Raw genomic sequence first — 121896 nt, forward strand, 5'->3', positions numbered from 1 at the left:
CTTTTATGTTTTATGGGGCCACTGCAAGGGAAAGGAAACACACACCCGCAAAATAAATTTTAAAAAGCCCTTACAAAGGACTTCGTAATAAGAATTGTTTTAATGCCATTTGCAATCCCAGCAGTAGCCTATCTGCAGGAAGGAGAGGATGAAGTCATATATCCCACCACGACTTCTGTCTGTTTTAATCTTATTCTAAAATGCAGCATCACTGACAGAAAATCGGTAAGGCTAGTCTCTGTTCCAGAGGTTAGAAGAAAATGATCCCAAAACTTTTGTTGTTGTTGTTTCTATTAGTTTTTCCTTCCCTCTAATAAACAGTTAAAAATAGTTGGTTTGGGCACTATGCCATATTTAATAAAACGGCTGATTGCCAGCACAGCAATATGTCCACCAAATGTATCTTTCTGTCATCAAAGATTCCTGAACTGCTGCTCAGAATCAAACGAAATGTCAAAAAATCCCAATTACAGGAGAAGTTAAGTGCTCTTTTTTTAACCTAAATGTATTGCCAAATGTGAGGTTACTACATGAATTATTCCGCTAAATTTGAGCAATCGAAAACTGCAAAATCCCCCTTTCTTTCAAACTAAACAAAAAACGAGGCAAATATAAGCTGGCAATATTTAGGGTTCTGTTGCAAAGTCTCCTTAACATTTGGAAACATAGGGAGGTCTGCTCCAAGTTTGTTCCCCTCTCAGTGACCCACTTTAGAAGTGGTGTAGTATTCACATTTGTATACACAACTTTGCCTCCTTAACGGAGTGGGATCATAATGATCAGTGTATATTTTCTTGGATTACAGCCGAGTTAAAAATGTTGGGTAAATTACTGATCATGTTCCTTGCCTTTCGCACATTCCCTGGCCATCAAAAAAATAACTAGCATATAATAAACTGCAGAAAATTTGGGGCTATGCCCCTTCTCCCCATTGAGACATTTCTCTCGCTAGAACTCCATGTAGACTTGTGGCCATTTTTTTTTTAATCAAGACACTGCTTGCCCCCAGCGTTTATTTTAATACCACAGTCCAAAGAGAAGCCCTACAGACATTTACAATTTGCAAAGATAGGAGGAAAGCTGGGGAAAGGCAAGACAGAAATAAATCACATTGGGGGATGACAAAAACATACAGGTTTCATCCGTGTCTGCTATCCGGTGTTCAACTATTTAGTACTATTCCATTAATTGCCCCATTAATATTTAATTAGCAAGAAATGCTAAAAAGTTCCCAGTTGGCTGACTGGAACTCAAAATGGCTTGCAGAAGATATGTATGTTTATCCAAACGACACAATATATTGTGGGTATCTTCAACATTTGCATTTTAAATTATAGTTAATTGACTTCCAGCCTCTGCTATGACTCAAGGATGAAAGGCTATACGTTTGCAAAGTGTCTCCTCCCCTATCTAAATCAAATATTTGCCCCAGATAACAAACTGCAAATCCATTGCTGTTTCACACGTGAGGAAAATAGCAGCTTTTGAAAAGTAATTTCTTTAGGGACTCTGGCATGATACGCTTCTTTCTGTATGTGTGCCACAATCCTACAAAGGAGTTTAAAGTCAGAGGCTGAACAAATCCTAACGCAAAAAGATATTAACATTCAAAAGTACATTTGGGTTGTGAAATATAGGACATGGATATATTTTGTCATCCACACGTTAAGGAAGAGCATGAATAAGAGTTGGTTGGGACCAGTGGAGGGATTCAAATAATTTTAACAACTGGTTCTCTGCCCTAATGACCGGCTGGGTGGGCGTGGCCATGGTAGGCACGGCCAGCGGGTGTGATAGGCAGCACTCGGCCTCCCGCAACCCTCTGGGGGCAAAAATGGGCTGTGGAGGGGGCACCATACCCCCCGCACCCCATTTTGGGCCTAGTAGACCTCCCTGCACTTACCTGGGAGCCAAAACGGAGCGCGGGGGGACTCCTGGAAGGGGTGGGACAGGAAGGGGTGAGGCCAGTCAGCCATTTAACAACAGGTTTGCCTGAAGCAGCCAAACCAGCTGAATCACAGCACTGGTTGGGACTCAGGGTGTTGGATTTGGATATAGGACCTTAATGGCATTTGTCAAGTCAATTTTTGTATCTGAATAAATGCAAAGGGGTGGGAGAGAACACAGCTTCAGCAAATTTACACAGCACTATGCGTAAAGACTTTTTCCATCAAGACATCCATTATAAACTAGAAATGTACCTACCATTCCTAACTTCTCTTCACTCCCCCATATAACATATAGCATTCACTCACACTTTAAATTTTATTTTCCCCATTTGGGTGAAACAAGTTCACAAAATCTAATTTATTAGGCTTGTTTGTATGATAGAATAGAACTGACTTCTAAGATGGGGACACATGCCAAGAATGCACACCAAGCCAAAACAAGATAAGTTTACTTCCTTAGCCAGTTGGCATTTAAAAGCTTTCCGACAAAATCTTGATTCTTTGTAAGTTAACTAGCTGGCAAACATAACATGGTCTCTCATCCTGACATCATCCATAACAAATTCAATATCTGTATTTCCCTTTGTAGTAAACATGCCCTACCAGCAGAATCCTTAAGTACAGTGCAAGGAAATGCAATGATGAAGCATCAGAAGGACCTCCACAATCACTAAATCTGTTAGAAGTTAGTCTTCTTTCTTGTTTCCACTTCAGGTTACATTTCTCTCTCCATTTGTGTACTTACTTTAGAAGGCAAAAATAATACTTTTCTGAACCAAATCCAATACTAGACTATCTGCAAGTGAGGCATTTCTGAATTTGTAACAATAGAAAAGTAAGACTTATTTTTGCAAAAGTGTACAGTCCAACCCCTTGCAGTCCAGGTTAATTTCTATATTCAAGGCAGAAACCATGCATTAGCAAGATACAATCAGACAGCAAATTTGCAGTGGCAAATGTCAATATTCTTTGATATTTTGCCAAAAGATACCAAGAGGCAACAATTGGGATTATGCACAAATACATGTTGGCTGTGAGTTACTGTAGATCCCAGCAGCATTTCAATACATTCAAGATCATCGTGCAGAAAGTTACTTAATAAGATAGGAATCCTAGGATTGGCCTGATTAAATATCAAATTACAGTTGAAAATGCTTAAGGACAAAATGCAGAACAACAAAGCATAATATGATGGCAGAAATTGAAGGACAGAGACAGCTTTAATAATGACATGCAATAATGACATACAAATTTAATATTCTAATTTTTTTTTCCGTTAGAGTACTAAGGGACAAATTCCAAGGAGTTTTCCCTTAAATATACACTAGTAAAATGCTAAGTATCTATACCTTTTTCTCAAGACCCACATTTGACAGTCAAAATTAGAATGAGACAAGCTGAACATTTCTATTATTATTTTGGTGCAAAGTGTGCCATTAGTTATTCTCTCCTCTTCTAAAATTAAATCAGTGTCTTGTGTCAACTATTTGAAGTATTACAAAGAGGGCAGAAAAAGAAATTAAAGAAAACTCATGAAGTAAGGGGAAGGAAACAAATATAAAAGAGAAAAGTTGGGCAAAAATCTACATATAAATCAGGTGCCATATCAGCATTAGAACAACTCCAAGCAAAAATCGTTCAATATTCCTTTATGATAACTTTTCATTCATGTTTAAAATTTGACAACCATTCCACATATTATATTATTATAACATTAGCATATATTAGCATAGATTCATTTTTCTAGATAGACACGAATTTTGCATGATGAACCAAAAATTTAGAAGCTATAAAATCGTTTTGCCTTCATAAAATAAGGGCTTTTTGTAACAAAAAGTCACACAAGTGAATTAAGTTGAATACAAGGTAACCATACACAATACAGCTTGAAAAAAAATATTTTCAGAATCTCACAGCTACATGTAAATAATATGTACTCCTCTGAAAAAGAAGTGATGATCGGTCTATGGTACATTGCAACTTCAAGAAATCCACTTAATTCCTATGGCTGTTTAGTGCTTCATAGAACTCCTTGGCATTTACCCCCCCAAAATTTTGAAACAGCAAGAAACTGCTTTAGTCCTCAATTTTATAGCCAATCACAGCACAGCACAGCAAAAGAAAACTGAGCAAAAAGAAAATGTTGCTTTCAAAACACATTTTAGTCATCATTAACATTGATTGCATTCTGACTCTGGGAAACATTCTAGTTGGTTCCTAAAGATGGTATCTGTCCTATATGGTTTGATTTTTTTCTTTTTTGTAGCATCTCAAAACTTTACAACATGGGCAGTCCTTTGGCGTGCTACAATAGTACAAGTACCGAAGTGCCCATCTCTGTAGACATTTCATATACAGTAATGCTAATTCTTTCTAGCTTAAAATTGTCACCTATTTAGACCCTTCTGAAACATAGTCAGCCAACTATGATAGATCACATTCAAATTACACCTTAAATCTCCTTTGTATTTTGTAACGGTTTAACTATTTCATGCTGATTGATCCATATCCCTCATAAGTATAGATTAATTGCGCTATACCAGAAAAGTTGTTATTAAGACAAAAGGTGGGACTCAGAAAGAAAACACATTATCAAAAGTGAGAGCTGGATGGGTGGTTACAAGAGGGGGGACAAAAGTTTTTTGTAGGAGAGAAAGGGAGACAAGACAAACTCAACAACTTTGGGAAAGCCAGTAGTCTGAAAATATCCATCCTCCATCGTAGTGCCTTGCAAACTCTAAGGCTTCATCAGACTTAATTCTAAATAATCCAAATTTCCATCATTTCCTTTAGCAAAAAGCTTAACCAAAAATGTTTTGTAATGGCACCTATTAGGCATCAGTCAACGTTTCCCTTAGGAAGGACACCGTGAACGATACAGGCGGGGAAGCAAATAGAAAGGCCCGAGTTAAAGGCCTCTGACAAACAGTTCCATCTTACTCTTTCAGACAGTCTGTCATGAGAGTAAATCTGTAACAGCAGCTCGGTGATACCCACATGGGTAGCTTCAAAATCAGCCTCCAACCACCACTGAAGTACCAGAAACAAGCCAAGAACAAGGAGCATTGTTCTGGGAAGAAGCCCTAAAGTAATGCAAACGATAGTCCTGCGAAGGACTTTAAGGGGCAGGAAACAGTCATGAATTCACACACACACACATACACCCTCCTCTCTGGACGATGCCTTCTCTCAGAAAAGGGAAAGGGGAAATCTTGGACGCTTTGCCTCTTTCTTGCCTCCCAAACCTTCAAGGTTTTTTTTTGTTTCAGTCATAACCAAAGAAGACCCTAGAAGTTTATTTGGGACAAGCTGGCATCCTCATTCCAAAGATGAGCTGGTGAGGGTAGAAGCTTTTGGGGGGAGGGGGCTTTGTTTTCCACTGGAACGTCTTCTCCTCAAAGTAGCTCTGCACCTTTGGCAAAGTTGCCTGCCACCAGCATGCGTCCATCAGACCGCAGTGCTTGGTAGTGGGGAGGGGAGGGTGTCTTCCGGTCTCAAGTAGCACAGCCCACCAAACCCCCGACTCCATCCTGTCGGTATCGGTCCTGCAGGGAAGCTTTTCGTGCATCAGGTTCCTCTGGTGGGGATGGGGCATTCTGGCCTCCCCAATTTTCTGGGAAGGAGCTTCCTTGCTGCAGCAGTAATGAAACTCCTGAATGGGGGCGGTGGAGGGGGGGAGACAAAGGGAAGAAAGGCTTTCTCGGGAAGCACAGTTTGTCCCTTTTGACATCCCTCCAAGTCCCGAGAAGGCAAGTAAGATGGCTGTGGTGTGACTGTCCCAAACTTGGGTAGGCCCCAGCTTTCCCAGTCCTGCTGCAGCTTGTTGATGCTGGGTGACAATGCAATGCATGCCAGTGATGTACTACACTGCAGTACCAGCATCGGGAACCTCTTGCTTAAAAGCTTCCACTGCAGGACAGGCAATACGACAAACACACATACTGTGGACAGAGGCACATACAAATGCATGCATGGCTTAAGCAGCCTTTCCACTTCTGCACTCCCCTCCTCGATGATGTTTGCAGGCGTTCCACACGCTTTGGAGATGCTTGTCTCCAAAGAATGCAAGTGACTGCAGATACCCCAACTGACATCCCAGAGAGGCATCCCATCTCACAACTGAGAAGTCTGACTGGGGGGGGGGGGAGGCTTGCAGGAGGCTCCTGCTTCCCTGCCAGCACAAGCCTTTGCCATTTGTCAGTGCTGTTCCCTTCTTTTCCCTCTCTTCTGTTGACAGCAGAGAGGAAAAAAAGGAAAAGGGAAGAGTAGAAGGAGAAAGTGAGCTGTAGGGCACTAGCATTTCCTCTTTTAATGTCCTGTAAGTTCCTTCCTGGAGTTGCCTTGGACCGAACGCATGACTGTTACGCAGAAAGCAAACAGACAAGGCTGGCATTCAAAAGGGCCCTTGTATCCGAGCAGCAAGGCAAAGAGGAAACTTGCCAAGGCACATTCACACATGCAGACACACACCCCTCTGCTACACTCTTGTTGAGCTGGTGGACTTTTCTTTAGTTCCTTCTACAGGCACCAGCTCCTTGGGGAAAAAAAGTCTCTCCTTTGACCCTGCCACCAGCTAGGGATGAAGAAGGACTGCTGAAGAACGCACAGCTGGAATTGCAAGCATCGCTTCACCTACTTTTGAAGCACAGACCTTCTTTGAAAGTTGTCCCAAAAGTCTCATCAAGCCCTTGGATGCACCTACCAGCCACAGGCGTGTAAGAGTGCAAAAGCAAGGCCTTGAGATGTCTTCTGAAAACTAACTGCACCCATGGGTTGTGGGGGAGTTTCGATTCAGCAGCATGCTACAATTTCATCTTCTAGTGATCTAAATTTCTCTGTTTCTGGCTTCAACACAGTCCAAACCGACCTGCCTCATCTTGTCCAGCCTGACCCTTGCTTGTTTTCATACAGTGGAACCACACATGCAAGTCGACACTGGCCTAACTCCATTCCCCCCACCCCACCCCCCAGATTCTCCTCAATAGGACTGCAGATCTGCCTTCGGCGAGCAACAGACAGTAATACAAAGGAAAAAACAATGTGATGTAATGTATTGCTTACCAGTTGGGTTCTTGTTTTTCTTAAGACTCTTGCCACAAAGACACTGCAGCATATGCGATCCTTTGCTGAAAATGTTCCAAAGAAACCACATTGATTTGGGCGAAAAGCAATCCAGCGCTTATACACCCTGAGATAGATGAGACCCTTGTGGTTGTTGCATAATAATAAATTGAGATCAGTTCTCCTCAAAAGGTGCACCAGTTTTATCATAGACAACAACAAAGGGGGGGAAATGATAATAAATGTGATCTCCCAGGGTTTTTCCCCCCTTTCCCCTCACGTGGTTTCTTTCTTTCAGACTTCTCAACGGATGCGTTTTTCAGCCAGAGTGAACGGTTATTTCCCCTCCAGAATGACGGTGGATTATCACCCAAAACTGTGGAAGGAAAAAAAAGACATAGATCCTCTCCTTTCTGTCTGTTTCTTCCCTCTCAGATCGAAGCCAACCAAGACATGAGGCGATGAGATTCCAGCCAAGGCCAAAAACTAACCCGAGACAACAGTAAAGAAGAGAAGATCCCCAAAGAAGACACCATTGCCTGTTACTTGATGGTTAGGAGGATGGGTGGATCTGCAGAACAAAGCCAAAACAGGATGCATCCTACTAAAAGATAGCCATGGTGCAGCCCCTGGAAAAGAGAACACGCAGCCAGTACCACCACTACCATCTACCTCAAGTCTGATGGATGAAAGCAGACGCTCCACTCGGAAAGTGCTGATTTTACCATCAAATCATCTCAGTGGCATATGCAATTGTGTGGCACCTGCAGTTCCCAGTCAGGCTGCACAACAGATGCAAAGCTTAGCCCTTAGCACGCAGGCAAACATACACACAACGGAGGCAGCTCTCTTCCCTTTCCTTCTCTCTCTCTCTCTCTCTCTGCTTCGCCCAAGACCCGGCTTGCATTAGGAATTTCTCTATCTTCCCTGCACATGCAGAGAGAGAGAGGGAGAGAGAGAAAGATACACGCACACACACTCTCTCTCACACATACACTCGCGCACGCACACACACGCACTCACACAAACTGGATTTTGCTCCTGAGCCTTGGATATGAGTTACAGGCATTCAACCGGGAGTAGGAGGAGTTGAAATTTGCATTGAGAGACTGGCTTTCATGACGTAGCCACGTGCTTCCAGGCCTGTCACCAGTGAGATGCTTCAGCCAGCCCAGGGAAAGCAGTGTCACTGCAGTCTCTCCCTCCCCTCCCTTCTTCTCCCCCTCCATTCCTTTCCCCAAGCATGCTGCAGCTTAAAATACTGGACAGAGCCTGCCACTTGTAACCTCCGGGGAACTACATCCCTGCAGGCTAACTAGATCCGAAATCCATCACTCGACACATAGACTTGCCTGAGACATTCCTTGGAAAACTCTTCTTATTAATGAGAAGAGAAAAATTGATTGCAGACTGAACCAGAGGGTCACAAAGAAGAAATAAACTTTCCCTTTTCCCTGAAGAGCCAGGAGTCCACACAATGTACACACTTACCATCTACACACTCCCCGCCTCAAAAGAGCTACGTCAGCAACAAGCAGAAACTTATAGGAATACGTTGCCTCTTCTTCTCTGCACACCTCCTGAGAAACACATAGATTTTCTTGCAGAAAACCTGAACTGAAAAACTGACATCTGTCCATCTTTTTATCCAGGAGGAAAAGTGCTGATTTTGGACTGAGGAGAATCTCAGCTGTCACCCCAGTTTTAATGATTGACAAATCTTGCCCAACACTAGCTGTAAAATGAGGAATAAAAATAGGCTATGCTGCTTTATTCTTATGGCCAAAAGCAAAGTTAATAGAGAAAAATATCCGATATATTTTTTATAAAAAAATGAGTTTGTTATTTAAAATGCTGAGAAACCTGTTTCCTTATTGATATAGGCCTATCCATCTTTTTACAATCACATACTATCTTCATCTACCCCATGCCTTCATTCAGGCAAGAATGTCCCAAAATTGTTCCAGTAACAATGAATTTAATCTCTGCTATGTTCTCGGATCTTTATTATTACAACTTTAGCACCTCCATTTTACTAAAAGAAGACCTACCCATAAAACTGATTTAAAAATTCTTTCTTCAGAAGGAAGATAGTACTTGTTGCTCATGTTAAAAAGACTCTTTATCAGACATATAAAAGTATTAGTTTGGAGACAGTACACTGTCTCCAAACTGAAAAAGAATAGTAATTTAAACTATCTTTGGTAAACCCTTTATTACAAGTATTCCCCAATAAATGGTAAATGGATTGCAACTAGTAGGGCTGAACTAGTTGGCTATGTCATGTGGGAGAATTCACTGAATAAAGCAATTATGTTGAGAGGACTTAGCAGTAAAAGGAAAACAGGCCACCAAAGAACATGATGACCGGACACCATCATAGCTGACATCTGCCAAAGCACAAAAAAACTCAAAGAAGCAATGCAAGATCAAAGATATGGAGAGTCCTGGCCCTTACAATCACCAAGAGTCAGCCATGACTGAATGGATAACATCATCATCATCAGGATCCAATTTCCTGACACCCTCTAGTCTGCCCAAACAACAAGGTTTTGACCCTTCTAACAAGGTTTTCTTCTTTCAGACCAGACTTAGGGAGAAAAAGAAAGGAAAGTGCTTTGAATCTCCCTTTTAGAAGCCCAGGAATACAAGAATTTGTGTCAAGCTTGAAACAAAAAAAGGTAGCTATACAATTCTGAAGTGGGGAAGCTTCTAATAAAAAATATTCTTATTAAACAAATGTGCTGAAATCTCTAGATATAAAAGGGAGCTTACCAAGAAAAGCAGGGATGGGATTCAAAATTTTTTACTATCAATTCTGTGGGCATGGCTTGGTGGGTGTGGCATGACTTGATGGGTATGGCTTGATGGGTGTGGCAGGGGGAGGATACTGTAAAATCTCCATTCCCTCCCAATCAGCTTGGACTCGGGAGGCTGATGGGGGAAGGCCAGTCAGAGGTGGTATTTACCGGTTCTCCAAACTACTCAAAATTTCTGCTACTGGTTCTCCAGAATGGGCCAGAACTTGCTGAATACCACCTCTGAAAAAATAGGATTATAGGAACAATTTATAGGAATACAGGAAATACAAGGGAATACAATAACCATTGCATTTTGTATTTCAAAATGGGTTCAGAATTCAACACAAACTAGCAAGATATGATATTAGCTTCCTACTTGTATGTTGTTAGGCAGTCTCTCCTTGTACTTTCTTTATCTCTTCCCTTTCTCTTCCTGCTCTATCCTAAGTTTATAACATGTAGAAGATAGGAGAAAATCATATTCTTTTGAGTGACTGGCTGGTGCTTTGTTCAGTTATGCAAAATGTTCCATATCTGAAATCTTTTTTCCACCTAGCAAAAGAGAAATTATCCAGTAGTTGGATCCACCCAGGGGTGGGATCCTACTGGTTTAGCAACCAGTTCGTTGAGCCCGTGCTTCACACAGGCACTCTCGCTTCACTCGCGCGCCCACCAGGATGTGTACAGTTTAGAGAAGACTTACCTTCCGGATCGCTGCTTGGGAAGGAAAACAGCTGAGGTGCAGCAATCCACTCTTCCGTGAGACTCAGCTGAGAAGATAAAGGTAGGTAAAGTGCAGGGGTGGCTAAGTGGGCCCACTTGCTCGTGAGAGTGAATCGGTTCGCTCCCAGCTGATCTTCGGAGCTACCGGTTCACCCGAACCTGTCCGAACTGGTGGAATCCCACCCCTGGATCCACCTGCCTAACAACCCTTGTTGGTAAAATAATTACGGTGCAATCTAGTTTTCAGTAGTTGTGCCACATTACTGCATACATCATAAGTGTGACTTTTTACTGCTTCTACTAAACTTTGTACTTCTGTTTAAAAGAGGACATTTTCATGATCTGTACTCTTCATACAGAAAGCCCAGCACCTAATATTAAAAGTTATAGGAAACCCAGTGTCAATAAAAATGGTTTTCTTTTCCAATTTTCTATTGCTTTTCCTTTTTTTAATTGCTTGTAAATTTGCAAATATTTATTCAGGTTACTTGTGAGACTGCCTCTCCCTAAGGTTATGTATCTGTTCTCCTAGGTTACATAGGGTGAATGAGCTTCGGATTCTCTGCCTTAAATGTTGTCATTTGACGGGCCTTTGGAGGTGTGCCTTTTTGGTGGCTGCCCAAGTTCTCTGGAACATCCTCTCACTTGAGATTAAAGTAATATCTACCCTTTCAACCTTCCAGAGGGCTGTGCAAAAAGGGTACTTATGTTTTTAACTTTGTTTTGTTTATTTTGAGCTGCCTACAGTCATTATAGGACAGGGGGGTCAAACTCAAGGCTGGATTCAGCCCACAGTGTGCTTCGATTTGGCCTGCAGGGCCACCGTAGAAACAACAAAGGACCGGCCCATGGTGCCTCTGCCAGAGAAAATGGAGCTTCAGAGGGCCGCATGTGGCCCTCCCAGGCTCCGTTTTTGATGCGGTGCCCTCCTGCCATCCTCTGCCAGTGATAACGGAGCTCCATTTTCACTGGCAGAGAGTGGCAGAAGGCCATCACAGCTGAAAATGGAGCTCTGGAGCAGAGTGCCTGGGTCACCACAGATGCTCCCGACATGAGTGATGTCAAGATGGCCACCCTGGCCACACATTCTCTGGCCTCCAAGGTCAATGAAACTGAGTTTGACACCCCTGTTATAGGAGATAGGTAGGTCATATAAGTCCTATAAATAAATACATTCAGGCCATTCTGCTAAGCATTTTATTGGGACTATATAATACTCTTGGGGATATAATTCAGGTGTTCAACGAAAGGAAAAAAAGAGAGCAAAGAAGAGGATGTCTTGTTCTAAAGCAGGAATCCCCAACCTCCAGGCTGCGGCCTACTACCAGACCATGGCCAATTCGGAAAAGGGCCGCATGAGAGGAGAGCCAGTGCACATGGGCTCAACATGAGTGGCATATCAGAGCACACACTCATGCACGCACAGCCTGTTCACACTCGTGTGAACAGCGTCACTCGTGTGAGCATCCAGTTCCCCTCTCCTCCCTTCAAGCCATGCTGCCAAGTCACAAAGATTGGAGATTGCTGTTCAAAAGAACCCTGAATTCACAAATTCAGAAGTGCATGATTCTGTTGCACGACTTTCTGAGCAAGCAAATTATTTATCCCCATTAAGTGGGGGCAAAGATAAATAAGATGGAGATTTTCAAAAAGCTGATGACTAAGTGAAGGGAATGTCATCTGGATTCTTCATAAAATTATCCCAATTAACTACGCAGATTGTTCATTGAAAAGATCTGGAAGCAAACTTGGCATGAGGCAGCCTCATATGTCTATGACTTGAAACTTGTTCATCTCTTCACAGATGATATTGCATTCAAAGAGTGCATCAGTGGTTTGCTGTTGAAGTACCAAGTGGGGTACTATAAGGTTCAATCCTGAATTCTTCAACATTTAATTTAATGTCATGAAGGAAGAAGTTACATTTGAAAATGAGGCAAATTTGGGTGGCTAATCTTATACAGCAATTTTCCTTCTTTGGGCATATTATGCAAAGCCATAACTCTGGAGAAGGCTCTAATACTAAGATATATGGAAGGAAAGAGTAGTAGAATGCAGGGGTGGGCTGTTGGGGGGTTCAAGGGGTTCTTGAGAACCTCTAGCTAAGATTCTGTGCAGTTTGGAGAACCCCCAAATCTCACTCCTGGCTGGCCCTGCCCATCTCATCCTGCCCCTCCCAGGTGTCCCCATGCAACCCTATTTTGATGCAGGCAAGTTCAGGGCACACATGGAGGCTTGGGGAAGGTGGAAAATGGCCTCTGGAGAGCCTTTTTTCCCCTCCTGGATGCTTGAGAAAAGCCTCCAGAGCCCGAGAAGGGCAAAAACGCCCCCTCCCCTACTGTGGTGCAGGAGGCCAACTAGGCCATGCCCACCATGGCCACGCCCACCCAGCAACCAGGCAGAAAACCCCTTGCTAAAATTTTTGAAGCCCACCCCTGAGTAGAAGATGACCATCAGCAAGGTGGATGGACTTAGTTACAATGGCAATATATGCACAGTTAGAATACGATTGAGTTAGGGAAAGATTATCACAGAGAAATTCTGTCTAAGAGCTGACTAAGAGTTGACAACAATTTGATGGCACAAATCAATCAAGGTAATATTAAAGAGGACAGAAATAACATTCAACACCATCCTTATAGGCTTGTGAAAGTTTAATGTAGCAGAACGAAAAATAAAGAGACAAATTGAAAATTGCTCATGTGAGAACCAAAAGACAAATGCAAAACTTTCTCAGGAGACTGAAAGATTTAGCAATATTTAGCCGTGGGAAGACAAAGCTTGAGAAAAAGAAGACCTTTCAGAAATTGTCACAAAAAGGAAGGTCAGCACCTGTACTATCTTCTAGCAAAAATTGCAGACATATAATAACAATCTTAAATTGCAAGAAGGCAGACTCTAAATGAATATTGAAAGAGTTGAGTGACAATGGAACCAATTACCCAAAAATGTTGTGGGTGTCCCTCACTAAATGTATTCAAGTGGAAGATAAACATCTGAGATGTTTTGATATATATTCCTTCAATGAGCAAAGGATTGGACCCAATTAGTTAAATGACCCTCTTCAACTACTGTATATGATTTACTCTGTGCCATTTGGCACTTGAACTGAAAATGAAAAAAAATCTAAAGCAGAGGAGAACAAAATGTTCAAATAGCTAACAAATGTTGCTTTAAGAGAAGGTCCACACAAGCGGAAGTGAGATGGAAGTGAGGATTTCTAAATAATCTTTCAAATACAGGCTAGCATGTAGGTTTACTCAGAAGTCTCAATTATTTTATACTGATATTTATTGTCAGGGAAGTGTATAGAAAGTGTTGTCCTTTATTTGCAATATTATTTCAGTTACATTCCTAACTGATTATTTTGTGTTATTCAATAATAGTTTTAGAAATGCTTTTTGGAAACCTCTACAGGACAAACTTGAACATTGGGCACTATCTAACAAAATGAAATTCAATGATGAAAAAAGTAAGGTTCTACATTTAGGCAAGAAAAACAAAATGCACATGAACTGGGTATGTCTAGTTTAATGAAAAGAAGGACTAGGGGAGACATGATAGCAGTGTTCCAATATCTCAGGGGGTTGCCACAAAGAACAGGAAGTCAAACTATTCTCCAAACCACCCAAGGGTAGAAAAAAGAAACAAAGGGTGGAAACTAATCAATGAGAGAAGCAACCTAGAACTAAGGAGAAATTTCCTGACAGAACAATTAATCAATGGAACAGCTTGCCTCCAGAAGTTGTGAATGCTCCAATACTGGAAGTTTTTAGGAAGATGGTGGATAACCATTTGTCTGAAATGGTATAGGATTTCCTGCCTAGGCAAGGGGTTGGACTAGAACAGTGGTTCTCAACCTTCCCAATGCCGCAACCCTTTAATACAGTTCCTCATGTTGTGGTGACCCCCAACCATAAAATTGGTGTCTCGGTTCTTAAGAACATCAAAAATATGTGTTTTCCCATGGTCTTAGGTGACCCCTGTGAAAGGGTCATTTGACTCCCAAAGGGTTCAAGCTTTGTCTAACTTGTATGCTATACTGAGGCATATGGATGAGACCAAGATCTGCTGACCAAATCACTAAAGCAAATACTGTATTTTATTCCCATTACTTGCAGCCACTGCTACTTTATATGTATATTTTACAGGTTTTTAATGTTCTCTTTTTTTAAAAAATGTTAAGTATTGCATGTTTTTCTTAATTAATGTCTTTAATCAATATAACTGCTGTACTTCCAAAGGCTGTAAAAGCATTATGTATTGCAAACTGTATACCCATGAGACATAACTCTTGTCCATTGCCAGCAAAATCTTTATTACCAAGATTGGTATAGAAATTTAACCCTGAAACTTGTACAAAAGTCAGGAGGGATTAACCTACTGGCCTAAAACAACATTCTTGCTGATGAAACAAAGCATCTTGCAATTTCTGATTTGCCATAATACAGAGTTAACAATTACATCTCAGCAATTTTGCACTTGAAGCTACTTATTTATTTTTAAACAAGTGATTGACTCTCAAAAGAGGGCCAGAGTTCCTGTCATTATTGGTGCTGGTTGCAATTGAACAAAATATGGGATTTCATAGTACTCATATGGCCAGAAAACTGCCCATTCCTGGGTTTGTATGTTTGGGTTGGTGTTGTGACTCAGCAGAAGCTTGCTGTGAGTTGCGTCGGGATGCAGGAATAATGAGCAGCTGTTGCTCGTTAGGGTCGTCTTCTGCAGATAAAAGACGGATGGTGCCACGCCTTAGTTGCAGAAGTCAACGTCATTCGTCATTCGTGGTTCATCGTTCGTTTGTTCGTGAGTTCAGTTTCGTGAGTCAAAGAGGCACTTGGATAAGTGATTTGCTTTCTGTAAACCTGATCAAAGAGGCACTTGGATAAGTGATTTGTTTTCTGTAAACCTGGTTTGCTGTAGTAGCTTTTTGTTTTTGCATTTGCTGTGTAACTTTTTGCCAGAGACTTTATCTACATTTATTTTGGGCTCGCAGCCAGCTTGAGCCAGGACTGATAAAGATATTTCCTTTGAAGTTCTGTCTGACTGTCGTATGTGAACGAGCGAAGAGGGGGGTCAGAACAGGTTGGTAAACTCATTTCCATACACCTAGCAGATTTTTCTAATAACGTATTTTTATTTTGGCATGTCCAGATATAGAATTAATTTGACTTGCTTATCATCCATATAAATATATGTGTGTGTGTGTGTGTGTGTGTATGTGTGTATGTGTGTATGTGTGTATGTGTATGTGTATGTGTATGTGTATGTGTATGTGTATGTGTAGATAGATAGATAGATAGATAGATAGATAGATAGATTATAGATAGATAGATAGATAGATAGATAGATAGATAGATTATAGATAGATAGATAGATAGATAGATAGATAGATAGATAGATAGATAGATAGATAGATAGTCACAACCCCTGGTAAGCCCCAATTATGGTAGGAAGCTAACTCCTTCCATCATCTGTCAATCGGCTCGTCACAAGAGTCCATCACGACAGAAACCCAATATTTTTACTGTTGCCTTTGTTATATTTGTGTTTTTTTATTTGTGCTGATAAATAAATAAAGGGAGACTAGTATAGATCTATTTCAAGCTATTTAGCTCTCATCAGCTAGCCATACCCTTACTGGGATTCGAATCTGTGCTGTATTGCATCTTAGACAAGCGTCTTAGCCATTAAGCCACAGGTCTCCTCCTTATCAGCTGAAGCCAGGGAAGAAGGTATATATTTAGAGTCACAACCTCTGGTAGGCCCCAATTATGGGAGGAAGCTAACTCCTTCCATCATCTGTCAATCGGCTCGTCACAAGAGTCCATGAAATAGATCTATACTAGTCTCCCTTTATTTATTTATCAGCACAAATAAAACACACACACACACACACACACACACGTATGTATGTATGTATGTGTGTGTGTGTGTGTGTGTATATATATAAGCTGGTAAGGAGGAGGACCTGTGGTTAAGACATCTGCCTAAGATGCAATACAGCACAGGTTCGAATCCCAGTAAGGGTATGGCTAGCTGATGAGAGCTAAATATCTTGAAATAGATCTATACTAGTCTCCCTTTATTTATTTATCAGCACAAATACAACAAATGCAACAAATGCAACAAATGCAACAGTAAAAATATTGGGTTTCTGTCGTGATGGACTCTTGTGACGAGCCAATAGACAGATAATGGAAGCAGTTGTGTGTGTGTGTGTGTGTGTGTGTGTGTGTGTGTGTGGTGTGTGTGTGTGTGCGCGCGCGCTCATGTCTATGAAAATACTTATTTATTTGAGTCAGTTTGGCACAGTGTAGTAGCTAAAGTTTGTAGGTGAGAAATTTAGGAAGCTCCAAGATGTAGGCAGTTGCAAACCACTTCTAAAAAATGCTACCAAAAAACATCACCTTCTCCATCATCTTGGCAGGAGTCAAGATAACTTGAAGGCGTACACACACACATGCACACACACACACCCTTGTGCTATAACCAAAAGTAGTAGAGCATTGCCGAATCTCAGCTATTTGGTTGCCATAACCAACCCAGCTAAGTTTTAGCAACTCTATTATTTTCCATAGTTACCTTATTTATTAACCTCAGTAATATAAGATCATTTCCTTTCCTACAATACTGTACAAAATATTCAAGAATCCCTGATACAGAGCTTTCCTTGCCATATTCTAGCATATTTATTCATTCTTGAATTTCTTTTATATCAGCAGTTGTCTCACAATGGAGAGCGATTTCTTGATAAGTGAGACTTGAATGTGTGAATTGATTCAAGTCAAAATATAAAAGGAAGCAATATAAAGCCTCTATGATGATAGATTCACTCGTGGAAAAGATTATTTACAGCCTTTCAGCATCTGTGTTTAAATCAGGTTCGTTTCCTCACTTGTCAAGTTTGGGTGAAAAAGGCTTTAAAACTGAAACACAGTTTCCCAATCTAGATCTCGCCTAGTCTTCTGAAATCAGCCAGGATGAAGTTCTCCACCTACCAAATATAATTTCCTAGTGGATTTTCTTCTTTTCTTTAATTCTATCCCTGGCACTATGCACTAACCACCTGTATGACACTTCTGCTTGTAATGTAACAATGAATGAAATGTAAATTCTTGCAGGCTATCCAGCCCATCTCTAGGTCAGTTGCATTTCACTTGTCTACAATATGCCTAACAAATACCATTCTGTCAAAGGCCTCATTTGACAAAAATGACTCCGTCTACTATGCTTTGGATCAGATACTAAGAATAAAGCAATTTCTCTGGCAGCAGAACAGATTAGATCTAAACCAGTTGCTAAAAATATAACATTGAAAGTGTCTCAGTACAATTCCAAATCATATTATGTCATCCTAGAAGAATACAAAAATGTGTCTTTTACTGTATGCCATATTTCTCCCCCCCCCCACCCCACTAAATTGCTGGTTACCATGGCAATCAGTGCCAAATGAAAAAAAAATGTCAATATTTATGACACCACTAGGGTAAATAGATACTAAGATGTGAGAAAGAATTTAATTGAAGATAACTAAGATAACTCATCAGTGTCTTCTCATTTTCCCAGATATGTTTGCATAAGCCCCTGGAATAAGTTGATTGTATTTGTGATATACTACACAAAATGACACAGTACCAAAAAGTAGGTTGCATGTTAAGTGTTTCATCAGATAAACATAGATCATCTTTTAACACATTTTTTTTTAGAGAAGCTACAGTTCTGAAAATAAGCATCACTGAATATAAAGGAACTCGCTTGTTCCTAAACATATCTTGGATTGTGCTACAGGGTTGGCACTGAAAATAATGTGTTGCTAGATACCATTCAAAAGTAATTTGCCTCTCTTCTTTCTCAAAGAAGTAAGTAGTAATCCAAAATATTTCAAATGAAAACGTCATGCTATAAACCTTGACTCTATTTCACTGCTCATGCTTCTAATATATATAGCCCATGCATTATATTACTATGCAAAGTTGAAATCAGCCAATGGGTTTCCTATTTCCATAGTAGCCAGATATCTTTGATGATGATGATGATGATGATGATGATGATGATGATGATGATGATGACGACGACGACAATGAAGAATGGTGATGATGATGATGATATTTGTATTGTGTGTGTCTGTTACAGCTGAACATTTTATTGTAGTCTATTACAGTGCTGAAGCCGTTAAAAAAACTCTGGACTAATTAAAGAACTCTGTGAGGTCTAATGCTGCCTTATACATGGAATTTATCTGGTCACCTTGGACCATTGTTACTCAGTTATAGGTTCCATGACAGTGGAAATCCATTTCCAAGTATATTTCCAGGAAAAAAATGTGACTTTTTCCTGCAGTTGCCAGTAGCCAAGACTGATTCAAAGAAGAGAAATTAAGACACACACACACACACACACACACACACACACACACACACACACAATGCAGCACTGATGCTGTTACCTAGCTGGGTAATGAAATGAAACTCAGACAGCACCAAAAGCACCAGTCCTGAGCGCTATATAATCCTATTAGAAATTAACATTTCTTTAATCTTTTTTATGTTTTGCTGACAAGTCCAGCAGAGTCAATCTTATTCTAAAAGCATTGAAGAAAGTGACAAAAGAATTGCATCAATCTTCCAGCATTTCATGTTTCAAGTGACAACGAGGTGTAAATTACCGTATGGCATTGGGACAACATTCTCCCTAGCTTGACATGAGATATGTTTAGTTTGCATTTGAGATCAGTTTTATCTCCGAAAACCATCCATTTAAGGTGGCTATGTGAAAGTAACATGCCAATTGTTGATAAAAATTATCATGCTCAAAATTAAATTAGATTGTGTATGAAAGGAATAAATAATGTGGAAAAACCCTGTGTTTTGCCTAAATTTGTAATAAGCCAATTATAGATACAGGGTTGAAATGTATAATTGTGATACAAATCATTCTTTGTAACCTAGCAATGGTGTCTTTCTTGTCCCATTCATAACTATTTTTTTCCACAAAATAAAGGAATTTGACTTTTTTTTTCATTCTGGAAGCTTTTTACTCCATGTATTGCTTAACAATAGAAGTATAAAATACAATCCTTTATTTGCCCTTGGATTGGGAATCCTCCACTTGGAAATTTGTCTTGCAAAATAAAAAAAAATAGAATTTAGAGGGAGGGAAAAAACGAATTGGTGAGCATTTGAATGATAGAAGCAAACCGAGCATCAGTCTGGATTAACCCATTCTCACTGTAGGCTTTCTGATCTGTTGTTCAGACATAATTATCTCTGGTAATCACACAGTTGCGCAATGAGAGAAATGTTACCATGCCAGTTTTTGCTCCATCTATAACCATCTGTTATCAAACAAGGAAGTTTGGCAGAGTCTAAAATGATTATTCATGCTCTGCTTGGATCTGGAAGAGGGCTTTTGGAAAGGCCACAGCTTAGCGATGACTCGTGTCATCATGTGACGTATCACGACATTTCCCCAGTTTGTTAAAACGTGGGTGGCCGTGGCCAGCACGTGACACATCTGGCCCGCAGGCTGCGAGTTTGACACCCCTGGCTTAGCGGTAAAGAAATCAGAACTGAATGTGTTTAAAAGGCTTTACTGTTAAAAATAGTTGCAGACACATCATTAGAAGCCAAAATCACAAGATTATGTCTGATTTACTTTGGCCATGTCATGTGTGCAAATTAATTGGAAAAGTCAATGATAGGAATGCTTAGTAGAACAAGAAGAAAGAGCAAGCAAAGAATACACTGGCTTGATAATATAAAAACTGATGCAAATATCAACAACCAACACCTGAAAGCTGTATTTCACAGGGTAACATGGACAGCACTTGCCTATAATGTTGCTATGAATTGGACATGACTGAATGGCTAAAACAACAATAATTAGGATGCTGACATGTCAACATTTGAACAGAATATTTAATGGCTCACATTTCTCTCTTTTTAGTCAAAGTCTGGAAGTTGAGTCATAGCAACTGGGTTTCTTTTTGGTTTGAAATGTTTTGTTGTTTATCTGAGTAGCTTGTTCACTTTTAGTCATAGTATTTCTAATGAATTTTCTCTAAACATTCATTGGTTCATTCATTCATTCATTTGCACACACATACATGCACAGCCAAGGTGGCGCAGTGGTTAAATGCAGCACTGCAGGCTACTGCTAGATCAGCAGGTCAGCGGTTCAAATCTCACCGGCTCAGGGTTGACTCAGCCTTCCATCCTTCCGAGGTGGGTAAAATGAGGACCCAGATTGTTGGGGGCAATATGCTGACTCTCTGTAAACCGCTTAGAGAGGCCTGAAAGGCCTATGAAGCGGTATATAAGTCCACTGCTATCCATTTACACTTTTGCATGAGCTGCTCATTTAAATCACTGTTTGTTTCTTTTTCCTCTTTAAGTACAGTAAATTATGTCTGAGGACTTGGAGTGGTTAGCTAGTTTTATATTGATGTGTACAGGTTTGATAGTCAATCATTTGTGTACTGAAATGGAACTTTCTCAAACAAGAGTCATTATATCATTCTACCAGTTGAAAACGTAGCAAAGGGTATAGCAAAGCATAACATATATTATGCTTATTATAAATGAACAGATATTCATGCCCTTCTATGTCTCCATCATGAGACATTAGGAAGAAAATGTTTCACCAGGCAATTCCTTTCCAGCTCCTTGTTAATAACACATAAATTGCAAATTCAGAAAGGAGTAAAAAGCTTTTGCTTGCCACAGACTTAGGAAAGCTTTATGAAGAATTCCTGGTGGATCTAACTTGGGTTTCACAAATAACAGCATCAAATTGAGAATTTTTTGCTTGCTGATACTGTTCTAATGCAGCCTTAGCAGAACCAATAAACAGACTCCTTGTCCTGAAAAACCCCTCTTTATTTAGCTACTATGAATTAATGACATTCACACACCGAAAAGTTGAGGCAATAATCCTTCAAAGTTTTAACTGCAGTAACAGACCTTATCAGTTCCTTGGCATAATTGCCAGGCCGGGAGCTTGTAAATTAAGTTCTGGCAAGCAGTCTCTGGAGCATGAACCACAATGAGCAAATTTTCTGAAAGAAATCTGAACAGTTGTCTCCTACAACCACCCCCCTTTCCCTTTCCTTCCATTTATTCCCCAACCAGGGAGGAGCCACTCAGCATCCACATGTGCCTTTCTTCCCAAGTCGGCTCCTTGTCCTCAATTGTTCTCCTCTCCTAACAGCTCTGCGTGTACGCGCATCTGGAACAGGCCCCAGCTGTTCCTCCTCCCTACTTATCTCCAACTCCGAAGGCAGCTGGAAAATGTCAGACGGCCCTGGCTCTATCTCTACTTCTGACACAGAGCATCCATCAGAGCCTTCCCCAGACTCCAGAACTGGCCCAAGCTCCGCCCCAACCTCCACATCATCCGAGTCTGCTGCCAACTCCGCTGGCAGCTGGCGGGCCACAACAGATACTTACTTTCAAGCATCTCTCATGTAACCATTGTACACTGTTCTAGAGGTAAAATATAAATATAATCAATCAGTCAATGAATGAACTGTCAGCAGGATGACAGCAATGCTATCAGCTTTTTAAAGGGATGATTTCAATGAGGATTTGACAGCACAAGTTATTTTATGAGGGGGGGGAAATACTGCTCAGCATGAATTTCTGGAATTTGACGGATTGGTAAAAGCAAAACTGTGTCAGGACAAGGAGCATATGTCATCAGCAATTCACCCATCACTTTAGCATCCTATGTGTTGACAGCATTATTAGCAACAAATACAAATTAGCAGCTCTTAGGCTAAACCTTGTTTTATTTCAGAATTTGAGCCTGGTATAATATAAGCTTTGTATTGTATTACTACAAACAGGCTCTGTATGTATCAGTTGCATGAACATTACCTGTTTATAGCTTGTATTTATTTACTCATGGTCTAAGACCAAGTCATAAAGTTTAAAATACAGCTCACTTTTAATACATACATATATATATAGCAATGTGTACAAATATAAAAGGAACAAACCCTATAAAATTAACAATTCATTGAGGGCACCAAATAGTTTTTATATGCTAAGGCTATAAATGAAAAGAACCTGCTACTTCCTTTGATACCCTGTGTATCATTTAGTAAAAATACATCAATCTCATCATTAGTGGAGTTTATCAGATTCAAGAATGGTGAATTAGCTCCGATTGCAAATGTGGACACTTCAAAATGATGCGTGAAAGACACTGAATGTCTATATACAGGTAGTCCTCGACCACAATTCATTCCAAAATTTTTGTTAAGTGAGGCATTTGTTTTGCCCACTTTACGACCAGTCTTATCTCGGTTGTTAAGAGAATCACTGCAGTTGATAAGTTAGTAACCCACTTGTTAAGCAAATCCAGTTTCCCCTTTGACTTTGCTTGTCAGAAGGTCGCAAAAGGGAATCAATGACCTTGAGACACAGCAACTGTCATAAACATGAATCAGTTGTCAAGCATCTGAATTTTGATCCCATGATCAAAAGTCGTAACTGTGAAAAAACTGTCATGAGACACTTTTTTCAGTCCTGTTGTAACTTTGAATGGTCACTAAATGAAGTGTTGTAAGTCAACATCTACCTGTACTGTATCCAGCTGTCACCCTACCATAATATGGAGAACATGTATATGGGCTAGGGAGAAGACCCTTCCACATAGGAAGGGTGTACAGGATCTTATAGAAGCAATGGGGGAGCTTCCAAGGGGAGAGAGCAATTTATCCAGTAGGAGAGAGGGTGAAATTAGTTCTGTCTCCCTGAATGTCTAAGACCCATACTCTCTGCTTAAGTTCAACCAAGGTTTTGCAATAGAGGTGAACAACTGTAGCTGGGGTGTAGGATGGGGGTGAGGGTTCGTTCTCCAAGCTTGCGGGTTGGTTTCCAAACATTTCGTTACCAGCCTAGGTAACATCTTCAGTGGAATTTAGGGGATATCAACAGGGGTGGGTTGCTTCCGGTTTTGCTACCGGTTCGCAACCCCTGCATGCGTGCGCTGTTCAAGGTACATTGTTCTTCACGCATGTGCAGAACAATTTACAGTGAACTGCGCATGCACAGTCACTAAAAACCAAAATGGTGGCGGCCCAATAGTGTCAAGGGAACTGGTTCGGGGACATGGCAGGCCTGGGTTGCTGCCTGTTCTGCGACCCAGACCTGAATTCCATTACCGTTTCAGCCGAACCGAGCCAAACCAGGAGCAACCCATTTCTGGATATCAAGTTTTCTTCTCTTTATAAGGGCTTCAGGTGTGGGTGTGAAAAGTGAGGGTGTTGTGATGGATAGGTCAGCTGTGAGTCATCAGGGAGTCTTGGGATAGGTCTTGTGATAAGATTACATCAAGTCAGGGTCATTGGGAGGTGAACTGCTCGGTGTGTATGGGTTGTCTGTTGTTAAGCAAGACTTTTGGTTTGCCCCATTTTATGACTTTTCTTGCCACAGTTCTTAAGTGAATCACTGCAGTTGATAAGTTTCCAACCTGGATGTTAAGTGAATCTGGCTTCCCCATCAACTTTGCTGGTCAGAAGATCACAGAAGGTGACCATGTGACCCTGGGACACTGCAGCTGTTATAAATAGGAGACAGTTGCCAGGTTTCTGAATTTTTATCCCATGATAAAGGGGGCTGCTGCAGTGGTGGGTTCTGGCCGGTACAGCTGTACCGGTAGTAGTCGGGAGCAGCGGCCACCATACTGGTATGGTGGCTCGTTTGGTCCACCCACCTGCCCGTATTCCATACCTGTTTTTAAAGCAACTGGGCCAATTGTGCATACGCGCACTGCGTGTGGTGCCTGCACAACCTCCAGTGAGCAGCTGGGTGCTGTATGGGCAGTAGAGTGGGCATGTGTGCGCAGTGCATGTCTGGGGCATGCACAGCACACGTCTGGCGCATGCACGAACAGACCACGAGCAGCGTACCAGTAGTGACAGTAAGAGCAACCCACCACTGGGCTGCTGCAAAGATTGTAACTATGAAAAATGGCCATAAATCACATTTTTCAATGCCAATTTTGAACAGTCATGAAACAAACTGATGTAAGTCCAGTAATACCTGTATCAAAGGAAGGAACCTTACAAAATTAACAATTCATTGAGGGCACCCAATAGTTTCTATACACTAAGTCTATAAATGAAGTATCTGCTACAGATAGTCAACTCTTAGGTCAAACAATGGGGAACATATTTGAAAATTGTCTATAAGCATGGTTTCGACATACAGATAGAGATATATCTAGATCACAAAAAAAAAAAAACTAAAAACAGACCTGCATAAGAGCTCTCTAAATTGTTATTTGGCTCCTCCGACTGAGCTGCCTCCAATTTAAGAAATTACAGCTTCCACAGTAGTTTAAATATAGGTGGTCCTTGACTTACTACGCTGTGGAGGAGAATTACGGTATTCAACAATGGATGTTGCAGAGATAGTTACAACAAAGACGTATGAACTTTGGAAATGAGATGCAATGGTTGGGAAAGTTCCCAATTAAAAACCTAACAAAAGGTTTCATTATTAAGAACCAAATGAGGGTATTTGATCCTGGACTGATCAGAGATAATGATGTAATCTCTGGTGAATAAGAAACTATAGACTTTCTATAAGTAAATTACAACAATAGACTATTAACAGAGTGCCTTGAACTTTAACTTTGCTGTTGTTTAACCTAACTATTTGTTTCTTTCATATATGTAATCTATGACAGGTCGGTTGGGTTGCAAATTAGAGGTAGAAGCTTATAAATTTTGGACCTGCTTTGCCAGGGGTAAACTATTATTGTTGTAATATATTTGTCAGTGTTCCGGGGGGCGGTGGGGGTAGTCTGTCTTTTTTAATCTGCATTTTAAAATATTTTGTCTAGTTCTGTTTTGTCTCTGTTCGATTTATTTTTATTTTGGATTTTAATTTTTGGAGTAAAATAAAAATTGTAAAAAAAAAAAGATGCAGCAGGAACAGAGGTGGGTTCCTACCAGTTCGCACCTATTCGGTAGAACCCGTTCGTCAAATCTAGCGAACCGGTTAGAAGAGGTTCCACCAGTGGACCCGGAAAGCAGGCCACACCTACAGAAGAGGTTCCAAAAAATTTTGAAACCCACCACTGAGTAGGAACTATCTAGTTTGGTAGCATAAAAAGATGGACAAGCCTATTTTTGAAGCAACTTTGGATAGCCGAAGAATGACCTGATCCCAAAGGAGCTGGCCTATTAATGGATAACATCTTTGCAGTCAACATCCCCAGAAATATACTAGCTGTATTTTTTGCTTTAGCCTAGGTCACAGGTGTCAAACTCGTGATGTTTTTCCCTTCGTAGAGTTGGGGTGGTTGTGGCCTGTGTGATGCCCGCAGGCCGCCAGTTTGATACTCCTGACCTAGGTAAATAAGGGCTTGGATATTTTGTGGCTCATTTTGTTATATAACCCCAGTCAGTCTGGTTAGTTTATAGTTCAGTGTGACATCATTTCATAAGTATTGCTCCAGCTAATTTGTCTGAAATGGTATAGGGTTTCCTGCCTGAGCAGGAGGTTGGACTAGAAGACCTCCAAGGTCCCTTCCAATACTAATATTCCGTTAATTCTAGTTAGTGTTCTGGAAAACTCCCAGCATTTTGTAGGGAATAGGAAGATATCTTTTACAGCTGTGTTTAAATTTTGGCACTCAGCTTGCGTCTATATTATCTTTTCAACAAATAGTAATGACCTTTTTTGTTTAATGGCTTGTAAATAAATGCGTTACTAAACTGTTTTAATGGACTCTGAGGTTTGCGGTTGAATTCTTGCAAATTATTTTAATGGTTTTTTGCCAGTTCCAATGTTTAGCATTTTGTTACATGGGATGTCCAAATTGCTAATTGAATGGAATTTGTTAAGTGCCTTCAGCAATTTGGAGTTAAAATGGAATGTGGACATTCCAAATAAATGGTTTCTCAGTGCCATTAATCAACAAGCATTATGCAGCTATTCCATCATTTTTCTCTCAGTGGATTTTGTTTTGCTAAGAACAAAGATGGAATAAGCATTGTCAAGGAGAGTTACAAGTACAAGTTAACAATTTCTAGCTCAAGGTTGACTCAACCTTCCATCCTACCGAGATCGGTAAAATGTAGACCCAGATTGTTGGGGACAATATGCTGACGATTTAAACCAATTAGCAAGGGTTGTAAAGCACTGTGAAGTGCTATATGTGTCTAAATGCTATTGCTATTGCTATCATTGAACACAAGCTAGAGCTGTGATCAGTCAACCTCATGGTTGTAAGGGTGGTGAAACGTAATCCAAGATGCTGAATATCACTTTTAAAGCTCTTCATGGCTTAGGACCAGGTTACCTGAGATACCATCTTCTTCCACTCATTTCTATCTGTCCAATCCAATTTGACACAATGGACGTGTTCCATGTCCTATCAGTGAAGAAATGTCAAGAAATTGCCAATACCAGGAAGTATGCCTCTTCTGGCTTAGCGTGTACTCTCTGGAACACTCTCTTTCCTGAGATTAGGACAGCAATAGCAATAGCACCTAGACTTATATACGCTTCACAGTGCCTTACAGCCGTCTCTAAGCGGTTTAGAGTTGGCATGTTTCCCCCAACAATCTGGGTCCTCATTTTACCAACCACAGGAGGGAAGGTGAGTCAACCTGGAGCCGATCGGAATTGAACTGCTAGCAGTGGGCAGAATGAGTCTACAATACTGCAATCTCACCACTGCACCACCACGGCTGTTATATGCCCAGGTCTGTGGTGTTATGTTGTGAAGGATCCCTATTCCCGATTATGCTGACACCAACAAATTATCATATTACTTGGCTGCTACGTGTTTTACATTTTTCTACTGTCTTGTTTTTATTACCGTTGGCCACCCAGAGTCATTGCTTTGAGATGAGCAGCTATATAAATTTTATTTGTTTATATCCCACCTTTCTTATTTTTATAAACAGCTCAAGGCAGAGAACATAACTAATACTCTATCCTCCTCCTATTTTCCCCACAACAACCCTGTGAGATTAGTTGAGCTGACAGAGAGTGATAGGCCCAAGCTCACAAGGCTAGCTTTCATAGTTAAGGTGGAACTAGAATTCATGGTCTCCCAGTTTCTAGCCTGTTAGCTTAACCACTAGACCAAACTGGCTCTCTTTATTCAATTGAATGAACAATTTAATAATATTAAATTCTGGAATTCAATAGCGAGACAGACAGACTTTCTCCTCAGGTGTGTTGAATGTGCCTCAAAATGTAATAGCAATAGCATTTAGACATACTGTATATACTCGAGTATAAGCCTAGTTTTTCAGCCCACTTTTTGGGCTGGAAAAAGCCGCCTCGGCTTATACTCGAGTCAGTGAAAAATTTGCCCGAAATGGAGGAGAAAAAGGGGCGGGGCCATGCCGCTGGGTGACACTCGTGAATGGCCCAGTGCCCCTGTGAGTTTCCCCTCCCTCTGTGTCAGTTTGCCGCGCAGCGCGCACCGCACCATCCCCCCTCCTCACGTTCTAATGTAATGCAGGGCTGTCTTACGATTCCCCTTCCTCCCCCTCCTGCCGCTCTGCAACGATGTCCCACCTCCTCCTTGTTATGGCAAGCAGCCACATAGCGATGTCCCACCTCCTCTGGTACAGTGATCCAATGATAGGAATCACTGTGCCGTGTGTCATAGGAGGCGGGACATTGCTCCCGCGGCTGCACGGGACATCATCATCACAGCGGGACATCAGCATCATGAGGTGAGTGAAGTATTTCATTGAATACACCGCTAGTTTACTGTTTTTCTTTGAAATAAATATTCAAAAACATTATTGGTATCTATTTTTATTTTTGAAATTTACCGGTAGCTGCTGCATTTCCCACCCTAGGCTTATACTCGAGTCAATAACTTTTCCAGTTTTTTTGTGGTAAAATTAGGTGCCTCGGCTTATATTCGGGTCGGCCTATACTCGAGTATATACGGTATACCACTTTACAGTGCTTAATAGCCCTCTCTAAGCAGTTTAGAGTCAGCATATTGCCCCAACAATTTGGGTCCTCGTTATACCCACCTTGGAAGAATGGAAGGCTGAGTCAACCTTGTACCTGGTGAGATTTGAACTGCCAAATTTCCTCAGATAGCGAGGAAATAACAGAAATAACCTGCAGTACTGCATTCTGACCACTGTGCCACCATGGCTCATTTATCTCTGTAGAATAGATGCCATGACAGATACGGATTGTAAAGTTGCCTTCTCCCTGCACCTTGTGGTTCCCCATCCTCTAGAAAACAATGTACATTTGACAGAATCAGTCACTTTCTTGCCATTCAGTTCAGTTAATATTCTGCCTTACTGCACCTAACCTTATGGCTCATTTGGGTGAGCCATTGCCAAACTTGTTGTGCTTATGAAACTTGCTAGGCAGAATCTGCTGGGTTGGATCAGCTTTCCCTGGTATTTGAATGGGTCCTTGATCCTAATGGACTGCTCTCTAGTTTCCACTTGATGCAATTACTACTATCATGCAGTGAAATGGCTAAGTTCATACAACAGGAGGCTAGAGTTCTCAAATCACTCCCAGAAGCTGTTAAACCCTGGTCCCATGCCCTGGTCTGGAGAACTAGCTTAGCTCCCGTTGCCATCACCTATTTTTCAGCCAGTGCCTCATCTGGGTATCCTTCCCCAGATCCAGGGGTAAAATTCAGCAGGTTCTGACAGGTTCTGGAGAACTGGTAGCAAGAAATTTTGAGTAGTTTGGAGAACCGGCAAATGCCACCTCTGGCTGGCCCCAAAGTGTGTGGGAATGGAGGTTTTGCAGTATCCTTCCCCTGCCATGTCCAACAAGTCACGCCCACCAAGCCATGTCACGCCCACCAAGCCACGCCCACAGAACCGGTAGTAAAAAAATTGAATTTCGCCTCTGCCCAGATCAGTTATGTAACAGAGGTTAGGGCTTTCTGTTGTCTGTCTAGTGGTTAAATGCAAGAAACTGAAATAACTTCAGTACTGCAATCTCGTAGTCATGTAGCATAGGTAGGTGTTGTGGCCCAGCAGGATCCGGTTGAACTGCTGATGGACTCAGATAGCGAGGAACCCTATGAGTCTACCAGGGAAGATGTGGAGGACCCTGGGCAGGGTTCAGACTCAGAGCAGGGACCAGAGAGGCTGGTTGGCCACCAGGAGGCGCCTGAGGCATGAAGCAGTGGGGAGGATCAAAGGCAGTTTGTCCCTGATGCAAGATTAAGAAGGGCGGAGCAGCTCCTTAGGCAGACTCATAGACGATGATTAAGCCCAGGTGGTTGTGGCTTGGGCCCTCCCAAGAGAGTATATAAGTGAAGAAGTTGGGAGGAGACATTTGCAGGAAACAACCATTCGAAACAGTATTGGAAAACTCTGTCTGTATCCGTGTCTGTTGAATTTGGGTTGCTGTCAACTACTCTTGCATGTGAGTCTTGTCTGGGCCTTCAGCCAAAGGAGTCGATAACTCTGTAATTAAAAAGTGGCAAACAGCCAAGCCTGTGTCTGGGTGATTCGCAGGCCAGAGGGGGTGGGGTCAGAACAGGTAGGGGTGAACAGATTATTTGGACCTTCTTGCCCTCACCAGATATAAAATTAGACTGCATTTAAAAATCTACATATATATATAAAAGGTTGTGTGTATGTGTGTGTACGTCCCAACATACAGTAACTCTGGAACGCCTCAAGCAATTTCAACCAAACTTGGTACACAGATGACTTATTCTCTGGAAAAACATACTGTGGGGGGTAAGACACCCCTAATACCCCCCAGGGAGAGGGGTGTCTGTTAAGATACAGCCTGTTGTGTCTTAAAATGGCTTCTACTGTACTGCCATAAAATGGCTTCTACTGTACAGCGCAGTGGAATTGCCATGGTAACTACTTCACAGTACTGCACAAGGAGTCCCTCTGGTAAGAGGGAAAATCCAGTATTAGAAATTATGTTTGATCTGGACATTTCCGCCCTATAAATAAATAGCCGGGCAATGCTATCAGCTAGTAAGAAATATAAAATGTAAAGCTTTTTTCAGCTCTAAATACTGAAATGCCAACTAATCAATGTTGGTGGAAATAAATTTAGAGTGCTTAGTTGACAATGATATACCTGCAAACTTAAAGAAAATTCAAAAAGAAAAGATAGCATGCTAGGAAGACCACAAGATGGCACTTTTCTGCTCAAGCAGGATGTTTTCTTGTCAGACAGAAAATGTTGCAACTTGATATTATAGACTACAAGGCTATAAAAACCAGTATCTTCATAACAAATCTGCAAAATGGATAAAAGCTGCAATCACATCAATAGTTTGCACACAGAAATTAAAAACGGTTATGCAAATTAGACTTCACACAATTTCTGGATGAAGATTTTTATATATTCCTAAAGAGGATAAAAACCTTAAAGTATTATTCCCTTCCTTCAATTAGTTCTTCAAGAAGAGAAATGCTCACAAAGATTGCAATTTAGAATCCACTTTCCAGTCTCAGCCCAGCAAAATCTATCCTTAAATTTCCCCTTTTGAGTTTCCATTTGGTTTTTAAGAGTCTCAGATCAGGTAGAGGGAGCCACTGTGGTAATTTGATTATGAATTATTCAAGAATCACACACACACATGATTAATGGATATGGATATGAATCTATGCTCTCTGGCATTTGAACTGGCTGCCTGTGAATGTCAGAGCCTGCAGCCCATCATCCACATTATGGGCGTGTAAAAGCATACACATAATTACACTTACTGGGTAAAAGCTAAACAAATATGATATTGCTGCATGTACTGTATGTGTATAATGATTTTCAGGAATCAGATAAAGAACTCAAATAGAATCTCTATCTTGAACAATCAGATCTGACTTAGGTAGTTTTCTACACCAAAGTCAGCATCTGCCAGTAGTTTAATTAGTTACCATATTTTTCAGAGTAAAAGAGCCGAGGTGGCGCAGTGGTTAGAGTGCAGTACTGCAGCCACTTCAGCTGACTGCTAAGCTGCAGTTCGGCGGTTCAAATCTCACCGCTCAAGGTTGACTCAGCCTTCCATCCTCCCGAGGTGGGTAAAATGAGGACCCAGACTGTGGGGGCAATATGCTGACTCTGTAAACCGCTTAGAGAGGGCTGAAAGCCCTATGAAGCAGTATATAAGTCTAACTGCTATTGCTATTGCTATTGCTATAAGATGCCCCTTTTCCCCCCAAAAAAGAGGGCGAAAATCTGGGTGCGTCTTATGCACTGAATACAGCATTTTTGGCCTCCCGAAACCCAGCCCCCTTCACAAAAATGGACGTGCAGAGGGTTTGGGAGACCTGTAATGTGATCCTAGAGGCTACGGAGGGCAAAAGCGAGTGAAAAATGGACCAGAAAGAGGAGAGTGTTCTTCCACATTTAACAGTTGCACAGAACTGAAACCAAAGATTTGAGCTGTTTATGGAAACTATAGGTATACTGCAGGTATCCGTTATGCACAGTGGTGGAATTTAAATAATTTAACAAACCCGTTCTCTGCCCTAATGATTTCTTCCAGGAACCAGTTCACCAAACTGCTCAGTAAGTTAACAACCGGTTCTCCCGAAGTGGTGCAAACTGGCTGAATCCCACCACTGGTTATGCAAAATAATTATTAAAGTTATCGGAGTCCATCTCTCTTGAACTGCTTGTGGCAGAAATAGCTTAGCATGATCCACAGTGCTGCAGAGGTGAAGCATCTTGAGCTATTGAATGGAGGAGTCTGAACTCTTCTTTGTAATAAACATCACTGCAATCTGAGATGTTTAATAGGCTTCCAAAACCGCACATAAATAATTAATCAGGAATTTATTGCTTTTACCACTCACAACAGGAAAGAACTTTCCCCTGGAGAAAGTTAGAGGAAGCAATCATTTAAAAATTATTAATTAAATGTTGACAGGCAACAGAGGCCAAATTTAGAAGAACACAGATTGCTATTTAAATTTAAGGATATAGGGCAGAGAGGTAATGATGTGGAAAAGCTAGGTAGTGAATTTCATATTCCAAAATTAATAGTCTTGCGAAGGTAAAATCTCCCCGTGGAAAGCCATATGTATTACATAGAAATAAACCTATGTTCGTTATAGAAAACAATGCGGTTAAAATAATAATAATAATAATAAAATAGATGTAATTAAAAAAGAAAGCAAAAGTGATATGGCAAAAGAAAGCCCAGGTACTGCCAATAGTAAAATTTGCCTGCAAACAACAATTGGTGGGACCACAAAATAGACAAAGTAATGGAAAGTGAAGAAGCTAAGTAGTTTGAGATTTTAGAATTCAAACACCTACCATATAGCAGTCCAGACTTAACAACTGTCAATAAGAAAGATAGATAATGAACATCGCAGTACCTGGAAGAAAAGAGAATGAACTGGACAAGATATCAAAATGCAAAGGCCTGCAAATAGAACAACTATGGCCAAAGGAAATAAAGATAGCACCAATAATGATAGGCACATTGGGGGCCATCCCAAAACAATTGGAGCACCACTTGAATACCAGCGACATTGACAAAATCACTATCAGTCAATTGCAAAAGGCTGCTTTATTCAGAAGAGCTTACATCCTGCAACAATACCTTTAATACCATGAAACATCAACATCTGCCTATCCTAGGTCTTTGGGAAGGACTCAAGAGGTTGATAAAAATGCCAAATCCAGTCTAAATACCTCGTTGACTGTGCCAAAACCATAATCAGTTATGCACATGTCCAACTGATAACCAAGCATTGTTAAACATAATTTTAAAAGTATGCTGCAGGACTTTATTCTCTGACTAGTCTATTAGGATCTGACTAATCTTTTTGTTGTAAATGTGTTTTTATTTTCCATTTTCATTTCATACAGTCACATATATACTGTGCATAACCGGGGCCATATAACATTAAACAATAAACACAGCCATTCCTCTTGTCAACAATACCCCCCAAAATAGAAACCCAATGTACCTCTTCGACCCTCCATACACCCTTTCTGAGGATCTGACTAATCTGTTGGGTATCCTGAACTTGTGGCAAAACTTTCATTAATTGGTTTGTGCATAAATCATGCTCTTTTAATGGACAATCATGCTTTTTTTTTAGTAATTTAACTCCATGAGCATTTTGATTTCTATTTACCCTTGTGGCATACTGGCAAAACTGGACGGTATGTTCTTAACATCAGCAGACAACTAGAGGTGGTCCTCGACCTACGACTACAATTGAGCCCAAGATTTCTGTTGTTACATCAGGCATGTGTTAAGTGAGTTTTGCCCTGTTTTACGACCTTTCTTGCCGTAGTTGTTAAGTGAATCCCTGCAGTTGATAAATTAGTAACCCGGTTGTTAAGTGAAACTGGCTTCCCCCTTGACTTTGCTGGTCAGAAAGTCGCAAAAGAGGATCACACAACCTTGGGACACAGCAATGGTCGTAAATATGAACCAGTTGCCAAGCATCTGAATTCTTGATCACATGATCATGGGGAGGCTGCAAAGCTCGTAACTGTGAAAACCGGTTGTAAGTCACTTTTGTCAGAGCTGTTGCAACTTTCAATGGTCACTAAATGAACTGCTGTGAATTGAGGACTACCTGTAGATCCAGTAGGTCATACTTTCAAATATATTCCCTTTCCACATTCCTCAATGCCTTCAACAATGGCAGTTTCTAATAAAATTAAAAATTCAGGGAGATATTCAGAAATGTATTGGCCTTAAAAGTAGCCGGTATTGGATTGTATATGATAGTCAAATATCGGGAGTTAACTATAGGAAATAGAATAACATAAGAGAGTTGGAAGGGACCTTGAGGGTCTTCTAGTCCAGCCCCCCCCTCCCGCCCCCCCGGCTTAGGTAGGAAACCCTATACCATTTCAGACAAATGGATATCCAACAACTGCTTAAAAACTTCCAGTGTTGGAGCATTCACAACTTCTGGAGGCAAGTTGTTCCACTGATTAATTGCTCTGTCAGGAAATTTCTCTTTAGTTCTAGGTTGCTTCTCTCCTTGATTAGTTTCCACCCTTTGCTTCTTTTTTCTACCCTTGGGTGCCTTGGAGAATAGTTTGACTCCCTCTTCTTTGTGGCAACCCCCTGAGATACTGGAACACTGCTATCTTGTTTCCCCTAGTTCTTCTTTTCATTAAACTAGACATAAACAGTTCGTGTGCATTTTGTTTTTCTTGCCTAAATGTAGGACCTTACTTTTTTCACCATCGAATTTCATTTTGTTAGATAGTGCCCAATGTTCAAGTTTGTCTTTCAGAAGTTTCCAAAAAGCATTTCCAAAACTATCTTGTCCTAGGATGTTTTATGACATCCTCTCAGCAGAAGAATCCTTTATCCAGTGGCATGCACAACAGTTTACCATTCCCTGCTACAGGGGATGATGAGGACATCTAAGTTTCTTGTTGTGCTCTTAACATTCCCAACGCCTGCTGGACCTACCTTCTTGATTGCTGGACCATTGATCAGTTTCCTCTGCTTAATTTGCCAGAGACAGATTCACCCACTGGGGTAGAGAAATGCCTACCACACTGAGGGTTGAATATCTGGTGGCTACCTTCACTTGGTTTGGCCTTTCTGCTGAAAGTTTATAAGAATGTGTCCAGGCCTTTGTGAGAGCAGAGCACCAGGTGGGCTCAAAGTTGAATGAGCAGCCCTACAGCAGACCCCTTCACCAGAGATGTGGCTTCTTCCTTGACACCCCATATATTTATAAAATATTTTACGTGGGAAGCTCCTGTTCCCATGGGTAAGCTTGAACTCTAGAACAATTAAGAGATAAAGAACATAAGTTAAAAGGGGAAGAGAAGAGGCAGGGCAATTTGGATGGAAATGTTTGGAAGTAGATAAAAAGGATAACTAAGTATGCAGCAAAGTGAATGGAATTTTAAAAAGTGATGCATGGTTTCAGAAGAAATAGAATTAAAGAGTATACTGGACCTGTCTGGAAAGGATAGTAATTTGTCAAACAGAGGGACTGAAATGAATTCTGTAAGTATTGGTGAATAATCTCACACCTCTGTAGGTTTTCACTTTCCTGCCTCTAGTACCCAAACTATCCATAAACTAATTTGTGCTTCAATGGAATTGTGTCCTGGTCTCAGCTCAAATGCAACTCATGGGGGCAGGGGGATCCTTCATGCGTAGATGAAACCTGAATCAATTGAAAGAATATCTTTATTATTCCCATATACAAAGAGAAAGAAAGAAAGACAACGCAAAAATACAAGAATTATTTTGTTAAACATGCCTAAAAAGATATTTGGCAGAATTTTGATTAAAATTGTATTCAAGTGATTCCAATGGGCAACATTTGGGATCAACAAAGTACTCGTGGCAGGCAAGAAGTACACAGGCTAGGATTTTGCTTTCAGATTACTGAAAAATATATGAATGTGGAAAAAAGAGGAGGGACTGTGGGAAGTTATCATCCAGCCCTCTCCCAGAAAAATGAAATATCCTAGGAAATATTGAAAAGGCAGAATATTTCTCTGGTTGTGAGGAGAAAGAAACATGTTTTAAAAGACAGAATCGCTGCCTGTAGCTTCCTGCCCATCCCCACTTTGTCAATGGGCCATTGAGAAGGCCAGGCTAGCCCACTTTACATAATAAAGACTTCTCCACTGCAGCCCCAGGGGGGATGGGAGTAAAGGCATGATAATGTTGGAACTTTACTCAACTCTCCACATGGCATCTGAGGACTCATCCATACTTGGATTCAAAACACAGCCTAGAGAGTAGCCCCTGCATGGCCCCATGGGAGTCTGACAACCAATCAGAATACATTTCTTACACAGGAACAGGAAACAGAGAGGTGGGACTAAACAAGGTATAAAAAGCCTAGCAAGCACCTCCTTCAGCTTTTCTCTTCCTCTCCACCAACATTGAAGCATGTGATCACCTTTTCTGTTCAGGGCTCATGTCATGTGGCCCTGTCCAACAATAAACCATCTTTCCAACCAGCCTCCATGTCTCCAGTGTCTTCTTCACCACTTGGAGCTGAACCCAGAAGGACATTTCTTTCAACAGGACAAAGGAGAGAGAGGGAAAACTCCTCATTGCTTTAAAGTTTAGACAAGATCCTTGCGGCAAGAAGGGCAGCAAACAAATTTAATTTTTAAAAAACTAAAAATAAATAATTCACAATCCTTATAAACAATCATATAATCTCTTCAATTATATTCATTTAAAATGTGATTAGAAAAAAGGAAAATTTAAAGCCTTGTGTTGTCTTACACAACATAATAAGCATGTTTTGCACACACATAAGTCATATAATGCTTATTTTGACAAAGGTATATTCATATCTAGAATTTACAGCCCTGCCCAATTATAGAAATGAAAGAAATTCCTCTTTTAGAATAGAATAACAGAGTTGGAAGGAACCTTGGAGGTCTTCTAGTCCAACCCCCTGTTCAAGCAGGAAACCCTATTCCATTTCAGACAAATAGATGTCCAATCTCTTTTTTAAAACTTCCAGCGTTCACAACTTCTGGAGACAGGAAGGAAGGAACAAATTCAAATGACAAAGCTACTGTTTTGAACAAACATCTAATTAATTTATATTTGGTCACCTCACCACAATATAACAGTCATTGTCCAGAACTCTTAAATGGCCATAGAACTGATCTGAAAGTCTTATCTCTCACCACCCATTCCAATTACAGTATATGGTGGCATTTGAAGTGCTCTGAACTAACTGAAGAACAGCTTTTAGACATTTTGATTGTATAAGCTTAGGAGATAAAATTTTCTCTCTCTTCTGAAAATGTTTTTTTAAATAATATGTGCACTTTTTGCTGTTTCTTAAAGTTACTAAGACAAACATATTTTTAAAAGAAACTTAGAATGATATACATTTCTTACTGTACAAAGGTTAAGGGTTATCACTGATAAACAATATTCTATTTTTAAAAGAAAAAAATACATCTGGATGAACAAAATATACAGTGGTGAAAAGATAATTGCAGTAAATACTATGGAGGGAGGAGGAAGAGGAGAGGCAGGCTAAGAAAGTATCTTTAGGAGTTAGATTTTGATGGTAAGTATTCTTTTTAGTCCGATCGGAGATTGTAATCATTGAACGACAGGATATATTTTATTTCTTTGCTTAATAAAAGTGTTTATACTTTGTTTTGTAGCCCAAACTGTAGTTCAGTAACTGGCATCTGTTTTCCAAATGTTTGACTAAAAGAGCTCTTACTCTCTGACTTGTTGATACAGGTAATCCTCAGGTTATGAGTGTTCCCTTAGTGAATGTTTGAAGTTATGTGATCAGCGCCCCCTAGCGTTTCCAAACAAGGCTCAAAACTACAAATCTGGCAGCACCAATGGCAGTTGTTCGTCCTTACAAACAACAGCAACATTTGTCCTGCATGTTGCCAGCTGAAATGGAACTTCTGATGGGCGGGTCCACCCCTCAGAAGTCCCATTCGGCCATCCAAAGGCCTCCTCTGGTTCATTGCAGGCTGAAGTGGAACCTCCGGGCGCCGGTCCCCGGAAATCCATTTCAGCTTGCAATGGGCTGGGGGAGGCCCACGGAGGGCCGGATGGAGCATGAGGCTGGAGAGGAGACTGCTTTCCAGATCTTCACAAGGTAAGTGCCCCGGCATGGCAAGTTGGGGGGGGGGGAGAAGCAATTTGGGCCAGCATGAGGTACTTTAGTGGGTCGGGGAGGCCTTAGGTGATCTTGGGCAGGTGGCCTGTTCCATCGGTAGCCCCCCTAAACCCCCCCCCCATGGACTTCCCCATCCTGAAATGTCTCATGTGCATTTAACAAGCCTCACATTCGATTAGCGAATGCCTGGGCGAAAGGAGGGAGTGATCTCGTACCTTGAACAAGATTGACTCCCACGAATCCTCGGGTTATGAATGGAATGGGCAACGTCTATTACATTCATAACTCAAGGACTACTTGTTTCATCTAAATGTTTATGAGTTCCAGTTTTACCTATGTGAATAAATTATATTAATCAACCTGCACGTGATGAAAACCTTGTAAGGTACATCTTTTCCATTCTCAGGTTGGACTAAACAAGTGACTCTGCAAGGTTGCTTGCAATGCAGCTGGTAAAGTTTAAATACGGGTAGTCCAATCATTCGTTTAGTGACTGTTCGAAGTTACAACATCACTGAAAAACGTGACTCGTGACCATTTTTCACTCTCATAACCATTGTAGCATCTCTACGGTCACAGGATCAAAATTTGGAAGCTTTTAAGGACAGTTTTTCTAGATTGCCTGCTCTGATTTTACCAAGCTGTCTATGTAATGTTATTTTATCAATTATGTTATTGTTTTACCATTGTGTTACCATTGGTATTGTATTTACTCTATTTTATATTCTACCCAAGACGGAATGCAAGGGGGAGTTATAGACAATAAGTAAATTATAGAATTATTTTATTTATTTTTTAGTTTTATTTATTTGTCAATAAGTACAAGGAAACAAGTATGAAAAGCACATGAAAAAAAAATGGCACAAATAAATGGATAAAATAAGCAAATCATAGTCCTAAACACATAAAGAGTACATATAAATGGGACAGTAGGACAGGGACAGTAGGCATACTGGCGCACTTATGCATGCCCCCTTAGGGACCTCTTAAGAAACACTTAAGGTCCACGCTAGACAGCTTAAGGTAAAAGGTATGGGGGTTAGAGGAACTAACAACAGGATCAGGTAGGGTGCTCCGCACATTTACTACTCCATTGCTAAAATTGTTTTTCCTGCAATCAAGATTCAGGAATGTTAGGATGTTATGGCAGATTATCTTTGCACTAAGCTCAGGTCAGAACGTAAACAGCATAGTTCAAGGTTATCCAGGCCTAAAATTTCTGGTGGTATACAGAATTTTATTACGAGCAGAGGAGTTGAGTAATTATAAACAATAAATAAATAAATTTAAACTGATGATTGAAAAAAAGAAAAAAAGAGAAAGATACTGATGCCTTCAAACTTGAACATTGGGCACTATCTAATAAAATGAAATTCAATGGTGAAAAGTGTAAGGTTCTACATTTAGGCGACAAAAACGAAATGCACAGGTACAGTATAGGTGGTACCTTGCTCAACAGTAGGGAAAGGGATCTTGGAGTCCTAGTGGACAACCATTTAAATATGAGCCAGCAGTGTGCAGCAGCTGCCAAAAAAAGAATCTGCTTCAGGTTGGGTAGCTGTATGTATTCAAGTATGGGTTTACCTCCATATTAACCCCAATGTCGTAGTAGAAGATAGTGTCATGGTTTCAAGAAACACCCCCAATGAAATAAAACTCCGAGGCTTGTGTTTCCTCAAAGTTCCAATTTATTAGAGATGTCATGTTGGCACATCTGGGAAAACCCGAATCTGAAAGCTTCCAGGTTTTCCCACCCAGTTAAAAGTTCAACATCCTGCTCCAACACCCACAAGTTCATCACATGGTCCAATTTTTCACTGCCACGAAGACAGATTCCACCCACCCAGTTCCGGCCAGGTGCAGAGACAAAGATGACCTTGACTTTCTAAGAAGAATGTTATTATGGCTACATATCGCCCAACTCCATGTAATCGCCCCTCCCATTTTCCCACAGTAGAAAGTGTGGCAGGCCTGAAGTCCAAAAGAAAAGATGGCTTGCAGGCATAACAGATGCATTGCCATTGGCTGTACATTAGCTTATTAATAATGCATCTGAGTGGTTTGAGCTGTGAGCTAAAGTCTTATTAATGGCTGTTATTGATTACTGGTTCTTCTTTAAATGATTACCATATTTTTCGGAGTATAAGACGCACCGGAGTATAAGACGCACCATGATTTTGAAGAGGCAAATTAAAAAAAAAGATTTTTGCACTTTGCAGACCTTTCCAAAATGACCCATTTTTTGCGAAAATGGGCCCGTTTCCCCCCCCCCAAAAAAAGGGCATGCATAGCCTTTAGGAGGCTTGCAGAGTACTCCGGGGGAAGCAAAAATGAACAAAAATGGGCCTGTTTTTGGGGGGGGGAAGGCATGCATAGCCTTTAGGAGACTTATGGAGTGCTCCTAGGGGCTGGGGGGGGGCAAACAAAAACCGGCCCGTTTTTCTATCATTTCTGCCCTCCCCAGCCCCCAGGAGCACTCTGGAAGCCTCCTAAAGGCTATGCAACGGCCATTTTTGCAAAGGCAGCAGGGTTTCGGGAGGCTAGAATGCTATATTCAGTGTATAAGACACACCCAGATTTTCACCCTCTTTTTCGAGGGAAAAAAGGTGTGTCTTATACGCTGAAAAATACAGTACTTACTGAATGTGTAATGCTAACAATTTGAAAACTCTCTTCATTACAACTGCTAAGGATGCAGATAAGACTATGAGAAGAACAGAACCTGTCTATAGTTGAGCTGCATATCTTCATAGTTGACATGGAACTTTTTTACCAGGGTTAGAATATTTCTCAGGTCTATTTTGATAAGGATCCTGTCACCTGCTTGATCTTGAGGAGCTTCAGTCCACCAAGTCTCAAAGTAGTTACTCTCAGCTGCCACCTGCTTGACTGGGATCTGAAAAATGGGGGTTGACTTTTGAATCTTCTTTTGTGCCATTTTAAAAAGTCCCCACATTTCACCAGCCTATGTGACCAGCTCAATTCACATGTAATGGGATCCATCCTATGCAATTTTTCAGTGTCATATTAATTTCGCTTAGTGAAGCCCCGAAACAGCCGAAATTACGAGCTATCCAATTTACAAATGATCCGTTCATTTTACAGGTAGTCCTCAACTTACAGCAGTTCATTTAGTGACTGTTCGAAGTTGCAACGGCACTGAAAAGAATGACTCACGACTATTTTTCACATTACCGCTATTGTAGCATCCTCACAATCACGTGATCAAAATTCAGATGCTTGGCAACTGGTTGATATTTATGACTGTTGCAGTGTCCCGGGGACACGTGATCCCCTTTTGCAACCTTCTGACAAGCAGTTAGTGGGGAAGCAAGGTTCACTTAACAACTGTGTTACTAACTTTACAACTGCACTGATTCACTTAACAACTGAGGCAAAAAAGGTGACAAAATGGGGCAAAACTCACTTAACAATTGTCTCGCTTAACAATAGAAATTTTGGGCTGAGTTTTGAGCCTAAGTCGAGGACTACTGTGTATATTCAATTTTTTTCTACTGGAACTGAAGGTTCCACCACAAATGCGCGAATGACAAAAGCGCGGCTGACTAAACCGCGCCGACAAAACCGTGCGACGAATGAGCCCTGAAGCACGCCGACAACAGCGTGCCGACAGAAGCGCGCTGTAACCTAACCCTAACCCTAACCCTAACCCTAACCCTAACCCTTACCTTAACTTAAATCGCGCTTCTGTCGGCGCACTGTTGTCGGCGCGCTGTTGTCGGCGCGCTGTTGTCGACGCGCTTTTGACATCGCGGTTTTAGCGCCGCGCTTTTGTCGGCGCGCTTATGATGTTCGCGCTTTTGTCGGGTCACGGGAACTGAAAGGGCTCCTCCATTTTTACTACAAGTTGGGGTGTAGGCAGGAATAAAAAAGAGCATTGGACTAGCTGAGCGGCACCCTGTGAATGCCCCAGTCTTGCACTTGGGTCTCCATAATCATCGTCCTTTTCCAGCATACATTCCGGGCATCCAACGTCTTTCTCTAAACCAGTGGATCTCAACCTTCCTAATGCTGCGACCCTTTAATACAGTTCCTCGTGTTGTGGTGACCCCCAACCGTAAAATTATTTTATGCTTTCCGTATTTTTTGAAAATATGTGTTTTCCAATGGTCTTAGGCAAGCCCTGTGAAAGGTCATTCGACCCCCAAAGGGGTCCCGACCCACAGGTTGAGAACCACTGCTCCTTTATTTGCAATATTATTTCAGTTACATTCCTAACTAATTATTTTGTGTTATTCAATAATAGTTTTGGAAATGCTTTTTGGAAACTTCTAAAAGACAAACTTGAACATTGGGCACTATCTAACAAAATGAAATTCAATGGTGGAAAAAGTAAGGTTCTACATTTAGGCAAGAAAAACAAAATGCACATGAACTGGGTATGTCTAGTTTAATGAAAAGAAGGACTAGGGGAGACATGATAGCAGTGTTCCAATATCTCAGGGGGTTGCCACAAAGAAGAGGAAGTACTTCCAAACTATTCTCCTTCTCTGAGGGTAGAAAAAAGAAACAAAGAGTGGAAACTAATCAAGGAGAGAAGCAACCTAGAACTAAGGAGAAATTTCCTGACAGAACAATTAATTAGTGGAACAACTTGCCTCCAGAAGTTGTGAATGCTCCAACACTGGAAGTTTTTAGGAAGATGTTTGATAACCATTTGTCTGAAATGGTATAGGGTTTCCTGCCTAGGTAAGGAGTTGGACTAGAACAGTGGTTCTCAACCTTCCCAATGCCGTGACCCTTTAATACAGTTCCTCATGTTGTGGTGACCCCCAACCATAAAATTGGTGTCTCAGTTCCTAAGACCACCGAAAATATGCGTTTTCTGATGGTCTTAGGTGACCCCTGTGAAAGGGTCTTTTGACCCACAAAGGGGTCCTGACCCACAGGTTGAGAACCACTGATCTAAACCATGAGAGGGACTTTGGAATCTTAGTGGAGGATCACTTGAATATGAGCCAGCTGTGTGCAGCATCAGCCCAAAAAGCTAATACAATCCTGGGTTGTAGAAACAGAGGCACAGAATCAAGATCACATGAAGCATTACTACTGCTTTATACAACACTAATAAGACCACCCCTGGACTACTGCATCCAATTTTGATCACCATACTACAAAAAAGATGTTGAGACTTTGGAAAAACTTCAGAGAAGAGCTACTAAGATGATCAAAGGCCTGGAGACTAAAACATATGAAGAAAGCTTGCAGGATTTGGGTTTGACTAGTCCAGGGGCTGACAAACTTGCAGCCCACGACCCAGATGCATCATGTGCTGACCCCACCCTGCCCTGTTTAGTGAAGGGGGAAATGCGTCACGTGACGATGCCGTGATGATAGGAGTTTGACACCCGTGAGGTAATCTAAGGAAAAAAATTAGGGGTGACATGACAGCAGTATTCCAGTATTTTTTTTCAAAAGTTGTTTATTTTTTTCATTTTCATACAAATAACCACATGTATACCATTACATAATCAACACTATTTTGTATTATTCAATATTACGTCAATTCGTCTTACTATCAACCCCAAAAGACTATCATTAGCTCTTCTGCTCTCCATATACCACATTTATACCCTTTCCATCACTTTCTTCTCCCTCTCTCCTCCTTCCTTCCTCCTTTCTTTCCTCTGTCATCTTTCTCTTCTCTATTTCCCCTTCCTCTCTTCTTCTCCTCTCTCCTCTTCCCACTCCTTCTTTCTCTTCTTGTCCCCCTACCCTTTCTCCTAACCCTCTCTTCTTCCTCTTGCCTCTCTCCTCTCTTCCACACTCTTCATCTCATTTACATGGTCTATTTCAGCATCTGAGCGGGCTCCATTTAATGTTCACGGTGTTAGCAATTTCATTTCAATAAACATCTTTCATATTAATAATTTTAACATATATCCTCCTTTTTTTAAAAAAAGTACACATATATAGCAATTATATTTTAACCCACCCCCAAACTTATTTTTTGGACAAAGTGTGGACCTGGTTACAATTTCCAGCTATTCTCATCATAATATTGTATAGTTATACATCATTACATGCCCCAAATTTTTAGCTCTATTTTTAGAACTACTTTTTTTAGTAGTATTCCAGTATTTGAGGGCCTGCCACAAAGAAGAGGAGATCAAAATATTTTCCAAAGCACCAGACGGCAGGACAAGAAAAGTTTGGAAACTAATCAGAGAGAAGTGTTGAATAAAAGGAAAATGATCATTTAAAAGAATAATTATTAAAGAGTATTATTATTTTGTATAAGAAAATGGAATTGGTATTGTTTCTAGAAAGGCAAATGTTTGATATGTAAAATGGCACAATTATAAGCTGTTTTAAAATTACCTGTATTTAGCAGCCAACAGCTAAGAATCAGCTGTGTGAAATGACAGCCTGAACGCCAGCTAAAATCGCAAGCAGAGGAAGAACAAAAATAACAACAGAGCTTATACTAGCAAGGAAAAAGGTTATGAATATTATGAACTTGTTAAAATTCTTTGAACAAAGCTGGAGGGCGCGTTTAGAATTGATTAGGATGCTGTGTCAAAAAGGAGAGGGGGAAATGATCTTGTCTCTTAAGGGGATAAAAGCTGATGAATGCTTTGTTCCGCATCTGTGTTTGAATAAACACAGGTGAATAAACTTTGCTGCTTTCAAGTTGCTGTCTCAGGTAGCTCCATATGCCAACGTGCACTGTTTATAACTGAAGCAACCTGGAATTAAGGAGAAGGGGGAGTCCATAAGCGCACCAGCATGCCTACCGTCCCTGTTCCACTGCCCTCACTTATTTGTATTCATTTCCTTTCTTCATGTCCCTGTTCACACTTATACCTGCTATCTTGTGCATGTTTGACAAACTAATACATAAAATAATAGAAACTGCCTAACAGTGATGACAATCAACCATCTTGGCTTCAGAAGTCATGGGTGCTCCATTACTGGAAGTAACAGTAACAGAGTTGAAAGGGATCTTGGAGGTCATCTAGCCCAACCCCTGCTCACGCAGGAGACCCGTACTAGGGATTCGAACCGATGAACTGCCGACCTTTCTGATCGACAAGCTCATTGTCTTAGCCACCGAGCCACCTAGTCGGGTGTTTAAAAAGAGACCGGGCAGCCATTTGTCTGAAATGGTTAGTATAGGTTCTCCTGCTTGAGCAGGGGGCTAGACCAGGAGTCTGCAAACTTGGCAGCTTTAAAACTTGTGGACTTCAACTCCCAGAAGTCCACGAGTCTTAAAGCTGCCAAGTTTGTAGACTCCTGGGCTAGACTGGAGACCTCCAAGGTCCCTTCCAGCTCTTCCTATTCTTATTATTGCTATTGCGTTCCATTCCGTTCTATCGAAGCGACCACCCTCCCCGTCCCACACCAGCGAAGAAATAGTATTAAGATCTCGCGTTGTTTGAAATAAGACGGAGCCGAGGGCGGTGAGTCTACTACAGGCGAGACTGGAAGCCGCGAAAGTAGGAAAGGCGGGAAGGAGAGGCGGAAGAGAGCTCAAAGCAGGCTATTAATCAACCTGCTGCCCCTTTAAGAAAGCCTTCCCCTTTCTCATTGGTCCACACCTCAAGAGCGAGCCGCGCTGTAATTTGAGAGGCGGCTCCAACTCTCGCTCAGCCAAGCCAAGGAACGATCAAATCTCCCTCGCAGGCTGAGAGTGCTCGTGATGTGGCATCCTTGCCGGGCTGTGCTTATGGTTACTATTGGCTAGAACGGCGGCGCATGCGTTCGGAGGAAAAAGAAGCCTGCGCCCTTTTCCTCCCTTTCTTCCTTCGGGAGCGTTTCTTCCCAAGAGAGCCGTTGCGTCACCTCGGGCTGCGCGGCCCCTTCTTGTCTTTCCGTGTCGGTTGCGTGTCTGGCGTCTCTTTTAATCTTTCCTTCCCTCTCCTCTTGTTTTCAACATGGCGGCGTCGGCTGGAGACGAGCAGTTCCCCTTTCAAGGGCTTCTGCCCAAGAAGGAAACCGGAGCGACCTCCTTCCTTTCCCGGTACCCGGAGTATGATGGACGGGGTGTTCTCTTGGCCGTCTTAGACACGGGTGTGGACCCCGGCGCTCCGGGCATGCAGGTGAGATGCCAACGGAGGTCTCCCTAACCTTTAATTGTATTATTATTATTATTATTTTCTCTTTGTGTCGCTTCTTCCCGCTACAGGTAGTCCTCAACTTACGACCACAATGGAGCCCAAAATTTAGGAATAGGAATAGAGCTGGAAGGGATCTTGGAGGTCTTCTAGTCCAGCTCCCTGCTCAAGCAGGGGAACCTATACTCACTGTTTCAGACAAGTGGCTGTCCGGTCTCTCTTTAAAGAGGTCTCCAGTAATGAAGCATGCATGACTTCTGAAGGCAAGCTGTTCCACTGGTTGATTGCCCTCGCTTTTAGGCAGTTTCTCCTTAATTCCAGGTTGCTTCAGTTATAAACGGTGCATGTTCGCATGTGGAACTACCTGAGACAGCAACTTTAAAGCAGCAAAGAAGTTTATTCACTTATTTGCAAACACGGATGCACCTGTGGCTAAGGGAGACATTGGTTCAGGGAGTTTTGCCCTGCTTTTCTTGTCTTCTTTGTTAGGTGAATCATTGCAGTTGTTAAGATTAGTGACAAGGTTGTTAAGTGAATCCGGCTTCCCTGTGGACGTTGCTTGTTGGAAGTCTGCAAAAGGGGGTCACGTGATGCTGCAACCGTCATAAATGTGAGTCGGTTGTCAAGCATCTGAATGTAAAGCACTTGTCTATGAGGATGCTGCAATGGTAACAAATGGTTATAAATCACTTTTTCCAGTGCCGTTGTAACTTGAAATGGTCACTAAGTGAACTGTTGTAAATCAAGGACTTCCAGTACTTCATACTTTGGGTTGAATAATAGTGTTAAGAGAGATTTGTTTTTCACAGCGTTTCCTCCTGCTGTTGCTCTTTAGTTGTCAAATCGCCACGGTACCAGGCTTTGTATAGTTCAGTGGATGGAAAAGTTAGATAATAGGAATGGAGAAGATACAATGAAAGTTGAGTGGCTTTCTTGGTGTAAAAGTGTGTCCTTGGGGATTAAGAGACTGCTTCCTTTGGAGAGGCTCAAGGAGAAAGAGAACTGCTTATTGGGATAGGAGAGATACAACCTAATTCATATCGTCTTTTTTCACTTCTTGGGATTTGGGGTCAGGTAACTTTAGAATGGGGATATTATTATTGTTGTTTTTAATTGCACAGTCAGCCAGATGTTCAGTCTGGGTTTGGCATTTTTGTCTACCTATCCAGTCCATTCCAAGGACATGGGATAGGCAAATCTGGATGTTTGATGGTGTTACACACATCGTCGCAGGATGGAAGCAGTTCCAAGTAAAGCCACCTTCTGTAATTGACTGGTGGCAGATTTGTCAATGCCTATGGTGTTAAAGTGGTGCTCCAGTTGTTTTGGGACTGCACCCAAGGCGCTTATTACTATTGGTACTACCCTTGCTTGCCTTTGCCATAGTCATTCTGTTTCTATTTGTAGGCATTTGTATTTTGTTATCATCTCCAGTTCTTCCTCTTCTATTCTGCTGTCTCCAGGCACTGCCACATTCACTATCCAGACTTTTTTGTCTTTCTTATCCACAGCTGTTAAGTCCAGGGTGTTATGTGGCAGGTCCCTGTCTGTCTGGATTCTGAAGTCCCAGAGCAATTTAACGTCTTCATTTTCTATGACTTTCTCTATTTTATGGCCCCACCAGTTCTTGCTTACAGGCAAATGATATTTCTTGCAGATCTTCCAATGCACCATTATTGGTACTTTGTCATGCTGCTGCTGGTTTTCAGTTTGTGCAATCTTCTTGCAGCAGCTTATCAGGTGTTCCACTGTTTCTTCAGCTTCTTTGCATAGGCGGCTCTTACTATTGTTGCTGTTGTTATTGTTATTATTATTATTATTTATAACTTCTAAAGACTTCTTCAAAATTTATTCATAAGAAATTAAAGTAGAAGGCAAATAAGTAAACTTAGATTCTCTGTATGATAGTTTTGAAAAAGGTAAAGAAAATTATCTCAAGATAGCTTAAAGTCAGATGGTTAACTGTATATCCATGTCCTCAATCCATGTCCTACCTAGTCCTCAACTTACAACAATTTATTTATTGACCCTTCAAAGTTATAATGGCATTGAAAAAAGGGGCCGTTTTTCACACTTATGACTGTTGCAGCATGGTCACATGATTTACATTCAGAGGCTTGACAAGTGGTTCATATTTATGACGGTTGCAGTTTCCCAGGGTCACATGATCCCTTTTACATCCTTCTGACAAGCAAAGTCAATGGGGAAGCCAGATTCACTTTACAACCGTTTTACTAACTTAACTGCACTGATTCATTTAACAATTGTGCTAAGAGTTATAAAAGGTTATAAAAATGTGGCAAAACTCACTTAATAAATGTCTCACTTAGCAACATAAAATTTTGGGCTCCATTGTGAGTGTAAATTGACTACCTGTATTCCCAAAGAGGGTTTTCCAAAAGGCAACTGGAGTTTCTTGGGTTTTTCCCCCCCTTGAAACCATTTCACTTCTCATCCAAGAAGCTTCAGTTGTAACTCAATTTTGGGAGAGATGACTGCAAAAAATATAAATCCTTCCATTCCCCCATCATTCAGTTAGAATTTAAGAAGATGTCAATCTCCATAAATGTATATCCATGTAATTTTTGACAACATTGGAAGTAATTTGTTACTGTCTACTGAAGTTTTTTTTCCAGCCTTCCTACTTTACTATGTAATGTTAGGATTCCTTAGTAGTCTTCCATCTGAGCACCAATGATGACACATAGGATGCAAACTTTTTCCCCCTTACAATCCTAATAATATGGTTTTTTTTCATTAAATATACAATACATTATAAGAATTCAGTAATGCCTTAAAATGTTTTTTTTTTTAATTATACACGGCATTTGAAAGGAAAGCCCTAATTTCACACATCTCTTAAATGTTAAAATAGTTACATCTTTGTAAGGCTTATATGTATTCCCACATACTCGTTTCACTAATGGTCCCAGTGGAAGTTTTCTTTGTACATAAACACCTGTACAAATCTTTGGCAAAAACTGAGGGTGCTTTGGTATTTCAAAGAGGGGCTTTGTTCAAGTTAACAAATGTGAAGAAACTTTCAGCCTTAATGTTTATAGTTTGAGTTTCCTTCACATGTTATCAGTGGATGTTATATGCATTATATTGAAGTAAAGAGAAATGGGGTTGAAGGTGAAGTATCATTAAAAGTGTTGCAGTCATCTTTATAAATTAGCAAGATTGTTACTATAAGTTATGATGCTGAACTCTTTAAAACTCTTGGTTATACATAAAATATGTTATTGAATGAAGTTGCGTCACCTGTACAAAATATAATTAAGAAAAGTGTGATCCTCTTAAAACTGGCTGATGTTGCAAATGGGATTGTGAAAACTGGAGGATGTTAAATTTCAGGAAAAAAACAAAGAGGTATATTATTAAATGTTTTACATACTGTAATTAATTCTTCATAGGTGGGAGGGGGAAAAAGCCCAAACTAGTTCTACCATGCCAACGATTGTGCAATATTCTGTAAATATAATTGTGTTTACTGTGCTTGACACATTTAACAGTGATTAATTAATTGCAATTTAATTATATGGGAATGCTTCAATTTATAATTAGCAGAAAGTTGAAGGATTTCTATGAGCATGTTACCTTGCTCTTGTCAAATCAAGACATGCAGCAGTATAGTTTTAAGTTGAGATTTATGAAAGGCTTAGATGTGGTTAACAGGTTTAAAAAGTTATGGTTATAGACTCTTTAAATTGCCCTTTGGTTGCTCTTGTTCAAATTCAGGTAAATCATGTAATTCAAAATAACATTAATGAGGAAAGAGATGATCAGTCTTCCAATATCTGAGGGGCTGCCCCAAAGAAGAGGGGAGTAGAAGTAAAGTAAACTCTTAACACTTAGGCAAGAAAAACCAAAGCTACACCATGCTTCAAGACAAAATTTCATTTATTTGTAATTAGAAATAAATATTTCACAATATTTATTTATTTATTTATTATTAAAATTTATATGCCGCCCAATCCCGAAGGACTCTGGGTGGCTTACAAAAAAGAAAGAAGAGAAAGAAAAAATAAGGAAAAGACAGTTTAAAATCACAACACATGCATTCATTCTAATCGGGGCTGGACCTCAACAAAGAGGTCAACAGCCCCAGGCCTGCCGGAATAGCCAGGTTTTAACAGCTTTCCTGAAGGCCATGAGAGTGGTAGGGTCTGGATCTCTGGGGGTAGCTCATTCCAAAGAGTCGGAGCAGCCACAGAGAAGGCTCTCCTCCGGGGACCCGCCAGCCGACATTGTCTGGCTGACGGCATCTGAAGGAGGCCCAATCTGTGGGATCTTACCGGCCGCTGGGAGGTATGTGGCAGTAGGCGGTCTCGCAGGTATGCTGGCCCTAAGCCATTTAGGGCTTTAAAGGTAATAACCAAAATATAATTACATATAGTTTTTGTAATTAATCACTATGCTTTAATTATGTTCAATTTATAACAAAAATGCATCCTGCATATCAGATATTTACATTACGATTCATAACAGCAGCAAAAGTACAGTTATAGAGTAGCAACGAAAATAATTTTATGGTTGGGGGTCACCACAACATGAGCAACTGTATTAAAGCACTTGACGGAACCCAGAAGTGCAGCTTGCGACGGGGCACGTGCCCACAGAGAGGGCTCTGTGTGCCACCTCTAGCACATGTGCCATAGGTTCGCCATCACAGATCTAGTCCATTACTTAAGGCTTGAGTTTGGTTAGCTCTGCTTTTGTCTTACTCTGCCTCTTGTTACACATGAGATCTGTTAAGCTGATTAGAGTCCAATGGTAGGTAGCATGCAGATTGCTGTAATAAAAACAAAAGTTAAATAATTGATTGTATTGAGCTTGATAGGAAAGCAATTATGTTATTTAGTTTTGAGTTAAGACAATTGCTACGGTATTTTGCTTTGATGTTAAAGCTGCTTTTCAAATGAATTTTGCATCATTGTTTTCTCCTGGCCAATAAAGATCTGTCTCTGCTTTGTCATATCCTTCCAGTTGATTTTCCATACTGTCTCCTTTGTGACAGTATCCAGTTTATCTGCTTCCTCTTGCATAATTTGAATTCCTATTCCTCCTACTCTTTATAGGAGGCTTATGTATAAGCTCTACTGTACCAAGTATTATCTTTGATTATTACGTTTATGTTTCAAACTCTCTAAAATGCATGGCTCTTATAAGAACAATTTGTTTTAAATGGCTTACATTGCCATGACCAGAGAAGGTTGTCTTAATAATTGTACCAAAATTTTGGAATTCTCTGTTGTAAGAGTCTCGTAATCCCACAATGGTCTGTGAATTAATGAAGACCTTTTCCAGAAAGGTTTGGGCAGGAAATAAATTAAATGCAGGTTGTCCTCAGATTATGGTGGCCATTGGGACCAAAATTGCTATTGCTAAGTGACATTATTGTAAAGTGCAATGTCACATGACAGCATTGCTTAGCAACAGCAATTCAGGCCATCCTGATTGCCATCATTAAGCAAGGACTATGTGGTTCATTAAGCAAGAACCTTGTCTGAAAAAAACCCCACCTTTTTCAAAATTCTTCATACTCTGATGAATTGACATAGGCCAATTAAATATAATTCTCACTGAATTGTGAGCTTTGTTTCTACTGAATATTTGCTTATCTTGCTGTTTTAACGTGCTGTTAATTTGAACTTTATGGATTTTGTTTATGTTGTGAATCAACTTGGCTTTAGAAAAGGCTGAATTACATTTATTGAAATAAATTTAGGTGGTGTCTGCTGTAACAGACCGATAGCATTATTCCAATCCATGTAGCAGTAGTTATAAAACAGAATATTCATGTATCATATGTGCTTTTATTAATTGCCTTTAGATCACAACTGACGGAAAACCCAAGATAGTTGACATAATTGATACAACGGGCAGTGGGGATGTAAATACTTCAACTGTTACAGAAGCAAAAAATGGAGAAATTACTGGTCTTTCAGGAAGAATTCTAAAGGTAACAGAATTTGGCATTAAATTGTGATGCCCTATTTTGAAACAAAACTTAAGATATTGTCCAGCTGTATATGCATTAGGATGACTTGTTATGAGAAATTACCTTGAGCCGATTTAAAAATATATTTGCATTCATATTTACCTTTACTTAAGTCAGGGGTCAACAAACTGCGGCTCTGGAGCTGCATGTGGCTCTTTCCTCCCTCTGCTGCAGCTCCATCACTGGTCGGCGCCACAATTTTGAGAGGAGCTTCCAGTGGGGGTGGGGGGAGAAGCACAGTGCTCCATGAGAAGACTATGGCAAGGGGAGGGTTTTTGAGTTGTCTCCACAATTGATAGGACTTTCGGTTATGACAGATAGAGGGGGAAAAAACGCCACGCTAGGAGGAGACTCTAAGATGGGGGAACTGAACTTCCGGTCAACTCCAGAATTGAACAGGGGTCTTCCGGTTAGGACTATTGTGGCTCCTGGTATTTTCTTTTCTGTGGGAAACAGGTCCAAATGACTCTTTGTGTGTTTAAGTTTGCCGACCACTGACTTAAGTCATAATGTCTAAAAGCAAAGGATTTTTTAAAGAATTTACCATAAATATATGTCTGTTAAATATATGTTTGATGGTAATATATTTACAGTCATCTGATGTTTTATAGCCTTATGTTTATTTGCAATCGGCTATGCAATGCTTTGAATCTGGGGACAAAACAGTGCTTTGGAACCTATGAGGGTGCATTCATAGCACCTCACTGCAAGATCTCAAAGAAAATGCATATCATTATCATAGTCATTGTAAAAATACAATCATCATAAAACATTAGATACAACACTTAGAGATATAGTGCATACAGACAGTCCTCTACTTACAAACTTTGTGGCTACAGGCTTTAGCCAATAGTCACTAACCTTTCTCCAACTCCAACCTAAAAGATACCTAAAGATGGGAAAGGATTCTTTTACAGTGCACTGTGAGCCTCCCATCAAGAACGATAGTTTGTGGGGTAGATAGAACACCTTGGCTAAATGGAGGAAGGCGAGGCCCTACTCAAAGAGGGCCCAATCACCCCAAGTGGGGAGAAGGTCAAGGTGAGGAGCACTACATGTAAACAGGCTACATTCCAACAGGAACATTTTGTTATGAGTCCAACTAAAATAAAAAATGCATAGTGCGGTTCTTATCTTCCATATGTTACATTTTTTATTTTCCACCCATTTGACCACAGATTTGATATTGTAGAGCTTTTATGTGAGGAGTTTACATGATAGTGCAGTTGTTTACAAGCAGAACATACTAAAAAGAGGCAAACTATTCAAATATTACTTTGTATAAAAACTGAAAACTTAGTGCCATGTATTTCTGTAATTTATGCCTTCAAAGGGTGAGTATATATGCATTGAAATCAATTACATCTAACATTAATATTGTGTTTCCCCAAAAATAAGACAGGGTCTTATTTTCTTTTGACCACCACCCCCCACAAAAAAAATAAGCGTTCGGCTGTATTTTTGGGGAGGTCTTGTTATTTTTGAAGTGCAGGAGGCAGTGAGCGTGGTCACCTCATGGCTGCTGCAGTGTTGCAAAATTTTGGGGGAGGGCTTATTTTAGCACATGCGCTCAAAAGCCCGATTAGGCTTATTATCCAGGGAGGTCTCATTTTCAGAGGAAGAGGGTAGTTCTTATTATAAATAGTTCAGTAATTGTTTGAAGTGTATGAACCAAATGTAATTTATGTTTCTCTTTTCTTTCCTTTTTTAGATTCCAGACAACTGGATAAATCCTTCAGGAAAATATCACATTGGCTTAAAAAATGGTTATGAATTCTATCCTAAAGTTCTTAAAGAGAGAATGCAGGTATTATTTTATATTCTTTATCCTAACTTCAATTACATTTGAAGTCATTTTGAACCACAAGAAAGAAAGAAATGCATTTAGGTTGTTGTGAGTTTCTGCAAATGCCAAAATCCTGCTTGGATTTCAGGACAGACCTTTTTCAGCAAGGCCCCTGGCGAGCAGGAGTTCTTGCGATCTTCCCTTTCTCTTCTTAAAATTGCAAATGATAATCACATGATCATGGGGCACTTGGCAAGTGCAAATGGGTTTCCAAGTGCCCAGATTACAATCATGACTGAGGGCACTGCAATGGCCATAACTTTGGGCACAGATGTTCAGAATTTCAATGGTTTCTGAATGAATTAGAATTACAATTCTTTATTGGCAATTAGACACACAAGGAATTTGTCTCCAGTGCATAAGCTCTCAGTGCACATACAACAATAGTGATAAATCATTATCATAGTCGTTGTAAAAATACATTCATCATAAAACATTAGATACAACACAGTGATAGTAATGGATACAAAATAAGCAAACAACATAAATTATACTTGGATGATTAAAATTGTAAGATACAAGCAACAAAGTTATAGTCATAAGAAGATAATGTGATAGGTAATAGGGAAGGTGAGGGAATAATGATGGTAATACTGCCTTTTTAGATATTTCAACAGTATTGTGGGAATTAATTGTTTAGCAGACTGATGGCATGGGGGGAAAACTCTCCTTGTGTCTAGTTGTTCTGGTGTGCAGTGCCCTATAGCATTGTTATAGCAAATGTTCCTTAAGCAAGGAGTGCTTGTACTAATATCTGTTGTTTGATGTCTTTTGAGTGTACTTTTATTCCCTCTGAATTAAGAGAAAATACTGAAATTTCTTTTTAGCACTATTCATGCAGCAGCATTTTAAGCATTCTGGGAGTTTATTTCTACTTGTCTGTATTGATAAAGTGTTGTAATATCGAAAATATTGCATATAAAAAGCAATATTGAGACAATTGGTTCATTTCAAAGTTTACAACTGAGATAAGATATTGAATTTATTGTAGTATAAAATTACCAAGTTTTGATATTTTTAAAAAATCAATTGCTATTTATTTATTTCAGAAAGAACGCAAGGAAAAACTTTGGGATCCTGTCCACAGATTAGCACTAGCAGAAGCCTGTAGAAAACAAGAAGAATTTGAAGCTGCTCAACTCCCTTCATCACAGGTTTGTATATTAGTATATTTTAGAAGAAAAAGCTTAAAGCTGTTTAAATGGTTATATTAGTCAATAAGTACTAGTAAGACCCACGTATGGAAGATTACTTTTGCATAACATAATTACAAATGACATTTTGTCTAAAACAATCAAGGCTGGTTTCATGTTATGAATGCTTCCTTAAATTACTTACACTTTAAAATTATTTACTAAAATGAGCTGCTAATATTTTAGTTTGAAGGGATATTCAGGATAACTTTCTCAATGCCATTAAATATTTGCAATTGTCTTGTATCATGAGCAAAGTGAGCACCCAGATGACTCAGTTGGAGTTTTAATTGCTTCAGATTGTAGGCACATAAAATATTTAAGTTTAATTTGTTTTCTCTAGTCTCATTATAATTACAGAAATTATTCTGAAAAAGCACAGGCTGTAATTAGGCTCAAATTCAAAGAGCTTTCAATACCTGTAGGGTAATATTTTTTAAAAAATATTCAAAGCATTTATATATCTTTTTTTACAATTGAAAAAAAGTTTCTAGGATTACTTACAGATTAATAAAGAAATACAGTCCATTCCCCCAGGGTTGTAATTTAAAGTAACATCACCCAAAATAAAATATACAGGTGAGAAGAAGGGACAAAATTAAATATCATTACTTAATTTGCCTCCTCCCTTCTGGCCTTTAAAAAGTCTGTGAAAAATTTGTTATTTCATCGAGCCCTGGAGCCAACACTGCTGGGGTTATCTTTCCACATGACAAATCAGTTTTGTTTTAGTCTGGAACGTTATTACCCATTTTTATGATTGTTTTACAAGTTACATTTAATTTTAATCTTAATTGTTTACCTGTTGTTTAATCCAAACAATGGATTTAGGGAGTTTTATACAGTACCATTCAGATTTGATTGATTAGAGCAGCCTATAAGCCCTGTAAAGGGGAAATAAATAAATATGAATGTAATAATTGCAATGCAGCTGAAAGAACGGGTAGTCCTTGAGTTATGACCACAATGGAGCCCAACATTTCTGTTGTTAAGTGAAACATAACAAATATAAAATGGGGTAAAACTGAATTTTGCCCCATTTTACTCTCTTTCTTGACACAGTTGTTAAGTGAATCACTGCAGTTGTTAAATTGGTAACATGGTTATTAAGTGAATCTGGCTTCCCCGTTGACTTTGCTTGTCAGAAGGTCGCAAAAGAGGATCACATGACCCCAGGACACTGCAACCGTCATAAATATGAGTCAGTTGCCAAGACTTTGAATTTTGATCATGTGACTATGGGGATGCTGCAATGGTCATAAGTGTGAAAAACAGTCATAAGTCACTTTTTCACTGCCGTTGTAACTTTGAATGGTCACTAAATGAACTGTTGTAAGTCGAGGACTACCTGTAATTATCCCAGTTAATATACAGGAAAATATTGAAAGAAAATACTTCAAATGTGAGTTACTTATATCAGAGTAAATAAAATATCTGATTCAATGTTTCCTTAATAACCATAAAAAAGAGAAGTATAGTCAAAGGTAGCTTCAGCTTGCGCACATCGTATATGTGGCATAGCAATAAATATTGTATATAACTGGGTCCAGTAGCTATAAAAACATTACATGTTTTCATGACTATTACAGACTTCTAACTGTATGTAAACTTGCTGTTAATGAGCGGATAGTTTTAGGCATCAGTGATGGAGAGTCAAATGAATATTCCAATTGATGCAGATAAGGAATGTGTCATGGTTCCAAATAGCATCCAAAATTAAATCAGAGTCCAAGGCAAAGTATTACTCAAAGTTCCAATTTATTAAAAGAGCCATGTTGGCACATCTGGGAAAACCTGAATCTGAAAGCTTCCTGGTTTTCCCCACCCAGTTGAAAGTTCAGGATCTTGCCCCCACACCCACAAGTCCATCACATGGTCCATGCTGCCATGCTGGCAGTTCCCCCCACCCAGTTCCGGTCAGGTGCAGAGGTGTAAAGACAAAGGATGACCTTGGGTTCTAGAAAGGAATTTTATTTTGGCTACATAGCATTTAACTTCATACCATCCCCGCTCCCATTTTCCCATAATAGAAACGCATAGTAAAATAATAGAAAGTGTGGCAGGCCGAAGATCCAAAAGGGAATATGGCTGCAGGCCTGACATAATGGTTGAACTGTTACTGGGTGCAGTATAAACACTATGCTATATTTTTTATTGCAATGAGAGAGGAGCGTATCATTTTTTTTTCTCTGTGTAGGAGGAGTGTCGATTTTAGCATACTTTTTCAGGAGACACTTTATTTTCCAGGAAAACAAATTAATGAAGGAAGAGCTTCAGAGTCGGGTGGAACTGCTAAACTCTTTTGAGAAAAAATATAATGATCCTGGCCCTGTGTATGACTGCTTGGTGTGGCACGATGGTGAAACTTGGAGGTATTTTTTTTTCCTTATATTAAAATACCAATTCATTTTTTTAATTAGACTTTAACTGTGAAAAAAAGGTTATTATTATTAAGATTAATAGAATTGATATCAGTGTAAGGAATATTGTTTTGAAAATTATGATGATTATCTCAGAATGGATGTACTGAGACAGCACACTGTTGAATTGAAATGGGAATTTTTGTAAATAAGAAAATAAAATAAAAACTTACTTAAAAAAGAATAAGGGTAGTGTAACTTTCATCTTTACTGTAATAGATTTATTGCTCCAGTCTCTGTCAACTAAGGGCAAGATGACATTCTAATCCATAGACTCCTTCAGTGAATGGGACCAAACTGAGAAAATGCCTTTCAGAAGGGTGCTGTTGTCATTTGTATCTGAGTGCTTTCTGTCCTCTAGATCTTAGCATGATGAAAAAATAATCAAATGAAGGTCCTTTTTTTTTACATAGGACTTCTAAAAATAAAGAGAAAGTAGGCTACCATTACTGCACCCCCTTGCAGCAGAACAGAAAGCATGGTAATCCAAAACTATTTGTTGCCCAACTTCCTGTATTTGAAATTGAGGAAGTGGGCATATAAATCAAATTGAAAACTAAATAAATATTATCCTAAGCCTAATACGGAAAAAGGTGGGCCAGAAGGTCCAGCCAGAATACCAGTTGCAAGATAAAGACTTTCCATTTGGTTCTTTCTGTTATTCTGTTTTCATACTTACGAAAATTAGGAACAGCTCTTTGGAAGTGGATGATAGTGAGCCATCTGTGTCTCATCTTTACTGTTCTCACACAGTAGTTAGGTTTAGTGTATCAGTGGTAATTTATTGATCAAATAATGGACTTTTTCTGCATTTTGACCTCTTATTTAGTGATGACATTCCTATGAACACCCTTATTTAAGAGTGTTTTTGTGTGTGGTATGCCTTGTTGCTTAGTTACAGTGTAAATCACATGTTAGTGATTTCTAGATTATTTGCAGTTTTTAATTATATGCTTATAAATAAATATAATACTATGTTATATTAGATTACACTGTTGTATCAAAAGGAAATACCGTATTTTTCAGAGTATAAGATACACCTTTTTCCCTCAAAAAAATGCTAAAAATCTGGATGCATCTTATACTCTAAATATAGCATTTTTTTGCCTCCTGAAACCCCACCCCTTTAACAAATTGGCCCTGCAGAGCTCTAGAAAGCTTTCAGAGAGCTCCTGGGGGCTGGGGAGGGCAGAAATGAGCAAAAAAATGGGCCGTTTTTTGCTCAACTTTGCCCCTCCAGCCCCCAGGAGCACTCTATAAGCTTCCTAATGCCCTTTTTTTACCAAAAAAACAACAACCCCGAGGCCATTTTCGCAAAAAACGAGCCGGTTTTTGCTTGTTTTTGCCCCCCCCCCCCCCAGAACACTCTACAAGCCTCCTGAGGGTTATTCATGCCCTTTTTCTGGGGAAAAAAAAACAGGCCCATTTTTGCAAAAAACGGGCAGTTTTGGGGAGGTTTGCAGAGTGTAAAAACTTTTTTTTTAAAAAAAAATCCCTATTCAAAACCTTGGTGTGTTTTATACTCCAGTGCGTCTTATACTCTGAAAAATACGGTAGATTCAGGAAAAGAATTTTTGCCCTGTGGGGAACATTAGTCCAGCTACAATGTTAAGGATTTTGAACCAGCAGTTGAAGGCGGAGAGAGAGAGACACATTGCTGAGGAGAGACTGAGATTCTGTGTACGGATGCCTTCCAGTATATTACTCAGATATCTGCATGGCTCAGTTTTGTTTTGTGTATTTGGAGAAAAATGCCATCACATCCAACAGCTCTTGGAATCATCAACCCAGGGCAATCCGCACAGCACAGTACAGCTCAGCCCTGCCCGACCCACATCCCAGCTTAGCATCTTCAGTTACTCAGAGACCAAGGCCGGCAGCTTGAGACTGAGACAGCAGGAGATTATAGGACAGTGTTGGCGAACACTTTTCAGCACCAAGTGCTGAAACTAGAATGCGCGGGAGCACTGGAAACATAGCTACCCGGTGCGCATACGCGTCGGCCAGCTGTCTTCTGGTTTCCAGCCCGCATGCACGTGAAACCAGAACGCCAGGAAGCTGGTCTTTTGGTGCCCGGCGCTCCTGCATGCACAAAGACCAGCTGGCCAGCATGCATGCGCACCCCAGAATCCGAAGAGCAGCTAGAGACGGTGTGCGTGCCCAGAGAGAGGGCTTTGTGTGCCAACTCTGGCACTCATGCCATAGGTTCACCATTACGGTTATAGGAGGACAAAAGACCCAACCCAGGAGCCCAGCTAAGCAGCCCAACACAAGAAAAGAGGTGACTGGGACCAGTGAACTGGAGACAACACAACAAACCAATGGGGTTATGGCAGAGTGTGGACGACAGAAGACTGGAGGGTAGGAGCAGTGAGGCTGGTGGCTAGCAGCTGGAAGCAGCATGGTGGTCCAGCAGCATGGCAGCTGGGGACTGAGAAGCAGCAAATGGAGGCAGGCAAACGGTAGCAAGGGCAGCAGCAGAACAAAGGACCAGCATGGCCAGAAGCAAGTGACAGGGGCAGTGAGTGTGGCAGATTTTATATGGGCTATATAGATTCTCATTTGCCCTACAGAATTGACTATTCGTTTTTTTCTTTTGGATTGGGTTATGTATATCACGTCCAGTAGCTGTCATGACCTGGTAATAAAGGGATCGTATAGATTTTGTTTACTTTGAGGGTTTCACTGAAACTATACATTCTCATTAAAATTAGTGTATTCTATTACTGCTGTGGGTTGTCAGTAAATTATATCTTGGTCTAGAGCAGTGTTTCTCAACCTTGGCGACTTTACGTCCTGTGGACTTCAACTCCCAGAATCCCCCAGCCTGGGAGTTGAAGTCCACAGGACTTAAAGTCGCCACGGTTGAGAAACACTGGCCTAGACAATGTTCTAATGGCCTGTCACATAGTAATAATGAGAGTATTAATAAAGCTGCATAATGAAATTATTCTACCTTAAAAGCAGTTGAAGGAAAATAAAATCTAAAAGTTGATTTAGTGTATTTGCTCATTATAATCAGCCTAATTTTATGAGGGATTGTTACAGATTGGGAGTATACTCATGTTTTAAAATAGCAGTTTTTTATTTGCACGGCTAAAGTCAGTTTTGAATTTGGTATGTGCAGCTGATCACGAGGCTTAAAATTGTGAGCAGGATCACATTAGTAAGTATGGAAATTGCTTTTGTAACTGAACAGCAGACAGCATTTGAGAGGAACATACAATTTCATAAGAAAGGAGAACTGAGAATCAATCTGTCTTTATGCTCCTTATCCACAGAGCTTGCTTAGATTCCAATGAAACTGGTGACCTTTCTAATTGTACTGTTCTGCGGAATTACAACGAAGGTCAAGAATATGGATCTTTTGGAACATCAGAAATGTTAAATTACTCTGTCAATATTTATGATGACGGCAATTTGCTTTCGATTGTGACAAGTGGAGGTAAGACTTTACAAAATTCTAAAATTTATGTACGGCCGGTAAATATGTAGTTTGTCTTAATCCCAAAGAAAACTCTTGTCTTAACTTTTAACAACAGATACATATTTGATAATAGCAAAACACAGTTAGCATCTTATTAAAACAGCAGTGTTTTAATCATGGGATTATTATGTAGGAAGATTGAAAACATTACCGGTAGTTTAATGACATTGCTTGGGTTGCATAAAATCTTTCATAAGTTTATGATAATGTATATAATATACAATATACTATATATTACATAATTATGAGCATTATGTAATTGTATTTATAAAGAAAAAGCTTTTTTAAAAGAAGCAGTCATTATAAAACAGAAATACAAATGTAAGAAAAAAGCTGAAAAGAGAAAAAAGTACAAAACTGTATTATCATATGTAGAATAAATGATCAATTTTTAAAAGGTCATTAAACCTTGATTGATCAATTTTTTTCACAGATAGAAAGAGTTCAAAAATAGAGTGAAACCATATTGATCCAAGATGGGAAAGACTGTGTAACACAGATTTACAAAGATGAATGTTCAATAAATTTCTATATAATGTTTGAATTAACAGAATAGTCGAATTGGAAGGGACCTTGAAGGTCTTCTAGTCCAAACCTCTGCTCAAGCCTATACCATGTCAGACAAATGGCTGTCCAGTCTCTTTTTAAAAGCCTCCAGTGATGAAATACTCACAACTTTTGAAGGCAAGCCACTCCACTGGTTTATTGTTCTCAGTGTCAGGAAATTTTTCCTTAGTTCTAGGTTGTTTCTCTCCTTGGTTTGTTTCCAACCATTAATTAATGAATTAATGATTTTTTTAAATACAACTGTAGGTAAAAAATCTCCATGGAATTGGTTGGCTTTTGAAACCAAATCCATCACATTTGATGATCTTTGATGACAGCTTTCTGCCTTGAGGTGCAGATATAAAATTGGTTCTTACCTGCATTCTGATGATACTTAATCCATATTGGTGGATGATTTATCTATAGTTAATGTAGATATTAAATATGGGAGAGAAGGGCTATGAGGCTTGCCACAACAGAGAGGTCAAAGTACAAACCTTTCTATCCCAACCTGTGGAGGGAGTAGAAAAGGATATTATCACAATCAAATAATATTAGGAGGGTTGAACTCGCCTGTTTTGGTCTCTTCAGAGGTTATCCATAAGCATAATTAATATTGCCTCAGGGAGTGAGAGGATTGGAGACTAAGCAATGATTAGCTAGAATTTCTAGGTTTTGTGATGATTTTCCCAAGGAAGGATGTATGGCCACCTTTATGGCACTTTTAACTACCATCCCGGAGCCTTCCCATCAACAAAAAAGAGCAGTGATCTTGAGTATAAAGTGGCAGATGATGTAATATTCATTTTACTGTAATCTATTTCCAAATTTGTATTAAAATGTATCGCACAGCAGAACTATCAGTCACAATTGATGCAAAATGTGCAGAGAGGTACGAAATGTGGCAAGTTATGGATCTCATGGGTCAGGTTGAATAACAATACACTGAATTGTTTGAGTTTTTTTAATGTGAATTCAACTTTTTTTCAGGTGCACATGGAACACATGTTGCTAGTATAGCTGCTGGGTATTTTCCTGAAGAGCCAGAGAGAAATGGTATAGCCCCTGGTGCACAAATACTTGCTATTAAGGTTGGTGATACAAGATTAAGCACTATGGAAACCGGGACTGGCCTTATAAGAGCAGTAAGTATTGGCAAAATCATTGCACAGAAAAACTAATCATAAAGTCTCCCTTTATTTATATTTTCTGAATAGTACTCTAAAATGTTCTTGGGCTTCCTTGATGTCTCTTTTGAGATATGAATAAATGCCTTTCTTAGAATGTTTTCCAAGTTGGCACTAAATGTACATGGCAGTGAACTAAAACAGGTTTTTCTGAAGTAGCTATATTAGCAAAGAATGAATGGTTGTGAAGCATAGGAGGGCCAGTAGTTCATCCTGGCATGCCAAATTTCCTCAAGTCAATATGATCAGGGCAAATTTGTTATTTAAACATGCTCAGTCTAGCCTCATATGAAACTTCTGCATATTCATCTAAAGAGAAGGCCATAGCAATAGTTATTTTGACAGGAAGGTTTTGGCCTTCTGGCTGAAACCTCCAGTATTTTGCCTGAGATAAGGGAATTGGATACATATTTGGTTGGAAATTCTGTGAGTGTAACTATCTTTTGTCTTCCTTTTTCTAGTTAGGCTGCAATCATGCAATCATATTATTTTTATTTAATAAAAATGAAGAATAACAGAATACAATAACAAAGTTGGAAGGGAGCTTGGAGGTCTTCTAGTCCAACCTCTTGCTCAAGCAGGAAACCCTATAATATGTCAGACAAATGGTTGTCCAATCTCTTCTTTAAAACCTCCAGTGTTGGAGCGCCTACAACTTGTGGAGGCAAGTCGTTCCACTGATTAATTGTTTTAACCATCAGGAAATTTCTCCTTAGTTCTAGGTTGCTTCTCTCCTTGATTAGTTTTCATCCAGTGCTTCTTGTCCTGCCTTCAGGTGCTTTGGAGAATTGGTTGATCCCCTCTTCTTTGTGGCAGCTCCTAATATATTGGAACACTGCTATCATCTCACCCCTAGTCTTTCTTTTCATTAAACTAAACGTACCATATTTTTCAGAGTATAAGATGCACCGGAGTATAAGACGCACCAAGGTTTTGAAGAGGCAAATTTAAAAAACAGTAGGTAGGTAGATAGAGGGATAGAAAGGGAGAGAAAGGGAGAGAAATACAGTAGGTAGATAGGGAGAGAGAGAGAGAGTAGGTAAGTAGATAGAGGGATAGTGAGAGAGAGAGAAAAATACAGTAGATAGGGAGAGAGGTAGGTAGGTAGGTAGGTAGGTAGGTAGGTAGGTAGGTAGGTAGAGGGATAGAGAGAGAAATACAGTAGGTAGGTCGGGAAAGAGAGTAGGTAGATAGAGGGGGGCAGAGAGAGAAAAATAGGTAGGTAGGGAGAGAATAGGTAGGTAGATAGGGATATATATAGGGGGGGAGGGAGGGAGAGAGAGAGATACAGTAGGTAGGGAGAGAGAGGGAGACAGTAGGTAGGTGTTTCCAGGTGTATTTATCCATGTGCTGGAGAAGGAAATCGCTAACAACCTGCAGCACCTAAGACTTTTTTCTGCTGGCACAGCACTTGATTAATGTAATTCTCATCAATCACTCTAACTAAAAAGCTTTCTGAAAGGAAAAAAAGTTTTTTCACTCTGCAAACCTCCCAAAAACGGCCCGTTTTTCACGAAAATGGGCCCTTTTTTTGTCAAAAAAATTGCATGCATAGCCTTATGGAGGCTTATAGAGTGCGGCTGGGGGCTGGGGGGAGCAAAGAAACAGCTCATCTTTTGCTCATTTCTGCCCTCCCCAGCCCCCAGAAGATTTCTGAAAGCCTCCATAAAGGTATTACACAGCCATTTTTGTAAAGGGGATGGGGCTTTGGGAGGCAAAACAATGCTATATTTGATGTATAAGACGCACCCAGATTTTCAGCCTCTTTTTTGAGGAAAAAAGGTCCGTCTTATACTCAGAAAAATACGGTACCCATTCCTGCAATCTTTATTCATACGTTTTAGCCTCCAGTCCCCTAAGCAGTTTTATTGCTCTTCTCTGCACTCTTTCTAGAGTCTCAGCATCTTTTTTTATATCATAACAACCAAAACTGGATGCAATATTCCAATTGTGGTCTTACCAAGGCATTATAAAGTGGTACTAACACTTCATATAAACTTGATTCTATTCTTTTGTTAATGCAGCCTAGAACTGCATTGGCTTTTTTGGCAACTGCAATGCACTGTTGGCTCATATTTAAGTGATTGTCCACTAGGACTCTTAAAATCTATCTCGCCGCTATTGAGCCAGATACAACTCATCCTGTATTGGTGCATTCAGTTTTTCTTTCCTGAATGTAGAACCCTACTTTTTTCACTATAGAATAAGATAAGGTAAAATAAAAATAAATGAATATTTTAATAATTTTAATTTTTTTAAAAAAGAATTACATAGGAAAGTTTAGCCTCACAGTTTAGTTTAGTCTGAAATTGCAGTGTTGTGTAGGCCAGTGCTTCTTGAGAGTTGCCAATTATCTGCAAAGCTCCCTTGGTATATTTTCATAATGCTAGAATGAAATGTCAGTAGTGCAGCTGCAATAACACAATTTTTTAAAAAGATAATGTGAAAAATTTATAGAAACTAGACCAGGAGTGTCAAAGTCAAGGCCCAGGGGCTAGATCCAGTGCGCAGGGTGCTTAGATCTGGCCCACAGGGCCACCTGAAAACAGCAAAGGACCAGCCCACATTGCCTCTGCCAGCAAAAACGGAGCTTGGGAGCCTGTTTTCTCTGGCAGAGCACTCAGGCCACCACAGGAGCCCCGACATGAGTGACATCGAACTGGTCACCATGACCACCTGAGGTCCAATACTATCCTGCTGTAGCCCTGAATGAAATTAAGTTTGACACCCCTGAAGTAGGCTAAGGAATGACCATCAGTCTGTGAGATTTAATGTTTTATAAGTGAATTTTGAAGGAGCTGAGTTTTCTTTTTTCAAATCCACTTTGTTTAATATCAGTTTGCTTTTATGATGGGCAGAGCTTTAAATTGTGTTTTTTTATAAATAATATAGGAAATGCAAGAGGTCTAATTATATGTGTGTGTGTGTGTGTGTGTGTGTGTGTGTTGCATTTGTGCTGATAAATAAATAAAGTGCATAAAAATGCAACACAAATGTAACAAAGGCAACAGTAAAAATAATGGCTTTCTGTCGTGATGGTCTCTTGTGACGAGCCGATAGACAGAGAAAGGAAGCAGTCTGCTTCCTCCCATATTTGGGCATACCAGGGGCTGTGACACTAAATTACACTATATATATATATGTTGTTGTATTTGTGCTGATAAATAAATAAATAATTATATATATGTATGTATGTGTGTGTGTGTGTGTATGTATGTATGTATGTGTATATATATGTATATATATGTTTGTGTGTGTGTGTGTGTATGTGTATATATATATATATATATATATATATATATATATATATATATATATATATATATATATATATATATATATATATATATATATATATATAAGCTACAAATTAGCTACAAATAAATGATGTTGTTTATGCAGTGCTCGGAGCCTTAAACTTTTTTTTTTACTTTGACAGATGATAGAAACAATAAAATATAAATGTGACCTTGTCAACTACAGTTATGGGGAGGCAACTCACTGGCCAAATGCTGGGTAAGGAGATTATATATTTATGAGTATTACTTTGCTCTCTGCCAGCAGTGGGAAAAATCATTTAATTTAAAATAATGAATTAACCAAGAATAGAATTGTTGTGTCATGAATTACTGAAGCATTCTGTGTTCACATCCTAGAAATCATATACAGTTGGAGTGACTGTAGAGAGCCAACGCCACAGTAGGGAATTTCAACAGAACAAATTCCTGGCAGGAAATAGCAGGAGAATGTTGTTGTGGTAGACCAAATGAGCAAATTCCATCCCCCTTTTTCATTTTTTTCATGGGAAGCTTTATTCATTTTGTACAATATTCTGATGCTGCACTGCTGATTATGATGCTTTGTGTGCCAAGAGGAAGGTAATACATTGCAATCCAGAAAGGTGGTGATAGCACGAGGAGATGCAGCTTATAGGAATCTGTACAATAAAGGTTATCTCTGACCTAAGTGAAGAAAGAACAGAAGTAAGTGAAAAAGCCCTTTCTCAGTTTGTGATGTTTTGTATCTCTTCTAGGAGAATGTGTGAAGTTATTAATGAAGCAGTATGGAAACATAATGTAATTTATGTTTCAAGTGCTGGAAACAATGGTCCCTGTTTGTCTACTGTTGGATGCCCAGGGGGAACTACATCTAGTGTGATTGGCAAGTATTCACATTAATAGCAATAGCAATACCGCGTCAACTTATATACCACTCCATTTACAGCACTCTCTGGGCGGTTTACAATGTCAGCATATTGCCCCCAACACTCTGGGTCCTCTCTTTACCAAGGTTGGAAGGATGAATCAACCTTGGGCTTGTCAGAATCAAACTCCAGACTGTGGACAGAGTTAGAATGCCTGCAGTACTGCATTCTAACGCTTTACCGCCGTTACATAAATTATGGAATTATTTTCTTAAGAATTAAAAGGAGCTTTAAAATGTTTATTAAGGCTGAAAGTTGACTAAAGTGATAAATGTGAACTTACATTATTCTCTATGTCTCCAGAATGATTGGGAATGTTTTACAGTTTTTCATTAACATCAGTTCCTCTTCGTTTAGCTGAGCTTTGTAATCTCAGAAACGTAATATAGATATCCAATGTCTATTTTCTAATGTAATCTTTTAAGAATTGGTTATTCTACAGGGCAAAACATGGATGCACAGAACATACGCAAAGCGAGACTATTACCCATCTACTGGAGACATGCTTTAAAGCTACAATTGGAAACTGAGTAGAATTCTGTATAACAGAATCATACCGATTGTATTCTTAGTCTCTCTACATATGACACTCTGCCTTGTCTTGATTTTTCTTGAAACAGATCTAAATCTGATTTGTAAAAAAGCTCATGTCAGAGAGAGTATTTCCTAATAAGAAATCTACACATAATAAATGCCAAAGTTAAATGAGATGGGGAACTTAAAATAGCTTAAATGCGATAGAAGCTTTTGCCTTCTGTTCTCCAGTATTTGAATTTTGGAGTTGATTTATTCTAATCTGGAAGTTAAAATTTAGATGTTGACTAATGTCTAATGATAGCCTTATCTGCCATGATTTCATCTAATCCATTTTTAAGTTCCCCAAGTCTACAATTACACATTGATGGAAGTATTTTTAATTTGCATTAATTTAACTATTTAACTTTATTATTGAATGAGCGGGGATATATTTAAAGCATTAGCTTATATAGGGATTAACTCCATCTTGAGCTCTCTTTTTTTTTCAAAAAGTCACTATTTTTCATCCAATACAATTTCATGGGGTTATTGTTGAGAGTAACTGGAAGAGGAGTAATATGTGTGCCAGCTTCCTTTACATCCTTGAGGAAAAGTGAGATATAGATCTTAATAAATCAATAGTAGCTAAATATATAGAAATGGATGTATTATGTTTATGCATCCTATCCAACTATTATGTGCATGCATAGGTTCTGAATAATTTGTAAAACAAATATTACATACACTTTGACATAGTGAATGATTCATTTGAGTGGAGACTGAAGTAATGATATCAAACAGAAACAAAAAACGTCTAGTATAAATATGCTGCTATTTTGGAATGATTTTTTAAAAATTATTTGAAAAAAGATACCATTACCCGCTTAACAGTGATTAGAATTTAATGTAAACATAATTTAAATCAGTAAAGAGAACTAATGGTAGACTTGAACTTATGTCAACTAACCCTAAAGGTGTTGGTGCATATGTATCCCCTGATATGATGGTTGCTGAGTATTCCTTACGAGAGAAATTACCTGCAAATCAGTATACCTGGTCATCTCGAGGACCAAGGTAAGTGATAAATTAATTTATGAGTTAAATCCTGGTGTTTTTATAATCCACTTGGAAATTACATGTTAATATGGCAGAAGATAACTTGTAAGTGCAACTTAGGTTTCCAAATCAATTAAAGAGTCTAACTTCTGAAAAATGGAACTGATTTTCAAGAATTTGAGATATAGTCATTTTAAGGTGAATATGAGTAGGAAGAGAAAACTTTTAAGTTTTGTTTCTTTTTTAAAAAAAATTTAAATGTACCTTAAGTTCTATTTCCTTAACTGATCCCTAACCTTGCAACTGGGATACTTAACATTCTGTGATATAAAAGCTGTATATATTAAAATACATATTAAAAAGAAGCAGTAACATACATTTTATTGAAAATAGTAAAAAAAATCCTAGTATAGAAAAAGGTTGCAAAAACACTTAACATGAAGCATGCCTGCACACTAAATTAGGAATGATTTTCATGTGTCATCAGAATGTTGATGATACTCAACTTTATATCTCCACCCCTGATGATCCAAGTGATGCTTTTGCTGCCCTCTCAGGGGAGTCTATGACAATTCGCTGCAGCCAACTCACCAGAACCCAATTCGCCGCAGCCAACTTGCTGCAGGACAAGAGTTACACTAATATCAAAGAAATGGCAGAACAGACTCATTAAAGAAAGGATGCAAAAGGGACAAAATGAAATGTGAATGACAAAACTTAAAGTAATTTTTATTTATTTTAATAATTAAACAGAATTGTTAAATTGTCCCGCGGAGAGCTGGCCGTGGCAAGTTGTCCTGTGGCTAGTTGGTCACAGCAAGTTTGGCTGTGTCATGTTCTCATTCCCCTCTTGTGGTGCCTGGAGGCTGTCCAGGCTTCAAATGACCCCTGGCAAGACCAATTGAAGAAACGCACGATAGTTGTTCATATAATTTTATAGGATAGCTATAGAAGAATAACTCTTGAAGTCATTATATGCACATCTACATTGGTTCCTAATTGGTAGATATAAATTATAAATACGTATGCATTCTGAAATACATAGACATTCTGAACTAAGGAACGAATTAAATGTAATGCACTTAAGACCCAGCCATCCATTAAAAAGAATGTTTTAGTACAGACAAAACAGGACAGATACTGTCTAACTATTTAACAGCCTAGAAAAAAAAGAGCTTTGCTATTCTGACGTTTATATTAATTTCAGTATTGATGGAGCCCTGGGAGTGAGTATCAGCGCACCTGGTGGTGCTATTGCCTCTGTCCCTAACTGGACATTACGTGGTACACAACTCATGAATGGCACCTCAATGTCTTCACCCAATGCTTGTGGTGGCATTGCTTTAATACTCTCAGGTAAAATGGAATACCATTCTTTTAAAACAAATTGCATTTTGTTGACTAAGAAGTGTATTGATGACTAACAGTTTTATCTGCTTTACTCCTTTGATTACAGGACTCAAAGCTAATGATGTAGATTATACTGTTCACTCAGTCAAAAGAGCATTAGAAAATACAGCAGTGAAGGTGGATAATACCCATCTGTTTGCACAAGGACATGGTATTATTCAGGTAATTACTCTGGTGTTGAAAGAACAAAATCCCATATTTACAAGCTTTTGATGGAAAAAAATAATATTTAATGTCTTCATTCCTAATGTTGCATTCACAGATCTATTGTTCTCTACTTCTCCTCCCCTTGCCCCCACCCCATGCATAATTAATTTTGGGGTGATGTTTCCTGTTTATTTTCACATAATTGTAATGATACTCTAATAGCTATATTATTAGCACTGAAATTATTAAGAGGGTTTTTTTGTATATCTTGGTCCCATTTTTTCTTGTGTTGTTATTCTGTTTAAGAAATGAATTGTGAACACTTTAATGGCCATTAATTGTACTAACTCAATGGGACCTATTTCTGATTAATATGATTATGTAATGTAATCATATTTTGTTTTTTGGTGATTACACTGGCTCTTCTAAATTCTCTTTTCCCTAAAGTTAAAAAAAAACAAAACACCTTTTTTTTTCAACTTGGCGTTCCAGAAACAGGTGAAGATTTTCACTTGCTGAGTTGTTGGAGGATAGGTGGACAGAAATGTTAGCAGTATTGTCCTTGATGGTTATGGTTTTATGCTTAGAGTTGGGAATCTTGTTTTTATTATTTTAGTATCTAACATTATTGTATCAATCGTGCTTTGCTGTGATGAGCACATTGCACACGAAAATTGGAAAATAGATAGATGAATAAATACTTCGGTTACCCAGCTACCTTGAATACACAGAGATCATCTATAATAGAATTTAGATTTTAATTTCTGAAAATGATCAATACAAATATGAAAGAGATTAAAAAGAGTTAAATGAGAATTTACAAAAAAGTTACTGTGATGATTTTGTCTCAGCTGGTTAATCTCCTTATGAAAATGGCACCTGTAATGATTTGTAATTTAAGAAATATAAACATTTACCTTGCAATATAATTATTAGAAAGCTTTCTCTCTTAAGAGCAAACAATGACATTTTAAAATCACTTCCAAAGGTAACAGTTGAAAGATAGATTTAATTTAACTTTTTAGTCCTAAACTAAATAATCTGGTTTAGAGCCAATACTTCATCAGCTGATGATATTTAAAATTTTATTTAGTCCATTTGCCCAAGCTAGAGGAAACTTTGCTCCATGGAACTACTGTCAATCAGTATTATTTTGAGGCAGATGTAAACATGAATTTCATATTGAAGAAAATCTGGGTTAATTTTGATTTATTTATTTTTTTAATTCATTTTTCTCTAGGTTGATAAAGCCTATGACTACCTCATTCAGAATAAATCATTTGTTAACAACATAGGCTTTACTGTTACTGTTGGTTGCAAGCGTGGAATCTACCTCAGAGAGCCTTTTCAAGTAGCTGCACCTTTCGACCACAGTGTTGGAATAGAACCTTTATTTCCTGAGAATACAGGTAGAAATCAGCTGTTTTCATTACATATTTTCAAAGGTAGATATTGGGGAAGATTTGGGAGTTACCGCTATGAGATGGGCCACTCTATAAATTGTTTAAATTAATAAATTTGATAAAAATAGATAGAGGTGAATGATACTATGGAGCAAGAATAAGCTTAGGATATTGTAGCAGCCTGTTGGTTGAGTTACCAGTTCCATCTTGGTCTATGGCCATGATGGCGAACTTCTGTGGGCATGCGAGCCATCGCCCTAGTTCAGCTCCACCACAAATGCATGCACACCTCCCGTAGGCCAGCTGGTCATCGGCTCTCTGGCGCTCGGGAGTGTGGCATGCATGGGGTGTGTGCACGTGTGTGCAAGGGGGGCTGCAGGGGTGGGGCAGGATTCATGCATGGGAGCCAGGCACACATTGCATTTTGGGGGTTCAGGCGTGCGCAGTTTGGGCACTCCCTCTGGATATGTTCATCATCACTGGTCTAGAGGTAGAGCAAATTCAGGGAAATTGGATTCCAACTTCTAGCGAGATAGGACAGTGTTGGCTGTGGGAATATAGCCATTTTCTGTTTAAATCCTTTAAATTTACTTTCTATCTAAAGGGATTAAAACTTAAAAGTTGCATGTTCTTGTTTCAGAAAATAATGAGAGGATATCGCTACAGCTTCATTTAGCTCTAACATCAAATGCTTCCTGGGTTCAGTGTCCCACTCATTTGGAGCTCATGAATCAGTGTAGACATATTATCATTCGGGTGGATCCACGTGGCCTCCGAGAAGGAGTTCATTATACAGAGGTATTGGTTTTGGTTCTCTTAAGCCTTATCTTTGACAACTCCCTAAAGAGATACAGGCATTTTAGATTTTAGGATTTTGTTCTCATCAGAAGTATCGTAATCATCCTACCTCTTCTTATAGATCAAAAGATGTAATAGGAATTACTGTTATTTGTCTCAGATTCACACTTGTGATAGGATTGTGGCGGGGGGGGGGGAGATGTGGCTGAAAAAATAGTCTTTTTCATTGTTTTACACTGTTGAGGTGGAAGGGGAAAATGGAAAATGAGCATTAAGGAAACATGTTAGGTAAGTTCCCCGTTAGGAGAGCGAGTACGTTCAGAGAAGCGTTGTGAGAGTTGTGTTGGAGAACACACAAACCGGCATAGAGACACTGCAGTTTAGATAGGCTTTTACTTTCGTGGAAATAGAGGTATCAGAGTCCATCAAACAGTCCAAGTCATGCACGGTTAAGACAATCAGTCTTCAACGTCTTTCAGTTAAGGGATAATTCAAATAACATAGTCCAGTATTATATAATCAGTTCAGTACACAAAGTTTGCTAGCAGTTGCAAAACTTACAACAGCTCACGGCACTTCCAGCTTCCAAAACAGGTCAGCCCAGCATCTAACGAAACAGAGAGAGAGCGCTAACAGACATTCTGGCTCCCTCTTATGGCCGATTGAGGAAAACAGCATCCAATCACATTTTACAGTATGATTTAAAGAAACAGATACAACATTGTTACATGATTTATATATTGTCAACCCAACCGTTAGATTATATTCCTAACAAAACAGTCAGTGACTTATTAGCCAGCCATCAACACCCCATCAACAAATAAAAACCCAGACACAACCATGTAAATGCTACACATTGAATAGCCCAAAGTACAGATTCTGGTAGAGAGAAATCCCCTGAGAATAGCTCCAACACAAGTTTGGAAGCTCAGAAAACTACATTTCTGGTCCCAATGACCAATCCAGATTGGATCCTACAACATTATTCTGGGGCATGTATATTTGCCTTCATTCGTGAGAGACATGGATGGCTTGCATGTCAAACACTTCGGTTTTGGGAATCCTTCGCAACACCAAGGCATCCACTTACAAACAAGTACATTTTCTACACCAATGCACTTGGAAAGGGTCTATTCCATGTAGCCTACAATACTGATCACCAGTCAACTTGGAGATGGACAGACATATAACATAAGCATTCAGCAAACATATGTTAGAGATCTTAATCAATGATTGTCATCTAAGATCGGGCAAGTACAAACCAGCTATCAATATCCATAAGGAGGATTGTCTATCAGAACTAGTCAGCCACCTAGAGAATGTTACTAGGACCCTTGTAAAAGAAAGACAGACGAGAAAAAGGAAAAAATTTGAGGATAAAATTCAAAACTCCAAAACCTGTGTGAGTTTGGTCCATAATTTATCGAACAAACAAACCACTAGGAATTATGAATACTTGAACATGTTAATAACATGAGATGCCACACCAAGAGAATTCATAGCAGCGTTAGAATCTATATTCAAGAGAGTAGAGATAGAAGAGTCATAAAAACATGTTATCAGACAAAAAATATCAGCAATGCTGGTCACACACAAACAGTGCACTCCGCCCAATGGCGAAACGCACCTTGAAGGGCGGGAGACACGATCAGGACATTATTATTTTACCTGCAGATAAAGGTCACTCAATGGTGCTGATGAACCATACAGATTATGAAATGAAGGCATTCGCCCTGCTCAATGATTCTTCAGCATACAGACCAGCAAAGACATCAGAAATGAGAACGAGGACCACACAATTGAGTGCTTATCCCAGCCAACTCAAACAAAACAACTATATAATGGGAAAAGAATACTGGAAAATGAAAAATAGACACCTAGCAAGATTTTAGGGACTCCCCAAGATGCACAAAATAGAAATCCCCCCTCAGATCTATTGTAACACTACAAGACTAAACTTGGCTAAACGACTGGCATAATGCATAAGCTTCCTGAACTCACCCTCAAATAGTACAGTGACATAATCCATACAATTTTTGACAAACTACAAGGCTTAAATGTGGCTCTTGGCCAGATTATGGTCTGCTTTGATGAAGTGTCCATATTTATAGCCCTGCCTCCCTATTTAGCATACGAAGTAAGAGATAAAAACTAGAAGAAGAATACAACACAGATCAGAGCAACTTAACCAGGACACAAATCATGAAGCTGCTCCAGTACTGTCAATATACCTTCTTCATGTTCAAAAGACAAATGTATGAGCAAATAATGAAAGGGGAAAGACTCACTGGAGAAGAGCCTAATGCTGGGAAAGATTGAGGGCAAAAGAAGAAGGGCACGACAGAGAATGAGGTGACTGGATGGAGTCACCGAAGCAGTAGGCATGAGCATAAATGGACTACAAAGGATGGTAGAAGACAGGAAGGAACGTTGTCCATGGGATCACGATGGGTCAGACATGACTTCGCAACTAACAACAACAGCAACATGAGCAAATAAAAAGGATCCCCCATGGGATCCCCAGTATCAAGAATTGTTGCAGAAACTGTCCTGCTTGGACTAGAACACCATGCATTTCAAAACTACACCTCTAAATTTGGGTGCTGCTATCTGATGACATGTCATCAAAAGAAATGCTGCACTGAAAAACTTTCATAACTTACTGAACTCTTATCTTCTGAGGCATACAATTCACAATGGAGGAAGAAATGCATAGACAATTACCATTTTTAGATGTGGTTTGTCAACAGGCAACTAGATGGGAGCCTGGAAACCACAGTTTATCACAACACCAAAAACATTCCACACGTTCTTAGTTTCAACAATAACCATCCATTGTCACACAAAAAGAGGGGTGTATGGCAGGGTGAGAACCCACTGTAGTACCCGGCAAACTAAACTGGAGAGCAGATACCTGCGTGAACAATTCAGACAGACATTATAGTATGCCTATTCAACATACAAGGGAGAGAAAGGAAGAAAGAAAGTGCAAGACTAACTATATGGCACACCCTACCATACATTTCGGAAGCAGTAAAACGCAGCTTTACTGCAAGAGATCTGCAAGTGGGCACGGCACACCGCCCAGAAGGTACCATAGAGGACAAATCATACATTGCAAAGATCACTCGGAGGTGGGAGACACTTCTAATGCAGGGGTGCCAAACTCAAGGCCCGCAAGCTTCATCCAGCCCACAGGGCTGCCATGGAAACAGCGAAAGATTGGCCCACAGTGCCTCTGCCAGTGAAAACAGAGCTCCATTTTTGCTGCCAGAGGCTTGCAGGAGGACATTGCAGCGAAAAACAAAGCTTGGGAACCTGTTTTAGGTGCCAGAGCGCTCGGGCCACCACAGGTGCCCCCAACATGAGTGACATCAAGCTGGCCAAGCCTATCCTGGCCACACACACACATGCCCCCACCCTGAGGTCAAACACAATGAAATTGAGTTTGACACCCCTATTCTAATGTAACATACCAGATCTGCTGCATGGATTGTGCCTGTGACTATGTAGAACAGACAGGGAGGAAAGCTATAACCACCTGATTGCAAAAACACGAGTGGTCAGACAAGGAGACCCAAACTCATTGGTAGCCTCACATTTTAGTGAACAAGGCATACATTCAATTTCGCAGCTACTAAGGTTGTTGGCTGTGCAGGGACAAAGATAGCCAGGGCAATGATTGAAATCTAGGAAACAGGCCCCTTGTCAGTCAATAGGAGTGCTAATTTATCACCAGCTTATCATGTACTTAGGAGCCGAGGACTTGCCAGCACAAGAAAACAACTGCCTACAACTTAATAACTAGCCATCAATACCTCGATCAACAAATAAAAAGCCACACACAACTAGGCACCATACAAATACTATGCATAGACTAGCCCAAAAGCACACATTCTGGTAGAGAGTTCCCTGAGGATGGGCTCCAGACAAGTCCAAAATCTTGCAAGATTAAGCCTCTGGTTCCGGTGACCGACCCAGATTGCATCCTGCATTAAGGAAACATTCTGATTAAACTGAACTAATAATTTCTAGCACAGTGTATCAAATAAAGATACTAGCTCACTGTGAAGATTAAAATAAATTGGGAAAAAATCTTTTTCAAAATATTTAAATTGAGTTATAATGCTTAATGTACAGGTCAGAGTTTAAGGAAATTTCATTTGTAAACCTTTAATATTAAAGATATTGCCTTTTAAATATTGAAATATTAAAAATATGACAATTTGTTGTGTTTTCACTGCTTTAGGTCTGTGGTTATGAAATAACAATGCCCAACGCAGGACCTTTGTTCCGAGTTCCTATAACTGTTGTTATACCCACAAGGTACATGGATTTTTACTCTTGTCAGAAAATTTGTGGCAATGTTTATGGGGGAAGTTTGCTTTCTATTTCTGTTGTTCAATATACATTCCAAACAATAACAGTCAATAGAAATCAAATCCTTTTATATACTGTATATGGAGTTACACATTCTCAGCAATCTTGTTTTCAATTGTAGCCAGACAGTTGCCTTGGGAACGGTTGTTTTTCACAATATTTGTTCTGTAATAGAAAGGAAACTTTTCAATTTTTCTGTATAGCCAATTTTTGAAATTTTGTTTTTTACTTGTTTAAAAATGGTATCAAGAGCCAGAATCGTTTATGATCCTATCATATTTTACTTTTGTAAAAAAAACATTTTTTAATCAAAGACAGTATCTTATTGCTGTAATTATTTAAAATATTTTTGGACCACTATAACGGGCAAAACTCTTCCTATGTAGCCTTGCTGAAGTGCTTTTTAGATATGTTAGACTACAGCGTCTATAATAATAGTGTCATTCTGAATCTCTGGAAATACCAGCGAGGGTGAAATTGTTCAGAGATTGGGCTTTGTGTTTATGATTGCCTTCGAGTCAGTGTTGCCATTTGCTTGGGTAAGTTATACAATTTTGTTGGCAAGATTTCAGAACTCTCGGCAGCTTCCTAGGGCCGAGAGAGGCACCAACCCAAGTTCATCCAGTTGGCTGTGTGCCTCAGGTGAGATTAGAACCCACAGCCCCCTTATCTCTAGCCTTGGACCTTTATCACTATACCAAGATGGCTCTTGGTGTTCAGAGGTATAGCTTAAAAACATTAACAGCTATTCTCAGTTAGATACTATGGTGAAAGCCAGCTACTTTATATATATATATACATACAACACGCATACAAATATACATACAAAGACAACTATATATATAGTTAAGAATGACATGAATTTTTGTTTTTCAACCTTATTAAAATATTTAATATTCCAATTTATATTGATAATTTAAAGTGAGCTTTCTACAACTTAAAAAAATACATTTTTTTTAATCACAGGGTAGATGAAGCCTCAAACTTTGATCTCAAATTTACCAATGTTCACTTTAAACCTGGACAAATTCAGAGACACTTTATTGAAGTTCCATCTGGAGCAACCTGGGCTGGTAAGGTGAATCTATTGGATTCCTCTTGAAATCCATGAAGATTTTAGTATAGATATTGGAGGATGTTTTATTAAATATCTGAAATCTATCTGTAGCATTATATGTTCAGATTGAAAGTGTTTTTCATCAGTGTAATGGTGATTAGAACATTTATATTGTTTTAATAATAATGAGCATATTTATTGCTGAAGAGTTAAATGCTGTGAATTTATCAATATTTTTCTGATACATATTTGCCTCATAGAAAGGAGCCTATAATATTAATATTAAAGTCATGCCTTTTCTTATTTAGAAATCTCAGTCTGTTCATCATCATCTGATGTAACTGCCAAGTTTATTCTCCATGCGATTCAGTTAGTAAAACAAAAGGCATACCGAAGCCATGAGTTCTACAAGTTCTGTTCAATACCAGAAAAAGGATCAGTCACTGAAGCATTTTCAGTATTAGTAAGTTCCTTGAATTAAGAACCTGTCATTTATATGCTACATTGATACATGATAAATGTCAATCATAATGTGCTCAGCTTGAGAGCGACTTATAGGTTGTATAGAATAGTGTTTCAACTAAGATTCCTATTTGAATAATGTAAATACTGGTTGCCTGCTACACTTTCATTGTGAAAATCCTACATGTCAACTATAGAATGTAAGGCAATACTAACTTTAAAAACTAATGTAATGTTCCTGAACAGTGAAACTAATATAAAGACATTGCATTTCTACTTTTTTACATTTTTAACAATGCTTCTCATTATTACGGATTTTTACAAGTCAATCCGGAGCCTGTTTCTTGGCTGTAGAGGTCTTTCCTGAAGGCCTCTGACAACAAAACAGTTCAGAGGCAATGCACGCTAGCAGCGGCAAGCGGCAACAGAAGTGGGCCGGCAGCGGCCACATGGGCTCCTGCTGGGTGGGGCTGTTGGTGCCACCGCTGCAAAGTAAAACAATGGAAAATATCTGCCGAAAATAAGACCTGGTGCCTCTTTTGGAGACAAAATATATATATATATCTTATTTTCGGGAAAACATGGTAGTAAGAAGAGCACTCCTTACTAGCACTGATGATGTTACCTAGTTAGGGTAATGAAACGTCTGCAAGAAAACAGGCAAGCTCAGAGAGCACCAAGGACTCCTCATTTCAACCCTGAGCTACAAATATTTATTGGTAAACTTGAATGGTTTGATTTAGTCATCACTAAGAATTGCAAGTTATTTATAGTTCAGCATCCATATATTCTCCTTGGTTTATGACTATTTTTGCTAAGAGCTGGGATGCAAAATGTTTATACCCTGGGATGAGGAGATGAGGCTTAGAGGGGAAGAAGACTTGAAATAAATTTATTTTTCTTTTCCTACCAACAGGAGGGAAGAACAATTGAAATTTGTATTGCCCGATGGTGGGCAAGCCTCAGTGATGTTAGTATTGATTATTCCATTTCTTTCCATGGCATAGTTTGCACTACATCTCAATTGGACTTTGTAAGTATCACAATTTGCTTTTTTTTGAAATTCTGTTCGTTTTTAAAATGTAGCATTGTTAAAATCATAAGTTAGTAGTATTCGTAAATGCCCAGCCAAATTTCATGGAAGTATAGGTGGGTTTTTTTTTTTTTCATTAAAAATGGTTGAAATCACACTAAATTTCAGTAATCTTACTCCAGTGAGATGATTTAGAGGTAAATAATATTGCCCAGAATTGACCAGTTTTATTAGATTAATCATTTTAGTTTTGGATGTGTAAATGGGTTAAGGCAGTGGTTCTCAACCTGTGGGTCAGGACCCCTTTGAGGGTCGAACGACCCTTTCACAGGGGCCACCTAAGACCATTGGAAAAGACATATTTTCAAAAAAAATACAGAAAATATTTTTATGGATGGGGGTCACCACAACATGAGGAACTGTATTAAAGGGTTGCGGCATTAGGAAAGTTGAGACCCACTGGGTTAAGGGGTCCTTGAAGTTTTATGGCATTTATCTATGGTATCATACCTGCTCCAGTTATATCCCTAGAAAAGAAAGACTCTTGACTTTATTTGGTTGAAGTGATAGGTTCTTTTACTAAGGATTAGTGGTTGCAGCAAAAGCAAGGCTAGATCTGAGTATTCCTGCACAAACATACAAAGATTCTCCTTGTTTGTGGCCCTCCCCATGACTGGACCGTCAGTGTCCAGGACTCCAGTGGAAGGCCAGCTTGATGTTTTGGGAACTGCTTTGATTGTAGGCATGTCTCAGAGAAGCTTCACGTTCTTTCCCAAGCTAAGCATCCTTGAGGTTGTGGAATTTGGCTGCTAAGCAATGTCCTCCCTCCTCCCTTACACCCCCCTTCACACCACCTGTGTAATCTCCCTAACTTCCTCTGCCCTGCTCCCTCTATTTACGGCAGGATGCCAACAAGCTTAGAGATGCATAGTGAAGATGGTAGAGCTGACATATGGTGTATTGTCAGCTCTTAAGGGGAAGCACCTTGGAAAAGCATGACATGTGTATATATATGTATATATATCCTCCCATATTTGGGCATACCAGGGGTTGTGACACTAAATACATACTTATTTCCCTGGCTCAGCTGATAGAGGAGGAGAATCTTGTGGCTTAGTGGTTAACACAACTGCCTAATATGTAATACAGCACAGGTTCAAATCCCAGTAAGGGTATGGCTAGCTGATGAGAGCTAAATAGCTTGAGATAGATCTATACCAGTCTCCCTTTATTTATTTATCAGCACAAATACAACACAAATGTAACAAGGCAACAGTAAAAATATTGGCTTTCTGTCTGGATGGTCTCTTGTGATGATCCGATAGACAGAGAAAGGAAGCAGTATGCCTCCTCCCATATTTGGACATACCAGGGGTTGTGACACTAAATACATACATACATACATACATACATACATACATACATACATACATACATACATACATACATTGTTGGCCTAACATTAATCTGAAATTCATTTCAAATAAACTTTTTCATTCTTTGATTATAGCATGCTTCAGAAGGCATAGTGCGTTTTGATGTTCGGGCAACACTGAAATACGAAGATATTGTGCCTTGCATAAATCTCAAATGCTGGGTTCAAACACTAAGGTACTATAAGAAATTTAGATTCAAATAAGTGTAATGCATAGTGAAATTAATAAATTATACTGTAGTTAGTAAGATTAAATAACTTTCTATCACACTAAATATAAATATAAAGTAAATTTAATATTTGAGAAAGATATTCTGTTTATTTTAAGTATGTAATCATTGGAAGTCTGTTGAATGTTTAAATAAAGATTTAATTAATGATTTAATGATAATGTTTAATGATTTAATTAAAAACTGTAAATGGGATTACACCTTGCCATCAAGACAGCTAATATATATCTGAAGCAGATTGTTTTGGTCTTAACATTTTTGAAATAATCAAGACAGCCTGGTTCATGTTTAATATGAGAAGGTCTGTTTCTGAGACAGTTTGAATTTGAAATATTTTTCCCTGTAAGTCTGGGTTTTGTGTTATTATCTGAACTTCCCAGAGTTGCCACAAGCTGCAAGATGAGTGACATAAATTTAATCAATCAAATAAAAATAAATAAAAAGTTAAGATAGTTAAATTGTGTCTAACATAATTAAGCGTAAACATATCTTAAGCTAGTAAGTGTACTGGTGTATATGTACAAGTTTTAAAATTGAATTGTACAAGAAGCAATGGATGGAAACTAATCAGAGAGAGAACCAATCTAAGGAGAAATTTCCTCACAGAAACAATTAATCAGTGGAATGACTTGCCTCAAAAAGTTGTAGGTGCTTCAACACTGGATATTTTAAAAAAGAATTGGACAGCCATTTGTCTGAAATGGTCTAGCACTTCCTGCTTGAGCAAGAGTTGGAACTAGAAGACCTCCAAAGTCCCTTCCAATTCTGCTATAGTGTTATTCTTTAAAACCTTACCCTCATTTTTCTCCTGATGTGTATTGTTGAATTGCAGACCAGTGAGTGCTAAAATAAAGCCTTTAGGATCCCGAGATGTATTGCCAAATAATCGACAATTATATGAGATGATTTTGACATACAATTTTCATCAAGTAAGTCTGAGTTATTTAACTGGATCTAACTCAATAAAATGATTTTTTAATGGAATATTGTAATCCACCCAGAGTCACTTGGTGGCTGTATAAATTTGTTTAATAAACAAATGTAATAATAAATTATGAGCCATCTGGGGTCATTTAGAGTCAAATGGCAAGCAAGCTTAATAAATTACCATTGTCAGTATCAATAATAACAACATTTAATATTGTTTTTAAATGCCTTTATCATTTTATTTTTCTTCAGCCCAAAAGTGGAGAAGTAACTCCAAGTTGTCCCTTGCTCTGCGAACTCTTATATGAATCAGAATTTGACAGTCAATTATGGATTATCTTTGACCAAAATAAAAAATTAATGGGATCAGGTGATGCTTATCCTAACCAGGTATGCCAATATGTTTGAACTCATTTTTTATATGATTTCATAGTTTTTTTTTAATTTTAGGATGTAGTGTTTGCCATGTTTATGCAAATAAATGTTTAAAAATTAGATATTTTTTCATTCTCAAGTTGAATTTCCATTCATTTACTGTATATACTATTCTTCATTTCTTATGCAACTACTACTACTTGTAAATATTATAAAGAATAACTTAAGGTTGTTCTGATAAATAAAGCTGCTTCTTGAATAAGTTGTTTGATTTTATAAATTTATTATAAATCTGACTAGTGTATAGCTTAGGAAATGTAAGCAGCTTTTATCTGTTGAACTGGGAAAAGATGGGTAGTTAGATAGATTAGATAGATGGACGGGATTGATGCATCCTTGAAAAATTAAGAATCTGCTTTAAATATATATGGCCTTTTATTTTATGGTTTGGGCACAAATGCCTACCTAGCTTCTGCTAATGCAGGGACAGTGATAACATCCTGTGGAATGGTGTAAGGATAGAATAAGTCTCAGCTTAGGTTATAAGTGATAGAAACATAATTTCAATGAAACCACAATCCCATGTTAGGCTATTCTGCAAATGGATAGGGTAGTATTCCATCCATTAATAACAGTCAAGCTCTTCTACAATTCTAGAAGGTTTCTGATCCAAATAAATGAACAAAAGCATAAAACTTCAAGATTTTATGTATTAACCTTGCTTACCCTGTATGAACCATTTTCTCTTAAAGCAATATAAATACTATTAAACAGATGAAATGAGAATTTCTTGGCCAAGCATTTGCCATTAAATTGAACCACTCACAGAAGCCTTTTGATGGACGGGCATGGAGGACGGTTCTACATCAGTTTGTAACTTCAGAGATTAATAGTATTGAGAGAACTTCTAGAATTGCAAGGCCAGAAGGGCAAGGATCTGCAAAAAATCAAATCTCCAGCTGAAACTCCTAATAGATTTTAGTCCCTTTTACAGACAGAAAGAACATTTTGTGCTTATGTAAGGAATGTTCAGGATCCAGTTAAGTCAAATTTAAATAGGTTATACAGAATACAAATTTACCTTTTATAAAAAATATGCAACAGGAAATAGGCATCATAAAATTTAATACTATAATTCAAGTACATAATATTCAAACCTAAACATATATTTATGTTCATAGTGGCAAATCTGTAATTTAATTTGATGAAGACTTGAAAAAGGCCTCCTCTCTAATATTAGAAAAAGAATTTAGAATTTAAGACTGGAAATACCATTTACCTTGTGATTGGAAGGGATTTGGGTAAATTTTTTTGTTAATTTTTTTTCCCAAAGAATTTAGTAAGAAATTCCCTCTCTGGATTTCAAATGTCCAAGTTTAAGTTTTGCATACTTAGCAGTGACGTGCTTTGTGAAAATATTCTACTTCAATTAGAAAGGAATAGTGTAAAGTTGAACTGGAGGAAATTTTATTGTGTGTTAATCTTCTTCATCAAATAAGTATGAGTCTAGGTACTAAAGAATTGCTCTTTTCCCTAGTATTCCCTGAAACTGGAGAAAGGAGATTATACCGTGCGACTACAAATCCGTCACGAGCACAGCAGTGAGCTGGATCGCATCAAAGACCTTCCATTTATTGTCTCCCACAGACTGTCTAATGCACTGAGTTTAGATATATATGATACCCACAGTCAGGCTCTCTTAGGGAAGAAGAAAGCAAACAGTATATCTCTGCCACCAAATCGCACACTGCCATACTTTGTTACTTCTTTGCCAGATGACAAGTAAGTTATGTTGCTTTTGTGGCACATAGCATGCAAAGCTTTGATTAGTAACTCTTCTGAACTTTCAAACTTGGGTAATTTAAGATAAAAATATTTATTTCTAACCTGTGCCTGCAGGCACTAGCATCTAACCCTAACCTTTCCTCTCCAGTGCCCATGTTTCCATATATTTTCTTAATCTGTCTTCCCTTAATGTATTAAATCTAAAGTAGTCACTTTTTGCTAATAGATAGGGAGGCCTTCCACTGAGGATCTGTGACAGGCCTGTCAAACTGGCGTTCCACAGGCCAAATGTGTCACATGTAGGCCATGCGTACCCCAACTCCGCAAAGGCAAAATCAATCGCAATACGTCACGATATGTCACGTGATGCAATTGAGTTTGGCACCCGTGGTCTATGACAATTTGCTGTGGCCGACTCACCATGGACAATTCACCCCCGGCCAGCTTGCTGTGGCCAACTTGCCGCAGGACAACTTGCCGCAGGACAAGTGTTACACTAATATCAAAAAAAAGATGGTGGAATATAATCAATAAAGAAAGGATGCAAAAGGAGGGACAGAATGAAATGTGAATGGCAAGAATTTAAATATTGTTTTTATTTATTTTAAATAATTAAATGGGATTGTCCCACTGCAAATTGGCCTTGACAAGTTGGCCCATAGCAAGTTGGCCTTGGTGAGTTGGCCCCAACAAGTTGGCCATGGGAAGTTATCCCATTTTGTTCCACTAAGGTTACTGGAATGAGCAGAGCTGGGGATTTTTAAAAACTCTTTTGAGTGGGATCAAGGATTCAAATAGGTCGCTTCCAGAGTCGTCCTATTCCCATCCTCAACCTTAACCCCCTTCACCCTTATATATTGGGCTTGACGTTGTATTGCTGAAATTTAAGTTCAATTTGCAGTTGAATTAAACACTTTTTTCAATGGGGAGGTTCAAAAATGAGAGTGTGAGCATGAATTTAAAATATTTTGCTTGTTCGTTTGTTAGAGTACCTAAAGGAGCAGGTCCTGGATGCTATCTTACAGGATCATTGACGCTTTCAAAGGCAGAACTTGTAAAGAAAGTGGTGAGTAAAAAAAAAGCCTAAACTCAAAATTGTTTTGTGTTGGTTTTTTTAAAAAGGTAATTGAAATTGACAAACTGGTGTGAAAATGATTTTGAACAGAGTAATCCAGATTTTTTGAAGTTTTTTTTTCCTGAAGTCTCTTGAAAAGATTCAAATACTAAATGCCATTTTCTTTATTGTTTAAATACAACTGCCTTTCAGTTCTGTTTGGACTTGAATTTTTGCTATTTTTACGGTAATTTCCAGCACCTTGTTACAGATTGTATGTTAACATGCTACATTGCCTTTAATAATTTCTGTAATATTATTTTATCCAGCTGCATACCTTGGGGTTTCACTTCAATCTAAAAAATATAGTGTTAGTTATTCAGGTTATATTAAAATAGTTGCTATCTAGCATCCATTTGCTGACTAGGAAGTACTTCCTTATTTTAGGTCAAGCTTTTGTTGATGAGACACTTCATAAGGTTTCATTTTGCTATCAGCAGAAGTAGCCTACAACACTGCATTCTAACTACTGTGCTACCACGGCTCTATAAAGCTATAGTCCTATTATACTAAATAAAAGATGCAAGTATTTGTTACCAAGTAAACATTTGTTTACCAATAGTGCATCCTCAAAGTAATTCCTTTGTTATTCAGTACACACATATACATATTTATTTCATATTAAAATGTCATAGAGTCAAGCTAAATGTATCTTCCACACTTGGAATATAGGGAATATGTCTGATCAGTGAGTTTCCAAAACAATTTGGCTTAATATAATTGATAAGGTTTAGGAATTGATTTTACCAGCTTACCAATTGATTTATTAATAATCCTAAAAAGTGTCCACCGTTCATATATTGGTTATTTTCCATCTGAAAATGTTTTTTTTAATCTAGATTGTGGTAGTATAGGTAAATTAAATAATTGTATTTGAAATTGTAACTCTTTGCCAATTAGACTATTGAGCCCATTCAATTTGACAAAATAAGTGGTAACTGTATAGATACTGAAGAAAGATTTTAGCAGTGGTTAAAATAATTATCTTTTTCCCCTGCTCTGCCCCTTGGAGGGAGGTAATGTTATTCTTAGAATACTGCATTTATGATGTTTCTTCTGCCTGCTTATTATAGAAGAGATTATTATTACTAATTTAGTTAGAGAATTTTTCCATGCCTCTTAGTTTCATCTTGCTTTAAATATTTCACAAACCATAGACGATTTTGGTGCATTGCAGCTAAGATGAAAACATGTCAGAGTCTAGCATATTTTTTTAAATATAGAAAACCATCTCTAGCATGCTTTTGTTCAAAAATTAATTACTGATGATTTAAAACATAGTTTCCAGATTATACTAAGTCAAATATATTTATATATGATTAATATTATTTGTTAAAACCAAGTGATATTTCTATACGGGTTTTTTTTTTGTTTTTTTTTTTTTTGCTTTTCATGTGAAAGAAATAGGGTAATTTCACTAATATAACAACAGTGTTGTGTATAGTAAAGCTGCGATCTAGAACAACGGCCCTCAACCTTTTGAGTACTAGGGACTAGTTCCCTGAAGGAGGTTTCTCCGCGGACCAGAAGGGGGCGCAGTTTCGCATGCTACCTGCATCCCGTGGGTGGGGCTTCGCTTGTTTGCGCGTCTCGGTTTCTGTCATGCCACAGCCCAGTGCCAGTCCACAGACAGGGTGTTGGGGACCCCTGAAAATTAATTGTAGTATAGGTACTATAAACAAGTCAAGAATATATATAGAAAAAAATCTAAAATTGGCTTGAATGATTGATAGTTCTTCAAAGTCCTATGGTAGAGTTTTTAATCTTCTCTTTCCATGAGACTTACCCCAATGTTGTATTACCTCTAAACTCAATGAAAATGGAAAGTTTAAGAAAGCCATTGCAGTTCATTGAATTTTAAATGGGAATGTGTGCAAGGAGTAAGAGTTAGTTACATTCTCTATTGTTGGGTTTCCAAATATTGGGATTTATTTAAATCAAGATTTAAATCAAATCCTTAAATAGCATAACATTTGTGCTTTATGTTTTTTAAAACTAAAATATTGGGATTTAGAAGTATGTTTTAAAGGGAACAAGACATTTAGTGTTCTTCAGTAGTGAATAAAAACTTGATAGGTAGTGTCTCCATTCTATAAGAGTTTTGTGGATATTTTCTTACAGTATGTTGTTCTAACTCCCAGGGGCAGTCTTCAGCAAAGCGGCAAGGAAAGGTTAAAAAGGTACTGAATGCCAGTTTTTAAAAGATGTATTTAAGTATTTTTGCCTATCATTTAAAGCAATATACTTAGTTATTTCTATCTTTTGGTTACCTTTTATGCAGCTTAATTATTCATATTTTTAAACAGTAAAATAGCATATTATTAGTTTAGCATGATAGTAATGATATTCTGTGATGGAAGCATTTAATATCTTATCCTACAAAATGATCTTTCTTTTTTTTTAAAAATTACGCATAGCTCTTACATACTATTGCCATATGAAAACCACAGATTGTAAGATTGTGCAGGGTAAGGAATATTAGTACAGTACCATGGTAAGCGAATTCTCTTTGCTTGCCAGCAGTGTCCTCCTCTTTCATTAGAAACAACAAGTGCCAATGAAACTATATGTATCAGAGGCCCTTGTAGCAAAGAGGGACGTTTTGTTTATTTTGTGATTTTTAATAGTGTAGTGTTAAAGGTTGAGTTGATTAAAAGATTGAAAAATCAATATTATATCACTCTAGCCAAATGGTGACTGCTCTAACCTGTTCTGACCCAGCTCCCCAAACACAACAGACCCTCTGCAGTGAACTCAAAAGATTCCTTTATTAAGAGTGCCCCCTCTCTCTCTCTGCAAGCTCCATTCTCTCTTTCCCCTTTGAGTTCTGAGGTTCCCTGAATGCTGACCCTGACTCCCATGCCTCCTTCTCTGATTTGGCTGCTGGAGGGGTCAGCGGGCAACAGGCCACAACATAACCATTGAAGCTGTATGTGGTTTAAGGACAGGATTTATTGGAGATTGGTTAAAAAGCTTTGAAATTAGTCACTATCTCAAATAATAGAAACATTACCCCCACCTCGCCTCATATCTGAGAAATGATGCTGCATTTCTCAGATACCATCTGCATTTTCCCTTCACATACCCACCCTCTTTGACTTAGGAATGGGGTAGGATGTGTAATCAGCTGGATTCAGGCACCATCTTGGAAGAATGGGTTGTCATTCTTTGACATACAATTTTAAGTGTTTGTTTCCTATAATATTGACAATCACCTGCTGAGTCAAATTAAAATTGCTGGTCTAAGCCAGATGCAGTGTAGGCTTGTGAAAGAGGAATCTAGAGCATTAATGATATCTTGTATTTGTGAATATCCCTGCCACAATACAGTATGTATTCTTATATCTATGTAGCTTACCTAGTTTAGCTGCATGTTTTATGGATGGAATTATGGAGATTGACGGATTCCTGTAGAAAAGTAATCTTTTATTTACATGTTTTACTCGGTTGAGACAGCTCCGGGCTAAAATATCTGTGGGTGGTTTTTTTCCTGTAATAGTTAATAAAACATTATTTATTTACTTAACACTTTTTGCTAAAATGTTTGCTTCTAAGGTAGGCCTGATAAAGGAATTTTGATATAATGATTTGTATTTTGGACATTTTTCTTTGACTGATATAGAGTCCAGTCCAACTGGAACTGGAAGGAACTAAAACACTGATGGGAAAGAAGGAATTCACAGAGATGCCTTATTGCCCATAAAGCATTTAATAATACATCCCCATTCAGCCTTTTTATGTTTTAGAAGCTGACCCAATTTTGCTACTAATGTCTTTGGTTTGTTGTAGATACACCTATTACTGAAAGTATTATTAAAACTGTATCTTTGAAAACCACTATTAGACTTATTTTACATCTTGTCAAAATGATTAAGTGGCTTAAAAAACGAAATGTGAAAGACTTTTGGAGAAATTTGGCTACTATTTCATTCATGGGTCAGATAGCTAGTGTTACAATATAATGATGAATTTTAATTTACCTTTAATTAATACTTTAGCAATAGCAGTTAGACTTATATACCGCTTCATAGGGCTTTCAGCCCTCTCTAAGCAGTTTACAGAGTCAGCATATTGCCCGCACAATCTGGGTCCTCATTTTACCCACCTCGGAAGGATGGAAGGCTGAGTCAACCTTGAGCCGGTGAGATTTGAACCGCCGAACTAGCAGTCAGCTGAAGTGGCCTGCAGTACTGCACTCTACCCACTGCGCCACCCCAACTTTGTTGGGATATGTCAATTATATATATCAAGGATCCCCAAACTTCAGTTCATTGACCCTCTCAAGAAGTTTCAGATTGTTACCAATCCCCAAACATTTATTACATAAAATATACACTACTTTAATAGTAGTAAATAATAATAAGAACAATATCAACTCCTTGAATAGTTCCAAGATCACATGGGTCAATATTGACCACTTTGGAGAACACTGATATAGATTTGCTATAGAAATATAAGAAATCGGCCTCGTGGGGACAATATGTGTACATTTTGGTTTTCTTCCACAGTTGAGTTTATAAGGTCATTTGTGAACAACCTTATAAATAATGGTATTTTTATATATTATACATTTGTATAATGTATGTTTGTGTGTTACACATTTTTGTTATTGTAAAGCACATTAAATTCAATTACCAACTCTGGGATAAATCAGGATTCAAACAATTGAAGCTGTGATATACTATCTTGCCTTTTTTTGAAGACAGTAGCCATATTTTCTTGTTGAGTCAAATGAGATGGGAGGAGGCTAAGAGAGTAGATATACAGGCAGATGTCTTAATTATATTTTGACTTATTAAGTGAAGATACTCTCCAAAAGCTGCCACTGAGTCTTTCATAATATTGTTAGCTTTTGGGGGGGGGGGGGGGTATCATTTAAAGTGAATCACCTCTTCCTTATATTAGATACAACTGACTGCATGACATAGTTTTTCAAGATTCGAGGAAATTCCTCCAAATGTTCCTCTTCTCTTGGATTTCATTTTTTTAGGTTTTTCTCAAGTAATTTTACTTTTATTTCAAAAACTCTTTAAAGGTTTGCTCTTTTTGAAAAAATCTTCCAAGAAGATACAGAAATTCGGATTTGTAGGACAAAAGAAGTACCTTTTCTTGCCAAAATAGGGACAAAATGAAATGTGAATGACATACATGCATACATACATACATACATACATACATACATACATACATACATACTTAAATAATTCAATTGTCCCATGGCGAGTTGGCCATGGCGAATTGGCTGCAGTGAGTTGTCCCACTCTGTCCCAAACTATTTAATCACAAGAAATTTCCCCTGGGAAAAACTGTTTTAGCCATAACCTTGCAAATTAACATTATCTCAATCTGTTTTTATAGACTTTGTACATTCTCATTTTCATATGCCACCATGATGTCCACAGATTTACTGAGACATGTGTAAATTGTAATGTGTAATATAGAGTAATACATAGGGCAACAGGGAAATATTTGTAGCATTTTTTAAAAGGTTTTATCAAATACTGAGATTTCTAGGACCTTAAAAGATGTGATTCTATGCTTCCAAAAACCAGATATTGGTCAAAATATCCATCATTCCAATTTAACTTGTAAAAAAAATAATATATTCATTTTATACTGTGGCAGATCTTTTTTAAAAAAATAAAAGAATAGGTTAGAACTATGATGGCTATTACTTGAATATTTAAGTATGTTTTACCATATTATGATTTCATCCAATCCCTTTTGAATAATAAAATACCTGAATTGAAATTCTGCCTTAAACATTGAACAATAATGCATAATTTCCTCAGAAACCATAGTAATATATTATTAGCCATGAGGCCACATCCTAATATAAAATACAAGACAATAATAAGACTGCATGTCTTATTAGAATGCTAGCAATATACTTTAGATTAGGGGTCTCCAACCATAGCAACTTTAAGATTTGTGGACTTCAACTCCCATAATTCCTCAGGCAGCTTTGCTGTCCACAAGTCTTAAAGTTGCCAAGGTTGGAGACCCCTGCTTTAGATTGGTTTAGGCTTTACAACATGTACTCTCTATCATCTGAGGAAAAAAGCCTCATGGTTAATGATGCCAATTAATGTAATTTTTTTTTCAATAGTCTGCTGTATTTTTCCACAAAAGAAGATGTAGGTTATATGACATTAAACTTGAGGCTAATCAGTTTGTTGAGGTGCAACTCATGTGAAATATTTATGGAATGATTATTAATCAAAATTTGAAAATTGTGGGAGATGATTTGAACTGTTCTTTGGACCAAATCTGTTCTAGTCCTCTGAGGCTTCAAAAGGTTCTGAATGATCGTATACACTCTTCTCAGTTTTTATAATGTATGTTTTGTGAGAAAGAAAATATTAATACTTATTCTGACCATATAGCTATGCTTTTTACTCTAGGATATAATTTCAGTTCATTATCATTTGATCCCATCCCCAATAAAAAGTAAGAATGGAAGCAAGGATAAAGAGAAGGATTCAGAAAAAGATATAAACAATGAATTTGCAGAAGCTTTAAGAGATTTAAAGATACAGTGGATGACAAGGTATGTTTAAGATTTTTGTTGCCATATCATGTCCTTGAAGAACCAACATATTGGTGCAAATTGTGTTTCTTTTCCACCATGCCTTCGTTATAGACCACTAGAGTTAGCATTTTCATTAATACATTTATTTTTAGGTTTGATACCAGTGATATATATAACGAACTGAAAGAGACCTTCCCTAACCATCTCCCCTTATATGTCGCAAGACTTCATCAACTGGATTCTGAAAAGGTGCGGCCCATTTTCTTTTTTAAAACATCTTTCATTTTAAATTCACTGAGCCGTCTCTAAGCCCCAAATAGACAAATGGTCCCTAATTCAGTGCTCTAAATCAACTAAAGTTATTAATTGAACACCTTTAAACTGTTCCAGAATTTATTCCATTTATTATACTAGTGAGTATTTTGTGGAGATTACTGATAATTTTTCTTCTCTTAGAATCATTTCAGCAGAACACATTTGATTTATTTTTGAGCTGGATCTCAAGCTTAAAAGCAATAGCAGCAGCCACAAGCTTATTTATTAAATCTACAAAACACATAATCATAACTAGAAAAAACAGTATTGGCTTGATATGATTGTGAGTAAATGAATTAGACATGTTATTTTCCAATATGTTTATTTGCTATCATTTTATAACTCAAAAAAAATCCAATTTCTCTATTTTTTTAATAAGCTCAACCTAGAATTCCATGCATTAAAAAAGGTAAAATGCAGATTTGAAAACCATCATATTCAATGTCACTTGACTATAATATTGTAAGCAAACAATTTACTATCCAGAAACATTTCAATTTACTATCCAGAAACATGTTTCAATAATAGAATTCTGATTTATAGAATGTTTTCTTTGCTGCTGAAACTATAATAATTATCAGCAAAACATTAATTTTAGTGAATTACAGAGCACCATTCAAGTTCTTGTTTTTATGCCTATCTTTCTGTATAGATGATGACAATTACAGTAAACGCACTACTTTATTTTCAAAGTATGATTTCTGCTTTGGATCAAAATAACTTCCCATCTCTCCTATAAACTTGAATATTCATAGTATTATATTCATTCATACAGAATTATTTGTTAAATTTATTTGCTGCCTGTCTTGCCATGGGGCTATTCTAGGCGACCTACAACAATAAAAAAGAAGAGAATAATTTAATAAAATGATATTGTTTATTTTCTTCCAGGAGCGAATGAAATGTTTAAATGAAATAATTGAAGCTTCTAATACAGTGATATCTCATATCGATCAAACAGCCCTTGCTATTTATCTTGCCATGAAGACTGATCCCAGACCTGATGCTGCTACTATAAAAAAGTACCTAGCCAGTAAATACTTTTTTTCCTTGCATCTTATTTCAGCAGTTATCTGCTCTTCTAAGCTAAAAAATTAAAATGTTTTCATATTCATGAGAAAAGAAAACAATCATAAACTGAGCACACTTAATTGCATTTTATGCTTTAAAACACTATTTTTAGGGTTGGTATGATATTGCCAAGGAGGAAAGATTGAAGTCTAGAGCAGTGTTTCTCAACCTTGGCAACTTGAAGATGTCCGGACTTCAACTCCCAGAATTCCCCAGCCAGCGAATGCTGGCTGGGGAGTTCTGGGAGTTGAAGTCCGGACATCTTCAAGTTGCCAAGGTTGAGAAACACTGGTCTAGAGTATCGCAGCAATAGATGTTCAAAGGTCATCAGCCAGCCAACAATTCTGCCCAAATCTTTGTATGTTATTACACATTTGTATTAGATTATGGCAAGTAAAAAAAAAAGTACTTAAATTTTTTTTAAAGGGAAAACAAATGATAAACTGTAAAACCATAAAGCCGGTATTTTAAAAAGCAAATTGAAAAACCCTTCCTTCAGTAGGTTGCAAATAAGATTGAGAGGTTTTTCTTAATTGTTTTATCTGGGTTTTACCCTCGGCAATCATGGTAGACTTTTACTCCTTGTTAATACTATTTCTTGTTTCTCTATGTTTCTAGCTACCCAAAATTGAATTTGTGAGATGAGTGGCCATGTAAATCAAATAAGTAAATGAATAGATACATAAATGTTAGTGTTCTTCCTTTGAAGAGGGTAGAACTGCTTTTTTTTTGATGAAGATTCCTAGTTAAAAATATTTTGTAATTAGACTCTTTACTCCAGTTTAGAAATGTTGTTGTTGTTGTTAGTTGCGAAGTCGTGTCCGACCCTTCGCAACCCCATGGACAACATTCCTCCAGGCCTTCCTGTCCTCTACCATCCTCTGGAGTCCATTTAAGCTCACACCTACTGCTTCAGTGACTCCATCCAGCCACTTCATTCTCTGTCGTCCCGTTCTTCTTTTGCCCTCCATTGTTCCCAGCATTAGACTCTTCTCCAGTGAGTCCTTCCTTCTCATTAGGTGGCCAAAGTATTTGAGTTTCATCTTCAGGATCTGGCCTTCTAAATAGCAGTCTGGGTTGATCTCCTCTGGTGGTATCATAGTCAGGATATTATGTTATATACTTAGAAGGGGTGCAGGTGTATTTTGTGTGATGGTAAAATTCGGGAGTTTATGAAAAATTCATATATAGGTATGATGAAAGAGACCTGTTCACGTAAATGAAATATATATTGTTCCCACATAGTGAGATGGAAAAGCAGAAATCTACCTTAGTAGATGCTCTCTGTCGGAAAGGATGTGCGTTATCTGATCAACTTCTGCAGTTACAGGCCCAGGAAGGGGCTGCATCAAGTGAAACTGAATGTAAAGATGATAACCAAAAAGCCATCTTGAATACTCTGACAGAGACTTTCTGGGAAACATCAAAATGGACTGACCTGTTTGACAGCAAGGTATGTTGGGAGGCGTAGAACCAGTTGAAGAAAGGAATCTTTAGGCTATGATACCTATCATCAATTTAGGTGGAGACCAGTGTTTTATATTTAAATTGTATAAAAGTATTTGCATGCAAGAACTGCTGTCAAAATAGTAATTCAAATTTTATGTAGCATAATGCATTCAGTAGCACAGAACTCTTATAAAGACATAATGGCAGTGGCTTTCTACCAGTTTTCTTTGGCATGTTATCCCTGTAATTCTTACACGTTGTCATGAGATGGACAGTTATGTACATCTGATTCATAAATAAATTAACCTCTGGCTGTAGTCTGTTGTAATCTAATTCTGCTGCAACTAAATCTAAGCATGTTTAATTGGAAAGCTATCACTATGTCCTGCCTTATATGGTGCTCTGAATGTTAATAGCATCATGTAAATGAATGCCTCATTCTCTAAAATATATTTAAATAAGTCCTAAAATAACATTAATATAAGCTGTTTAGAATTATACAGCTGGGAATAACTCAAGCAACATTTTCATTGTAGTCAACTGAACTTGAGAGGTAGTCCTCGGTTTATAACAGTTCATTTACTGACTGTTCAAAGTTATAATGGTACTGAAAAAAGTGACTTACGACTGTTTTTCACACTTATGAACATTGCAGCATCCCCACGGTCACATGATCAAAATTCATATGCTTGACAACTGGCTCATATTAATGGCGGTTGCAGTGTCCCACAGTCATGTGGTCTTCTTTTGCAGTCTTCTGACAGGCAGTGGGAAAGCCATATTCACCTTAACCCTGCCCATGTTAATACCTTAACAACTGCAGTGATTCACTTAATAACTGTGGCAGCAAGGTGCTAAAATGGGGCAAACCCCATTTCACAAATGTCTCACTTAACCACGGGAATTTTGGGCTCAATGGGGCCATAAGTTGATAAGTGCCTGTACCTGAAGGCGATTTTTATTCTAGTTTCTGACTTGTCTACTGTTGACTCCAAAAGTGAATTTGAATGATTAATCTTTGCAGAACTTATATTCTGCTTACAAATCTCTACCTCCATTTTTTAATGCTCTCCTATAGGTTTTGCTCTTTGCTTACAAGCATGCACTGGTAAACAAGATGTACGGCAGAAGTCTCAAATTTGCAAATAAACTTGCAGAGGAGAAACCCACCAAAGAAAACTTGAAGAACTGTATACAGGTAAGTTGCTATTCAGTTCAGTTCAGTTCAATCAGTATACAAGTGTCAGTAACATTCAAGAATTATAAAATCAAATTAGGACAAGTTTTCTAGGCCTAATGGATAAAAAATGGAGGAAAATGGAATTTTGATGTTATGTATGCTGATATCAGCAAGATTGCCCTATCTGTGCACAAAAATTGAACTTTAATTCCCACAAGGGATGACTGGCTGCAGGAGCTAATGAAGTTAGCAGAGATAGCTAAATTGACTGCTTTAATTAAAGAAAAAAATACAAATAACATTTTTACTTGGAAACCACTTCTGGACTCTGTGCTTGAGGTGGAAAAAAAACAAAACAGCGATTTTGGGATTTTGCTGATTAGGTAGTTTGTTGTTACAGAAATGACTCGTATATATGATTATATAAAAGTAAAAAGTTGAGGTTATTATCTTATTCTACTGCACTAAAACCTGTTAGAAGTAAGTCAGTGCTTTTCTTCTTCTTCTTTTACCTTGCACTTTTTCCTCTTCCCTTTTCCCTACTTTCCTATTATTTTCATTTTTCTTTGTATTTTAATTTTGATAAACTAATAAAATTTGTCAACACGACAACCTATTTTCTAGAAATATCATTGACTAAGTGAAAGTCTAATATATATTGTATTCTAATTTTAGTAGCTAAATACATTAAATTTCATTTTCATGACTTCGGCTTAGTACAAAGTTTACTTGTATATAAAAGATTTGTTGTTTTTTTTTTGTTCTTAACCTTTTAGTTAATGAGGCTACTTGGATGGACTCACTCTGCATCTTTTAGTGAAAACTGGCTTCCTGTGATGTTCCCACCTGATTATTGTGTGTTTTAAAATACTGCAGTTGTGAATTCAAGATGTTCTTATATTGACTAAATATAACTTACTGGATTGCATGTTTTTCATCTATTACTGAATGCTTCACTCGTATGTATTAATCAGAGGATAAGGGGCTACAGTATATTTGTGTGGTTTGGGTCCAGACACGATCCAAACTGAATTTAAACTGAATTCTTAGTTCCTTGAGTAGTTCATTTGCTTCAGAAGTGAAAATTTAAACACAAAACCTATTGCATACATCACATTGCTGGCAATGGATGTTTGAGAAGAGCCAGCACCAAAGTTTTAGAAAATGAAAGTGAAATAGCTTCTTGCATGTGTGTGTGGATCTTAACTGTTTGTAATTTTAATCATAAGGCTATACAAGCTGTTATTTTTACAATGAACAGGATTTTAACATGTTTAAACATAAACTTTCAATTGTATGAAGGCCTTAAATGAAGCTACAACAAAAGTAGCTAAAAACTTATTTATTAGATTTACTAATAACAGAACTTAATTACCAGTATCATTTGCAAGAGTTTACATTTTGTTTTATTTTTTAAAAGAATAACTTCCACACTTACTAACAATGTGTTCTGAATTACTGGTGCAAAGGTGCTCTTGGATATCTTCACTTTGGAGATACTCACAAATATCCACATGATGCAAAGTATCGGCAAAAAACCGATGCATGTATAAAGTGTCAGTCAACACTTAATCAGGTATTGTAAAACTTATACATACATGTTAATAATGTTTGAAAAACAAAAAAAACTGCAGAATAAATATGCAGATTTAAATATCAAAGCTTTGAGTACTCATGGTTTAATTTTTTAAAAAAATAAAATATCGAATAAATTTGAAATCTCTTTTAATTTTTCAGCAATGTGGCTCTGTCAGGGGACTATACACTCACATTTTCTTGTATTCTAATCAGACGTAGTGCAAACTCCCATCTTTCATGATGTACTAATGACAATTTATCTTGGGAATCTTGGTTTATGAGGACATATTGTAGGATAAAAGTGGACCTGCTCTCCTTTCTGTTTCTAATCCAACAATGTGATTGGATACATAGAGTTTCAAGCCTTCATTTATAAATATTTATTAAACCAGGGGTCTCCAACTTCGGGACTATGGAGCTCTGGTCTGTACTCTCTTAGGAACCAGGCTGCACAGCTGAAGGTGAGCGACGCGTGAACAAGCAAAACCGAAACCCCCACCACCCCTGGTCCGTGGAAAAGTTGGCTTCCATGAAACCAAAAAGGTTGGGGACCTCTGAATTAAATGTCAATGAAGGAATGCCAGAATGTATCAGATGCTAGACATGGGCAAAGCTAAGGGGGAAAGCATAACCAAGAGGTCCAGGCCTCCTAGTATCTATTCTTTTGTTAAAACAACTTGTCTTTGAGAAAAGCTCCAAATAAGTACCTAATTGAAAGAGTTAAGTCTTGAAAGTTGAAGAGTCAGACTCTTCTGATAAGGTCTCGGCTTTTGCATTTCAATCTGGATTCTGCTTCCTCGTTTTAATTCCCTTTGATGGTGCCTTTGAACAACTTGATACTTGACTCCGGAAATTCCGCTAGCTGGGTAATATTGAATATGTTGCTCATTGAGCCCAAAAATTCATAATCTGTGCTGAATCTAAATTTATTTGCCCAAAGCAACGTTGTCCCAGGCTGGCATAAGTAGTGAAGTGTATCCAGCAGAGAATCTAGAGCTGTGTGATGGTAGACAACATCGGTAGCCACAATGAAATCATAATGGTGGGTTGCTTTGGGAAAGTCTTCAAGGAGATTCGTCCCCCAAATGAGCTTCCTCACTTCAGGCTTGTGAATGTCTAGATTCTGTGTATTCCTAGTAATATTGAACTCCAAGTTTACAAGTACCTCAGGCAAGTCAGTAGCTGTGACAAAAGCTCCTGAAAGATTAAAAAAAATAACATTGTTCAGTCCATAACCTGCCTTGAAAAAATTGTCAGTTGGGGAAAGGGAGGGAGGTTTTAATATTAATTCAGCCATCAATGTACTTAAGTTGTCTGCACCAGCAAATCATAAAATGGACTGGAATTGCATCGTGGATTACATCACTGTAATACAAGTAGTTCTCAACTTACAACATTGACCGTTCAGAGTTACAATGGCACTGAAAAAAGTGATTTATTACCTTTTTTTCACAGTTATGACTTTCCAGCATCCCTATGATCGTGTGATCAAAATTCAGATGGTTGACAACTGGTTCATATTTATGACCATTGCTGTGTCCCAAAGTGATGTGATCAATTTTTGTGAACTTCTGACAATAAAAAGCAATGGGGGAAGCCAGATTCACTTAAGAGACCGGGTTACTAACTGCAGTGATTCACTTAACAACTCTGGCAAGAAAGGTTGTAAAATGGGGCACAATTCACTTAACAAATGTCTTACTTAAAAACAGGAATTTGGAGCTCAATTGTGGTCATAGTTGAGGACTACCTGTATATTAAATAAGCTAGAGTTGCTCTGTTTGCACACCATACTGAGCAAAAATCAAGCAAATCATATATGGTTTAGAAGATGTGAATTTACTTATAGTTATTCTTTAAACACTACTTTTATGAGTAAATGTCAGAGTTTTGGCAGCATGACTATTAGTATGAGATAAACCCAGGAGCAAAACACAGCACAGAGAGCCTTTAGACCTGTGATGGCGAACCTATGGCACACGTACCACAGTGGCATGCAGAACCAGCTAATTTCAGCCTTCATTTTCAGCTGTTTTTCGCACTCCGGAGCGAAAAACAACCCAACACGCAAACCAGAAGTTCAGAAATGAACTTCCAGTTTGCGTGTTGGGCCATTTTTCTCTCTCGGGGGGGTTTCAGGAGGCTTTCCTGAAGCCTCTGGGGGAAGAAAAATGGCCCAACATGGAAACCGGAAGTTGGAAACTGGGCTGTTTCCAGCCTCCAGAGGGCCTGTGGGGGGTGGGTGAGGCCGTTTTCGCCTTCTCCAGGCTCCTAGAAAGCCTCGAGCCTGGGGAGGGCGAAAAACAGATCCACTGTGCCATCGCGCACCAAAAGCAGGGGGGCACGGGCATGGGGGAGGGCATGCGTATACGACCTTCCTGCACACACAACCCTTTTGGCATATGATGGCAAAAAGGTTAGCCATCACTGCTTTAGACAATAGTGGTTTATAAATACGTATATACAGACATATTCATGTAGATAAATCCCTTACCACTCAGTTACGGACACAAGGAGAGAAATGAGATACACGACGAGAGAGAGAAACACCCTCTAATGGCTTCCTATATATAGACACTTCTTAAAGAGGTAAATGACTTGTGTGGACCCCATCAGAGGTGATACATGTATTGCTGAATCATCCTCATTGCATCACCCTACAGATTACAGTTTACAACCTTACATCAGCTGGCAGCTATTAAATCCTCAGTTACCTGACAGTAAAATACTGCAAAATGCCTTTTAGGTGAGCCATTCCTAGCTATTATAGCTTGCTGAGCATAGTAAATCAGCATTAATGTGCATAATGGGTAGCAATAACACAATACATGTACACAGAATGATGTAAATTCAATGGAAAGCGGGAAATTGGACTGGCGTCAAATTGATCCATGTTGAATGAACATTTAGGAGAGACAGAGCAGTGAAAGTCTCCATGTTTGAAGTGCGTGACTGGAAAAAAAAACAATCTCTATGGTATCTTATAGTCCGAAAAATCAGTGTACAAGTTACCTAATATACTTGCCACAATAGACACTAGACCTGTCCCAGCTCCAATTTCAAGGACTTTCTTTTCTTTGAAGTCAATTTCCTCTTGATTTGATTCCAGGTACTGACATAAAGCAAGAGCCTAAAAGAAGGGGGGGAAATCTCTTGATCATTTCAAAGTTGTTTATATATAAATACATTTTTCTTTTGTGCTCGGAAATAGGTCAGAATACAAATGGAGTAAAGGCAGATTGTTGCTCATTGTTGCTATGCTTCCTAATCATGCTCACCTTGAAAGAGCATTAAGATGCCATACACTGACATCCTCCTGAGACACAGAAGCAAAGGCAGGGATTTATTACACTTTATAGAAGCTTTTTCAACTGGAATGGGAAAAGGGGATTGAATCTAATCAGATCACAAAAGAAACATTTATCTTTCAGGAAATGTACACGCTTAATGTGTTAGCAGAATTGATCTGGCTCTTGTCTGTGTGCCTCTTTCACTACTGATTTTAATAACAGAAATCTGTATTAACATTTTAACTGTGTTAGTGCTACACTTGGAGTGAGTCTTCAGATAATTTTGATGGACAATGACAAAGAAGAGTGCCTGTCCTGGTTAAGAAGACTGATTCAGGAAAAGGCAGGAGCATTCGGGAAAGAGTGAGTGGTTCAAGATAATTTATGTCAGAAACATGAAGCATGATAGAACTCAATTTCTATTTTAATAATCTCAAGTAAACTATGTCTATTGAATATTTTTTTTCTCCTTTCCTTTTTTTACTTAAAAAATTGGCATACTTACTGGCCCAACTATTCACAAATTAAAACAATCCAAATAACAAATGTCCAAAGTTACAGAGAGGGTGGATCTTCCAATACATAACAAGTGTCATAGAATAAATTCTGAGGCAATCAATAATGTTTGCAACTACAACTGAGATTAATATGAGAGCAGCCCCCTAAATCACAGTGTTCATCTTAACACAAAGAGGGTTGCACACTTTTCTTTTTTAAAAAAAAAAATCTGCTTTTGGCAATTTACATTAAAAACAGAATTTCTAGAAGCAAAGTCAGTAACTTAGGAAATTTATTCAGTATCAAAACCCTTTTTTCCCCCTACCAGAACTTAGCTCACAACTTTGTTGCTTGTTTTATATTGGCTTTATATTATATTATATTATTTATATTATAAAGTCCAAAAGACTTTAAATAGGGCAAACTAACTAAAGAAGCAGAAACTTTTGATGAGTACATCAAGATTAAATAGTTGGAAAGTAAGAGAAGCCGTGTGGTTAAATTATTTATGTTAAACCAGCTACTTAATGGCAATATATAATCACTCTGGGTCCTGTTTATCCTAGCAACACTTCTTTGATTTAGGGATAATGCACAGCAATTGATATTTCCAGTAAACACTTAAGTAAAGCTATTGCAGGTAATCCCCAGGTTATAAGCATTCCCCTAGTGAATGTTTGAAGTTGCACGATAAGCACCTTCTAGTGTTTGCGAACAAGTCCCGAAACTACGAATCTTGCAGCACCAAAATAGTTCTTCGCCCTTACGAACAACCACAAAGGCTCTGCAACATAACGTTTTGCACGTTGCCGGCTGAAATGGAGCTTCTGAGGATCTGTCCCCCAGAAGCTCCCTTTCGACCGGCAATGTGCCAAGCAAGGCTTGTGGAGGCCACAACAGAGCATCGGAGGGGCGCATGCAGCTGAGTGGCTGGAGAGGAGACTGCTTGCTAGATCTTCACAAGGTAAGTGACCCAGCACAGCAGGTTGGGGGGAAAGAATTGTGGAGAACATGAGGTATTTGGATGGTCTTAGGTAGGTGGCCTGTTCCATCACTAGCCCCCCCCCCCCCCGGCCTTCCCCATCATGAAATACCTCGTGCACTTAACAAGCCTCGCATTCGATTAGTGAATGCATGGGCGAAAGAGAGGGATTCCGTTCAAGGTTTGAGATCCACTGCCACGAATCCTCAGGTAACAAATGGAATGGGCAAGCTCCATTACGCTCATAACTCGAGGACTATCTGTACATAGCCAGTTTAGTGGCATCTGTTCTTAATTCATGCATTTTATTTAACTGGAGATCAATATTTCAATCTGAATAGAGCTGGAAGAGATATTGGAGGTCTTCTAGTCCAATTGCCTGCTTAAGGAGGAGACCCTATTCCATTTCAGACAGATGGCTATCCAGTATTTTCTTAAAAACCTTGAGTAATTAAGCACCTACAACTTCTGAAGACACACCGTTCCACTGGTTAATTCTATTCTATTCTATTCTATTTTAATTGTTCTCACTGTTAGGAAGCTTCTCCTTAATTCTAGATTTCTTCTCTCGATTAATTTACATCTATTGTTTCTTGTTTTGCCTTCTGGTGCTTTGGAAAATGAGTTGACATCCCCCCTTCTTTGTGGCAGCCCCTCAAATACTGGAATACTACTATCATGTGCCCCCTAGTCCTTCTTTGCTCTGTACTAGACGTACCCAATTCCTGCAGCCGTTCTTCATATGTTTTTGTCTCCAGGCCTTTAATCATCTTAGTTGCTCTTCTCTGCACTTTCTCCAAAGTCTCAACATCTTTTTTGTAATGTGGTGACCAAAATTGGATGCAGGATTCAATTGTGATCTTAACTAAGGAATTTATACAGCAGTGCTAAAACTTCACATGATTTTGAGTCTATGCCTCATCAATAGGGTACAAGACTATAGCACCATGCAATCCATGTTAGTCAGTCTAGTCATCATGATAACAGTCTTATATACAATAGCAGAGTTGGAAGGGATCTTGGAGGTCTTCTAGTCCGACACCCTGCCTAGCCAGGAAACCTTATACCGTTTCAGACAAATGGCTATCCAATATCTTAAAGACTTCCAGTGTTGGGGCATTCACAACTTCTGGAGGCAAGTTGTTCCATTGATTAATTGTTCTGTTAGGAAATTTCTCCTCAGTTCTAAGTTGCTTCTCTCCTTGATTAGTTTCCTCCCATTGCTTCTTGTTCTGCCCTCAGGTGCTTTGGAGAATAGTTTGACTCCCCCTTCTTTGTGGCAACCCCTGAGATATTGGAAGACTGCTATCATGTCTCCCCTAGTCCTTCTTTTCATTAAACTAGACATACCCAGTTCCTGCAACCGTTCTTCATATGTTTTAGTCTCCAGTCTCCTAATCATCTTTGTTCTCTGCACTCTTTCTAGAGTCTCCACATCTTTTCTACATCGTGGCGACCAAAACTGAATGCAGTTTTGGTCGCCACGATGCAGTCTTAGGTTATGTCATTATTAATATTGCCACTGCTCCCCTCCCCCACCATTAATGCTGCTTGAGATGGCAATACTGACCAAAATAAAAGGCATAAGCAATAGTGAATATTTCCAAACTTACAGCGGGCCATACTACAGCTCCAAAGCATTCAATGGATTCTTGAATGATGATCTGATGGCCAGCATAACAATAATGTTCTTTGTCAAAATAGTAGGAGGCCTTTGAAACCCATTTGGGCAATATTTCAAATACAGGTGGACCTGTGGAGGTAAAATGATCAGCAGTCATTTGTTTACCTATTTTCTGTGAGATGCTACAGAATAAAACAAAACTTTGCTCTAAAATCCTCATGATACAGGTGGTCCTCGACTCACAACAGTTTGTTTAGTGACCATTCAAAGTTACAACAGCACTGAAAAAAAGTGATGTATAACCATTTTCCACACTTATAAACAACTGTTGCAGCATCTCTACCAGTGGTGGGTTTCAAAAATTTTTAGAACCTCTTCTGTAGGTATGGCCTGCTTTGTAGGAGTGGCTTGCTGGCCATGTGACTGAGTGGGAATGGCTTGGCAGTCATGTGACAGGGTGGGCGTGGCCAACTTGTAAAATGTGGTGAAACTCACTTAACAACACTCTTGCTTAGCAACCAGAAACTCTGACATTTGAAGCATGCAAGTCTTAAAGCTGTCAAGGTACAAGACCCTTGCACCCATAACCTTTTAGAAAAAAAAAGGCCCAGGGGTGTTCAAACTTGACAGCTTTAAGACTTTAAGGTTTAGATAGGACTCTTAGAGGCAGGCGGGTGAGGTGAGGCAGCCAATCAGTGAGTAGCGGGCGGGACAAGCATGGTGCGGATGGGTAGGGGGAGGGAGCTGGAACCAGTTCTAAATGGCACTGTAGATTTGTGGAACCTCTTCTATAGAAGAGGTTAGAACTGGCAGGAACCCACCCCTGATCTCTACAATCGCGCGATCGAAATTTGGGTGCCTGGCAACTGACTCATCTTTATGACAGAGGGTCATGTGATCCACTTTTGTGACCTTCTTACAAGCAAAGTCGATGAGGAAGCCCGATTCACTTAATAAAGAGGCTAATGGATTCCCTTTTGGTGATTACAACCTTTGTTGCAAACAATCATTCTGGACATTTTCATATGCATAATGTCATTTCATTCAATTCTACTTGTGAGAGGTGGGAGAAATGAGTATTCTCCCCCCTCTCTCCCTTTTTCTTTCTCTTTCTCCAAGAGAATGACTTCCTGTAATGCTTTCCTTTTGTTTTTGATGACTACAATTCTAGAGACTGTGCTCGGGTGATAAATGTGAAGGACCCCTTCCTTTTCTGAGAAGGGGTCCTTCACATTTATCATGTCTCTTCCTTGGGGCCTTTGTTACGCGAACCTTTTTTTTTTTTTTTTTTTACATGTTCTTCAGAAGGCAGGAAGCCTGAAACTGAAAACAAATTCCTGATTTCTGGATATGCTTAGGAGTGGATTATTAGCCATCTCTCCCTTTCAGAAGCACCACGAATCTACAGCTACTTGCTGTTGTGGCCCACCAGCTGGCAGTGGAGCTGGTGGCAGATTTGGACGAGGAGGGGGTTGGGGAGGAACTTGGGCCAGTGCTGGAGTCTGAGGAAGGCTCTGATGGATGCTCTGCGTCGGACGCAGAGATAGAGCCAGGGCCGTCCGACATTTCCCAGCCACCGGAGAGGCAGCTGCCTTTGGAGGATGATATAAGTGAAGAAGAGGAACAGCTGAGGCCTGTTCCAGGCGCACGTATGCGAAGAGCAGTTAGGAGAGGAGAACGATGGAGGACAAGGAGTCGACTTGGGAAGCAAAGCACATGTGGACACTGAATGGCCCCTCCCTGGCAGGGGAATAAATAGAAGGAAAGGGGAGTGGTTGTTGTAGGAGACAACAGTTCGTATTTCTGAAGATTTTGCTCATCGTGTTTCGTGCCTCAGAGACTGCTTGCTAGAAGTTAATTTGCAGCCTTTTGGCTGGGAATCTGGCCTTGCAATTATTGCAAGGAACTGATAAGGTCTGTTACTGCAGTTAACTCCTTGAAGGACTATTGCCTGGACTTTTCAATGAGTGAATGCAATTAACTCACAAGAGGTAAATAAAGGCGGGGTGTTGTGACAAGGAATCTATTTCTTGCTACTGCTAAGGCTGGGTCAGAACACTTGTCTGCTGCCTTACCATGAATCTGCAGTGTTCAGACAAGGGACTCCCTGCAACCAAATGGAACATCTGGAAGGAAGCAGTGGTTTTTTTTCGTGCTCCCAACCTTTCCAGTTTCCACTTCAGGAAACTGAGCCAAAAGGACTACGACCAGTGAGAAGGCAGAGCATGGATGCGCTGTAACTCATCCTGTGTTGGGGATTCACCAGAGAGAAGTATCCTTTGGCAAATTGCACCGGATGAGTGCATGTTGGAAGAGCACCGATGTACCATTGGCAGGGGGAAAATGCTGTCAGCCAACAATAAATGCCCACATTGGATCTACAGTAATGGGAGGCCGGCGATGGAATGGGTGCAGACATGTGTCCATGGTTAATTGTCCTAGACCCCACTTTCCCCAATGCCCATGAGCATCTCTGAATAGCAGAGACTCTGAATACAGATAGTCTTCAACTTACAACAATTCATTTAGTGACCATTCAGAGTTAGAATGGCACTGAAAAAAGTGACTCTGGGACTTTTTTCACACTTACCACCATTGCAGCATCCCTATGATTGTGTGGTTTATATTTAAATGCTTGACAATTGACTCACATTTATGACGGTTGCAGTGTCCCGGAGTCTTGTGATCCCCTTTAGCGACCTGACAAGCAAAGTCAATCAGGAAACCAGATTCACTTAACAACCAGGTTACTAATTTAAGAATTGCAGGGATTCACTTAACAAATGTGTCGAGGAAAGTCATCCAATGAAGCTCAAGTTGCTTAACAAATTTCTCACTTAGCAGCATCAATTTTGGGCTCAATTGAGGTCGTATGTTGAGGACTAGCTGTACTGCCTTTGCAAATCGTTGCAATAAAAACTGAGGATGAATACAATTCTCAAAATTTAGTACTCGTGTTTTATCTGGTGAGCAATGCTAAAACAACTTTTTAAATTATTACTGAATGTGGCCAATCTATTACATAGCTTAGAAGGAAACAATATATTCATGCCCACGTGCATGTTTTAAAGTGCCACCTGAGTCTGGTAATAGAGAAGAATTGTCGTGGTAGTCCTCTTCCTCTTCTGTTAATTTTTGAGCCATTTTAGGGAGCATCTGGTGCTTTGTAGATATCATAGCAGGAATCCTGTTAAAGGAACAATCAAACCATGGACTGTAAGCTTAAATCACCATATTTCTAATTCATCTTTCTAACATCTTGCTGTATTAAGAAGCACCATGCTGAAGCATTTCTTTTGATCCAATGCTGGATTTCTTTTCTACCCCAAAAAAATCAAAAGCCTTTCACACGGTTTGTTATCTTGACAGTGGCAAATTGGAAGCCCGAAGGCAATTTAAGGAATGCTGATAACCAATTCATATCCTGGGAAACCAGTTTTCTCTCGTCTCCTGAGACGCTATCTACAATTTTCCTCAAGCACTTTCATTGGATTGAGGGAAAGACTAGCCTTCATCCGTTCATATTAGGTGGATAATCTTTCAGTGGCCAAAGGTTTGAGTGCATGGGACCTGTAGCAGGATTGAGGGCAGGGAAGAGGAGTTTGGGGCTTTAAAAAAACAACAATAAAGAGATATGCCTCTTTCAAGATGAAGAAACTAGCAAAAGGGGTATCCTAGGCCCACATCTTGGAATTAAGACTTGATACCCCAAGCATATCCTTTCTCATCCTTGCCTCTTTTCCCCCTCCCCCTCTATGTGGCTTTTTAAAAAAAAACATGTCAGTCTCAGGAAAAAAACTCTTTTTTTCTTAAATTGCTACCTGAGATGCTGAATTTAAGCTGAATTGCAGAATTGGAAAGCTAATAAAAACAAATCCATAGAAGCACATTCTTTGTATAGTGAACTCTGTAAGAAACTATGTAAACAGAAATCCATACATTGCAATGACTCAGGTTTTAAATAGGCTAACGCAAATAAATTAGCTTGGTGCACCTTCTTTAAAGGTAAAGGTTCCCCTTGCACATATGCATTCCTGACTCTAGGAGGCGGTGCTCATCTTTGTTTCAAAGTCAAAGAGCCAGCGCTGTCCGAAGACGTCTCTGTCACGGGTTGGTTCCTACTGGCGTTGGTACCAATTTGCTTCGTGCGCACCAGATGAGCGTTTCTCACACAAGCATAGTTCACAGTAAATTGTTCTGCGCATGCACGAAGTCCATGAAAAGCTAATAAAAACCATGGCGGCAATGGCAGCAAAGACTGGGGAACAGGTTCAGGGGTGTGGCCAGCCTGGGTTGCTGCTGGTTCTGTGACCCAGGCCAAATGACCACTACCGGTTCACCCGAACCGGTGCAAACTGGTAGAAACCCACCTCTGGTCTCCATGGTCATGTGGCCAACATGACTAAATGCCAAAGGTGCATGGAACACTGTTACCTTCCCACCAAAGGTGGTTCCTATTTTTCTGCTTGCATTTTTGCATGCTTTCGAACTGCTAGATTGGCAGACCCTGGGACAAGTAACGGGAGCTCACATATTATACGGCACTAGGGATTCGAACCGCCGAACTGCCGACCTTTCTTATCAACAAACTCAGCGTTTTAGCCACTGAGCCACAACATGTCCCTGCATCTTCTACGGTATGGTTTAAATCCTTGCTTATTCATCCTCCAAGACCTGTTTTAGCTACGGCAACAATGAAGAGATAGCAGCAACAGTGAAAGAGAGTGTGTGAAGCAAAAACAATGGGAACCTCTTTTCAATAGTAGTTTTATTGCTGGTCCACTATGTTACAAGAATCTCATGAGATAGCAATAGTTAGACTTATATACCGCTTCATAGAGCTTTCAGCCCTCTCTAAGCGGTTTACAGAGTCAGCATATTGCCCCCAACAACAATCCGGGTCCTCATTTTACCCACCTCGGAAGGATGGAAGGCTGAGTCAACCCTGAGCCTGGTGGGATTTGAACAGCCAAACTACTGAACTGCAGTCAGTTGAAGTAGCCTGCAGTGCTGCATTTAACCACTGCGCCACCTTGGCTCTATGACTGCATTTCCTTGGAAATAATAAAATAAGGTAAGGCTTGAAAATGTTTTGGCGGAGGCCTGGCCTGTGCCACTTACTGTAATACAAAGACTGTAAACTTGGGTCCCACTTAACATCTTCATCCAGATTCCACTGTAGGAAGTTAGCATCTAACCCTCTCCTAGGAAAATGAGACATTTTAGGAAATAGTAAAAGGGCAGAATATTTCCCTTAAAAAGAAAAGTAGAAACTCAGAGAGGCAGAAACTCATTCCCCTACCTGTGTTAATGGGCCATTAAGGCCTGGGTCAGTCTATTCTACGTAACAAAGATCTGCCCCATTTCATTGCCCTTCATTGCACCACCCACCAAGTTTCAACCAAACTTAGACAACCTTCAAAGCTAGTTATGACCTCTGACAGCAGCCAATCAGGGTACTCTTCCTGTGCCCCAGGAAGTTCAAAGCCCAGAGAGGGGCATAAAACCCAGGGACTTTCAGCATCTCTTCCCTTTTTCCCCCAGGAGCTTCAAGGCATGTGATTCTGTCCACCATTAGACCATCTTTCCAAACAGCACAATTTTGCCGTAGATAATGCAAACCTTTCCAACTTCTAATTATCTACATTAAAAATTTGCAGTAATAAACATGAGCGCTGTTTTTTTTAAAAAAAAAAATGAACCTGCCTGTTTCTCAAATTGATCATATATATCTGGACTGTGCATATGGCCGGAGCCCCCTGTTCCTAGTATATGTCTGCTTGTCAAAACCACAATTTTGAATTGGATTTTGATTGCTAATATTTGGGGCAGAGAGACGCAGTGGCTCAGACACTGAGCTTCTTGATCAGAAAGGTTGGCAGTTCAGCGGTTTGAATCCCTAGCACCACGTAACGGAGCGAGCTCCCATTACTTGTTCCAGCTTCTGCCAACCTAGCAGTTCAAAAGCATATAAAAATGAAAGTAGAAAGATAGGAAACACCTTTGGTGGGAAGGTAACAGCGTTTTGTATACCTTCGGTGTTTAGTCATGCCAGCCACATGACCATGGAGACATCTTCGGACAGCGCTGGCTCTTTGGCTTTGAAACGGAGATGAGCACTGCCCCCTAGAGTCAGGAATGACTAGCACATATGTGTGAGGGGAACCTTTACCTTTTTATTTGGGGCAGTAATAGAAAATGTCAACAGCGATTACAGCCAGAAGATTGTCACCCCTGGTTTGCTGCATCATTTTCCATTTTTCATTAAATAAGGTTGCCAATATATTACATTCCCCAATTTAAACACCTTTTGGTGTATAAGCTATGCATCCACACTGTGCCATTCATGTCGTTCAGCATGAATACAATCCAATAAAAATACCATGCACCTTAAAAATTAAATTAAGGTTAGAAAAGAAAATGCAATCCAATTAAATATTGAACAACTAAAGTAGAGACTCTTCAACCAGGCTGTCATTGCTCTAGACCAGGGGTGTCAAACTGGCGGCCCACAGGCCGGGTGCAGCACTAGCAGGTCACACCCACCCCAGCTCCACAAAGGGAAAAAACATCGTGATACGTCACATGACGGCAACGTGACATGGTGTCTTTGACACCCATGCTCTAATCTAGAGCCTCCTCAGCCCGCCTTTCAAAGTTATACTTAGGGTCTTCCATCCTCTTTGTATTTCGGGTAGAAGTATGACTGTGATAGAGCCTGCCCATTATGGTTGTATGTCCTGTCGATTGTAAAATTGGGTCAGTCACATGACCAACCTGATTGGTCATACTTGGGGGGCAGTCATTAAGCGAATGCAACGATTGTAAAATAGCAAAACAATCATAATTTTTTCCCAGGTAAGCCATATCTTGTAACCATCACTAAACAACTGGTCATAAGTTGAAGACTACCTATATTTGAATGCCGTCTTGCAATAGTCTTGGTATACTGATGCAGTTTTCACCCCCCCATTTCATCATGACTCCAGTAGACAACTTTGGCCTGAAACCAGTGATGTGTCTTAGTGCCTCCGCGAACCTTCGTGACGTTCCACCTGCTCAGCGGAGTGGAGTGCAGGCACTGTATGCGTCGTGCGCATGCATGGAAGCGCAGAAAACTTAGAACGTACTACCTGCAACCCACCATTGCTTGAAACCCAAATGTTTATGTCAGCCTCAAACTCTCTGAGCCTCTGTTTTTATGATCGGCAGAGAGTGATTTTGCTACAGCATGAAAAATTCAGGACCTTTTATAAATCTATATGGCTGACTCTTCAGAGATCAGGCTATATTTCAGATACAGGTCACCCTCGAGTTACAACATTTCATTTAGTGACTGTTCAAAGTTACAACAGCACTGAAGAATGTGACTTATGACCATTTTTCACAGTTACGATCTTTTCAGCATCCCCATGATCATGTGATCAAAAGATCAGTTGCTTGGCCACTGGTTCATATTTATGACCCTTGTTGTGTCCCAAAGTCATGTGATCCCCTTCTGTGACCTTCTGACAAGCAAAGTCGATGGGGAATCCAGATTCACTTAACAACCAGATTACTAACTTATCCAACTGAAGTGACTCACTGTGGCAAGAAAAGTCGTAAAGTGAGACATTAACAAATGTCTCACTTAACAACAGAAATTTGGAGCTCAATTGTGGTCGTAAGTCAAGGACTACTGGTATATTTGTGGATTGGCTGATCCTTATGTTTGGCGAAGCTATTAATTAATCATATCCAAATACTCTTAAATGTCTTATAAAACATTATAGTCAGTGGTGGGATTCAAATAATTTAACAACCGTTTCTCTGCCTTAATGACCAGCTGGGTAGGCGTGGCTCGGTCATGTGGCCATGTGGGCATGGCCAACTCAATGTCACTCAGGTCAATGGGTGCTTCGCCTTAGCTGTTACAATGTAATAAGGGTTAACCAGAGAGGCAGTTTCTGTAAGCAGGGCAATGAAGATGAGGCTAGAAACAACACCAGAATGAGCCTTGTAAAGTGGAAAAAAAGACAAAAAGAGATTTCTTCCAACATCCAGTTCTCCGAACTGCTTAGAAAGTTAACAACCGGTTCTCCCGGATAGGTGCGAACTGGCTGAATCCCACCACTGATATAGTGTTATTAATTAATTAATTCAAATTAATAAGGTAATTATTACTTAGCAAAAAACAAGTGCTTTCCATCCAGCTTTCCACTTCATTTTTAATTTTAAGTCCTAAGGTGTAAGAATAATTTAAATTTAATACCCACTAGATGTCCTCAAAAGCTTGTGCCAGGGAAAAATTCTGTCATATTCAAAACATGCGTACATTACAAGGGTAATAGGGAAGAGTCCCTCGTGATCCTCATTCAAAGCAGTTCACATGCTCCCTTATATTCTAAGTAAGAAGGCACAAATCGTTCATCAGACTAAGGGTAGAGATTTTGATCTTATTTTCATGCTGAAATTGCCAAAGGCAGTTTTAATGTCTGGTTGATATTAGTGATTTTTCATAGAGGCATACTAGAGAAGGTAAGTAAAGAAGTCACAAATTTTGTTAAAAACTTCCTGGTGGGGGAGGTTAAAATTGCCATGAAAATATAGCAAGTGGTTGACAAGCCCTCATTTTTCAACTTTTGTTGTATTAGTGGCATGGTTACGAAACGAAAATGCAGGAATGGAATTTACACACTGGGACATTTGAGCGAGCCTCCTGTAAAATGAATGGGAGCTGTTTACGGGAAGCTGGGAGGGAGGAATTTCACAAGGGAAATTGTCCAAAGATTGCACCCACAACTCCAGTCATCAGCCATGAATTCCGATTGCTTTTTTCCTTTACTTTGATTTCCCTTTTACAATTGTCATGCATTCATACCTACTAAAGCCACATAACAGCTCTGTCTCACACATTTACTATTGCATAAGCTTTTGTGGTCCGTAATACATTTTGTCAAAATAAAACAGTTTGCTTTCTTCTGCCTTTTGAAAGGGGTTTTTTCCCCCCAGAGATTGGCTCACTGCTAAAAAAAAAAAAAATCATCCTCCACAAATCTTTTCAAAGTTAGGTGCTGTTGTTATTTTTCCTTTTCAGATTTTGAAGTCTCTCTTAAAAGTTACTCTTCCAATATACTACCGGTTGGTTATACATCTTGATTGACCTAACAACCACCTGTTGTGCCCTGTATCCAAAATATGTATTAAAAATAAACCTGAAGTTTAAAATGCCCATCCCATATATTTCAGCACATTCATTTCTCCTTTTACTTGCAGAAGAAAAAAAAACTAGCATCAGAATTTACCTGGTAAGCGAATTAATCCAGATGTCAAAGATCCGAATTCTTAGCTGAGAGATTTCAAGTAGCCCAGTGTCTTTTTATAGTAAAGGTGTGCTGTAAGATCTTGACTGAGGCAAAGGAGGTGGGGCCATTCTCCAGTCCATTTAGGGATTTTAAAAAAAAACACCCCACAGACAATCGTAGTTTTGATTACCATCCGCTGTGTAAAAACAAGAGAGAATAAATTTATCATTGTAACTAGAAATTGATATAATGATAAGAATTGAAACATGTTGCAGACAACACACACGGAGCATAAAATGAAACCGGCAGCATACATCTTTTAGGAAATAGCCTGAAATTAAGTCATCAACTGAGCTTCTCTAGCTCCTAATTCTATCTGCTGTCCAGAGGCTCAAAATCATTCATTTGAACGTAGGTAAAGTTCGTGACATGTAGCAACACCTTTCCCATTACAAATCCATCAGCTCGTGAGTGTTCATTAATTCTTCTGTTTGTTTTGATGTCAACCGTCTTACGTGGGTAAACTTTTGGTATCTCATTAATTCCCAAATAATATGAAGCCCCCAAAATAAATTAACGGTAGAATTTACCTTAAAATCATCCCATTATAAAGTTGGAGGGTAGTTTAATGTGAGATTGGTGGTGGGGGTGGGGGTGATATAAATATGATGTATATGTATATGTGTATGTGTATGTGTATGTGTATGTGTATGTGTATGTGTATGTGTATGTGTATGTGTATGTATGTATGTATGTATGTATGTATGTATGTATGTATGTATTGTGTCACAACCCCTGGTATGCCCAAATTATTTATCAGCACATATGATATATATATAGTGGTTAACACATCTGCCTAAGATGCAATACAGCACAGGTTCGATTCCCAGTAAAATATAACAAATGTAACAAAAAGGCAACAGTAAAAATATTGGGTTTCTGTCTGGATAGTCTCTTGTGACGAGCCGAAGGACAGAGAATGGAAGTAGTGATCTTCCTCCCATATTTGGGGGTTGTAAATCTAAATAGATACCTTTCACCCTGGCTTGGCTGATAAGGAGTCGAGCTCTGTGGCTCAGTGATTAACACATCTGCCTAAGATGCAATATAGCACAGGTTCGATTCCCAGTAAGGGTATGGCTAGCTGATGAGAGCTAAATAGCTTGAAATAGATCTATACTAGTCTCCCTTTATTTATTTATCAGCACAAAATATAACATATACACACACACACACACACACACACACACACACATACATACAGTATATGTGTATATATATGTTTGTGTGTTGTAGTATCTAAAGATACATTAGTCAACATCTTTACTCTTCCAGACAAGACTTGTTTAAGAGTACGAAGTTCCCTGACAGAACTCCGAGTTCCACAAAGGGACATCTCCTCCTGCTTATAGAAATAAAGCAATGTATCATTTCTCTGCAATGTTGCCCTTTTGGACAACACATCAAACATCACAATGGGTTTCTTGCTATGCACGCATTCTATAAAGGTTGCATCATAAGGAAGAATTTTGACTTTTGTCAAGTTCATTAATTTGATGTACACATACACACACACAAACACACACTACTGTAATCATTGCTGCCTTGCTCATCTCTGAATGGGGGCGGGGGACTACTATTTTTGTACATGTCATGAAATTGCATACAAATGAAATAGTAGTATAAAATTCTTTATTGGCCAAGTGTAATTGGACACACAAGGAATTTGTCTTCAGTGCATAAGCTCTCAGTGTACCTACAAGCAAAGAGAGATAAATCACGATCATAATCCTAAATACAAGCAACATAAATCATAAGATACAACATTCAGTGATATTCATAGGATACTAAATAATCAACATAAATCATAATAGGATACTAAATAAAAGCAATCAACATAAATCAGGAGATACAAACAACAAAGTTATAGTCATAAGAAGGAAACAGGTAATAGGAAAGATGATAAGGACAACAGGAATAGTAATATAGCCCTAGTAGGTGGTTTGACATCCCAGGACATAAGACAGGGTTGTGGGAATTAGTTGTTCAGCAGAGTGATAGGCATGGGAGGAAAAATTGTCTTTGTTTGTAGTTGTTTTGGCATGCAATGCCCAGTAAAATAAAGTAAAATAAAGACAAAGGGCAGGTTTTGCATGTTTCATCATTCTGACCAAACTTTCAGATCACAGAGCTGTCTCTGAATGCAGTCAAAGATGTGTTTGGGAGAACATCAATAAACCCATGACTGCTGCTATGAAGTTTCACAGCCTGGATGACTAATTTGGTGCTTTAAATAAAAGCTGGCACAGTCATATGTCAGTCGGATATCATTTGTTCTTCTTCTCTAAGATCTTTAAGCTAAATGGGGAAATAAAGATTATTGAAAGGCAAATACGAAATAGTGTGATAATATATGGGTGTACTGGTAGTTGATGATAGATTAATTAGATGTCATCAAGTCAGTGTTGACATTTAATGATTGGCCCTCTGCAGGATGACCCATCGCCAACCTAACTTTTGAGATCTTCCAGTGATGGACCTATCACTGCTTTAATTGAACCCATCCAACTCTCTGCTAGTCATCCTTTATTTCTCTTTACTTCCATTTTGTTTTGCTGCATATTTCATCAATTTCTTAAAGAGAAATTGCACAACATGATACGTTGAGCCTGTTAATTTGTGCCTCTAATGAGCTCTCTGGATTGATTTGTTCTATAATAGGGGTATATAACCCTAGCCCCAGGCAGCGGCCCCATTACCAGGCTGTGCGAGTGGTGGGTTTGGATAATATATATTCTCAACGCTTCCCAAGGTTGGGCTTAACTATTTTCTTTGTTCATGGAGGCATGAGAACAGCTAAAAACAAAACTGTTACCACTATGTACAATGTGTTGAATGCACTCCTGCCAGTCTTGGTTTCTGAAAGAGAGGCTTTTTCTTGAAGGTTAAGGCTTATGGGAAATTATTAGCAATACAATTGAAAAAGCAAATTTAAAACACAAGAAAACCCATGTTAAGTAGCCAGTGCAGAACAGTGGTGGGTTGCAGGCGGTACGCCCTGGTACGGGTGTACCAGAGCCTACCCGGAGCACCGGATACCATTCCGGTCCATCCTTCAAAGATCTGCAGCTGATTTTGGCATGCCCCTCTAGGTTAGAATGGAGAACGGTGTGGAAATAATTCCAGGTAATGCAGCCAACAGAGAAAACAGTTCTCCCCATTACAATGAGATCATTGCGCCTCCCATATTTCATTATATGAGTTACTAACAAGCCAAGCTGGAAATCCCTCCTATGAAGGTGAGGCTACCTAAGAAAATCAACTGACATATTATACTGTTAGGATTTTAATAAAATAATATTAAACTAAACAAAGTCTTCCATTACTGCTTAGAAAAAGCTTTGGCTTTTGTGAAGCATATTTTATCAGAGGTAATGATAGAAGAATCTGAAAAATGCCTTAGCGGCTTAACTCAGATCTTGGAAAACCTTACATTGCCAAGTTATTTGTACATGAAGTAAGTAATGCAGCATGAGCATAATATGCTAGGAATGAAGCAGACAACAGTTATAGGTTCTGGAAAATAATAGAAATCCTCATGGAGCTTTAGAGCTTTCCTATAATCTCTCCTCAGGATGATCAGAGGAATTGTTTGAGTATTATCATGCCATGTTTTACAATACATCCCTTTGAAGGTCCAAAATAAAATACCCTGTGTTAAATTGGCCTTGTTCCCCACTAAAGGATGTGGAATTACATCCTAAATCTACTTCAATTAAAAATTTGCCTCCTCAGACATTTTGAGTTCATTGCACAATGTAGTCAGGGATTTTATATTGGCCTCTGATCGTTTTAACATGTAAGATATACTGTATGGCTTGTATATGTCGCAAACTTTGCAAATTTAATATTATTGATATGTATGTTGCTTGTTTCCCTGAAAATAAGACCTCCCTGAATAATAAGCCAATCGGGCTTTTGAGCGGATGCGTTAAAATAAGTCCTCCCCAAAAATATTCGCAACACAGCAACAGCCATGAAGTGACCACACTCACCTCAAAAATAATAAGACCTCCCCCCAAAAAAGGCCAAGTGCTTATTTCGGGGTTCAAAAGAAAATAAGACCCTGCTCTATCACTTCTTCTCTGTTAGTAAGAATTAAGTCCAGTCTTATTTCCCTGTCTTATTTCCGGGGAAACACAGTATATATCTTGCAAATCATGTGAGACTGGGAAGCTAAGAGAGTAGTTCCTTGGTTATACTTGGATGGAAGGTCATCAAGCACAGAATAGATTAGAACATTGGAAATACATTGCTGAAGAGGGTCTATGACAATACGGGATCTTCCCAGGTAATTGATGCCAGTCTGTTGTTTTCTGGATCCATCTTTTTTTCCTTTTCTAAAATTGGGAACTATGTCAGCTATTTTCCACTCCTTTGGTAGTTCCCCAGTGCTCCAGGATTTTTGAAAGCTATGGTAGAGTGGTTCTGAGATAACATATGTCAGCTCCTTCAGAATTCTGGGGTGCAATCCATCTGGTCCTGGTGATTTAAACTCACCTAAAGTGGCCATGTGTTCTCTTACCATTTTCTTACTTATATTCCTAGGCTGTCATTTACAGTTCTGTTTTTGGTGGGTTGTGCTATTATAATTTTCCTTTTGCATGAAGACAGATGCAAAGAATGAATTAAGCAACTCTGCTCTCTCCCTCCTGGCCATCACTTCCTTGCCATCTTCTCCCATTAGTGGACCGATTGTTTCCTTGACTTTTTTCTTTTTTTACATTTTGAAAGAATTGTTGTTGTTGTTGTTGTTGTTGTTGACATTTGTTTCAAGTCTTGGTTCATTCTGAGTCTTTCCTGACTTCATCTTTGCAGATTCGGGGTATACGCTGGTATTCTGCCTTAGCCTTTCCATTTTTTTTTATACTTGCCCTTTTTATCTTTCAGTTTATCAGACAGTTCTTTATGCAACCGTGCTACTTTCTTCTTGGAATTCTTATTTTCCTTTTTTAGTGGTATTGTGTTGGACTGGGCTTTTATAATCATATTTTTCAGAACTTCCCAAGCTTCTTGAGTTGTTTTCCCTTTGAGATTTTCATCCATGGAATCCTTCCCAAGTTCTCTCTTGGGAAGTTTGTTGAAATCAGCTCTTTTAAAGTCGAAGACACTAGTTTGATTTTCAACTATTGCTTGTATCTGTGTTATACTGAATTCCAATATGACACGGTCACTCTCTCACCTTCAGCTTCAACCCGCTCTATCGCTTCTTCTCTGTCACTAAGAATGAAGTCCAGTATAGCTGTCTCTCTAGATCCCTTCTCTGTCTTTTGGAATGATAAAATTGTCAGCTGGCTCTTCAGGAATCTATTCGATCTACCACTTGGATGCAGAGTTTTTCTCCCAATTGATGTCAGGATGACTTTATGACGTTATGTGTGCCTTTAAGACATGTTGACTCCTGTGATTGCCTGGACTAGTCCCTTCAGTTTTCTTGGTAAAATTTTGGGAAGTGGCTCACCATAGCTGCCTTCCTAGAGCTAAGAGAAAGTGACTGGTCAAAGTCACCCAGCTGGGTGACCTTTATGCCTAAAATGAGACTAGAACTCGGTCTCCTGGCTTCTAGACTGGTATTTTAACCACTACAGCAAACTGATTATTCTATAACAGTGTTTCTCAACCTTGGCAACTTGAAGATGTCTGGACTTCAACTCCCAGAATTCTGGGAGTTGAAGTCCGGACATCTTCAAGTTGCCAAGTTGAGAAACACTGTTCTATAAGGTGATAAGTAAGCACTATTGTAAGAGGATACCGTAGTCTCTAGATTAAATTTAACATTCCCTAAATTAGGATATTGTGGATTACAAAGGTAGTCAAATCCACTTCGAACATAATAAGGTGGGTTATTTATATCTGAACAGGGATTATGGGAGACTATGACTAATTTGAAATGTTGGATATTAACTATTGATTTAAATGCCATTCTTTACCCTGCATGTTCTAGCTGTGTAAAGAGATTTAGAGATGACTTTGGAATGAAAGAATCATTGCAGAGGTACATAGTTGAGAAGGTGAGATGAGAAATTAATTAAAATAAAATTAAAAATAGCTTTTCCTTTGTTAGTATTATAGGAGACAGAAAAAAACGCAAGCAGTTTCAAGATTCAGCTATTATATTCTACTATAGTATAGCACCATTTTGGATTCTCTGCAATGTCTGTCACTTGACCTGGCCTACCTGGAAAGACTGACCTGTTGGCATGCCAATAAAGAGATGTTATAGTGGATTTTTTAATTTATTCTTACAATGTTGCATGTGCTACATTTCAGATCACGAGTCAGCTGGATACTGCAATGTCAATGCTGTGACATGGGGAAAAATCAATAAACAAGTCATATTACCAAAGCTCAAGTATTAAAGCATTAAAGTTTCCTGAAATATTGCCAGTGTTGTGGACTGAACTCTGCTGCCCATCAAATGCAATTCCTTATTTAGGCCTGTGGATTAGGAGTCTAGACTATTGAGTCCGCCTGACTCCATACATTCTCTTCTATTGATAAATATAAAGCCCAGAATAAACTTTTGAGTAGATGTTTATCGATGGAATGACCTGACCATATTCTGCCATATCATCAAATAATGCCCATTGTAGATCGATGATATCACACAGTTGACCTCAACCTATCTATTTTTGGTATGAATAATTAGGATATGAATCATTAGGAAGAAAGCTTATTGCTGAATACCTGTAGTTCAGGTGGTGAACTTTGTTGAAGAGGTCAGAACTGGGCTGCTCGTTACAGTAAGCCTCTAGAATTAATATTCATAAAAGCCAATAGTATTTCATTTCAATAATATACAACCAAATAATGTACAAAAATGCTTATCTCAAGGTAAAGCTGATTAGCTGGATGTCAATAGAAGACTAGACCACAGCCAGAAAGGGGGAGATAATGCATGGGGGGGGGGGGGTTGTCTACAACAACTCGCCACAGCCAACTCTCCATGGCCAACTCACCACAGTAGACTCGTCATGGCCAACTTGCCATGAGACAATTTGCTATGGCTAGTTCACCATTGGATAACTTGCTGCATTAAATTATTAATTATTATTAAATTATTATTAAATTATTGAATTGTCCTGCAGTGAGTTGTCTTGTGGTGAGTTGGCCATGGTGACTTGTCCCACAGCCAAAGGGCCATGGTGAGTTAGCCATGATGAATTGGCTGTGACAAGTTGCCGGTGGCAAGTTGGCTGCAGCAAGTTGTCCCATTCCATGGAATGTGAAGCTTTTGAAAATGGGATGTTCTTAAACCTGAGTTTTATCCTATTAAGGTTCCTTATAGAATCAGCACAAAAAGCTTTTTTTGAATGCTTCCCTCTTACCAGAACATGACATTTATTGCTTTAATTTAAGTATTGCAAAAAAAAAAAAAATAGCTGTAAACAGATGGCTAAAAAGAACAATTTGTTTGATATGCTTTCCTTTTTACACTTTCTGACTTTCTACCCTCTGGATGGGAAATGACAGTTCACTGTTTTACACAACGTGGAACTAAACAATGGAAACCAATATCTATGTCAGTTATGCTGCTCCTTTGATCCCATTATTTCTAATCTGGCAGAACACAGCAATAAGGTATTTAAAGCCTATGGAAAGGGGGGTCTGTTATCCCAACAGCTGTTTAAGCAGATGAAAGGGGAAAGTAAAACTAATTAAATTATAGCACTGAAGTGGAAATTTAGAAACAGTAGCAAAGGTTCCACCAATCAACTTTAAGGATAAGGATTTAGCAATGGTATGTGCTAGAATTTTCCAAATGCTTATCAATCATCTTATGTAGAGATTCCCCAATTAAATACCTCCTCAATGTGTTCAATCTCATAATTCCTGCTGGATCAAAACAATTGAAGGGCACCAAATTGCCTAACATTTAACCAGGAAAAGGAGCATATGCAAATGGATTTCCACTTGTAAAGACAATCTGAGAAGAAAAGTGCCTATCAGAAAGATGTATGGCAAGGTTTATAATGGAAGAATTCAGATTCTCACACTCTATTCCTCTCTTACAAACTTTATTTGTGTACCTGTCAGAAAACTGTCCCGTCACATCTCATTTCAAAGCAAATGTAAAACTTTTCCGAATAACAGAGACCTTAGAGATCTTCTAATCCAAATCCCTGCTCAAGCAAGGAGACCCTATATCATTTCAGACAAATGTTGGTTCAATCTCTTTTTAAAAGTCTCCAGTGATAGAGCATCCACAACTTCTGAAGGTAAGCCATTCCAACTGGTTGATTGTTCGGATTGTCCGGAATTTTTTTTTCTTAGTTCTAGGTTGCTTCTCCCCTTGATTGGTTTCCATCCATTACTTCTTGACTTGCCTCCTGGTGCTTTGGAAAACAGATTGACTTCATTCAAGATTGACTTCCCTAACCCCTCAAATATTGGAACACTATTATTATGTCACCCCTAGTTCTTCTTTTCCCTAGACTAGATATAGTCAATTCCTGTAACCATTCATCATATGTTGTAGCCTTCAACCTCCTAGTCATCTTTGTTCCTCTTGTCTGCACTCTTTTCAAATCTCAACAACTTTTTTTATATTGTGGTGACCAAAACTGGATGCAGTATTCCAAGTATGGCTTTATGAAGGCTTTGTAAAGCAGTACTAACACTTCACATGCTCTTGATTTTATCCTCTGTTAATGCAGTTTAGGATTGCATTGGCTTTTTTGGCAGCTGCAGCACACTGCTGGCTCCTATTTAAATGATGATCCACTAGGACTCCAAGATCTCTCTTATAGTTACTGCTATTGAGTCAGGTTTCACTTAATCTGTACCTGTACATTTGGTTTTTCTTGCCTAGGTGTAAAATCTTTTCTC

The 121896-nt window shown here is 38.9% G+C and overlaps 2 protein-coding genes across 4 annotated transcripts; one reads left to right on the plus strand and one right to left on the minus strand.

Moving 5' to 3' along the window:
• The first annotated feature begins 45742 nt into the window (after window positions 1–45742).
• Window positions 45743–97412, plus strand: TPP2 (tripeptidyl peptidase 2). Of its 3 annotated transcripts, XM_032226444.1 has the most exons (30): window positions 45747–46174; window positions 52026–52154; window positions 53905–54000; window positions 55089–55193; window positions 57480–57604; window positions 60934–61097; window positions 62676–62830; window positions 66312–66388; window positions 66906–67033; window positions 68567–68666; window positions 69856–70004; window positions 70105–70220; window positions 71446–71614; window positions 72249–72406; window positions 76656–76732; window positions 77753–77859; window positions 78152–78306; window positions 79222–79338; window positions 80849–80949; window positions 81836–81932; window positions 82183–82320; window positions 83843–84087; window positions 85078–85156; window positions 87346–87384; window positions 91609–91754; window positions 91889–91985; window positions 92943–93073; window positions 94368–94575; window positions 95650–95769; window positions 96528–97412. In XM_032226444.1, exons 1-30 carry the CDS (start codon window positions 46010–46012, stop codon window positions 96615–96617), a joined length of 3783 nt encoding a protein of 1260 aa, XP_032082335.1. In that variant the 5' UTR covers window positions 45747–46009; the 3' UTR covers window positions 96618–97412. The 3 variants fall into 3 exon arrangements, with proteins under 3 accessions (XP_032082337.1, XP_032082335.1, XP_032082336.1); XM_032226445.1 differs by lacking the exon at window positions 87346–87384 and having other exon boundaries at window positions 45748–46174; XM_032226446.1 differs by lacking the exons at window positions 95650–95769; window positions 96528–97412 and having other exon boundaries at window positions 45743–46174; window positions 92943–93084; window positions 94368–94483.
• A 576-nt stretch (window positions 97413–97988) lies between these two features.
• On the minus strand, window positions 97989–106900 carry METTL21C (methyltransferase like 21C). The gene is made up of 4 exons (XM_032226258.1): window positions 106801–106900; window positions 103713–103852; window positions 100342–100459; window positions 97989–98526 (listed from the first exon to the last, which is right to left on the minus strand). The coding sequence occupies exons 1-4, from the start codon at window positions 106898–106900 to the stop codon at window positions 98132–98134; spliced, it is 753 nt and encodes a 250-aa protein (XP_032082149.1). The 3' UTR covers window positions 97989–98131.
• Window positions 106901–121896: the final 14996 nt, after the last annotated feature.

This window comes from Thamnophis elegans, chromosome 11 (genome assembly GCF_009769535.1).
Source record: "Thamnophis elegans isolate rThaEle1 chromosome 11, rThaEle1.pri, whole genome shotgun sequence".
NCBI classification, from domain to species: domain Eukaryota; kingdom Metazoa; phylum Chordata; class Lepidosauria; order Squamata; family Colubridae; genus Thamnophis; species Thamnophis elegans.

Bases quoted from the DNA above. Each gene is read 5' to 3' on its own strand.
- METTL21C (XM_032226258.1), bottom strand. From the start codon at position 106,900: ATGATATCTACAAAGCACCAGATGCTCCCTAAAATGGCTCAAAAATTA. The intron at 103,853-106,800 runs GTGGCACTTTAA...TTACCTCCACAG, and splicing joins TTCTCTATTACCAGACTCAG to GTCCACCTGTATTTGAAATA. The intron at 100,460-103,712 runs GTAAGTTTGGAA...CCCTTCTTTTAG, and splicing joins GAGCTGTAGTATGGCCCGCT to GCTCTTGCTTTATGTCAGTA.
- TPP2 (XM_032226444.1), top strand. From the start codon at position 46,010: ATGGCGGCGTCGGCTGGAGACGAGCAGTTCCCCTTTCAAGGGCTTCTG. The intron at 57,605-60,933 runs GTATTTTTTTTT...CCTTATCCACAG, and splicing joins CACGATGGTGAAACTTGGAG to AGCTTGCTTAGATTCCAATG. The intron at 61,098-62,675 runs GTAAGACTTTAC...ACTTTTTTTCAG, and splicing joins TTCGATTGTGACAAGTGGAG to GTGCACATGGAACACATGTT.